Here is a 142,690-nt window from a genome sequence, read left to right on the forward strand (position 1 = left end):
AAAATAAGTTTGCCAGGATCAATTTTCAAGTTCCACACACCATCCCCTCGTGTCCGACATAGGATGGACAGCACTGATGCTTTCTTTTTTATTTCTCACTTATTCCAACGTCTCTCAAAGTTTCTGTGCAGATTTCCCTCAATGAATAGAAAAAGATAAGATAATTCTTTATTGATCGCCAGGGGGGAAATTCGGGTGTTGCAGCAGTACAAAGACAAAATAGCAAGTGAGTAAACAGTATAAAAATAAGGATAGATATTTGTACATAACTTTAGGGCTATGTTTTGTACTTTTGCAGAGTAATTTAAATGTTTTACTACCTCTACTCTGCATGCTTTACAAAATGCATAAAATAAAAAGTAAAAGTGTTCCTCTTGATTCAGCTCACAGCAGAAGTGCAGAAGGGTAACTTGACCTGACCTTCCTTCTGCATTTCTGTATCTCCATATTCAATCTGCAAGCCAGAATGAACAGGCAGATTTAATTTTATCAGCTCTTACACAAATACTTTCCTCCACAAAAATAAACCCTCCAAATCTTTCTAAGGTTCAGTTCTGAGGACTCATCATCAGTGAACAACAAAATAGCAAAAAATAAAGTTCCATTATATTTTCCAACAAAGCAAAGACAACATTAAAGTACAATGAAATCTGTTATCACTATTACCTACACGTGCTGTAATCTATTTATTTTCTTTATGTCGTTTTTTAGCCTTTTTAGCTCCTAGTTTTGAATTTACGCCACACTCACTGTCTGGCTCAGGCTCAGCATCTCTTCAGCCCAGGCAGCAGTTTTCTACTGTACAATGTCTGAGCCCAACAGTAGACTCAGGTTAAAACTTGCAGGTGAAGAAAGTAAAACACTGAGCAGCTAACAGACAGATATTTGTATCAGGAGTTGGTGGAGACCAAAACAGTGCATATTGGACTCCTATTCATCAAGTGGGCAAAAACAACAACTCTAAAAAAAATGCCTTATTCCTGCTGGTTGTGATAAAAGGCAGAAGTTTGAATTGAGTTAGCATATTAGCAAACAACTTTGTAAGCCAATGGGGGTGGGTGTTAGCCTAGCATCAACCAATTCACAAAGTGAATAAGTCTGAAACTTTGGCCTTCAAGGGGCATTCTCAACTGGCGCAGACCAAAATGCTTCTAGACGCTACAACCAATCAGAGCAATGAAGCCTGTTACATAGCGGCTGACTGCTTGGGTCAGTAGCTAATAGTGCTGAATGATTTTGAAACAAGACTAGATCAAAACCTAGTATGTGGCTGAGCGCATCAGGCCACTGTGCGCTTTTGTGGGCAACACTGGAAGCGTGGAATGTGCGTGACGGCTGCAGGACATTTTCATTTTAAAGGCATGAAAACAGATGAGAGTCTTCACACTGCTGGTGTGACACGCACGACTCGCGTACCGAAAATGTAGAGGATAGGAGGCTCGTGCGCGGTTCTCGGCCAAAATTCACGGTGAAAATGAATTGTGATGAGTCCTATTGATCTCTGACAGCAACATCAACGTCTCTTCCTGTCGTCAAAGTCACAGGCATGGAGAGTAAAGTAGGTAGTAGTAGTAAACACTTCTGGTATGCTTTTTCAAAGTAAAAGCTCGATTTGGAAGTCTGACTCCCCTTGTTTGAACACAATGCTTTTATTTTGAAGTGTTTCCCGGGCGGTTGTTGTTGTTTTTGTTTTTTTGTAACTTTTTGGAAGTTATTTGATGGATGAAGTCACTCACAGGCTCCTAATTGCGGTTCCTGCTTAATTTTCTTCGAAATAAAAACGTAGTAATAAGTCTCCCGCAGGCCAGAAGTATATATGTTAGTAAAAAATAAATAAATAAGTTAATATAATGTACGAAATTCTGGTGCGATCTGTCCCTCTCTCCCCCTCGCGCGCTCTCTGTCTCTTCGTCTCGGCTCACACGGTTGTTTCCGCTGTGTGTTAATTAAAGTCTCGTTTCTAATGCAAAAAAGATCATTTTCTGTTCAGACCAACCCACAGAAACCTTTAAAACAAAGACCAGAAACTACCTCTGGATATGCGCACTGCGGACATGGTGAGGACAGCGGACGGGCAGCGGAGGAGCGGCCCCGCCTACTCCCCGATCAAAGTATCCAGAGCCATGTAGACAGAGAGTTACGTCAGTGGAGGTCCAATGTGCTCCAATATGCTCCATGATCCGGCATTGCAACACTCTCCCTGTGTGGCTCTGAATGTACCGTCACTCAGTCAGTCAGTCAGTCAGTCAGTCAGTCAGTCACATTCATACCCACGTGTAGGGCTGACAAAAACATCTAATTGTGATTATTTTGATTAATTTTGCGATTTCGATATGATTTGCGATATTAAATGGAACGATCATTTTTACAACATTATTCTCATTTTCACTGAAAAATATGAATTAGTGACTATGGTGTGATTTTTGCAGGGATCTGCACCAAGCGAAGATATTTATTCTTTCGTCTGTGTATGATGTGTCGGCCAGAACATCTCTGCAACACAATATTTAAATTAAAGTGGTATTTTAACACACATTTCATCCTTAATAAAATTGCGCCTCCTTCGCCTAAATTTCAATGAATTGTTCAGCCCTTGTAGCTAGCTCCAAAATCCAATTCATATGGCTTCTAGTTCAACATGAAGCATAACACAGATCAGTCCGGGTCCCGGGCTAGGTCACTGTGTGACTGTCAGTGACCCTTGACATTTTTCTTCACTACCACTATTACAAACACTGTGCAAAACAAATATACATCATAATTTAATTATTGTTGGGGCAAACTTTATCTCGACTAAAACATTTACTAGACTACATTTGTTCAGTGATTTCTCTTCTCCGATAGTCAGATGGCCTTTGTTGGTATAACACAATAAAGCATCTTGTACAAGATAAGTGCCTTAAGAGAAGTGCCTTCTTGAAGCCATGTATTTTTGTTAATGCAGCTTTTTATGCATTTATACTTTTAGTCATAAATGTTCAGTGTTTGGTGTAAAATGGGGCTAGTTATGATAATCACAGAGGTCCAAAGCATTAAAAACGACATTTCCTTCGATTCTGAGATAAATTTCAAAGACAAAGATGACACCAAATTCAGTTTTTTAACTTCTTTAATCAAACTACAGAAAGTCTCGTATCATATCCTTCTTCATAATTCTTTTGAAATACCATCAAATAAGGGCATGGTCACACTCGTTTGCATAAAGGGATTTGGCAACAACCTCTTTTATAAAAACATCCTTCCTTCTGATTGCATTTACTGCAGCAGTACCTTCGCTCTTAACACTGGAGAGAAAGCAGACGTAAACAGCTTCCATGAGACTTCTTTCTTCGACAAATGAGGTAAAAAATGTTCACTTGGCTGTATTAAGTCTGATTTTAAAGAAGAAGGTAGCAATAAGTTTAAGAATAAATTATTACTCAACTAATATCAAGTCCTATAATCCTTGAGTGGCAATGGTCCATTTAATTTTTAAATTGGTTAGCATGTTGGATGGTTGGGTTCGTATCATATTCAGCATATTTCATCAAATGCATCCTACAGACTAATTATAAAAAGGATTTGAGTATGTAGTGTGTTCACGCTGGAAGCGTTGCAACGCAAGTATACTAAAAACATTTACAGTGCATACTGGAATACATTTTAAATGTGCCTTTGATGGAAACTTTAGTCCCAAAATGTATTAAAAAAAGGAACTTCAGGCTCCACCGACTAGTCCAAATGAACTTTAGAAGCTAGTAAATCAGCTTTGTAAACAACCCATAATAGAAAACAAAATGAACAAAGATGTAGCAAGTTAGCAAATGTAAAAGTGGACATTGACAATGTGTCCCAGTTTAATGTATGTGCATTGAACTCATGCAACATTACACACTGTTTCTTAATAGTATGAAACTGCTTTTCTGTTTTTTATACTTGTAGGAGCCATGTATTCTTTGTTTTTATTGTTCATCCGGGCACCAGGGGACATAATTTGAGGCCGATTTGGCTAAAGGTTATTTAAGTTCATGTCCTGCCAGCACAGCTGTGGCTAATGGGCAGAGGCATATTGTTTTTTACTGTGTCTTGGTTTTGTCGGTTTTTCTACGTTGGCAAGATTATTTGGTTTGGTTTTAGAACATACGTTAACGGGCAGTGTAATGGTCAATATACGTTACGTAATTTAGTTTTTGGTGAAATACGAATTTCCTTCATACTGAGCACACGTAATCTAAGTCGGACTAGCAACCAGTAGCGGCTAAAGTGAGGGGCTTAGTCACTACAATACTTATTGCAAAAAATGAAAAGAATACAGTAAACACTGCATTCAATTAGTGTTATAGAGGAGAGGAAGTGTGGAGCCCAGACACATTCAAACATACTCGAAATCTGCTTAGAATTAGTGTGTAGTTTGGAATTGAGTCACAGCTTTAGGCTGTGAGACAAAGCTAAATTATCAATGGTGAAGAAAGAGATTAGGAAGGTTGAGAGTTTGACATGTTTTGTTTTTTATCCCCGGGACTTTAGTTGCTGTTGAAATCTGTTACGGCTGAACTCTTGATCCCAGGTGCCATCCCCCATGAGGGAGAAAGCTACCAAGGTAAACCTACTTTAACTTGCCAAACATTCTTGCTCAAGGTTGTGTGTTTCAAGGGAAACTGTAGGCATTTTTAACAAGATTTAAATAACCAATAACAAATGTTAAAAGATTCCTAATAATTAATAGTTGTTTGATCGATTTTTCCAAAGCTAAGTGATCATTCAGCTCATTACAAAGCTAAGCCTGCCCAATTAGTTTAATACTTCAGCAACATATAAGCAAAAGTTATTACAATGTTTTTTTCTGATTTTTTGAGGCACACTAAACAAATAGAAATGTACTGTATATAACAGCTGACAGCTACTGCTACTGATTCAGTCAATACATGTCTTACATGTACTGATTGCCTGTAATTCTAATAATACTGGTATGTTAGCATGACAACCTAAGTATTAAGATGAGTGCAGCTGAGCATTAAGTACAGCTGAGTCTGACTGAAAACATCTGATTGGATTAGATCATAGCCTTATCCTCTAGCACCACCCTCAGGCCAAACCTTACGTTCTCTAATGGAGTGGGGATTGTGATAACCTGCAGGAACCACAAAAGTAATAGCTAGAAAATGACACATTTCCTTAGAGAGAAGCCTCCTTTTGAGCCCAGTGAACTTTTAAACAGCATTGTGCATAAATAGATCTTATAAGTGACTGTATATTAATAAGGTGGCTTTATAACTAGTTTATGGGGACATTTTATTTTAGGTTTATGTTTTGTTTTGCATTAACATATATTGCCAAATTTGTCAAGACTTTGATATAAAGAAAAAAAAATAAAGAAAAAAAGTAGTCTTACTGGACATCAAAGAATACATTAAATATATAAAAGTAAAGCAAAAATGTAACTGCTAATGTGAAACTAATTTGAAAACCATGTTTGTGCTGACATGTCCTGCAGGAGAGTATATTTGCTTTTACAATTTGATAATGCCATATACTCGCTTTTGTTATTATTATTTCCTCTGGTTTTAATCCTGGTTGATAATGTTAATTAAAGAAACAAACTCTATCTGTGTGCAGATGGCTGGCCTCTGCTGGATGGCAGTGATGCTGGCCTTCTTCCTGTCTACTGAAAGCAGTTTGGCTGCTGTGGATCCGGACAGGCTTGCAACACTTGTAAATGGAATCTCAACAGAGTGAGTCAAATGTATATATATAGCTGAGGTTCTGGCAATACTGCGACCTACCTTGGTCCATTGATAGCAAACTTTTAGATCCGATGCTCAACTTAAATTAGCACATGAAGCACTAATTCTATGCCTTTTGTGTTTCAATTATATAAAGTGTTACAGAATTGGTATTTCAATAAAAAAAACCTCAGAGCTACTAAGTCCAAACGTGTAGAAATGCTGCATTCTCCAACGAGCAAATGGTACAAGGTTGTTAATAGTCAACAAAGTTTTACTTCCTTACACATCCATCAAACTGTCGACGGTATTATGTACCAAAGGATCTAAATAAAACATTGTGAAATGGTTTGTATGGTTTTTCTTTGGTAGGTATGGAACAAACAGCATGTTCTGTCTGGCTGTGAGAATCCCAATCGTCCAAAACCAGAACACAAAAAACATCCTTCAGCAAGTTTTTGACAGCGATCCTGGTCATAATGTGACAAATACAATCACTAAGGATAAGGTGTACATCGGCAGCAGGGTGGTCGCAGCCAGAGTTCTGAAACGGCCCAATAGAGGAGATTATCATGCAGAGTCACGTGTTGTGGACCACTTGCACCACTTGTTCAACTGTACTACTGAGAATGACCTATTGCTTTTCTATGTTCATGCCTCCCCGTGTGTTGAAGAATGTAACGCACATCTTGAGAATGTCCTCGGGAGGATAAATCACACTCAGCAATGGAATAATGTCGTTGTTGTGTTTTCTAATATGTTTGGGTCCAAGATTCATCCATCAGATACCAAAAAAGGGCGAAGTGGAGCCCTTCAGCTACTAAAGGCATACCAGGGAACACAAGGTCCAATTGCCCTAATAAACATATTCTTTTGTGACAGACTAGGTGGCAGTATGCAGTGCCTCTGCTGCTTCTGTGATAATCAAGTTGCACACAATTGTATTTCAAATAATAAGAAGCCTGGTCGAAGTGGAAATTTTCATTTGGGCAATGGAATTGATGAAAAGGGTAGAGATGAAAAAGGTAGTGGGGGACAACGCAGTGGAGAACAAGGCAATGAAGGAAAAGGAAGCAGAGGAAGAGGCATTGGAGGAACAGGCAGTGGACGACAAGGCAGTGGGGGACAAGGCAGCAGAGAAAGAGGAATTGAAGAAAAAGGCAAAGGCACTGGAGGAAAAGGTACTGGAGGAAATGGCAGGGGAGACCAAGGCAGTGAAGGAAAAGGCACTGGGGGAAACGGCACTGGAGGATATGACAGGGGAGACAAAGGCAATGGAGGAAAAGGTACTGGAGGACATGGCAGTGGGGGAGAAGGCAGTGGGGGAAACGGCACTGGAGGATATGACAGGGGAGACAAAGGTACTGGAGGAAAAGGTACTGGAAGAAAAGGCAGTGGTGGAAAAGGCATTGGAGGAAAAGGCAGAGGAGACCAGAGCACTGGACAAAAAGGCAGGGGAGACCAAGGCACTGGAGGTCATGGCAGGGGAGACGAAGGCACTGAAGGAAAAGGCAGAGGAGGAGAAGGCAGAGAAGAAAACGGCTGGGGAGACAAAAGCACTGGAGGACAAGGCAGTGGAGGAAAAGGCAGTGTAGAAAAAGGAAGGGGAGATCAAAGTACAGGAGGACAAGGCAGTGGGGGACAAGGCAGTGGGGGAAAAGGCACTGGAGGATATGGCAGGGGAGACCAAGGAACTGGAGAATATGGCAGGGGAGACCAAGGCACTGGAGGAAACGGCACTGGAGGATATGGCAGTGTAGGAAAAGGCAGGGGAGACAAAGGCACTGGAGGACAAGGCAGTGTAGAAAAAGGCAGGGGAGACAAAGGCATTGGAGGACAAGGCAGTGTAGAAACAGGAAAGGGAAATCAAAGCAAAGGAGGAAAAGTCAGTGGAGGAAAAGGCAGTGTAGAAAAAGGCAGGGGAGATCAAAGTACAGGAGGAAAATTCAATGGAGGACAAGGCAGTGGGGGACAAGGCACTGGAGGAAAAGGCAGTGTAGAAAAAGGAAGGGGAGATCAAAGCACAGGAGAAAAAGGCAGTGGAGGACAAGGCAGTGAAGGAAAAGGCACTGGGGGAAACGGCACTGGAGGATATGACAGGGGAGACCAAGGCACTGGAGGAAAAGGCACTGGAGGACAAGGCACTGTAGAAAAAGGCAGGGGAGATCAAAGCACAGGAGAAAAAGGCAGTGGAGGACAAGGCACTGGGGGAAACGGCACTGGAGGATATGACAGGGGAGACCAAGGCACTGGAGGAAAAGGTACTGGAGGGCATGGCAGGGGAGACCAAGGAACTGGAGGAAAAGGCAGTGGAGGACAAGGCACTGTGGAAAAAGGCAGGGGAGAAAAAGGAAGGGGAGACCAAGGCACTGGAGGAAGAGGCAGTGGGGGACAAGGCAGTGAAGGAAAAGGCAGTGGAGGACAAGGCAGTGGAGGAAAAGGAAGGGGAGACCAGAGCACTGGAGAACAAGGCAGAGGAGACCAAGGCAGTGGAGGTTATGGCAGGGGAGACCAAGGTACTGGAGGAAAAGGAAGAATAGAAAAAGGCAGGGGAGACAAAGGCATTGGAGGACAAGGCAGTGTAGAAACAGGAAAGGGAAATCAAAGCAAAGGAGGAAAAGTCAGTGGAGGAAAAGGCAGTGTAGAAAAAGGCAGGGGAGATCAAAGTACAGGAGGAAAATTCAATGGAGGACAAGGCAGTGGAGGAAAAGGCAGTGGTGGAAAAGGCACTGGAGGAAAAGGCAGTGTAGAAAAAGGAAGTGGAGATCAAAGCACAGGAGAAAAAGGCAGTGGAGGACAAGGCAGTGAAGGAAAAGGCACTGGGGGAAACGGCACTGGAGGATATGACAGGGGAGACCAAGGCACTGGAGGAAAAGGCACTGGAGGACAAGGCACTGTAGGAAAAGGCAGGGGAGATCAAAGCACAGAAGAAAAAGGCAGTGGAGGACAAGGCACTGGGGGAAACGGCACTGGAGGATATGACAGGGGAGACAAAGGCACTGGAGGAAAAGGTACTGGAGGGCATGGCAGGGGAGACCAAGGAACTGGAGGAAAAGGCAGTGGAGAAAAAGGAAGGGGAGACCAAGGCACTGGAGGAAGAGGCAGTGGGGGACAAGGCAGTGAAGGAAAAGGCAGTGGAGGACAAGGCAGTGGAGGAAAAGGAAGGGGAGACCAGAGCACTGGAGAACAAGGCAGAGGAGACCAAGGCAGTGGAGGTTATGGCAGGGGAGACCAAGGTACTGGAGGAAAAGGAAGAATAGAAAAAGGAAGGGGAGACCAAGGCACTGGAGGTGGTGGAGGACAAGGGAGTGTAGAAAAAGGCAGGGGAGACCAGAGCACTGGAGAACAAGGCAGAGGAGACCAAGGCACTGGAGGATATGGCAGGGGAGACCAAGGCACTGGAGGAAAAGGAAGAATAGAAATAGGAAATGGAGACCAAGGCATTGGAGGAAAAGGTGGTGGAGGACAAGGGAGTGAAGGAAAAGGCAGGGGAGATAAAGGCAGGGGAGACCAGAGCACTGGAGAACAAGGCAGAGGAGACCAAGGCACTAGAGGACAAGGCAGTGTAGAAAAAGGCTGGGGAGACCAAGGCATTGGAGGAAAAGGAAGTGGAGGACAAGGCAGGGTAGAACAAGGAGCTGGAGGACAAGGCAGTGGAGGATATGGCAGGGTGAGAGGAGGGGGGAGTCATAGAACGTGGTGTGGAGTCAGAAGAGGTGGGTGTTGTAGAGGACACCACAGGGTCAGAGGAGGCTGGTGTTGTATAGGACACCACAGGGGCAGAGGAGGCGGGTGTTGTATAGGACACCACAGGTTAAGAGGAGGCTGGTGTTGTATAAGACACCACCGGGTCAGAGGAGGAGTAGGTGGTGGGGGTAAAGGCAGTGGAGGATATAGCAGGGGACACCAAGGCACTGGAGAAAAAGGCAGTGGGGGACAAGGCAGTAGGGGAAAAGGCAGGGGAGACAAAGGCATTGGAGGACAAGGCAGTGTAGAAACAGGAAAGGGAAATCAAAGCAAAGGAGGAAAAGTCAGTGGAGGAAAAGGCAGTGTAGAAAAAGGCAGGGGAGATCAAAGTACAGGAGGAAAATTCAATGGAGGACAAGGCAGTGGGGGACAAGGCAGTGGAGGAAAAGGCAGTGGTGGAAAAGGAAGGGGAGATCAAAGCACAGGAGAAAAAGGCAGTGGAGGACAAGGCAGTGAAGGAAAAGGCACTGGGGGAAAAGGCAGTGTAGAAAAAGGAAGGGGAGATCAAAGCACAGGAGAAAAAGGCAGTGGAGGACAAGGCAGTGAAGGAAAAGGCACTGGGGGAAAAGGCAGTGTAGAAAAAGGAAGGGGAGATCAAAGCACAGGAGAAAAAGGCAGTGGAGGACAAGGCAGTGAAGGAAAAGGCACTGGGGGAAACGGCACTGGAGGATATGACAGGGGAGACCAAGGCACTGGAGGAAAAGGCACTGGAGGACAAGGCACTGTAGAAAAAGGCAGGGGAGATCAAAGCACAGGAGAAAAAGGCAGTGGAGGACAAGGCACTGGGGGAAACGGCACTGGAGGATATGACAGGGGAGACAAAGGCACTGGAGGAAAAGGTACTGGAGGGCATGGCAGGGGAGACCAAGGAACTGGAGGAAAAGGCAGTGGAGGACAAGGCACTGTGGAAAAAGGCAGGGGAGAAAAAGGAAGGGGAGACCAAGGCACTGGAGGAAGAGGCAGTGGGGGACAAGGCAGTGAAGGAAAAGGCAGTGGAGGACAAGGCAGTGGAGGAAAAGGAAGGGGAGACCAGAGCACTGGAGAACAAGGCAGAGGAGACCAAGGCAGTGGAGGTTATGGCAGGGGAGACCAAGGTACTGGAGGAAAAGGAAGAATAGAAAAAGGCAGGGGAGACAAAGGCATTGGAGGACAAGGCAGTGTAGAAACAGGAAAGGGAAATCAAAGCAAAGGAGGAAAAGTCAGTGGAGGAAAAGGCAGTGTAGAAAAAGGCAGGGGAGATCAAAGTACAGGAGGAAAATTCAATGGAGGACAAGGCAGTGGGGGACAAGGCACTGGAGGAAAAGGCAGTGGTGGAAAAGGCACTGGAGGAAAAGGCAGTGTAGAAAAAGGAAGGGGAGATCAAAGCACAGGAGAAAAAGGCAGTGGAGGACAAGGCAGTGAAGGAAAAGGCACTGGGGGAAAAGGCAGTGTAGAAAAAGGAAGGGGAGATCAAAGCACAGGAGAAAAAGGCAGTGGAGGACAAGGCAGTGAAGGAAAAGGCAGGGGAGATCAAAGCACAGGAGAAAAAGGCAGTGGAGGACAAGGCACTGGGGGAAACGGCACTGGAGGATATGACAGGGGAGACAAAGGCACTGGAGGAAAAGGTACTGGAGGGCATGGCAGGGGAGACCAAGGAACTGGAGGAAAAGGCAGTGGAGGACAAGGCACTGTGGAAAAAGGCAGGGGAGAAAAAGGAAGGGGAGACCAAGGCACTGGAGGAAGAGGCAGTGGGGGACAAGGCAGTGAAGGACAAGGCAGTGGAGGAAAAGGAAGGGGAGACCAGAGCACTGGAGAACAAGGCAGAGGAGACCAAGGCAGTGGAGGTTATGGCAGGGGAGACCAAGGTACTGGAGGAAAAGGAAGAATAGAAAAAGGCAGGGGAGACAAAGGCATTGGAGGACAAGGCAGTGTAGAAACAGGAAAGGGAAATCAAAGCAAAGGAGGAAAAGTCAGTGGAGGAAAAGGCAGTGTAGAAAAAGGCAGGGGAGATCAAAGTACAGGAGGAAAATTCAATGGAGGACAAGGCAGTGGGGGACAAGGCAGTGGAGGAAAAGGCAGTGGTGGAAAAGGCACTGGAGGAAAAGGCAGTGTAGAAAAAGGAAGGGGAGATCAAAGCACAGGAGAAAAAGGCAGTGGAGGACAAGGCAGTGAAGGAAAAGGCACTGGAGGATATGACAGGGGAGACCAAGGCACTGGAGGAAAAGGCACTGGAGGACAAGGCACTGTGGAAAAAGGCAGGGGAGAAAAAGGAAGGGGAGACCAAGGCACTGGAGGAAGAGGCAGTGGGGGACAAGGCAGTGAAGGAAAAGGCAGTGGAGGACAAGGCAGTGGAGGAAAAGGAAGGGGAGACCAGAGCACTGGAGAACAAGGCAGAGGAGACCAAGGCAGTGGAGGTTATGGCAGGGGAGACCAAGGTACTGGAGGAAAAGGAAGAATAGAAAAAGGAAGGGGAGACCAAGGCACTGGAGGTGGTGGAGGACAAGGGAGTGTAGAAAAAGGCAGAGGAGGTCAAAGCACGGGAGAAAAAGGCAGTGGAGGACAAGGCAGTAGGGGAAAAGGCAGTGTAGAAAAAGGCAGGGGAGACCAGAGCACTGGAGAACAAGGCAGAGGAGACCAAGGCACTGGAGGATATGGCAGGGGAGACCAAGGCACTGGAGGAAAAGGAAGAATAGAAATAGGAAATGGAGACCAAGGCACTGGAGGAAAAGGTGGTGGAGGACAAGGGAGTGAAGGAAAAGGCAGGGGAGATAAAGGCAGGGGAGACCAGAGCACTGGAGAACAAGGCAGAGGAGACCAAGGCACTAGAGGACAAGGCAGTGTAGAAAAAGGCTGGGGAGACCAAGGCACTGGAGGAAAAGGCAGGGGAGACCGAGGCACTGGAGGGAAAGATAGTGGGGGACAAGGCAGTGTAGAAAAAGGCTTGGGAGACCAAGGCATTGGAGGAAAAGGAAGTGGAGGACAAGGCAGGGTAGAACAAGGAGCTGGAGGACAAGGCAGTGGAGGATATGGCAGGGTGAGAGGAGGGGGGAGTCATAGAACGTGGTGTGGAGTCAGAAGAGGTGGGTGTTGTAGAGGACACCACAGGGTCAGAGGAGGCTGGTGTTGTATAGGACACCACAGGGGCAGAGGAGGCGGGTGTTGTGTAGGACACCACAGGTTAAGAGGAGGCTGGTGTTGTATAAGACACCACCGGGTCAGAGGAGGAGTAGGTGGTGGGGGTAAAGGCAGTGGAGGATATAGCAGGGGAGACCAAGGCACTGGAGAAAAAGGCAGTGGGGGACAAGGCAGTAGGGGAAAAGGCAGGGGAGACAAAGGCACTGGAGGATATGGCAGTGTAGAAAGAGGAAGAGGAGATCAAAGCACAGGAGGAAAAGTCAGTGGAGGACAAGGCAGTGTAGAAAAAGGCAGAGGAGACAAAGGCACTGGAGGACAAGGCAGAGGAGACCAAGGCACTGGAGGAAAAGGCAGTGTAGAAAAAGGCTGGGGAGATCAAAGCACAGGAGGAAAAGTCAGTGGAGGAAAAGGCAGTGGAGGACAAGGCAGTGGGGGAAAAGGCAGTGGGGGAAAAGGCAGTGGAGAACAAGGCACTGTAGAAAGAGGCAGGGGAGATCAAACCATGGGAGGAAAAGGCAGTGGGGGACAAGGCAGTGGAGGAAAAGGCAGTAAAGGAAAAGGCAGTGTAGAAAAAGGAAGAGGAGATCAAAGCACAGGAGGACAAGGCAGTGGGGGAAAAGGTACTGTGGAAAAAGGCAAGGGAGACCAGAGCACTGAAGAACAAGGCAGAGGAGACCAAGGCACTGGAGGAAAAGGCAGTGTAGAAAAAGGCTGGGGAGACAAAAGCACTGGAGGAAAAGGCAGTGTAGAAAAAGGCAAGGGAGACAAAGGCATTGGAGGACAAGGCAGTGTAGAAATAAGAAAAGGAAATCAAAGTACAGGAGGAAAAGTCAGTGGAGGACAAGGCAGTGGGGGACAAGGCAGTGTAGAAAAAGGCGGTGGAGGAAAAGGCACTGGAGGACAAGGCAGTGTAGAAAGAGGAAGGGGAGATCAAAGCACAGGAGGAAAAGTCAGTGGAGGACAAGTCAGTGGAGGACAAGGCAGTGGGCGAAAAGGCAGTGGAGAACAAGGCACTGTAGAAAGAGGCAGGGGAGATCAAACCATGGGAGGAAAAGGCAGTGGGGGACAAGGCAGTGGAGGAAAAGGCAGTAGAGGAAAAGGCAGTGTAGAAAAAGGAAGAGGAGATCAAAGCACAGGAGGACAAGGCAGTGGGGGAAAAGGTACTGTGGAAAAAGGCAGGGGAGACCAGAGCACTGAAGAACAAGGCAGAGGAGACCAAGGCACTGGAGGAAAAGGCAGTGTAGAAAAAGGCTGGGGAGACAAAAGCACTGGAGGAAAAGGCAGTGTAGAAAAAGGCAAGGGAGACAAAGGCATTGGAGGACAAGGCAGTGTAGAAATAGGAAAAGGAAATCAAAGCACAGGAGGAAAAGTCAGTGGAGGACAAGGCAGTGGGGGAAAAGGCAGTGTAGAAAAAGGCAGGGGAGACAAAGGCACCAGAGGAAAAGGCAGTGGAGAACAAGGCAGTCTAGAAAAAGGAAGGGGAGATCAAAGTACAGGAGGAAAATTCAGTGGGGGACAAGGCAGTGGGGGAAAAGGCCCTGTAGAAAAAGGCAGGGGAGACCAAGGCACTGGAGAAAAGGGCAGGGGAGACCAGAGCAGTGGAGGTTATGGCAGGGTAGACCAAGGTACTGGAGGATATGGCAGGGAAGACAAAGGCACTGGAGGAAAAGACAGTGGAGGACAAGGCAGTGTAGAAAAAGGCGGTGGAGGAAAAGGCACTGGAGGTCAAGGCAGTGTAGAAAGAGGAAGGGGAGATCAAAGCACAGGAGGAAAAGTCAATGGGGGACAAGGCAGTGGGGGACAAGGCAGTGGGGGACAAGGCAGTGGAGGAAAAGGCAGTGTAGAAAAAGGAATGGGAGATCAAAGCACAGGAGGAAAAGTCAGTGGAGGAAAAGGCAGTGTAGAAAAAGGCAGGGGAGACCAAGGCACTGGAGAAAAGGGCAGGGGAGACCAGAGCACTGGAGAACAAGGCAGAGGAGACCAAGGCACTAGAGGACAAGGCAGTGTAGAAAAAGGCTGGGGAGACCAAGGCACTGGAGGAAAAGGCAGGGGAGACCGAGGCACTGGAGGGAAAGATAGTGGGGGACAAGGCAGTGTAGAAAAAGGCATGGGAGACCAAGGCATTGGAGGAAAAGGAAGTGGAGGACAAGGCAGGGTAGAACAAGGAGCTGGAGGACAAGGCAGTGGAGGATATGGCAGGGTGAGAGGAGGGGGGAGTCGTAGAATGTGGTGTGGAGTCAGAAGAGGTGGGTGTTGTAGAGGACACCACAGGGTCAGAGGAGGCGGGTGTTGTATAGGACACCACAGGTTAAGAGGAGGTTGGTGTTGTACAAGACACCACCGGGTCAGAGGAGGAGAAGGTGGTGGGGGTAAAGGCAGTGGAGAATATAGCAGGGGAGACCAAGGCACTGGAGGAAAAGGCACTGGAGGAGAAGGCAGTGTAGAAAAAGGCTGGGGAGACAAAGGCACTGGAGGAAAAGGCAGTATAGAAAAAGGCAGGGGAGACAAAGGCATTGGAGGACAAGGCAGTGTAGAAAGAGGAAGGGGAGATCAAAGCACAGGAGGAAAAGTCAGTGGAGGAAAAGGCACTGGAGGACAAGGCAGAGGAGACCAAGGCACTGGAGGAAAAGGCAGTGTAGAAAAAGGCTGGGGAGATCAAAGCACAGGAGGAAAAGTCAGTGGAGGAAAAGGCAGTGGAGGACAAGGCAGTGGGGGAAAAGGCAGTGGGGGAAAAGGCAGTGGAGAACAAGGCACTGTAGAAAGAGGCAGGGGAGATCAAACCATGGGAGGAAAAGGCAGTGGGGGACAAGGCAGTGGAGGAAAAGGCAGTGGAGGACAAGGCAGTGGGCGAAAAGGCAGTGTAGAAAAAGGCGGTGGAGGAAAAGGCACTGGAGGACAAGGCAGTGTAGAAAGAGGAAGGGGAGATCAAAGCACAGGAGGAAAAGTCAGTGGAGGACAAGTCAGTGGAGGACAAGGCAGTGGGCGAAAAGGCAGTGGAGAACAAGGCACTGTAGAAAGAGGCAGGGGAGATCAAACCATGGGAGGAAAAGGCAGTGGGGGACAAGGCAGTGGAGGAAAAGGCAGTGGAGGACAAGGCAGTGGGCGAAAAGGCAGTGGAGAACAAGGCACTGTAGAAAGAGGCAGGGGAGATCAAACCATGGGAGGAAAAGGCAGTGGGGGAAAAGGTACTGTGGAAAAAGGCAGGGGAGACCAGAGCACTGAAGAACAAGGCAGAGGAGACCAAGGCACTGGAGGAAAAGGCAGTGTAGAAAAAGGCTGGGGAGACAAAAGCACTGGAGGAAAAGGCAGTGTAGAAAAAGGCAAGGGAGACAAAGGCATTGGAGGACAAGGCAGTGTAGAAATAGGAAAAGGAAATCAAAGCACAGGAGGAAAAGTCAGTGGAGGACAAGGCAGTGGGGGAAAAGGCAGTGTAGAAAAAGGCAGGGGAGACAAAGGCACCAGAGGAAAAGGCAGTGGAGAACAAGGCAGTCTAGAAAAAGGAAGGGGAGATCAAAGTACAGGAGGAAAATTCAGTGGGGGACAAGGCAGTGGGGGAAAAGGCCCTGTAGAAAAAGGCAGGGGAGACCAAGGCACTGGAGAAAAGGGCAGGGGAGACCAGAGCAGTGGAGGTTATGGCAGGGTAGACCAAGGTACTGGAGGATATGGAAGGGAAGACAAAGGCACTGGAGGAAAAGACAGTGGAGGACAAGGCAGTGTAGAAAAAGGCGGTGGAGGAAAAGGCACTGGAGGTCAAGGCAGTGTAGAAAGAGGAAGGGGAGATCAAAGCACAGGAGGAAAAGTCAATGGGGGACAAGGCAGTGGGGGACAAGGCAGTGGGGGACAAGGCAGTGGAGGAAAAGGCAGTGTAGAAAAAGGAATGGGAGATCAAAGCACAGGAGGAAAAGTCAGTGGAGGAAAAGGCAGTGTAGAAAAAGGCAGGGGAGACCAAGGCACTGGAGAAAAGGGCAGGGGAGACCAGAGCACTGGAGAACAAGGCAGAGGAGACCAAGGCACTAGAGGACAAGGCAGTGTAGAAAAAGGCTGGGGAGACCAAGGCACTGGAGGAAAAGGCAGGGGAGACCGAGGCACTGGAGGGAAAGATAGTGGGGGACAAGGCAGTGTAGAAAAAGGCTTGGGAGACCAAGGCATTGGAGGAAAAGGAAGTGGAGGACAAGGCAGGGTAGAACAAGGAGCTGGAGGACAAGGCAGTGGAGGATATGGCAGGGTGAGAGGAGGGGGGAGTCGTAGAATGTGGTGTGGAGTCAGAAGAGGTGGGTGTTGTAGAGGACACCACAGGGTCAGAGGAGGCGGGTGTTGTATAGGACACCACAGGTTAAGAGGAGGTTGGTGTTGTACAAGACACCACCGGGTCAGAGGAGGAGAAGGTGGTGGGGGTAAAGGCAGTGGAGAATATAGCAGGGGAGACCAAGGCACTGGAGGAAAAGGCACTGGAGGAGAAGGCAGTATAGAAAAAGGCAGGGGAGACAAAGGCATTGGAGGACAAGGCAGTGTAGAAAAAGGCAGGGGAGACAAAGGCATTGGAGGACAAGGCAGTGTAGAAATAGGAAAGGGAAATCAAAGCACAGGAGGAAAAGTCAGTGGAGGACAAGGCGGTGGAGGAAAAGGCAGTGGAGGAAAAGGCAGTGGAGGAAAGGGCAGGGGAGATCAGAGCACTGAAGAACAAGGCAGGGGTGAACAAGGCAGTGGAGGAAAAGGCAGTGTAGAAAAAGGCTGGGGAGACCAAGGCAGTGGAGGAAAAGATAGTGGGGGACAAGGCAGTGTAGAAAAAGGCATGGGAGACCAAGGCATTGGAAGATATGGCAGGGTGAGAGGAGGGGGAAGTCGTAGAACGTGGTGTGGAATCAGAAGAGGTGGGTGTTGTAGAGGACACCACAGGGTCAGAGGAGGCTGGTGTTGTATAGGACACCACAGGGGCAGAGGAGGCTGGTGTTGTATAGGACACCACAGGTTAAGAGGAGGAGAAGGTGGTGGGGGTAAAGGCAGTGGAGAATATAGCAGGGGAGACCAAGGCACTAGAGGAAAAGACAGTGGGGGACAAGGCAGTGGGGGAAAAGGCAGGGGAGACAAAGGCACTGGAGGACAAGGCAGTATAGAAAGAGGAAGGGGAGATCAAAGCACAGGAGGAAAAGTCAATGGAGGACAAGTCAGTGGAGGACAAGGCAGTGGAGGAAAAGGCAGGGGAGATCAGAGCACTGAAGAACAAGGCAGAGGAGACCAAGGCACTGGAGGAAAAGGCAGTATAGAAAAAGGCAAGGGAGCCAAAGGCATTGGAGGACAAGGCAGTGTAGAAAAAGGCAAGGGAGACAAAGGCATTGGAGGACAAGGCAGTGTAGAAAAAGGCAGGGGAGACAAAGGCACTGGAGGAAAAGGCAGTGTAGAAATAGGAAAGGGAAATCAAAGCACAGGAGGAAAAGTCAGTGGAGGACAAGGCGGTGGAGGAAAAGGCACTGGAGGAAAAGGCAGTGGAGGACAAGGCAGGGTAGAACAAGGAGCTGGAGGACAAGGCAGTGGAGGATATGGCAGGGTGAGAGGAGGGGGGAGTCATAGAACGTGGTGTGGAGTCAGAAGAGGTGGGTGTTGTGGAGGACACCACAGGGTCAGAGGAGGCTGGTGTTGTATAGGACACCACAGGGGCAGAGGAGGCGGGTGTTGTATAGGACACCACAGGTTAAGAGGAGGCTGGTGTTGTATAAGACACCACCGGGTCAGAGGAGGAGAAGGTGGTGGGGGTAAAGGCAGTGGAGAATATAGCAGGGGAGACCAAGGCACTGGAGGAAAAGACAATGGGGGACAAGGCAGTGGGGGAAAAGGCAGGGGAGACAAAGGCACTGGCGGACAAGGCAGTGTAGAAAGAGGAAGGGGAGATCAAAGCACAGGAGGAAAAGTCAGTGGAGGACAAGTCAGTGGAGGAAAAGGCAGTGGGGGAAAAGGCAGTGGAGAACAAGGCACTGTAGAAAGAGGCAGGGGAGATCAAACCATGGGAGGAAAAGGCAGTGGGGGACAAGGCAGTGGAGGAAAAGGCAGTGGAGGAAAAGGCAGGGGAGATCAGAGCACTGAAGAACAAGGCAGGGGAGAACAAGGCACTGGAGGAAAAGGCACTGGAGGAGAAGGCAGTGTAGAAAAAGGCTGGGGAGACAAAGGCACTGGAGGAAAAGGCAGTGTGGAAATAGGAAAGGGAAATCAAAGCACAGGAGGAAAAGTCAGTGGAGGACAAGGCGGTGGAGGAAAAGGCAGTGGAGGACAAGGCAGGGTAGAACAAGGAGCTGGAGGACAAGGCAGTGGAGGATATGGCAGGGTGAGAGGAGGGGGGAGTCGTAGAACATGGTGTGGAGTCAGAAGAGGTGGGTGTTGTAGAGGACACCACAGGGTCAGAGGAGGCTGGTGTTGTATAGGACACCACCGGGTCAGAGGAGGAGAAGGTGGTGGGGGTAAAGGCAGTGGAGAATATAGCAGGGGAGACCAAGGCACTGGAGGAAAAGACAGTGGGGGACAAGGCAGTGGGGGAAAAGGCAGGGGAGACAAAGGCACTGGCGGACAAGGCAGTGTAGAAAGAGGAAGGGGAGATCAAAGCACAGGAGGAAAAGGCAGTGGAGGAAAAGTCAGTGGAGGACAAGGCAGTGGAGGAAAAAGCAGTGGGGGAAAAGGCAGTGGAGAACAAGGCACTGTAGAAAGAGGCAGGGGAGATCAAACCATGGGAGGAAAAGGCAGTGGGGGACAAGGCAGTGTAGAAAGAGGAAGGGGAGATCAAAGCACAGGAGGAAAAGGCAGTGGAGGACAAGTCAGTGGGGGAAAAGGCAGTGGAGAACAAGGCAGTGGGGGAAAAGGCAGGGGAGACCAGAGCACTGAAGAACAAGGCAGAGGAGGAAAAGGCACTGGAGGAAAAGGCAGTGGAGGACAAGGCAGTGTAGAAAAAGGCTTGGGAGACAAAGGCATTGGAGGAAAAGGCAGTGTAGAAAAAGGCAAGGGAGACAAAGGCACTGGAGGAAAAGGCAGTATAGAAAAAGGCAAGGGAGACAAAGGCATTGGAGGACAAGGCAGTGTAGAAAAAGGCAAGGGAGACAAAGGCACTGGAGGAAAAGGCAGTGGAGGAAAAGGCAGTGTAGAAAAAGCCAGGGGAGACAAAGGCATTGGAGGACAAGGCAGTGTAGAAATAGGAAAGGGAAATCAAAGCACAGGAGGAAAAGTCAGTGGAGGACAAGGTGGTGGAGGAAAAGGCAGTGGAGGAAAAGGCAGTGGAGGACAAGGCGGTGGAGGACAAGGCAGTGGAGGAAAAGGCAGCGGAGACAAAGGCATTGGAGGACAAGGCAGTGTAGAAATAGGAAAGGGAAATCAAAGCACAGGAGGAAAAGTCAGTGGAGGACAAGGCAGTGTAGAAAGAGGAAGGGGAGATCAAAGCACAGGAGGAAAAGGCAGTGGAGGAAAAGGCAGTGGAGGAAAAGGCAGTGGAGGAAAAGGCAGGGGAGACCAGAGCACTGAAGAACAAGGCAGAGGAGACCAAGGCACTGGAGGAAAAGTCAGTGGAGGACAAGGCAGTGTAGAAAAAGGCTTGGGAGACAAAGGCAGTGGAGGACAAGGCAGTGTAGAAAAAGGCAGGGGAGACAAAGGCACTGGAGGAAAAGGCAGTGTAGAAAAAGGCAAGGGAGACAAAGGCATTGGAGGACAAGGCAGTGTAGAAAAAGGCAGGGGAGACAAAGGCACTGGAGGAAAAGGCAGTGTAGAAAGAGGAAGGGGAGATCAAAGCACAGGAGGACAAGTCAGTGGAGGACAAGTCAGTGGAGGAAAAGGCACTGGGGGAAAAGGCAGTGTAGAAAAAGGCTGGGGAGACAAAGGCACTGGAAGAAAAGGCAGTGTAGAAAAAGGCAAGGGAGACAAAGGCATTGGAGGACAAGGCAGTGTAGAAATAGGAAAGGGAAATCAAAGCACAGGAGGAAAAGTCAGTGGAGGACAAGGCAGTGGAGGAAAAGGCAGTGGAGGACAAGGCGGTGGAGGAAAAGGCAGTGGAGGAAAAGTCAGTGGAGGACAAGGCAGTGTCGAAAAAGGAAGGGGAGATCAAAGTACAGGAGGAAAAGTCAGTGGGGGACAAGGCAGTGAAGGAAAAGGCCCTGTAGAAAAAGGCAGGGGAGACCAAGGCACTGGAGAAAAGGGCAGGGGAGACCAGAGCAGTGGAGGTTATGGCAGGGTAGACCAAGGTACTGGAGGATATGGCAGAGAAGACAAAGGCACTGGAGGAAAAGACAGTGGAGGACAAGGCAGTGTAGAAAAAGGCAGGGGAGACAAAGGCACTGGAGAACAAGGCAGTGTAGAAAGAGGAAGGGGAGATCAAAGCACAGGAGGAAAAGTCAATGGAGGACAAGGTAGTGGGGGACAAGGCAGTGGAGGAAAAGGCAGTGTAGAAAAAGGCATGGGAGACCAAGGCATTGGAGCAAAAGGCAGAGGAGACCAAGTCAGGGTAGAACAAGGAGCTGGAGGACAAGGCAGTGTAGAAAGAGGAAGGGGAGATCAAAGCACAGGAGGAAAAGTCAATGGAGGACAAGGTAGTGGGGGACAAGGCAGTGGAGGAAAAGGCAGTGTAGAAAAAGGCATGGGAGACCAAGGCATTGGAGCAAAAGGCAGAGGAGACCAAGTCAGGGTAGAACAAGGAGCTGGAGGACAAGGCAGTGGAGGATATGGCAGGGTGAGAGGAGGTGGGATTCGTAGAACGTGGTGTGGAGTCAGAAGAGGTGGGTGTTGTAGAGGACACCACAGGGTCCGAGGAGGCGGGTGTTGTATCGGACACCACTGGGACAGAGGAGGACAAGGTGGTTGGGGAAAAGGCAGTGGAGGATATGGCAGGCCAGACCAAGGCACTGGAGGATATGGCAGAGGAGACCAAGGCGCTGGAGGAAAAGGCAGTGGAGGACAAGGCAGGATAGAACAAGGAGCTGGAGGACAGGGCAGGGGAGGATATGGCAGGTTCAGAGGAGGTGGGAGTCATAGAACATTGTGTGAAATCATGGGAGGTGGGTCTTGTATAGGACACCACCTCCTCATAGGAGGACAAAGCAGTGGAGGACAAGGTGGTGGGGGAAAAGGCAGTAGAGGATATGGCAGGGGAGACCAAAGCCCTGGAAGAAAAGGCAGTGGAGCACAAGGCAGTGGAGGAAAAGGAAGCGGAGATCAAGGCAGTGGAGGATATGGCAGGGGAAATCAAGGTACTGGAGGAAAAGGCTGTGGAGGCCAAGGAGGTGGTGGAGCAGGCAATGGAGGACAAGGATACCACAGGGTCAGAGAAGCAGAGGAGGTGGGTGCTGTACAGGATACCACAGGGTCAGAGGAGGTGGGTGCTGTACAGGATACCACAGGGTCAGAGGAGGTGGGTGCTGTACAGCAGGCGTTCTCAAACTGTTTCGGGCCACGGACCCCTTACAGGGGAAAACATTTTCCAAAGACCCCCTCATAATCGTAACAGTGATTAAGCATATGCTTACTACCATTTGCACTCTTAGATGCCATTGGAACTATTTGTATTGTAAAACTTATCAACCGGAATACGTCAGAGCTGTTTCATAGTGATAAACAGAAAAACATTTCAATTTGAATCATGTTGATACTACTTAAAAACAGAGGGGCATTTTATTCGAAATTATTGTGGACTCAACTTGACAGCATTTATACTGTGGTGCTAAATGGCAGTTCTTAATGATGCAGCACAATTTTGTCAATTCTTATAAATGTATTATAATTATTTTGCGGACCCCCAAGCTATGGTTCGCAGACCCCAAGGGGTCCTAGGAACACACTTTGAGAACTAGTGCTGTACAGGATACCACAGGGTCAGAGGAGGTTGCAGTCATACAAAGACAGACTCCTTTATCTTAAAAACAAGACTAAGGAGAGAATTCACTAAGAATGAATGCTGGCCACTAATCGCACCATAAATTGCGCATCATTTGCACCCACTATCTGCAACATCTCAAATTCCCATTCACAAAGCAAATTGCAGTAATGATATTTAAGCGCAAAAACATGGCCATAAAGTTTTTTTGAGATCCATGCAGCTTGCTCTTGTTTTGTGTCCGATTGTGGAGAGTTGTCTGCACCTCCACTCTCTGCACCAGAATTTTCTGTTTTAAACTTTATTCCACTCAATTCAGTTGAGATATTTCATTACAGAAATGGGGAACTGACCAGCAGGGTCAGTGCAGCTAGCATAACTAAAATGCAACTATAACAGGCATGACTTTTGAAGCACTTCTATGCTCTATTCTTAGTTTAACCCTATTACCTTCTAAACTTATAATCCCCTTACAGTAGTCCCTTACACACTGCCAGTTCAAGACGGTATTATTACACCTGTGTTATGTTCCATCCTCTATGTGTAACGCACAGAGGCGGGATGGTGGGGCGAATTTGTTCCGCCTCTGAGCCGGCTTTGGAGGTAGTAAAAGAGGCATAACAGAGGCAAAACGGTGTCTGTGTGAACAGCCAAGCTAGCAGAGACGAACAGCACTGTGTGTGTGTATTTGAAGCATGCACTGTTTGTTTACACCTCACACACGTTTTGCTTCCGCAACGCCGCAGTAAAAACACACACCGAGGTGGCTTTACACCGGCGTTGCTTGGTGCAGTGTAAAATGACAAAGGCTGCATGACGGCAGAGCTTCGTAACGGCGCTGAGGCAGAACCACAGTGTGTAAGGGGCTACTCAATGAGGTGATCTTGTAGTGGACTGCTAACACCCCCCAAGTTCATACCTGTATTATTAAATATTAAAGATGCGTTGGATTATGAAGTTGTGAAGACCTGATGCTTATATAGATGGACCTTCAATCAAAACAAATATCAAGAAGAAGCATTTTGTTGTTCTTATTATTAAAAAATTACAAACTATTGGGACAAAAACATTTGTCTCAACTCTGATTCTCCACTGCTTTTGAGTGAATCTGAAGAACCACAAATAACCTTAAATTAAAGATTGGACCAAACATTTCTTTCTCAATTTGAACTTAGAATTTTTTTTTTTTTAACCTGACATGAAAAGTATTTGCTGTAATTGTCCTCAGTATTTGCAGTACTCATGTTATTGTACTCTTTGCTTTGGTTAAGCAGTACCCAAGTCTACCATTGTTCTGTTCTTTTTCTTATTAAAGCTCGGCTTAGCATTGGTTCCAGTTTGTCTTTGACTTAATCATTTGGTATGAATTGGTGGTCTGAATAACAGTACTGCACTATTATGTACAGTGCCCATCATTGTTTTGATTCTGTCTGCCTTTACAAATTAGCTCAAGCGGTTAATGCTGTGGTGTGTTGCTTAAGTTTACATGCTTATGTACTAATCAAAAAGCACAAAATAGATAAATAAATTAACAGATCAGTCCATTCAGTTACATTTCAATATTAAACTGAGTCTCTCCTTCACCAGATGGAGTCCCACTGAGTTAAACAGATATATGGCCAAGAGAGCAGCCTCATCACTGTCACGTTGTATACATATCATACAACACACACTAGACAAACATACAACTAGACAAAAGAACAGTCAACTATCAATGCTATGACACATTGCACTAACTTTGCAAGATATTAAACTGCACGGGTATGTGAAACTGAAGAAAATCAAATGAGCTTTGGGGGTGAAAGAATGACTCATGCTAAAAAATGTTCTAATTATTCACAGAATCCAAATGACGTTTGACATTTCTTGTTATACATTTTTGATTTGAATAAAAAATTATGGAAGTGGGCTGAACTCTGTCAGCATTGTATTTGCGAGGTTCAGGGCTACTTTGAAACAGTAGATGTCATGTTGTGACATTTTCAATCCATCCAGTTTAGTTATATAATTTACAGCCTAAATAAAAGGTTTTTAGTCAAATATATAAAACCATCAATCTACATTGCATTCAGTTAGTCCAGTTTCAGTTCAGTTTTTTGTTGTGTCAATGTACATAGAGCAATGCAGGAGACACAGCATGGCAGGCTGAAAACCTTTGAAACAGTAATACTGGGTGCTGATTTATCTACACAGTTCTCTTCCTCATCAAAACGATCACACCACAGGGTCAGATTAAAGCCAGTAAAACAATGAATAGAGCAGTTAAACGTTAGCCAGTAATACTATGAAGCCCCTCTTTAGCCTTCTGGCCAACTAAATATTGTATCTATTTAAATTATATTATTAAATATAATTCTTGCATGACTTGAAACACTGAGAACCGTTGGCTGAAACTGTGTCAATCTCCAACCGTAAATGTAAATTGCATGTAAATCTCTGATAAACTTGTCTTGCAGGTAAAACATGAGTATCATGGAGGTTGATAGTTTTTTGTAGTGATGAACCGACCAAGGAATCATTAGTCCAAGTTGTTATCGTTGTCATTAGTCCACATTTGATTCTACTGACACAATTCTAAGGCGAGTACAGTCATAACTATAACTATGTCCACATAAAATACCCTGCCAAAGCAGGTCTCCGAACGTTATGAGTCAAGGCTACATGAAAGCACAATTGATCTGGTCAATGTTTAACTTCCGAAAACAAACTGCACAATGCCTTTCTCCTGTTCTTCCTGTTCTTCCTTCAAAATATTATCTTAAAGACAAGTTCAAATAAGGGCAAGGAGTGACGGGAGTTCGGCCCTGTTAAGGCTCTCCTCTTAAAAATACCACTTCCTTGTGACTGCATTCACAGCACTTTTCACTGAGTAGAAAACAAAGACGACAGCATCTGTAAGACGTCTTTCTCCACCAAAGCAGGTATGATTTTTACTTGTACAGATCACGAGCCAAAAGATCACGCAGGTAAATGGGAATTTTCTTTTCAGGACCTGAAAGAAAAATGTTTCTTTTATTTTTTGAATATTTAGAGAATAATCAACATTATTTTATATGCCTCGATTTAACAATTTAAAGGTACACATGGATTTTGGTATTAAATCTCTGCACATGAAATACATTTTTTTCTGATATCAGTTTCAGTTCTCACTGTCAACTATTAGAATTAACCTCGTCTGTGCCTCAACTGAGTGTTAATGGAGGTTTTATACTTAATCTCTAACACATTTTCTTTTTAGAGTGGACATACAAAAGTATCATAAGTCCTGACATCGTGTAAATATGTCAAAAGCTTTTTAATTCAAGGAAATGTTAATAAGCCACTTTAAATCAGAAGACTGTGTAACAGAGGCCACTGTGGCTGCAAGAAGCAACTGCACTGTAATGACACTGTGAATTTCCCTAAATTTCCATGATGTCATGAGTCAGTTGCTTTAAATTAATCCTGTTTGGGCAACCACAAGTACGGATCCAGGTTAGATACGGTGTGTTGACTTCTTTAGCTCGACTGTTTATATAAGTTTAGATGTAAGTTTACACGCACACAGTTACAATCAAAAAACGTAGGCTATATATCCTCTGGGATTATAAAGTCATAAAGACGCAGCAATTCTTTGAGATTAAAGTCACAAATTTCAGAGAAAATTTGTGTTTTTTCATCTCTTCATTTAACATACGAGGTTGTTGCTTCTTATTTATTCATTTTTTACATACAACTAAAATATGCCATCATAAGTGAGTCTTGTGTTTCTCAAATGAATATGAACCGCTGACTATTGTTCAGGTTTATCTAGTCTGCAGTAAAAATATAAATAAAATATGCTTACACAGCTGGAGACCTGCCAAAGGATGAGGGATAGTTTGCAAAGGTTTGACTTTTAAAACCTTTTGCTAAATTTCTTAAGAATCAGCAAGTGATTTGACAGTTCTTCCGAATCACCGCAGTCTTAACGTCTTTACTTCTCAGAGAACTTTGTTTCAGCAAGATATGCGTGTAATACCCAAATATTAAATGTAAGAAGTATACAGGCAGCTGGTAGTATGTGGTGGTGACCCCCCCTACAACTACAACATGCTGCAGTTGTACCTTTTGATGTTTTACTGTTCTCTTCTATACTGATTGTTAAAAACAGTGAGATGGCTTTCATGTGCTGGACGGCTGTGACGCTGGCCTTGTTGCTGCCTGCTGGAAACAGTTTGGCGGCTGTGGACCAGAACAAACTTGCAGAAATTGTAAACGAGGCCTTAAACAGGTGAGTCAGCTTTCTCTTAAATGGAGAGAGGAGAACAAATACGTATTGGGATATCCATCTTTAATAAGCATTCTCATTATAAAGACCTGACAGGTTGACCATCTTCATTCTGACTCAACAAAACGTGTCCAATTATCTTTGTCCAATGTTTATTAATGTGCATGTATACACAACACACTAGGGCTGGGCGATATGGCCAAAATCCTATATCACGTTATAGGTTTACATTTCTCGATAACGATATACATCACGATATATCATGTTTTCTGGTAATTTAACTAAAAATTGGTCCATATACATACATTAGCTTTAACAAGAGTTAGCATTAAATTAGCTTTACCTGTGGCGTTAGCTTATTGACAGCTTTATTACCATGGTATACTGTCCTCCGCTGATAAAGCAGGATATGATATCAGCGGCCCGGCTATGGGCCCATCAAAAAACGGAGAAGAGAGAAAATATATTATCTCAGTCTGTTACGTTTGTTTTTAAATGAACGTTAGAAACCGGAATCGTGTGTTTGTCCGTGTAAACGGACACTAATGCACCGGAGGTGGACACACCATAAGCATTGCGCAACAAACGGATACTCCTCAGTGAAAAATAACTCATGTTTATCCCAAAGAAGACCGGAGATGTTTTAACTGTCTGTAAATCATCACGTGAGCTAAACAAGCCGTGGCATTGGCTGGCTGCCCCAGTGACGTGTCACAGCACATGCCGTGCATGATAACATAGACCCAACTAATCCATGATGAAATTCGTCGCCAACTATTTTAATCATGCTTTTGAACCGATATAAAAAACATCCATGTTAATAGACAGCGCCTGCCTCTATGGTTCACTCCAGGTTCACTCACACGTGCAAGGATTAGAATGTAAAGCGTTTGCCGTAAAGCAGTTCAGCCGCTGTTTTGTTACATCATGATAGAGACTACATAGAAAAACATACGATAGATTGTTTTAAGGATATATATTGTCATACTGCCCAGCCCTACAACACACACAGACAAATACCTTTATACATCACTATTATCTGCTAAAATGATCAAACACATTCTGTGACTTTTTTAATGCAGGTACAGACCAAGCTACAGGGGCCACAACGGTGTACAGTAAGTCAGCAACTACACTTTTGTTTGGGCTATAAAATGTTCTCCAGACTGCTGCAGGGAAAAATCCCAAACCCAGGAAGCATGTGTGCATTTCCTGTGTCCTTGCCTTAAAGTCAGTTTTTAAATGAGTTTTAAGGTAAATGCTTCAAATAAAGTCTGTGGTTAACACAGCCACGTGAAAGATATTCATTGTTTGCTCAAGATCATTAATTCATCAGTAAATACTCTACTGGAAAAGGCTGTTGCTAACAAGTAGCTAAATAGAAGCACCGAGGTTGTAGGGGACATGAAACACCATCACGAGCGACAGGGACGAGTTGGGAGCTCCGTGGTGGTGATTTTGAGATAATGACGGTGGTGTTGGTCATTTATGACATTTTACCTCTGGTGGTTGCATCATGCTTCAAAAATCATCCATTGTTGGAATAAAATTATGAGAGTACTGCTGGAGTTTGGTGTGCTCCCGTAATCTTAAAAAAATCTCAGCGGTCTAAAGTTAGTCTTTTTCTCATCTTTATGTTCCAATGAAATCAAACATGTTCTTATCATATGATAATATCATTCACGGTTTTTAGTTTCAGCTTATGATAATAGAAGCGCCCTCTCCAGCAACCAAACAGGTTGATAGTAAACATGGGGACATGGGGGTCAAGAACACCACCCAAAGTTTAAGGTTCTGAGGGAGTAAATGCCTCCATAGTGGCCTGATATCTCGCAACGCAAACCCAGCTAATGTTTCTCCTCAATCACCACAGAAAACACGAACCACGGCACGCACAAGGGCAGCGGTCACCAAAAGCTGCTTCTGTGCCTGCCCCGCTGTTTGTTTTTCTTCTTGTAAATTATCACCAGGAGCATGATGGGAAATTATCTCAAAAGGAATCTAGTTGTAGTTTTGTAATGAGCAGCACTGCAGCACACTAAGCTTTATGGACAGACTCTTTAAATTAACTCCTTGGTTACATTTTGTGTATCTCTTTCTTTTGACAGCAGATATCCCATGTTCAGTCTGGCTGTAACCATCCCATACAACAAAACCAGGGAAATGTACGATATCAGTGCAGTCCCTGACCCTGGTGACAACGTGAAGGAAACGATTCTACAATGTAAAGTGTACCACAGCTCGAGGGTGGTCGCAGCCACGGTTCTGAGATGGCCCAACGTTGTGGATCAGTGTCCTGACGAACCTGTGCAGTGGCCTGATGTTCTGAAAAAATGTGGTCACATTGGGACTCTGACTTGGTTAGACGTTCAGACGAAGTGCCGTGATACAGTTAAAGAGGGTAGAGCTGACCATGCAGAGTACCGTGTTCTTCAACACTTTAACTCCTTGTTCGAAAAGCACAACAAAAATGATTTGTTGCTTTTCTTTGTTCTTGCTTCACCGTGTGGTCAAAGATGTACGAGCAACTCAAATTGCTTTAGCATTCTCAAAAGCATTAAGGTGCTTCAGAAATGGACTAACTATGCTGTTGTGTTTTCTGATATATTCCAACCCCGTAATGGGATAGAAATACCTGAGGGAAACCTAAGGGCAGCTCTGGAGCGGCTTGGGAAGTCAATTGGTCTGAGTAACATATTCCGCTGCAAACAACACGGTGGAATGCAGTGCTCAAGCTGCTTTCGTGGTCATCAAGTCGCACACTATTGTTATTCAGACAAACCACAACCTGGAAAAAGATAAAACACTAGTAAAGATGACATTTTCAGCTCCTTAACACAGATGCTGATAATACTGAAGGAGCACCAGGGTGGCAGAGGCCCGACTGAGGACAGTGAAAGCAGAGGGGGCTTGGTTTTTACTCGCACATCTCACATTACTTAAAACATTTATTTCAACGTTTTAACGTTCATTTTGATGTCATTTTAATGCAGCTGTGTAAAGAATAAGAAATGAATAAATAGATTTATCTTCAGTTTGCAACTTTGTATATTTGTGATTCACAAGTTTCATGGATTGATGATTAATTATAGGCTTTTTATTTGAATGATTACACTTTTAGCACATTATCTTGATATTGTCAGATGTTCTCTCTGCATGTTTTCTCCTTTTGTGCTGTGTGTTCATTGATTCAATTTTGTGTGACCTTGTGTTACCTTTTGTTTTTAAATGTGGTACCAAATAAAGTTATTCTCCTCATTGTAGTTTTGACTCTGAACAGAAAGTTAGGCTGGGTAAGGTTAAAACACAGACTAGACTTTAGACAACTACCAAAGACTATCACAGCTTAGAGACACTAGTACTCACAAGTAAACAGGAGGTAAAATAAAAATGACAACTCTGCGTGAAGTCTGAGTTGCACATCTTCTCATTCATTGGACTACACAGCTGGTTTATAAAGGCAGCAATAAAAGAGATTATAAGATTAAAAAGATTTACTTATGCTGAACAATGTGCTCTTTCCTTAAAGGCCCTGGAAACTCGGCTTGAAATAGCAAAAATGCATATATGATATCAGAGCTGAGTGTGTCATAAAGCATCCACAAAAATCTGACTGAAAATAAATGTTCAGAAAATCAGCTCATTTGGCTGTTCAGACCATTTCTCAGGGCTGTGTAGGCGTGGCAGATCCCATGTTGATTGACACCTGCCGGGGTCCGCCTGTCCACGTTCTCATGGTAACTGTCAACACAACAATGGCGCATGGGAAAGCAGTGTTTCCTCTAGGACTTTCAGCAGCAGGGTAGAGGGTTTGTTGTGCCACACAGGTAAGTGCGCATGTGCACATCATATCAAAACTATTGCTGTCAGGTGATTAAAAAAATGAATCTTATTAATTACAAGATTTGTAATCAATTGATTTCAATTAATGAGCTGAAAGTTTGATACTGAGCGCACAGCTGATGTGGGCACGTGGATTGTTTACACTGCGTGTTAGAACTGCACATGTATGCCGATGTCAGCGATGCGGAGCAGACCCTCTTTTGCCGTTAGAAGTAAACTGGTCCCGCGGTTGTTTATGTGGTTGCCAAGACTTCACGAGTTCACTGTTTCACTGCTCTTCCTCAATGAGGAGAGGATGGACGATCGTTGATTTGAAGCTGAAATCTCCAAAGAGTCGTTTAATTACAACTTTTGAAGCAGCGGCTGCAACAATTCATTAAATGTATGTGGCGGAAACACTGCTGCTTCTCCAAGTCCGCCGCATTTACAAAATAAAAGAATGACATGTTGTCATCTCAAATGGTAGATTAGCACCCGGGACAGCACACACAGGCATGATTCAGACTCAGACTCAGAACATTTAAAACAGCACTGCAGCATATCGTAAATAGGAGATGTTGTTGCGGCTCAAACCCAGAAACAGTTTAATGTGGAGATGTGACGTCACGTCTTAACAACAAGCGGATAAGTCAAACTAAACAGCCAATCAAGGGTCATAGTCCAATCAAATGAGCGGAGGCATCTGCCACTGACTACTCAATCCCCGCCCTCAAAGCGTCCAAAGTTTTGTTGTGCGAGCGTAGATTCTGCAAACGAGCACTCGTGTAGATGGCCGAGCGAGCGCTGAGAGGAAATGCTCCCTCATGGTGACTGTGAAGGAAATTGTTATGTTAACCTGTTTGATCATGTGTTTAAATTTCTTTAATATGATGGAGTTAATAATCATGGCATAATCAGCTAAGGTTAATTTTAAGGATATGTATTGTCTGCTCCTCTCCAGGGTCTTGTGCATGATTTACTGTTGCTCCTTCTGTCCTCGAGAGATAGTTGGTGGCCTTGTCTGGGCTGAGAGCTCCAGGGCAAGGGGTAAACTCTAGATAGTCAGGTGCCTCAGCTAAAGTCACAACAATAACACCTTACTTTGTGTGACCCCCCCCTCGAAGATGTGGTCACATTTTCTGTTTTTTATTTTTTGTACAAGTAACACTGTTTATATTAGGGTAATGCTGATTTAACTGTCATCCAAGGCTTTTATATTGAAAACATATGTTAACCACTGTAGACAGCAGGGGGCAGTAGAGTGCATGTTGAACGGGACTGTCATGATGAAGAAGCTGTCGGAAGCTTGTCATTCTGGCAAGACTGACCAGATGAACGGCAGCAAGTTTTCTCTGCTCATTATTTCTCCTGTTTCACAGGTTGGTAATGTGTACAAATGTGTATAAATAAGCAGAACACAATATTGTGTCTTAAATATTTAAGCCGTGTTAATGATGCCCTGTTTAGTTGTTGTGCTAATGATAGCTACTCAAGCTTGTGTTAAGGATTACCTGTGTAGTTTGTCGCGCTAATGCTAGCTACGCTAAGCTCCGCCTTAGAGATGGCCTCGTTGTTGCCGCGGGTAATGGCGGATGCTATTTTTCTTTGGGTTTAGACCCCAGCTTCCTGATGAATGTAGAGCTCCAAGTTTATGTTTACAGCTCCCGTGCTCTTGGTTAAGTATACATTTAAAGTGTTTTATTGGAATTCTGTGTTTAAAATGTGTTGTGTTGGTCTGAGGTCATTCATATAAATGGAAACACACAGAGCATTGACTTTAGAGTGCAAACAGTTAACAGGACTGTAAGTAAAGAACTAATTTATATTAAAAAAAAGAGGGTTTATATTCCTACATAATAAGTCATAATATTGATTGTCTAGCATATGGATTTATTTCCCTATCGAATTATTGACAAATGTGTTTTACTGTCTATTCTTTATGGAATTTGTTTAATTTTGATGAATTTGTTAAGATGGAAACAAGACTTTGGAATAACTGAAAAGTACCGAAAAAAAGGGAAAACAAAGCAAATGTGTGTTTATTAATAAATTCTGGCAAGACTGACCAGATGAACGGCAGCAAGTTTTCTCTGCTCATTATTTCTCCTGTTTCACAAGAATATAATCTGTCTGCACGCACAGCGTACCTGGGCCTGTTACATTTGTCTCTGTGAGAGGAGTTCTTTCTGTAATGTATAACACACTCTGTGAACCTTGAGTCTGTGTCAGTCAGTCAGACAGCTGCGTTCTGTGTAGTACTGGTCTGGCCCAGCTCGAGTTGTTATTTGCTTTTACTCATCTTTTAATATTCAATTAAATGACATCAAAAGACAACTTTGTTTCCCTGAGAACTTTATTGGTCTCGTCATCAGAAAATTGCCACCACAGTGACGTTTTTGCGGACACTGTCCTGTGCGCTCGCATATCAGTTTTACGCTCGCGGTTAATGTTTTGTGCGTTTTGACACTAATTCAACGCAGAACAACAACTACAAGTCTACAATGAAGGGATGACACATCTACCTTCAGCTCCAGTGTCAGGTAGCAAAGTAAGTCTTTTCCTTCTTTTGATATAAGGGACACTATGTGAACAGTAATTTATGACTACATTTTTTATAAGCTTAAACTCAAAGTTAACATTTTCTCATGAGCAGATGCCGAGCAGAAACAGGAAGACTCTGGTTCTGAGCTGAATCTTCGAGTTATCCATCGAGCAGAAGTCTTCATCTCATCTTTATCTCTTCATGACTCAGCTGTGTGAGGGTGTTACATCTAACACCACTCAGGGCGTGATCACGGCGGCACTTTGTCCCCACAGAAGCCGTTTCTGTTTGTTTGCTGTTGCACAAAGACCACATGTGGTTTAACAGCCATTTACAACCTCTTTGGGGAAACAAGAAAAGAAGAACCATCTTTAGACTCTTAAAGCCAGTTGGTCTGAAATAACGTTTAATGCAAAGATGCAACTAGAAATTATTTGCACTTTTGATTAATCAGCTGATTATTTAATTCAGTTGGTTGCTTTATCATTTGGTCTGTCCATTCATCAGAATCTCCCAGAGCCCAAAGAGACGCCTTCATATTTCTTGTTCTGTCTGACACACAGCGAAAACACAGAGATGTTCAGTTTGATAAAACATAAGACAAAGAAATAATACACATCTGCTTATGATTGAACTGCATAGCTATCTTCAGAGCCTCCATAGAGGAAAAACATTTTAACTTGCAGACACAAACACGTCAGTCAAGGCATGTGTGAACAACAACTGGTGGCTTTGAATCGAGCGATGTAACAGTGGTTTCTGGCATTTAAAAAAAACATTAAAACAGATACGGGTTTAATAACTGGATTTGGGCACACTTTAAGAGTCATTAGGACCCTGTGTTCTCAAAAAATACACAGTTAGAATGCAACTCCAGAATCAGTGAGGAAATCCATCACCATACATTCTATGCTTCCATGGTTAAAGAAATTATGTTCCTGTTGACGTGCGATGTTTCTGGCTTTTGCTGTAGAGTCAATCACACTGAACTGAACTTTAAACGTAATGTTCTGTTGTTATTTGGATCTGCTGCAGTGCCACTTTAATTAGCTAACTCATAACTGACTGGAAACACGTTCTCCCCTTCTTCCTAATCTTGCACATTTCTAAGAAAATGCAAGTGCAGAACGATGAATGTACAAACAAGGTCATATTGAGGTTGACACATTTTGAGGGTGTGACCATGGTATCATACTGCTGTATAAAAGAGCAAGTTTGTTGTCACTGTGTTCATCTGAGCATCGATCAAGATTCTACATTGAACATCTTCCTCAAGCAAAAACAGAAGTTATAGCGTAAAGGTAAGATTGTGTTGATTGAGCTGTGCGCACTGTAAGATAAGATAAGATAAGATAATCCTTTATTTATCCCCAGAGGGGAAATTCAGGTGTTACAACAACACAAAGAAAAAATTGCAGTAAGTAAATAAAAATAAACACAGATAAATTAAATGAAACAATAGTGTTTAAGGATGATACATTAGGGGAGAGGGTCTCTCAAAGAGCGCCTCTCAAACTAAAATCTCAAGTCAAAAAGTCTGTCTTGTTTAATAAAAGAAAAGGTAAATGTCAAAAAATAGGCATTGCACTTTATTTTCCTACTTTAAACTCCTTTCCTGAAGTCTGTTTTTCACCTTGTCGTCTTTTTTCGGTTGTTTCTGATTTATATTCGTGATGAGTAAGTTTCACTCGATGATTACACTTTATATGAGCACAGATGGCTGGACTGTGGATGACTGTGATGCTGGTATTCCTCCTGTCTGCGGGAGGTTTAGCTACTGTGGACAAGAAGAACCTCGCAAACCTGATGCAAGGCCTAAAGAATGGGTGAGTCCAAGTCCTCTTCAGCCTCTGAAATGATGCATCTAACTGTCGTTTGACTTTAATTTGCAACCAAGGACAGCAGTTACCTCGGAAAAACTGAGCGATCCAAGGAGAACCTCATTCTGGCCATCAAAATGTTAACAACAGATTATAAATTATAAGCTTCGGGTGTTACCTGAAGACTCGGAAGACTCCAGTCAGACCATCATAATATTGGCGGACATATTTTAGGTTTTTTTAGTAGCATAACGTCTCCAAAGACGGCAGTGCCGTCTCCTGCCACAACTTAAAGGGATACTACAGTGTGAACATGGACCTTTGTTTTTTACATAATTTGGGTCTAATGACAAAGAGGCACAAACCATTTTAGAATTGCTTCAGTAGCCCGCAGTCGGAAAATGGGCTGCAGTCATTGGGAGCGAATTCACCCAACACAAAAAAATAACTGATCGAGGCAGCGGAAGACCAGCAACTCCTGTGTTCTGAGCTTAAATTCTTGTTTTTGTCAACGGAGTCTGGTGGCTTTAAAGAGAAGAGAATAGCAAAGCAGTAGCAATACAATAGCATCTCCCTCTGTAAGAAAAAGGTCTATCTCTGTAGGGATCCTTCCTGTAATGTGGTCACACGCTTAGAATAACAATCTGAGGGGCGCTGTTTGGCTCAGTCGGTAGAGCAGGTGCCCCGTGTACAGAGGCTACAGTCCTCGTCGTACTGATCGCAAGTTCGACTCCCGGTCTGCCGATCATCTGGTGCATGTCATTCCCCACTCTGTACTCCCAACATTTCCTGTCTATCTTCAGCTGTCTTATAAATAAAGCCAAAGGCCAAAAAAAAAAGAATAACAATCTGAGCGTGTCAGTGGAAACAACAAGTAGCTATTTTTAGTGGACGCATTTTGATGGGGTCACATTTTCAATGTAAGATTACATTTCAGCCGGTTTCATGGCTGAAGAAATCTTCTAGCAATTCAAACAGTTTTTGTACCTAAACGTCATTTAGACCCCAAAATATGTGAAAATTGGGCCAATTTAGAAAAAAAAGTTTTATAAAGCTATCATCTAAATACCTATAACACATCTTTAGCATAAACTAAAGAATCAAATAAGAACAAATGATATAAAATGTTGTTGTTTTCTCTATTAACAGGTACAAAATATCTGGTATGTTCAGTTTGGCTCTGAGCATCCCAAGCGAGGACCCAAAAAGCCTACAACAAATCTTCGAGGATAACCCCAGGGACACGGTTGAGGGAGCGGTCTCAAAAGGGTCAGTGTATAAAGGGACACACCTCGCTGTAGCTGGAGTTAAAAAACCTGAACATGCTGAGTATAGACTTCTGAAGGACTTCAAACTTGTCGGCAGTGATTTGTTGGTCATCTACTCTTATGCTTCCTCTTGTCCCTCAACTTGTACAAACACGAGAAACCCTTACAATATCATTGGTTTGATCAGAAATCTCGTCAACAGTGGCAAGTGGAAAAGATATGCATTTGTGTTTGAGACACTATTCAAGCCCCAAGGTAACGTTATTATTGATGAAGCTACATTACGTACGGCCCTTGAACAACTTAATAAATCTGGCCTCACTCTTGCAAACATATTTCGCTGTTACAGACCAGTAAACCGTGCTTTTCATTGCATCAGCTGCTCCAAAGGGGGAAAAGTTGCAGAGGAGTGTGTTGACTATAATGCAAAGTAATAAAGATTTAGACAGGCCGTCTCCTTACACTTTGTGTACTGGGACCAAAGAGGTGGATGCGGATATAGAGATGGCTTTCAGAGCCTTGCGTTTTTTGTAGGATGCACTTTTTGCTTTTAACTGCTTGCAGTCTATTCAGAATGCTGCTGCAAGGGTACTAACAAAGTCACACACCACCCCCACACTTAGATCCCGTCACTGGCTCCCTGTTGCATTCAGAATCCAGTTCAAAATTCTCATCCTCACTTACACATCCCTTCATGGTCCGGCCCCAGAATATGCGGCTGAACTTATTCACCCCTACCTGTCAACTCGCCCCCTCAGGTCAAACATGCTATAATTGCTGTCTGTTCCACGCACCAACCTTAAGACCTGCAGTGATAGAGCTTTTCAGGCCATGGCACGCAAACTTTGGAACGCTTTGTCCACATTATTTTCCTGTGTATTTTATCATTTCTTGTTTTGGGCTTGATGTTTTAAATGCTGTACGCTTTCATTTGTGTGGCTTATATGGCCATCGTATTCTGACTTTTATATTGCTGTACTGTGTTGCCAGTGTAAAGCACTTTGTGACCTATGTTCGTGAAAAGCACTATATAAATAAACTTTACTTACTTTTGCAGTGTTTTGAATCTTATAAGTTAAAGTGATGTAGGGATTTGGGGCTGGATACGTTCATGTTATTTGGCTTTGGTTTGAAATGCCATATGACGCCTCTGTATCTTTGTTCTTTGCATCTTTATCTAAATGTGCTGTACAGGTGGCATAACTATCAAACAAAAATGATTGATTTATCAAGCTGAGTAATTACATGTTTAAACTTGACCTCCGTATTTACAGTACTCGTGACACTGTACTTTATATCTCTTTATCTCTGTAAAGCTGTGTCAAATTCCCTGATGTTCTGTGTTCTTTCCTATTAAAGCTTGGCTCAGCATCCAGTGTTGTCATGTTGGTTTTCTGTGTGAGTTATTGAACACCTGTATACCAACGCTATACTTTATGAACAGTTTGAATTATACAGACCACACATGATTTCTGTGATGCCAAAAACAAGGTCAGAATTTGATAATAACGATGGCATGAAGTGTCAAATGCAGAATACTGTGGATTAGCTGGATGCTATTTATAAATATGGGGTTTCTCCAACATTTGGAATGTTTAGCTAACGTTAGCGACAGCACCTTAGCTGAAGGAACAGAATTACACTACGCTGCTATGTTCTGGTCTCAGAGATAACATTTCTTTAAGTGACATTCTTGTGTCAGCAACTGGTGGATGAGAGGTGTTTACTCACTCCATGGTAGGTCTTTATTACGGCTAACATTAGCATTTTTTATGCTGTAGAACAACAAGTACAAGACTACAATGAAGGGATGACGCATCTACCTTCAGCTCCAGCTTCAAGTAGCAAAGTCCTTTTCTTCTCTTCATATAAGGGACATTACGTGAACCCGAGGCTGCAAATTCTCCACTTGAATCAGAATATTTTGAAGAAGCCATTCTCGGAGTTCCTTTTCTTTACTGCTCTTTCCTCTAGTATTTTGCAGTCAAGCTCAGTCTGCTGTGAGGGGGGCTGTTGTTTCTGCTGTGCTGACATTGTTGTTAAACAGGCCAGAGCTAAACGAGTTAAAGAAATGTGTTGCTCAGATTATCTTCATTAAGATTAAAAAATAAGATAGAAACCGAAATCTGCAAGAAGTCTGTGAGCTAGAAAAATCACAGTCAACACGCTCCAAACAACAGACTGTCGGTGTTTGAGCACAGTGCTGATCACCAGAATGAGGACAAACATCAGTTAAAGCTTTAAGTCATAAGTAATGAACATTATCAAGAGTTAGGTCCCCAAAGCTTTCAGTCATCCACCAGAATAAGTTCAAACCGCAGCATCCATTTCCCTTCATGTAAAGCACTCTGAGCTGCATTCCTTGCATGAACAGTTCATAGAAATTATTGATATTTTTTTTTTTTTACAATATGTTTATTTCCTTTTAACATGAAATTATTGATATTATAATAATAATGAGCTTCAGTGTGTGACAGCAGAAATCCTGTGAGTATTTTCTGATAGTTGTAACGTACAGTTTGTGTGAGCTTAGAATCCACGGTGACATTTTCTCACGAGCAGATGCCGAGCAGAAACAGGAAGACTCTGGTTCTGAGCTGAATCTTCGAGTCATCCATCGAGCAGAAGTCTTCATCTTATCTTTATCTCTTCATGACTCAGCTGTGTGAGGGTGTTACATCTAACACCACTCAGGGCGTGATCACGGCGGCACTTTGTCCCCACAGAAGCCGTTTCTGTTTGTTTGCTGTTGCACAAAGACCACATGTGGTTTAACAGCCATTTACAACCTCTTTGGGGAAACAAGAAAAGAAGAACCATCTTTAGACTCTTAAAGCCAGTTGGTCTGAAATAACGTTTAATGCAAAGATGCAACTAGAAATTATTTGCACTTTTGATTAATCAGCTGATTATTTAATTCAGTTGGTTGCTTTATCATTTGGTCTGTCCATTCATCAGAATCTCCCAGAGCCCAAAGAGACGCCTTCATATTTCTTGTTCTGTCTGACACACAGCGAAAACACAGAGATGTTCAGTTTGATAAAACATAAGACAAAGAAACAAAGCAAGTTCCCACATTTTTGAAAGCTAAAAATTAATTCAGTATTTTTCTTAGCAAAAAGGTGCCGATACATTTTCTCCTCATTTCTTTGCTTCTTCTAAAAGAGCACATCTTCACTGATGTCTACGTTTCAGAAAACTCATCATACATGTAAAAAGAGCAATTCATCACCTGTACCAGAACCCTGTTTTACCATGGTAAGAGTGAAAAGTCAAGTCATCTTTGCTCAAGCAAGTCTTAAGTCATTTTTTGGGGGGGCAAGTCAAGTCAAGTCACAGGTTATGTCAAGTCAGGTCGAGTCCTTAGTTAAGGCAAGTCAAGTCCTAAGTCAAGTCACTTTTTTTCCACTCAAGTTCCAGCACTCTTACCTGTAGTAAAGTACCTTTATAAAGAGAAAACACAAGGTGTTAGCAGCCCGTCTAATAATGATGTTATAAGTCTGACAGTGAATTGTATCTGTGTTATCTTGGCACAGACGCAGCCGTGATGATGGTCTGCTCTGAGACCGTGTTGAGCAGTAACGAGTACGACTGATGAGGCTTCTCTTTGGGGGCTTTGATGTTGCGTGTTGCCACAGCGAGGAGTTTGACTGACAGCCAGTCATCCAATCAGGACAATCACACACTGGGGAGCTTTTTGAGTCGTCCAATCATGACTCTCAGTTTGCGCTGCGTACATACCTGATAGTTAGACAGAAACTTTGAATTTTATCATTTTAGATTTAACAGCTAACATTCAAACACACGCACGTCATCCAAGTCTTCATGCCTCAAGTCCAAGTCGAGTGTCAAGTCATTTATTTTTTGTCAAGTCAAGTCGCAAGTCATTAGAACAGTGACTCGAGTCGACTCGAGTCCAGGTCACCAAGTCTCAGGTCCACATCGCTGCTGCATGGTGTCAATTAACTCCTGAGAATGGGACACATAGTAATCTAAATTAATGCACAGAATGCACACATGTATTAAACTGTCTCCAAGTAAAAGCCCCTACAATGTATGTAACTTGTTAACAAGCTAACATCCAATTAGGGATAAAAGCATCTCTTTGCACTCATCTGAAAAGTACAACTATTTTGGTGACGAAACTAAAAAGAAAAGGTAGGTTGACTTTTTCAGCCCCTCATCAACAACACAGGATGGCCCCTGCAACACACAAGCTGCAGGAAGTACACTGCCCCGTGAACCTACCGATGCTAAACGTTACATTTTGATGACAAAACAAGTAAAAAATTGCGTTATAGTCTGTTTTTTCTTTCGCAAATGACTCAGGTGTGCATTATCAGGTTTTTATGGAAAACCTGATCCTTGCTATACGGGATATTCTATGAAACGTGTGCTTCTCTTTATACACCATAAAGAACATATGCAGGGTTCCCACTCTTTTTAAGAAATTATTTTCCAGGCCCTGTCCAGGAGTTTTTGGGGCAGCACTTGCTCTCAAACGGTCATATCATTTACCGGTAGGCCTGGTACTGACACATTTAACCCGTTTTATTCCTCCTTATTTTGATGATGCAGGGTTCACCATGAAGTGTCTCAAGCCCCTTTTACACTGCCAGTTTAAGGCGGGATTATTACACCTGTCATGTTCTGTCTTCTGTGTAAAACGCACGGAGGCGCAATGATGGAGCGAAGTCCTTCATTAAGCCTACATCTTTCCAAGTTAAACCTGAAAGGTCATAGCAATGGATTGTGCAGAGTGTGGGGCTAAATTAAATTGAAATTTTCCAGGACAACATAAATTATTTCCAGGATATTTGGTCATTTTAATCAATTTCCAGGTGTTTCCAGGACTGGAAAACTAGTCTCTAAATTTCCAGATTTTCCAGGTTTTCCAGGATGCGTGGGAACCCTGATATGGTTGCACAGTAATGTCTTAAATTCTGTTGCATTTCTGAATCACTTCTATCTCGTTCCGTTTGTCATCTAAAGCAGGTATGACAAATAAAAGATGATAATGACCTCTTTTGACTTCTCAAATCACCCTGAGATCTTATCTTACGCCTTTTTCTAATCTTCCTCTTCCTTTTTTTGAAACAAATGTTCAAATAAGGGCTTGATTAAACTGTTAGGGGTTTGGCCATGGTCTCCTGTCCTATAAGAAAACCATGTATCGCAGACTGTGTTCACTGTAGCAGCACCTTCCCTTCAAACACTGAGAGGAAATCAGGAGGATCCTTCAGAGCATCTGTCCGACATCTTTCTCCAACAAGGTATGCATGTTGAAAAAGCGGGTGCACATTCTCTTCAGGACAAAATAGACTGCAACATGTGATCATTTTATTATGGATTCGTCATTAGTTACGTTTATAAAATGCTAGAAATAAGGGGGAAACACCAATCACAAATCTTTTAGGCCCACTGTTACATCTGTAATTGATTTCATTGGCTGGCCAACAGAAAATCTACAGCATCAGATTCTCAGATTTCTCAGAGGTGTTGACGCATCAACATTTCTGCATATTCAGCTCTTAAAATAGTTGCTGCTGAATAAAATAGTCTGGTGTGCATACACTCCAGGTTTTTTTAATTACTTTTAAACGACAAAAATGTAAAATTATTATATTACTGTTTCAACCAACAGCTGCAGCAGACCTATCTGCCTGACTCCTGACAACAAGATTTTACACTGTAGCTTTATTATGTACTTCGGTTCAGTTCTTTTTATTATAAATGTTTATCATCTGTGACAATGCTTTGTGTTTAAATCTGTCCGTTATTAAACCTGATGTGTGTGCAGATGGCGGGCCGGTGCTGGCTACCGGTGCTGACGGCCTTCTTCCTGTGCGCTGGAAACAGTTTGGCTGACGTGGACCAGAACTGGCTCACGAGTATTATAGAAGGCATCAAGAATGAGTGAGTCCTCACGTGTCTATGTCTTTTCTAATGACTATAACTACTACCACTACTACATTAATTACTATCACTACCACTACTACATTAATTACTATCACTACCACTACTACATTAATTACTATCACTACCACTACTACTGCCACTATATCATTTTGAAATGGGCAAATCCAGAAAAGTAGCACTTGATTTTTAAATGTTTAAACTGGACAGAATATGTAATTCAACATACTTGAGTGTACAATAGTATTATGAATACTTGGCATGGGCATTTCAGGCAAAAATACTCTTATACTCTCAATACTCTTCACTGTTAACTATTTAAAAATGTTCAAAGTATCTTTTATTCAGTTCATCATCACACTAAACTCCTAAATCAGCCTGACACAGCTCAAATACTTGAGGGCAGCACTGGTCATTTGGCCTGGCCGTGGGACTGCTGATGCAGGAACCATCACAGCCCTTTAAGCACCAGCAGTGAAGATTTACAACGTTTTCCCATTTGGTTCGCGTAAAAACAAGGGGAATAAACATTTTAAACATTACTTGCCGAAACTACTTGATTTGTTATAATTAAACAAAGCCCTGTGACTGACTGACGGTCAGTCCAGGGTGTACCCCGCCTCTCGCCCAGTAACAGCCGGGATAGGCTCCAGCCCCGCAGTGGCCCTCAGCAGGATAAGCCTTACAGATAATGGATGGATGGATAATTAAACAACTAAAGTTAGAAAATCATGACCTCTCCCACTTGAATGGCTGTTGTTTTCTGCTACGCTTGTTTTGTAAAATCATATAGATTAACCTCCAGGGCCCAGTTCATCGACGGTATCCCTGCATGCAGTCACTGTCCTGATCATATAGACTCTCTCTAGAGCTGGAGTACCACTGACTTCACCGAATGAGTTCTTCTTTATCACCAAACCATTCTAATTCTGAGTTTACATCGACTGTCCTGTGTTCTAGCAATGCCACCACAATAATTAGATGTTTTGTTTTGACAGGTATGAACTCGGTGACTCCTACAGTCTGGCTGCAAACGTTCCCCTGAACCAGAACCCAAACAGTCTTCAGCAAATCTTTCAGGATGATCCGGCAGACAGAGTCAAACAAGCTGTTTCAGGGGGTCGAGTGTACCGTGGTAGGAGGGTGGTGGCTTCAGCACAACCAGGGGCATTGTCACGTGTTCTAGACAACATAGAACCCTTCATTAAAAGCAGTCAGGGTAGCTTCCTCGTCATCTACTCTGAAGAATCCCCATGTGGACCAACGTGCACAACAAATGCAAATCAGGACGGTATCACGGCCAAGATTAACAATGTGGCTCAGAACTGGAGAGGGTATGCGTTTGTGTTTTCTAAAGTAGTCCGTGTTCCTGCTGCAGACACGTCTCAACTCTCTAAATCCTTCAAACAACTTGGCATTACTAAACTTGGGCTTGACAATATATTTCGCTGTTATGGGGATGATCCCTTTCAGTGCACCAGCTGCTCCTCAGACGGAGATGTTACTCCTGCATGTGTTGCCAACAATGCCCCGTCAAATCAAGAACAGGAAGCAGATGAGGACATAAGTTCAGTCCCAGCAGCAGGCGCAGACATGGGTGAAGGTTTTGAAATGGGTACAAGTGTAGGTGAAGGACTAAACACAGGCATAGGAACAGGAAGTCGCAGAGGAGAGGGGAAAAGAGGAAGACTGAGCAGGTGCAAAGGACCTGGCAGTCGTAAAGGAGGCTGCAAAGGTGGGAAAGGTAGCAAGGTTAGAGGACAGTGCAAGCGTAAGGGAAGCTGCAAGCGCAAAGGAGGCATCAAGCAACGAAAGGGTGGCAAGGTTAGAGGACAGTGCAAGCGTAAGGGAAGCTGCAAGCGCAAAGGAGGCATCAAGCAACGAAAGGGTGGCAAGGTTAGAGGACAGTACAAGCGTGGAAGAGGCTGTAAACGTAAAGGAGGTGGCAGGAGAGGAAAAGGTGGCAAGGTTAAAAAGCGAGGCAAGAAAAGAGGAAGACGCAAGGGTAGAAGAAGTGGTAAGGGCCGACGAGGGCGCAGAAACAAAGGTCAGAGAGGGGGCAAGTGCAGAAGACGCACCAAGAGTAGGAAGGGTAAAGGCCGGAGCAGGCGCAGAGGCAGGGGTAGAAAGTCTTAGGGACTACAATGATGGTGGAAGAAAACTTTGTAGGAACCTGAGAATCTGATCAGCGGTTTAAGAAAGCTTAATAATACTAAATGAAGCCTTCTGCTTGTTTCTTGTTTTTGACCATGTAAGGTTAAAGCAGTCTGTTGTTTTTCCACTGCCTATTATCCTTAGAGAAAAATCCCAATGTGCAATTATTACAAATAAATCTGAAACTGGTGTCAGTTATTAACATTTCTGGACTCAATAGCTGACTCACAACTACAGTCACAGTGAATAAAAATGCAATGTGATGTTACATCATTTTTAATCTGCAATTTTGAGCCTTTGTTAGTATGTTTGTTTGTAATCCGGAGTTACAGTCCATTCACATGACCAGCGACAGGGCACGTGTCTCCGTTCCTTCGATTAATGACACAGACATTGATGTTATTTAGCTGATGAGGAAACATGAAGGTGAACAGCTACTTTTCATTTTGTTTCTTATTTACAGTAATGGTCTGTACGTGTATTTTTAAACCGAGGCAAAGAAGAAAAAAGGAGTTGTTGTTCTGAACTGCATCACCTAATCTGCTGATATTCTGTTCTTTCTGATTAAAGCTTTGCTCAGCATCCATTCTGCTCTGTGTGTCAGTCATTTAAGAAAAAAGCCCTGTTGTAGTTAAAGAATATTTAATATTTAATATCTTCCTTTAAATAAATGTTCATTAAGTTAATGTGTAAGGCTGAACGAGTTAACAAAATGCTGAATGAGCTTATGGGCCACTGATGAATGTCCTGGCGGTTGCAGTATTATAAAGTGGATGTTAATTGCAACACTCCTGGGGAAAAGCCCAAAACATACTTGTATTTGAAGCGTTGCACTTCTTTCCGGTCTCTCCCAGAGTTTTGAGTAAATGGTTACCATAACCAAACAACCACAGAAAAGACTACTGATGATGAAACTTCTGAAAGTGGTTCAAATCAAAGAAAAAGATTCAAGTTCAACACTGAGAAGAAGGCAAACAGCAAAGTTGCAAAATGTTAGCAAGGAAAAAAAAGAGTAACTTGCAATCACCGCACATCGCTGTAGGTGTCGCCAAAGAGAGGGAAACCATATAATTGCTACTCTTGCTTGTAATTCAGACCAAAGCATCAGTAGTGTTGCTAAGTTAACCTGCAGTTTCAGAATGATTAACAGTTCAACACAGTGTTGTGCAACCAACACATAGTTATTGATGTATAAAATGACATACAACTCATTTCAAACAAAGAATAATTCTGTGTTTTTGCTTTAACATTTATGAATTGTAGTTTTTGAAAACCAGGACTTGACCTGTAACTTGAGTCTTATGCTTACTGCCAATCGTGCAGTGGATGTACATCTTTAGGTTCAGTTTGTTGTGAGAGTTTTTGTGTTAAGAACACAATTTTAGTAAAACATTTAGACATAAAATCAGGCACTCACATTGTGTCTCGCCTTTGGTCAGTCACTGCCACAGGTGGGGAGGAGATCATTCATCAGGTAACGCCAACTCTTCCCATCGAAAGGCTGAAAACTCGGAAACCTGTCCAGAGACGGATCTTCATCTACGTAATGAGAGATAAAAATTAGTATTTGTTTTTCTTTGTGCAAATCACCACATTTAATATGTTAGAGGCCGTAGCAAGGAAATTGCCTTCACTATCTTGTCCAATATTACTTTGTATCACTATCATGTAGGATACATCTTTACATTCATCATCTAGTGCAATAAACGTTTGAACTACTTCTTATTATAACTGCAAACACTGCTATAGTGTACTGTTGTTATTCTATTAGGCACTCTCTGTTTTGCATTTAACCCATATACACTTTACATGTTATATCTGACTTATATTTTAGTTGTAATGTTTGTTTTATGTACTGTAATCATGGAACAATCAGGCACTAGAATCTCCTTCAGGATTAATTAAGTTCTATCTTATCTTAAAAAACATCAAAGATAATTTATTAGGTAGAACAAGTCAGTGAGCGAGACAGTAATCACACACAAGGAAACAACTAATGACTAAATATGTCATTTAGATGGCATGCATGATAGACAGAAATCATTTTATTGTTTGCTCCTTTTTCCATTCTTGAGGTTACATGTCATTATTACCTATACTACTGGGGGTTTAAAACCCAGCCTTAGTTATAAGCCAGAAGCAGGGAGGAAATTACCCCAAAACAGCCAGATGCCTTGTTCAAGTGAGGCCACTTAGAGAACAATTTGTCATCATGTGTATGCTCTTATTAAAACAAAATTCGCTCTCTTAATCTGTTCATAATCGTGCTGCCCTTTCACTGTCGGATGTTTTGGCCATGTTGGTTTAGATGTGTTTCATACATGTCCATTCAGCTTTTTACTTTGATTTTAAATAGATATTAGTGATGTTTTTTAGTAGTGTTGCCTACAATCCAAGTAACAATTAATATTTTTCTTTTACAAAGATATGAAAGATATAATTTCATCTACATCTAATATTATTTTGTTGTTGTCTTATTCTTTTATTGTATGTATTGTGTTTCGATATGGACCTATGTGTCTGAAATAATGAATAAAGTTTAAATAAAACACTGGGGGGAGTAAAAGTATTAAAGGTATATTTAAACACTAACAATGACTAATGGTCAGGCATTACTCCGAGGCCAGCGTTTCTTAGCTAACGGTAACGTCAATCACTGTTCTTCAGGTAAGCTTGCAGTTAAGCTAGCATTTCACTCACAGATAAATAGCTATAGCCAAACTTAAATCTCCGCAATTACTTACCGCTGCTCGTATATTCCATGCTCCCACTAACGTGTGTTCCGCTCTGACAAAAATAATACCAAAAAACGTCCTCAATATCGGGAATAATCGTGGAAAATGTCTAACATGCTTCTGCAAAGTTGCCAACCGTCGTTTGAAACGAAGATGGCCGACGGAAGTTTCCGGTGATCGTCTCTTTGCTTGTTTTGTACTTATACAATGCAATTTGTACTTATGAAAATGATTGAAATATAAAATGATATTGAAATATTAGATAACTGTAAGTAAATAAAATGTATATGGAAATTGAAGGAGGCATAAAGGTTTAAAAATATATATATATATATACTTACTGTCCATTTACAGAGCTGTAAAGGCACCTTATTCCTCATCAAATTCTCATTTACGTAAATATGCTGTGTTTTACAAACCATACAAAAGACATAAAATTGCTGTTGTTCTAATTCTTCCAGTATAGAGATATACATTTATATGGTTTTGTGCATTTAATAAAGGTTCAATCAAAATACAGTTTTATCTTTTTGAACCCAGGTATTAACTAAACCTCTAATAACTTATTTCCGGTGATACTGCAATTTCGGTATAAAACAACATGAAAAATATCCATTAACGTTTTTGTCACGGTAAAACTACACTTCCCAGGATGCCTTTTTAAACCGGACTTCGCGTGATTTGATCCGTGCGCTTCACGTGACCAGAGTCACAAGTAAACATGGCGGAGGTAGAAGCAACGAAATCTTTGAGCGGACTGTTGAATGGAATAGCTCAAACAGTTTATTACAGCAACACGGAAATCACAGAGGAGCTGCTGAAAAATGAACTGTACCACGAGCTGTCGCAGGAGGAGTTCAAGGCTTTACATGAGAAGATGAAAGGCCTCCTAAAGGTAACAAAACACCTTCATCATGAAAGGAACAGAGCCGAAATATAGCCTCATCTTTATACTGTCTTTATGGATGTATGATAATGAAGCACAAACGTTACAAGATAAACAAGATTTACATTTTTGTAGATATAAATGTGTGCAAATAGAATATTTTAACATGTTAAACGTGTTCTACAGTCTAGACATTTAACAGAAGCTAAAGCCCATACCTTATCAGTCACATGCAGTAACTATAACTGTACAGTCTGTCATGTCAAGGTTAAGCTTTATTGTTAGTATACAATACAGGATTTCACAATGAAACGCAGTTCCGCCAATCAACATTCTGCACGGACAGAAAATGCATTGGCTGCACAAACAGTGATTGTGAATAGAAAATAAACCATTATAAGGCTAAAAAAAATTTTTTTAAGTTGTTAAAGTAACGCTTAATGAATAAAAAATAGAAACTATTGCATGATCAAGCAGCTTATACATACAGGTGTATACACACAGAAAATGAGGTGTAACAAGGAAGTTACAGTGCTGAAAGAAGGGTTAGGCCTAGGTGGTGAAAAAGCCTAAACGTGAATGAGTCGTTAAAGCAGGGGCCGTGCTTTTACATTTTTTCAGGTAAATATCAGTTTGTACTTGTGTGTATGAATCCTGATTACACTGCCATTAATGTAACTGAGGGTGAGACTAATAAAACTGACATTATACCTGTTTACCTCAGTTATAGTCAGCAGGGGGCAGCACTAACATATACACCTGTTACCACTGTTGCTCCAGTGTTCATGTCTTTGCTGCACTGCGGCCGCCAGCTTTATTTCCATAGCAAATTTAACAAATTAACTGCAGAAGCCGGATAGACCTGATACAAAGTTCATATTAAACATATCCAGTTAAAATGAAAATAATATCAATACAACTTCTGTTTTAGATCTCAGATTTCTTTAGTGTTTATGAAAACTGCTAATAGTGAATGGCTAGAAGCTTGGACAATGCATGGTAACATCCAACCTGTAGCGTCGAAAACACCTTTTTTTCAGGGTGTGGTTCCACAGTTCACCCTGAAGTACTTACCAGATAAATGTGAGCACCTGAGCGAAAGGTAATTAAACTCACAGGTGATAAACAGTTTCAAAACATGGCCACCAGATGGCTGGGAAACATGTATAGAGAACAAATGAAGCTCATACAATAGGACAGAAAAATTGCTCCTCTGACTTAAATTTTTTGTACATAATTGTTTGGTCAAAATTACAGCATTTAACATTGATCCACTCTACATTAATATGTATCAAAACTGGTTTGACTGCAGTTCAAAGACTGTACATATAGATGGACGACGCGTCTCCATCTGCTCTCATTGATGCCAAAATAGCCCCCGTGAAGGCCGCTGCAAACTTGTGATGGTGACGTCATTTGGTGCCAGAGTCTGCACATTAGAGATCAGCGGGTGGACCAGCCGTAGCCACTTCAGCTAACCAAAACACACACTTAACTTACCGGGGGAAAAACAGCAAGTGTTTAACAGCAGAACAGCTTCTTGTGTTGGTCTGAGGTTAACGTTCACAGATATGGAAACTTCAGTGACTGTAGTGATTGTTTTAGTTACGTCTCCTCTCGCCGATCGTCCTCCACTCTGCTTATCCGAAACTGATTGGCTGCGGGAGCCCCATTTGTCAACAGAGCTGTCAATCATGAGGCCACACCCCCTTTTTATAGCATCGAATAACTAATTTAAAGTAAACCTGTCAGAAAAATGAACACTGTGACATAAATCAGCATGATAAGAACTAACGATAATGACAGAAACCATGTTTGAGAAAAATGTATTTGGCGTGTAATTTGATTTTACAGTTTGACTCATGTCCCATCTTTTTATACAGTCTATGCTGCAGACCTGCAGAGACCAGCTCATCTAAACACCCTCTTCCTCTTCTTCACCATCTCTCAGTCTATCGCCACAGCCGACATGGACCACGCCCAGCTGGAGGCCTTCCTCACAGCGCAGACTAAGAGGCAGGGCGGCGGCGGGGTGAGTGCTGAACAGGCTGCTGCCCTCTCTCGCTTCTGGAAGAGCCAGCGAGTCCGTGTGAGGGAGAGCCTGCTGGCTCAGAGCCGCTGGGAGCCGGGACTCAGGGGCCTCTCCTGGAGGGTGGACCTCCAGACAGCAGCCAGCCGGGGGGACGCAGCGCACAGCGGCCCTGTCGCTCTGATGGAGCTGGAGCTGGGGAGGGCGGGACAGGTGAGACTCACGGCCAGTGTTTTGTGTTTCACAAATTAATGCTGGGAAATGACCAGTCTCATCCCTTTCCTCCGCTGCAGCATCTTCAGAGATCATCAGCATTAAACACACATTAAACTAAACACAGGTCATCTTTTGGACTGCACGGTGATGCAGTGGTTAGCGCTGTCGCCACAGCTAAAAGGTTCCTGGTTCGAGTCCCAGTTCAGATGTAGCGGGTCTTTCTGTGTGGGGTTTGTATGTTCTCCTCGTGCATGCGTGGGTTCCCTCCAGGTAGTCCGGCTTCCTCCCACAGTCCAAAGACATGCTGGTTAGGTTCACTGGTGACTCTAAAATGCCCGTAGGTGTGAGTGTTAGCGTGAAAGGTTGTCTGTCTCCACGTGTCAGCCCTGTGATTGACAGGTCATAGGTCTAGGGTGTACCCCGCCTCTCGCCCAATGACAGCTGGGATGGGCTCCAGATCAAGTCACTAAGATGCTTTGACCTAACAGTAACTGTAGTTTGCGTCTCTGTGCATGTTCGGGTTAACATAGATCCAGGTGTGAGACACTCTAGAATCTGTTGCGTGAAATGAAGGTTCCTGAACTAACAACATGCGGAGCTCTTTGCAGTTTTAGTGTCAGAGATCTCTCACACACAGAACCGGCTGGATTAGTTTTTGGGTTAGATTTCAGTGTGTCAGGAGGCCCGGCTCTGGCTGTGACCGAATTACTGCTCTGTTTTTGTAAACTGTGGTCCCATGAGAAGGCTAAAGATAGCCAATCTGGGTCCTGGCCTGGAAACAGTTTAAGAGCCAGAGGATACCAGTGCTGAGACATTAATACTGTTAATATGGTGACCTTAATTCAAAACAAAACCTATTTGGGTGAACAAGAAGCTGTGGTCTTAATCCCAACAAGGCTGGAACGATTAAAACAGCTCAACAGAGCCTTCGTGTACATGTAACAGACACTTTGGGTTTCATCATATGCCCACCTACACCCTTCTGAAGTGACATCATGAAGTTGCAAGTCGGCAAACTGAGTGGAAAAACTTGAAAGCCACAAACAAGCCCTGCCACTCAGTTCGGTTCAGCTCCAGCCTTTGAGTTTGTCAGTTCTGAGGAGCTGTGCTAGAATTTCTGCAGGCCAGGAACCTTCTGGCTGCGAGGCGACAGCGCTCACCACATCATGTGCTTGATACGTCACTTAACGTCTAAATCAGGCGTCGGGAACCCGCCGCTCCGGGGCCACAAACCTTTACCTTTTAGTTTAATGTGTCATTGTTGTAGCAAAGTCTTTTTACTTTCCCTAACTGTAAAAAATGTGCAGCCCAAACACCAAATTATTATTGTTATTTGTATTTTGTCAACATAAATGTGCATCTTTCCAGTCTTACCGGTGGCTGCATGAGTCTCACTGACTTTCAGTTTTGTGTTATGCTGATCAAAGCATTCCCCAATAAAAACAAATAAATAAATAAGTAAACAGTTTTCTTTATTGTAGTTCTAATTCCATAAATGCAACGAAGTGTGGTATTTTTGTGAAGGACGTGCAGGTTAAAGTAACGATCATAAAATCACCTACTGGAGAGTCGTCATGCGTAAAGTGGTAAAACATATCAACGTATGCTCATCGAGATCTGTTGGTTATATTAACAAGCTTGGACTTCGTGACCTTTATTTTGAAGGGGAGGGGCGGGTAAAAATGGCTCCTTTCAACAGAAAAGGTTCCTGCCCCCTGGTCTAAATGAACAACCTGAAATGTTGAGACTGAAGTTAACAACAACAACAATTGTGTTTTACTTTAGTCTTCTAAAATCCTCACCCCAGTATGTTATGAAGGCTTTTTATTTCAAGGTTTGAGGTGCCAAGGCTCATCCGAGATCACTGCAGAGGGCTTCCTCTGACACTAATACTTCATACAATACTTTTGTGGCCTGTTTTAAACATGACTTCCTCCTGTTCTTCTTTAATCAGCAGCTCTGTACAGAAAGACTTCACTAAAAGGAGACAATGAGGAACTGAAGTCAGCGTTACTGTCAACATAACACAGAGATGTTTCCCTGTGTTACTGTCTGCTTCATGGACTTTAACTCCGTCAGATTAAACTAAAGATAAGGACGGACTCACTTACAGTGTAACATAGTTTGTATGTTAAGATAAGCCTTTATACATAGATACAAATACACACAACAAAAGTGCAGCAAGAAGAAGCTCTAAAGACTGAGTGTGCGTGATTTTGGACCAACTTCCTGTCAGATCATCGCTCTCAAAGCCTGAAGTCCCACCTGTTGACTAAAACCCCCTGAATGTCTCCACTCTGAGCTGCTGTCTCAGTAATGAAGTTAAATGTCTGCCCTCTCTTTCTCAGGACTCAGAGTTTGTGTGTCTGGAGTTTGACGAGGCCAAAGTGAACCAGGTGCTGAAGAAGATGGCCGACATCCAGAAGAGCATCGACAGCGTTGCTCACCGCACCTGAAACTGTGTGAACTGTGTGTGTTACGTCACAGAGGTGTGATTCGGACTGGGAAATAACTGGGATATCTTCTCCCGTACAGGCAGAGCTTTCCTGTTTCCTTCACAGCAAAAACATACTTTGGTGACGTACATGACTCCCCACACGGGGAAACAAGACGAATGGTCAAATTTGCAGAAAAGTTGCAGCAATCGGCTGAAGTTGCTTGAATCTGTTGTAACACAGCGTCACAATTTCCTGGAGGGACTGAAGTTTATAAATGAATATTTAAAGGTTTAATCTCGAAGACTTTTATTAAATAAATGTCTGTAAGTCTCTCTCTCTCTCTGAACGAGGTCACACAATGGTGACTGAGCCTGTGGCCCACTGATGAAAGCCTTTACATTAGCAGAACATAGTATTATTATGGGCTGGGTGTCTGTGGCGGCGCCCAGTTAGTGACGCGTTTCCATCAGCCAGCAGTGATTGGTCTGCCAGAGAGGGTAGGCGGAGCTAAGCGGCTGCTTCTCCGCTCTCTGCAAGTGTCGCGAGTAAACAGTAATCTACTATGGCTGAACAAACAAAGAAAAGATGGATGACTACAGATACAACTTCAACAAGAAGTGAAAATCCAAAGAAGAAGAAACAAACTCGACGCTCAGATGAAGCAAACAGTCTGAAAAGGAAAGCGACCGTCAGCCAGGAAAATCAAGAGTTACAACCGGAGCCGACCGTGGACGTCTGGTAAGTGGGAAGTGTCCTCCCACAATTGCTGTTTATCGCCATTAGGTGGCGCCAAAGAGAATGAAATGGAAATCTTCGAGATTGAATCTTTGAATTAAACCAAGTGAAATTGGTTTTTAGCTTGTTTTTCTGGGGCCGTGTTCAGAGAGGAGGCGACAGGACGTCAGAGGTGGATGTCACTGATGATGTGTCTGGTTGTGGTCACACTTCTTTCTGTGGGGCTGCAGGACGCATACATGTTTCCTGTTTACTGTAGATCAAATGTTTTACACTCAGAATTGTGCCAATTAAGATTGAGAGAAATATATTGATTGAGTCATCAAGCTGAATCAGAACTTGTTTTCTTATCAATGTACATTTTTCCCCGGAGTGAGTTTTTGAAACAGAGAAGAGAAAGAAAAAGATGTCAAACTGCTCACTGTAAATATCTCCTTGTCTTTGCCATAAAGAAACTCTGTGACACCAGTCGCCTTTGAATCTCATGCTGGAACATCTCATCACTTTCACTCACCGCTCGTCTCGTGTAAAGTCTGCTTGTGATGCCTGTTAACAGTCTTCAGACCCGATGAGGCCCAGAGATGGTTTATGGGTGGAGACAGACTCACACAGCTTTGATAAGACCAATCAGAGTCCAGCACGCTCCAAAGTGCACACAGATCATTTATCTGTGATTGTAAACTGGGCTCAGAGTAGGGCTGCATGATTACGGCCAATTTGTTTTGATCATCACGATTTTAAACTTTAAGGTCCATTTTGTGCTGCATTCAGGCTCATGTTCAAATTTAGCATCAAACTGAGACTTTCATGAGTTTCATGGCTTCTTAGGGGATTGTTTCTTTTTAAGTGGTGACGAGCCGTTTCAGGGGACCAGCTCTTCGTCTTCTGTTCCAGACATTTGACTTTGTGACTAAATGAACATCATGCTGTGTTGAAGAAGACTTGAAACTAGAGACTGAGGCCATAAACTCATTAGGAACATGTTTACTGAGGGAATACATCAGGAGAGGAGGAGGAGCATGTTCTCATAGACATAGGTCTTAATTTTGCAGCCAGTGGAGTCGCCCCCTGCTGGCCATTATAAGACTGCAGACAGCTCTGCATTAGCTTCACTTTATGTTTTGTCCTGTTCTTATGAGCAGATAATTGCTGAGTCATTTTAATGTCTTATAAAATATTTCGAGGGGTTCCTCTGCAGGACTACAGCAAAACATGTTTGGTCAATGCAAAATATTATACATGAGTTTCTTAACACCTACATGTTGATCATCATGGACAGACATGACCCAGTTCAGACTTTTAGAAATCTCTGGGTAACCTGAGGGAGGAGTCACTGCGCGCGCACCACACCGGAGAGACGCACACTTGTACAGCAGCTTTTCCCACAGAGTGAACACAGGATGTGACTTTAGTGTTCATGTAGGATATTTTAGGATTGGCGGTGTCTCGGGTCTCACAGAGTTCATGTTTTAATGAGGATCGGTGCGCGCGCAGGTCTCCAAAAAGCGTCAACCGAAGCACGCGGAAGGCGCTGTCGTTCAGGTGAGGCAGCTGCAGCCTGTTGATCAGCAGCTGGACGTGACACGAGCGCGAGGGGCCGAGCTGAAAGGTGAGTGTGCTGCAGAGTGAACTGACTTTAACGATCATGGTGCGTTTCATGGCGCTACAGAAGGTCGGAACCGCTAAAACATCTCAAAGTAAGAAGGTTGACAGTTTGACTTTGTGCTTGTTGGGATTTTAGAGAATAACCGGGAAAAGTAGCAACACCGCGCTGTAAAAAGACTCAATTACAAGTCCTGCATTTAAAACCTCAAAGTATAAGCATAGTTCAAAGAGTAAAAGTACTTTTATTGCTGCACGAATGTGTCTGTCCCTTTTAAAGATACAGCTGGGAAATGTGGGGCTCATTGTTATTACTATATACGGTGTAGAGCCTGCTGCTGTGTAGATAAGACTATAATAATACATCGTAATTTGAAAATAAGTTCAGTAGTTGACTCTGGAATAAAAATATAAGTATAAAAGCACAACATGGAAAGAAAAGCACTGATACCTCTAAATTTAAGTACAGGAGAGTAAACGTACTAAACGTAAAGGCTCGTGTGTAAAGGAGGTCAATAGTTTGCGTAAGGAAATTCCCCGTGACTTATTTTACCTTTCATTTTAAAAGAAATAGCTGCTTCATCTTCTTTTATTCATTTGTTTTTTTCAAGATTTACTTTAGGTTTCTTGTCAGTCTGGTTAAACAGGTTCAATCGTGTGACATTCTTTTGCTTGGGGGCTCCTTTTAAAACGGTGATAAATGTAAAAGACAGAGAATATAAGGAAACACTAATAAGAGAATTGAAACGTGAAATGAAATATAAAAAATGTACATGTAGAGTAAGATGTTTGTATCTCAAGTAAAATATATACAATAAAGGCAGATATATGTTACAATGTTACAATTTCGTTTAGCAGACGCTTCTGTCCAAAGCGACGAACATCTGAGAGTGAATACGACACAAGCAACGATCGAGCTTCAGTGTGATCGGACACTGGTGCTGACAGGAAGTGTAAAGAGCGTTTTATTTATTTATTCTTATAATAATCAGCAGCAGCTTCAACAAGACCAGTATTGTCATCATCATCACCATGAATATCCTAGCATCAACATCATTAAGGTCAGAGGTGTTCATAAAGAGCTGGGTCTTTAGCTTCTTAAAGGTCAAAGGGACTCTGCGGACCGGATGGAGTTTGGTAGCTCGTTCCACCACCGGGGGACGACTGAGGAGAAGAGTCCAGTCAGAGACTTAGGGCCCTGTGGTGATGGGAGCACCAGGCGCCTCTCAGACCTGGATTAGAAACAGGTTCAGGTTCAAAGGAAAAGATCAAACAGGTTTTCCCTTGTGCTCGAAAACCAAGAAGCGCTCACATTATTAATTATATTTTTATGACAGGTACACACTACGGAAGCCCTGAGCGGACATGCATCCCTACATTTTATGTATTCTGTCCCCGGTTGTTTTCTGGAGATCTTGACTAATTTATTATGTGAGATAACAAAGCTGTTTTTTTGTGATAACGGGATATCTTTCAGTCGATCTAGAAACAGAACAACAGGCTGGTCAGTGTGATGTTACAGAGCAGGACACGCCATGCTGCCATCACCCACACTGCTGAGGTCAGGTCAGCCCGTTTCTGTTTGTTTTGTGCTTCTGCAGCTCTGAGGATACGAGTTATGATCTGACGTTACTGCAGTGCAGCTTTGTTATCTCGAGATAACTAAATAAATGAGTCGAGATCTCCAGAAAACAACTGAAATGACTCGTTCTCACAGAGTAAATAACATGTATGGATGCATGTCCGCTCAGGGCTTCTATAAGATTCAACCAAACCAAACCAAATCCTGCTTTGACATGAATGCAAGAGGAATAATAGTGTAAACATATATTATAGTAAAACAAACCCAGGGGACATTTCTCTACTTTAATATATGATATATATAATAATACTTACAGTAAATAAATAACAGTTAGTAGGAGGACGTTTACTTGTATTTTCTTAACGCCACAGCTGGCCTTAAACTTCTTCAACCCTCAGAGGAAAGATGGAAACGCTCATAAATCATCAGCCTTTAACAGTGCAAACAGAAATCACTTAGTTAGATAAACAACCACACAGTTCATCTGAGGTCAGACAGTATTACAGCTTAAAACAACTGCACACAGTTCCCAGAAAATGGGGGAGAAAGGGGGAGTTAATAGAGACCCAGCGGCCACACCGGAGCAATTAAAAAGGAATCAGCGAGCAGGGATTATTCCTTTTCCTCGAATGTTTTGATCTGACCTGTTTCAGACTCAAACTCTGTCTGAACACCTGAGAGAAGCTCTAACCTCTCCTAACTACTAAGTTGTTCCACAGCATGTAGAGTTTATTTAACTCTGTGTAACACTGTCAGAAAGAACAGACCATCAGGCCGACCTCTTCAGAGGATGGAAAGGATTCGTTTCTGCTTTGCAGAACATCTTAATCTGCGCTTCTTCGCCTGAGATATCCAAACCAATTCCATTTATTTAACGCTATGTTTTCCTTTTCGGTCACCAATTTCCTGCCTGGTTTTCAGAGAACATCCACTTCTTTCTGCTGCAGCTCAAACAGTTCTTTGCTGTAGGAAATGGACTAACTGTGTAAGGTTGTTAGCTACAGTCATACACAGTAATTAAGTCCAAAGTTTATCAGTGTTATCAACATGCATTTGATCACAGGCCCGTATCACTCCCGATATGTACAGATCAATACATGACCTGACAGGACCTGTGATAAACGCTGACCTGACCTGTCTCTATCTCTCTGTGCACAGGGTCAACGACAGGCGGGACATCAGATCCGCGAACACCTCGAACATCCCGAACACCACGAACACCTCGAACACCCCGAACACCTCGAACATCCCGAACACCACGAACACCACGAACACCCTGAACACCCCGAACACCTCGAACACCCCGAACACCCCGAACACCTCGAACACCCCGAACACCCCGAACACCCCGAACACCTCGAACATCCCGAACACCACGAACACCTCGAACACCCCGAACACCCCGAACACCCCGAACATCCCGAACACCCCGAACATCCCGAACACCTCGCACACCCCGAACATCCCGAACACCTCGAACACCCCGAACATCCCGAACACCTCGAACACCCCGAACACCCCGCACACCCCGAACATCCCGAACATCCTGAACAGCCCGCACACCTCGAACACCCCGAACACCTCGAACACCCTGAACATCCCGAACACCTCGCACACCCCGAACATCCCGAACATCCCGAACACCTCACACACCCCGAACATCCCGAACACCTCGAACACCTCGAACACCCCGAACATCCCGAACACCTCGAACACCCCGAACATCCCGAACACCCCGAACATCCCGAACATCCCGGACAACCCGAACACCCCGAACACCCCACGTTTTTGTGGCTCTTTATTTTTGTCCTTCCCTCTTAAAGTGTCTCTGTGTTCAATTCCAGATGGTTCCAGTTACCAAAACCAGGTTCTTCTCGGAGACGAACTTCTCCACCCGTCAGCTCCTCCACAAGAGGCCAGGAGAGGTCTGGATCTCCACCACACACAACTGACCAAACATCACACCTGTCACAGGTAATACATGAGTGACAGCACACTACAAGGGGCCCTGATGAAAAATAAAACCCTCCTCACGCAGTCTACGTCACAAAGAGCAGATGTTTTAGAAACACTGGTCAAAAGTGAAGTGTTGCAGGACTGTTGATTATGGATTAACCTGTAATACTTTAAGCTAATTAGCATCATTATGTTTACCTTGAATTAATCACTTTATGAAGTAAATTATGTAAGTTTATGCAGAATAAACTCTGACGTCACCCATTGGTCTGTGGATGACTGTTTTCAAGCCTTGACTGGTTTTCCTCGCCATCTGTTTTTTTGGAGCCAGAAGTGACCATATTTGGACGAGAGGGTGGAGCTGGAAAGGAAAGTCTATACAGTCAGCAGCCAAAGCTCAATCGTCAGCTTCCTAATTAGCTGGTTAAAAACAGAATTTCCAGCAAAATGAGATTAGAGGTTAGAGGTTGCAGCTCTCCAGAGTTTCTTATGTATTAGATAAACGCTAAAAGAGCTTGTGGATCTATGTGGACTCTCTCGCCCACATCTCCACAGTGCAGCAAACAGGGTGATGAAAAACAAACTCACTTAATATAATGTAAACAGGTAAGTGTAGATTTATGTAGTTGCTTGTTGCACGATGCAGATCTGAGATGCAGATTAACCTGGGGAACATAAAGGGAACAACTTATCAAAACACTCCTGCTGCTGTTAATAAGTATGTGCTCCTCTGTATGTGCAGTCACTGAACAATGACACACTGCTGCCACTAACTGGTGTCATGTGCATGGGTAAATTGGAAATGTGTGATTCCCATCTGTCACTGAGGGAAGAGGAGGAGGAGAGAGAGGAGGGGACGAGGAAGAATGATCATGGGCTGATTCCTGCAGGATTAGAGATTAAACCATGCGGCCTTGTCTGCAGCCAGTGCGAGCTTCTCACTGAACTCCTGCTCCAGATTCTTCAGTCTTATTTTTGCTGAAGTCGTCCGGGTCGACCTGACCTTGCTGTCTCTATGTTTCCAAACGTCCCGTTATATCCCGGCTTTGTTGTAAGTCCAAAGCTATGATTCTACACTTTACAGCGTGTTTCTTGTTTTTGAGTGATTTTCTTTATCTGTCCCTCCTGTAGGTGCAGAGGGGGGGCAACATGCCTGTCCCTCGCAGAAAAGTGAGTGTGCTGTGCGTGATGCTCAACATCTTCTTCTGCTTCCTGGTGGCCGTCTCCTGGAACCTGAGGCGTGACAAAAGCACCCGCCAGAAGATCGTCATCCCATCCAAGAAGTTTTGGCACCAGCAAGTTCGGAGCAAATACTTCTGGAACCGCGAGCAGCAGCGCCTGGACATCATTCACAACTCCATCTTGAACTCTCTCATCGAGCTGCCTGATTGGCTGAATGACACAGGGCCCCTTGACCCCTGTAGGCCAGACTACAGAGTTCCAACACAAATTGAGGACTACAACTCCCTGCCGAAGCGCTTCCAGGACTTCCTTTTGCACATGCGCTGCAGGACGTACCCCCTTCTGATAAACCAGCCTCACTTGTGCAATGAAAAGCCCTTCCTGCTGCTGGTGGTCAAGACTCTGATCCCGCACTTTGACCGGCGGCAGGCCATTCGAGAAACATGGGGGCGAGCGGGCGTCTTTGCCAACAGGACTGTAGCGACAGTGTTCCTGCTGGGCAACACATTATCTTTGGACCACTTCCCAGACCTCCATGGGATGCTGCACCACGAGGCGGCGCTCCACAAAGACCTTCTTCAGTGGGACTACAGGGACACCTTCTTCAACCTCACCGTGAAGGAGGTCCTCTTCCTGGAGTGGTTCAGCCAAAACTGTCCCCACGCTAAGTTCATCCTCAAAGGTGATGACGACGTCTTCGTCAACACGTTACGGATTATTGACCTCCTGACAAACCTGTCAGACAGCAGGGCTAAGGAACTCTTCATAGGGGATGTAATCAGTAATGCCGGTCCAAATCGGAACCAGAAACTCAAGTACTTTATCCCAGAGAGTATGTTCGTGGGGAAGTACCCGCCTTACGCAGGAGGCGGAGGGTATCTGTACTCTGGGGAGTTAGCGCTCCGCCTTCACAGCGTGTCTCAGCAGGTGGTCTTGTATCCCATTGATGACGTCTACACGGGGATGTGTCTGAAGAAGCTCGGTCTGGCTCCTGAGAACCACTCCGGCTTCAGGACGTTCGGCATCGAGGAGAAGTTCAGGAACAACCCGTGCGTCTACAGGAGCCTGATGCTGGTTCACAGCCGGACGCCGCAGGAGATGTTGAGCGTCTGGCCGTGGATCATCCATCCTGAGCTAAACTGCCAGTGAACATATATTCATCTTTGTTCAATGACTGATTGATTACAAAACTATTTATTTATGATAAATCCAGCTGTTCCAGGCTCCAAATGTTCTCATATGAATCTGATTTTTTCTGTCAAATAACAAGATTCGACTCTTCACTCCTTTCTGTTCAGTTCAGCGCCACATCAAGCTCCTTAATCTGCCTACATGAGTTTAAAGTTTTACCGAATTTACCAAGTTTTTAGCGTTTCCATTGTCCAGAAAACATGTTTTTAACAGCATGAAGGGTTTTACTCATCGAGGGTCTTGGTGTTAAGTTAGCAGAGAAAGAACCGGAGCTAAAGTTAGCATTAGCTCGACTCGCAGACCGCCGAGCCCTGCCAAAGTGTGCAGAACAAACAGATTTTTAACTTGAAACGGCTTTATTCTGCTTTTAATCATCAGTGTTTGTTTTTGAGAGGAGGAGACCTCTGTGGATGAAAACACTGAACCCCGAAGGTTGTTTTTAAATGTTTACACCCTACCATGCTTTTGCTTCTGCATCACTCTGTGCGCACTGAAACAGCTAAAAACAAGATTTGGCTGACAAGATGCAAGCTGAATCTTCTTCAGGATTGAAGCCAAAGGTCGAGTTTTAGGAGGCAGCCCTTGTTGATGAATAACTTATTAAAAGTGTTTCTCTACTTGAACTTATTTAACTGTTGTTTTCTCTTCCACTGGCTGTATGACACGAATGTAAGAGAAAGCCTTTGGTGAATGAGAGCTCATTCTTCAGCATATGGACGCCACACACTTCAGTTTTAAAGGGTTGTATTTTTAACTTTCTTTTTTTTTCTCTAAATGACGAGCAGCTACACAAATTGAAATTGAATCATTTTTTTAATCCAGAAACTGAGGTGTCATTTTCTTTAAAACCACCAGACTCCAGTTTCATCTTGTAGAGCATGGTAGTTGCTGCCCTGCTGCAATCGGTTAGCATGTTTGTTTGATTGTGTGTTACACGAACAATGTGTTGGAAACAAACGTCCCAAAGCCACAAAGTCAAACAGTAACACAAAATAACAACTCGTCAGGGCAGAGGTAGACCAGTGACTCCTGTGTTCTGTGAGGTAAAATTACTGTTTTTGTGAATGGAGTCTGGTGTCTTTGATACGAGCGATGTAACGTCTGCTTGTGGTTAAAACAAATCACCTTCCTCTGTAACAAAAAGGTCTATCTCTGTAGGGATGTTGTCAGACACTTTGAATAACAATCTGAGCCTGTCTTTGATTTCGCTGGTGCTTTAACAGGCAAGAGATCTTGTGCAACAGGCGCTGTATTTACACGAGGTACCTTCAATCTTTGTCACGTAAAAATGATGACGGCTGTACTCTTCTCCTCCATCAGCTGAAAACAAACAGATTTGATGATGACCTCTGACCTGTAGTTACAGAAGTAGCCGTGTTAATGATCCGCCCGAGGCCGAATGATGCAGCACAAACTGTTTACAAAGACAGACACGACACACGTTTGACATTAAAGTTTGTACAGTATTTGAGAAGCTGAAGATGGACGGAGAGAAGGAGAGAGGGGGATGACATTCAGCAAAGGGCCGAGGGCGGGAGTGGAGCCTGTGGACGCTGCGTCGAGGACTGTGGTCTCTGTATATGAGGCGCCTGCTCTACCCACTGAGCCAAACCAGCGGCCCTGTGTTCAGTGTGTTTACCATCCCAGCTGTGATGTTTCTGCTGTTTCAGGGCATTTATCCTGTTTCATATCGTGTGAGTAAATAAGCATTCATTTCAGTTTGGCTCACATGGCCTGAATCATGGCCTCTTGTCTCTCGTTTGTTTCTGTTTCAAACATGACACGTCTTTTCACACCTTTATTAAAAACTATATATTCATTTTCTCTTTTTTTCTTGCATTTATTGTTTTGTCTTTTTATTAATACAGTTTTGATAAAAATTAAAGATTTGATTAAATTTTTTACAGATGACAAACAAGCGAGTGCTTTATATTTATTGTTCTTTAAAGAAAAGTACAGAAGCCCTGAGAGGACATGCATCCATACATTTGATTTACTCTGTTTTCCTGTGATGACGAGTCATTTAAGTTTTCTTGAGATCTCGACTTATTTATCTCGTTATCTCGAGATAACAACGCTGGACCTCCGTAACGTCAGATGATCAGAACTCGTATCCCCTCCAAACAAACAGAAACGGGCTGAACTGACCTCATCAGTGTGGGCGACGGCAGCATGGCATGTCCTGCTCTGTAACATCACAGTGAGCAGCCTGTTGTCCTGTTTTCTAGATAGACAGAAAATTATTACGAGAAAACCAGCTTTGTTATCTCAAGATAAATAATTTATATTTAAATAATGAATGAGCCTGTTATCACTGGACAGCTGAGTAAATAAAATGTATGTCTGCATGTCCGCTCCGTAAAATAACCTTGCTGTTGAACACGAGGCCTGAACAAGCAGTGACTGAAGCATGTGGGAATTTTCCAGGGATCATCAAGGGGGTAACTTGTCTAAATTTTAATTTATATGGGGGGGCAATTTATTTTATGAAGTTGACTTGGTTTCCCCCTGGAGAGCAGAGAAGGATCATCTTATCTTGCTGATGAAGGCCAGGTGGCTGAGTGAAGTACCATGTGGGGATGGGGTAGGGGGTTGTTGATGTTGTATATAAGCTTGAACACTGCAACAGCAAGAGAGAGAACTGCTGTACTTCTCTCCATGCTGCATGTAAAATGTAAGTAAAGAGACTTGATTCATAACATTGAGTTTGCTTGTTCTTCACAAATTATCTTCAGGAGGAGAATTGCCCTCACAAGCACCAAACACTGAACAGCTTCATACACATGTTCTATTTTAACAATGAAAACTACTTTATAAGGAGAATTAATACTCAATATAAATACATTAATAAGCTCAACTTGTAAACCATAGAAGAAGAGAAGTCCTAAAAGTCCTCAGAAAAGGGAAACTTTGAACAAAGTCCATCTGCGAGTGAAGACTGTGTGATACGGTCAAAAGCTCTGGAGCAAGAAGTCAGTGTCAAAACAGAATTCAGCTTCATTCATTCACAATAATCTCGTGTAACAGAGGGAGGAAACGAAACCTGACACCAACAGAGCTGCAGTTAGAGGCGGAGCAACACCTGAGAGAGGCGGAGCTTCAACATCACTCTGCAGAAATGAAAGTGAACGTCTGAAACAGAACAGCAGCCACGCAGCAGTCAGGACAACTCTCTGCTTTTCTCTGGAAGAAAATTCAACCCGAGTTCATCAGATCTTTCTCAACCACACAGCAGAGTCTCTGTGAAACACCGGTGAGTACAGCTGAGGAGATTTACACTTTCAACAACCAGGACTGACACAAAAATCCAGCTCCACTCAGACAGGAAGTTACTCTCCTTTCATGTCATACCTGTCAAACTGATTCAAGTTTAACTGCGGCTGTTTGTCCACCTGCCAACTGCACATTAGCCCACTTTAACTCCTTTAAACAAACTCTGTGTGTCAGTTCTCAGGACGGCAGTGACTTGTGACTCTATCATGTTGTTGTATTACTGTTTACTGATAGCTTCCTAACGTCACATTACGTTCCACTTCCTCTGGCTGTTTCACAATAAAAGCTTTCCACCAGAGAACCAGCATGAGGCTTTTACTTTGAAGAAAGCAGAAGGATATAAAAAGTGAACCGGCTTTGTTGGGAAATCTCTGCAATAAAAATTGTTGTGCACAACATGAAAGGACAAATATGCTAGTATACCTAGCTTGAGCAGCCAATGTGGTTAAATTGTGTGTTGATGCTCACAGCTCTGAAAGTTCAAGTCAAAACACTTTATTTCTAATTCTAACTTAGTTCACAGCTTAGTGATTCCTTATGTGAGGACTCTGATGTGGTGATTAGGTCAAATAATACTTCAGAGAACAATAATGACATCTCCCTCTTTGTCAACAAATAATTGTGTGTTTTAAATCAACTCTGTTCTTTGTTCTCTCTACATGTGTAGATAAGGCTGCTGCAAACTATCAGTTATCTGAAGACCAGTTTCTGTGCTCCATCTGTCTGGATGTGTTCACTGATCCTGTCACCACGTCATGTGGACACAACTTCTGCAAAAACTGCATCACTGAACACTGGAACACCAGCGACCAGTACCTGTGTCCAATGTGTAAGAAGGTTTTTAACACCAGACCTGAGCTGCACGTCAACACCTTGCTCTCTGAGATGGTCGCTCAGTTCAGAGACAAAGCTCAACAGGAAGCCGGCAGCAGCAGCTCAGAGCAACAAGTGTCCAAACCAGGAGAAGTTCTCTGTGACGCCTGCACTGGAACCAAACTGAAGGCCCTGAAGTCCTGCTTAGATTGTCCCGCCTCCTACTGTGAGACTCACCTGGAGCCTCACCTGACAGCTTCACGTCTGAAACGACATCAGCTGATCGACCCTGTGGAGAACCTGGAGGACAGGATGTGTACGAAGCACGATAAACTTCTGGAGCTGTTCTGTAAGACCGACCAGACGTGTGTCTGCGTGCTCTGCCCTGTTTTAGACCACAAGACACATGAGTTTGTTCCTCTGAAGGAAGAATATGAAGAGAAGAAGGCCGAGCTGGGGAAGACAGAGGCTGACATTCAGCAGATGATCCACAAGAGACACCTGAAGATTGACGAGATCAAACGCTCAGTCGACCTCAGTAAGGAAGATGCAGACAGAGAGATAGCAGAAGGTGTTCGAGTCTTCACCGCTCTGAAGGAGTCTGTTGAGAGAGGCCAGGCCGAGCTCATGGACACGATCAAAGAGAAGCAGGAAACAAGAGAAAAACAGGCCCAAGCTTTCATCAAGGAGCTGGAGCAGGAAATCTCTGAGCTGAAGAAGAGAAGCTCGGAGGTGGAGCGACTCTCACGCTCTGAAGACCACCTCCATCTTCTCCAGAGAGTCCAGTCCCTAAACATCAACGAGCCACCACCCAAAGACTGGACAGAGGTCACCTTCAGCCCAAAGCCATATGAGGGGACTGTGGTGAGAGCTGTGGCTCAGCTGGAGGAGACACTCAGGGAAGAGATGAAGAAGCTGCTGGATGCTGAGCTGAAGAGAGTCCAGCAGTATGCAGCGGATGTGACTCTTGATCCTGATTCAGCACATCCTAAACTCATCCTGTCTGATGATGGAAAACAAGTTCATCATGGTGATGTGAAGAAGAAGCTTCCAGACAATCCAGAGAGATTTTCTAAATGTGTTTGTGTGTTAGCAAAGCAGAGTTTCTCTTCAGGCAGATTTTACTTTGAGGTTCAGGTTAAAGGAAAGACTGAATGGACTTTAGGAGTGGCCAGAGAGTCGATCGACAGGAAGGGAGACATCACAATGAGCCCTGAGGATGGTTTCTGGTCTACATGTTTGAGAAACAGAAATGAGTACATAGCTCGTGCTGACCCTCCAGTCAGTCTCTCTCTGAAGTCTCCGCCTGAGAAGGTGGGGGTGTTTGTGGATTATGAGGAGGGTCTGGTCTCCTTCTGTGACGTAGACTCTGCAGCTCTGATCTACTCCTTCACTGACTGCTCCTTCACAGAGAAACTCCTCCCATACTTCACTCCCTGTAATAATTATGGAGGTAAAAACTCTGCCCCTCTGATCATCTCTCCTGTCACTAAGTAGAACAATCATCTGATTGTGTGTTTGAGCTCGCACCATTCATTCAAAGAACATAATCATTGATCTGTTTGTTGTGATTCAGAGTGATTGAGCTATTCCATTTCATTATGATGTCAGATTGATCATTTTTACTCACTGCTGCAACACATTGGTCTTCATGCTGATTATTGAACTTGTAAAATCAAACTTGTGGACATTTATTCCAACGTCAGGTCTTTATAAACATTATAACAAGAACAGGTTTTACTGGAGTGAGGCATTAAGGTGTTCAGGATGCAAATCTGTGCAGACTTTGATTGTTTGGTCAGATTACATGATGGGTTTGGGCACATGGTGTGACTTTACTAAGTTTAGGAAACTTTGTTTTTCACATAATTGTATTGGAAGAAATTATTTCTGTGTTCTTGAGCAAAAATAAAAACAAATGGTGAAAAAAAAAATTTTTTTGTCGTTTGTTCATCAGTCGAGCTTTAAAATGCCACGTACACCATCTGCTCAGCACAGACAGTGTTAGGGCATACTGAGAGACCAGCTGCAGAAGGAAGACAAACATTTAAACAGATCCAGATCTCAGGAGATGGTAAAGACCAGAACAGAGCTAAAAGAGGAAAACTCTGGAGGACATTATGAGGACAGAAAAACTTCATTATGATGAGCCTGTTGCTCTTTGGATCCTAAAGGTTTGTAAGATAAGTCCACTGTGTTTATTCCACACCATGAGACCTTCAGGAAACAAGAAGGAAAGCTGGTTGTAGCTGTTGTTGCAGGAGCTGAGGCCCTTATTGGCTGCAGGTCACTTGGCAGATCATTGATTATTAGATATGACATGAACGTGTTTCATCAATGATTACACACATATGTTCAGTGGCGTACTCAAGCTGTTTGAGGGGCAGGGGGGAAAAGAAAGGGGCCCCCAGTGTGTGCCGTGGGGCACCAGGGCACAGAGAGTTGTAATGTGAAACAACAACGTGGGCATTGTTAACTATACAGTCATCCCATGAGAACACAGCGTCTCACACGCATGACTGTGCAGAGGTCAAACGATTTCCCCACATGTCCAATTTATTTACTGGAACGACACTTTATGTCATTTTATCATTTTTCTCCACAACAAGGTCGTCCATGACGGCACTTTTGCAGCGTTTCTTCGGCCATGGGGGCACCTCCCTAACGTCAGATGATCAGAACTCCTTTCCCCAGAGCTGCAAAAGCAAAACCTTGAGATAAATACATTGAGATCTCGCGACAGCAACCACAAATGACTCGTTATCACAGGAAAACCGAGTAAATAAAATGTATGGAGGCGTGTCCGCTCAGGGCTTCCGTAGAAAAGCCCCTTCGCTTGCATTTAATGTATGAAAAGTCTTATATTATGAGTCCGCTCCATTCCTGGCTCAGCACTGCAGAAACACGTCTGTTTCTTTGATACTTTGTGTATATTTGTTTTTGCTTGTGTTGAACAATGAACAACGTCGTCTTTCTGAAAGTAAAAACATTTCTGACACAACAACAGATAAAACATCTGCATCATTTTTAAGATGAAAAAGGTGCATTAAAATGTATCTCAAGCTTTTACCTGAATTGAAAGGACTAAATGTAAAGTACCACAGCGACCTCTGGTGGACAAACCTGATATCTACATCCAGGAAAAGGAAACTCAATCAGCTCATTGATGGAGTTCAGCTGCTCACACAGAGAAGCAGTGTGACTGAAGCTGCGAGGATGAACTCGACCTCTCGTTCTGACACATTTAAAAAGTTCAACTGACAAAGTTTTGGTGTAAAAATGCCCAAAAGGAAAAACTTCACCTTTAAAAGCGCGCGGCTCTTATTCCTGCTGATATTTTGGAAACGCTGTGACTCTCAGGTGAGCTGTGAATCTCTCTGAAATCAGCTGGTTCATCAATACCATAAAAGTCTTGTAATAAAATTCAGTGTGTTGCTTTATTTGTGTTTGTAGGAGAGCAGAGGAGAAGCCCACAAGCCTCCAGGTGAGAGTAAAGTCTGTTTCTTACTTTAATGTGCCTGTTTAAAATCTGAGTCAGGATGAGGAGCAGACCTTTAAAGGGAATTGAAACGCCTCTGTAAACGGGGAGCAACAGGGACATAAATAAAATGTATTTAAAAAAGCATAAATCAAAGTCAAAGCCTGCAGTCCTTAATCTGAACATCAGTATTTACCTTGATGATAAACATGTATCTTGATATCTGTATTTGTGATCTCTTCCTGTTTATATTTTTACTTGGTTGGTAAAAATATGAAGTACAGAAAAAAAAGGATGACGTCATCTTTGCCTCTTTATATAAAAATGTTTAAAAATGTTTCTTTGAGGCCAAAGTCAATAAAACAATTAAACTAGAGATAAAACTGACATAAAAATCTCAAGAAAACAACTTTATTGTGACAATAATTCAAGCCTTATCTCTGCTTTTCCTTTTGTTTCCCCTAACCTTCACATCATGTCAACCTGTGCTCTAAATTCTGCAGGTAACAGGTGTAGGTGCTCACCTGTAGGCCGGTTTACATAACAAGTCGTGCATACATTTGTCTCTTGATGCATACATATGTTGATTATTAACATTATACTAATTTAAGTTTAAAGATATCTCGTTGATTTCAGTTTCGTTCTCTTTGGCGCCACCTAATGGTGATAAACGGTAACTGCGGGAGCACACTTCCAAGATATCCAGACAGTGCTGCATGTGTGACGTCCACGGTCGGCTCCGGTTGTAACTCTTGATTTTCCTGGCTGACGGTCGCTTTCCTTTTCAGACTGTTTGCTTCATCTGAGCGTCGAGTTTGTTTCTTCTTCTTTGGATTTTCACTTCTTGTTGAAGTTGTATCTGTAGTCATCCATCTTTTCTTTGTTTGTTCGGCCCAATGACTGTATATAGATGGACGACGTGTCTCCATTTGCTCTCCTTGGTGCCAAAATAGCCCCTGTGATAGGCGCTGCCATCTTGCGATGGTGACATCATTTGGAGCCAGAGTCTGTGCAGTAGAGATTGGCAGGTGAAGCGGCTGTAGCCACTTCCGCTAACCAAAACGCACACTTAACTTACTGAAAAAACAGCAAAGATCCGTCACGTCAGCGTGTTTAACAGCAGAACAGCTTCTTGTGTTGGTCTGAAGCAGATATTCACGCTGATGGAAAGTTCAATGACTGTAGTGTTAGTGTTAGTCACGTCTCCTCTCGCCGTTCCTCCTCTACTCTGCTACTCGGGAACAGAACGCTGCAGGAGCCCCATTTGTCAACAGAGCTGTCAATCATGAGGCCACACCCCCTTTTTACAGAATCAAATAACTAATTAAAAGTAAACTTGTCAGAAAAATGAACACTTAGACATAAATCAGCATGATAAGAACTAACTATAATGACAGAAACCATGTTTGAGAAAAATGTATTTGACGTGAATTTTGATTTTATAGTTTGACTCATGTCCCATCTGTTAACATGGAGGAGGCGGGCTTTATGAGCTATACTGCAGCCAGTCAGCAGGGGGCGATAGAGAGGGTCTGGACTCACTTTGAGAGAGCTGTCATGCCATCCATCTTTTCTTTGTTTGTTCAGCCATAGTAGATTACTGTTTACTTGCAACACTTGCAGAGAGCGGAAAAGCAACCGCTTAGCTCCGCCTACCCTCTCTGGCAGACCAACCACTGCTGGCTGATGGAAAACGCGTCACTAACTGGGCGCCGCCACAGACACCCAGCCCATAATAATACTATATACTGCAGATGCAAAGGCTTTCATCAGTGGGCCACAGGCTCAGTCACCATTGTGTGACCTCATTCAGAGACTTAACAGACATTTATTGACATTTATTTAAATCTCTGAGATCATACCTTTTTAATAAGAGACGATCTTCTGCAATAAAAGCATCAAGGCTCAGTTTAGTTTTTGTGGTTTTACTTTGATGTTCAAAAGTACGGAAGCCCTGAGCGGACATGCTCCATACATGTTATTTACTCCAGTAGTTTCCGGTTGTTTTCTCGAGATCTCGACTCATTTATCTCGTCACTGTGACCATATTTTTAAGTGACCAGATTGTAAGTCTGCAAAGCCAATACAGGAGCTCATAGAACCTGCAGTTTTTCTAATGTCCAGCAGGGGGCGGCTCCACTGTCTGATAGTATAGGAGCCTTTCCTAATGAGTTTATGGTCTCAGTCTCTAGTTTCAAGTCTTCTTCAACACAGCGTGATGTTCATTTAGTCACTGATGCTCCCAGTTAGAGTCACACAGACCAGGAAGAGGGGAGGGGTTAGGGCGGGGCTACCTGTGATTGACAGGTCGGTACAAAGGTAACCTGGAAAGAGGTGCAGAAATGCATATGGGTGACATGTCAGCGGCTACGTCCACTTCTTATAAACAGTCTATGATCTTTTGTGTAACATGAGGAGGAACACATGAATTTGGTCGTTTCCTTCAAGTAAATGTTGCTGGTTGCTTCAGAGTTCAGCTCAGTATGCCAGGAGTTTATTTAAAGTCTCTAAATGCTGACTTTTAATGTCTGCGGGGTCATTTTGACTCATTATTAATAACAATAACTTCATTGATCCACAAAGGGAAATTCACTTGTCTGGCATCTCATCTACCATTTACTGAAGAATGAAGAAGTCTGACGGCTGTGGGAACAAAAGATCTTCTATATCTGTCCGTCCTGCAGCGAAGAGAGACGAGCCGTCCATCGAGGTGTTATGAAGTGGATGATCCGTGTTGTTTAGAACGGCCTCGACCTTCTTCAGTGTGCATCTCTCCACCACATCCTCCAGCGAGTCCAACCTGGCTCCAATCACAGAGCCAGCTTTGTTTGTCCAGTCGCTTTGCGTCCTTGTGTCTTATCCTGCCTCCGCAGCAGACTGCAGCATAAAACAGAACACCTGCCACCACAGACTGATAAAACATCTGCAGCATCTTACTGCAGATGTCCAGAGACCTGAGCCTCCTTCAGAAAAAGAGGCGGCTCTGCCCCTTTGTGTAGAGTGCGTCTGTGTTAAGGGACCAGTCCAACTTGTTATCCAGGTGTACACCTAGATATTTATAGGTTGGCACCACCTCGATGTCCACCCCACAAGTGTTCACCGGCTGAAGAGGGGGCTTAAATCTATTCTCATCTCCTTTGTCTTTGAGGTGTTCAGTAGGAGGCAGTTTTTGTGACTCCAGTCACTGAAGGCTTTTATCAGATCCCTATATTCTGAGTCCTGTCCATTCCTGATACACGCCACAACAGCAGTGTCATCCGAGTATTTCTGGATGTGGCAGGACTCAGAGTTGTATTTGAAGTCCGCTGTATACAATGTGAACAGGAATGGAGCCAGGAAAGACCCCTGTGGAGCCCCCGTGCTGCTCATTGATGTCACACAGTTCCCCGACCTGACAAACTGTGGCCTTTCTGTCAGCTAATCTGTGATCCAGGAAACAAAGGACGGATCCTCTCCCGTCTCTATGAGCCTGTCTCTGAGTATGAGGGGTTGGATTGTGTTGAATGCGCTTGAAAAATCAAAGAACATGATTCTCACATAAGCGCCAGATTCCTCGAGATTATGAGCACAGTGAGGCATGTAGAGGACAGCATCACTTACTCCAATGTGTTCTTTGTATGCAAACTGCAGGGAATCGAGTTTGTCTTTGACCTCAAGCCTCAGTAGGCGTAGAAACCTCCGCTCTAGGGTTTTCATGATGTGCAAAGTAAGGGCCGCCGGTCTGTAGTCATTTAGTTCAGCCGGACATTTTATTTTTGGTACCGGTACAATACAGGATGTTTTCCACAGAGCCGGCACCCGCCCCAGCTGTAGACTCAGGTTGAAGATCCTGTGGAGAGGCTGACACTGTTGACACAGACAAGGGTGGAGGCACAGGTGTGAGAAGGGGAGTAGCTGCAGCAGTGGAGATGTACACGTGTGTAGGAGGAGGAGGAGGAGAAGGAGGAGCTGTGGTGGAGATGTACACATGTTGAGGAGGAGGAGGAGTAGCAGTGGAAGTGGGTGGTTGAGTTCATCAGCTCTTTCCACATCACCCACTATCGGCTGTCTTTTCTTTTTGTTGTAGCCAGAGATGGTATCGATTCCTCTCCACACCTCACAGATGTTGCTGTGTTATAAATTCCTCTCTGTTTTCTTTTTTTATTCCACCTTTGCCATCTTCAGTGTCTTCTTCACTCATGTTGCACTTGTTTCAGCCGTTCTTTGTCACCGTCTCTAAAAGCTTTCTGCTTCTGGTTGAGGATTGCCTTTATGTCACTTGTGATCCAGGGTTTGTTATTGGGGAAACAGCGTGCAGTCTTTGTAGGTTTGACTGTGTCTCTACAGAAGTTGATGTACTCAGTAAAACAATCAACCTGTCCGTCAATGTTCATCCTGTTCTCATCTGTTTCCAGAAGCACATTCCAGTCTGTGCTTTAAAAGCTGTCCCTTAGAGCCTCACTAGCCTCAGTTGTCCATTTCCTGACTGTGAGTGTGGTTGCAGGCTGCCTCAGCACACAAGGTTTGTAGCAGGTCTGCAGATAAACCAAGTTGTGATCTGACCTGCCCAGTGGTGGTAAGGCAGTAGCTCTGTAAGCTTCTTTGACATTGGCATACAGCAGATGGAGGGTTGTATTTTCTCTGGTAGGACAATTACCAAACTGTGTAAATCCAGTCAGGTGGGAGGAGAGGGTCACATGACTGAAGTCTCCTGATGTTATTAAAGGTGCCTCAGGATGTTTAGTCTGTATCCTGGCAACTATTTCATGGAGAACTTCACATGGAACTTCAGCAGCTGCCTTGGGTGGGATGTACACCAGTGTTGTTATGATATGACTGAATTCACTTGGTACATAGTATTACTGAAATTAAATGAAAATGATGACTCTCTGGAGGGTTGGAAATGCAACCAGACAATAGAGATAATTTATGGAACTGTTGTAAGTAAATCACTTGTGTCTGTAACAACCTGAAAGCTGTCAAACCTTCAGTACGTTTCTCTAAACTTGCCGTGTTTCCTCCTCAGACGGAGCCGGAGGAGATGACGGAGCCTTCCTCGCCCTGCGGAGCTGCCACCAGCTGCTGCACGGCGACAGCGGCGAGTTCTTCTCCCCGGACTACCTCTGCTCCAACCCACAGGAAGTGCTCACACAGAGAAACAGGAAGTCACACGCTGTTTACGGGTGTAGAGGAAGTTTGAGAACCAATCAACTGCTTGTTTAGAAAGGCCTATGTCCGACAGTCTGGCATCTCATGGTCCACAGTGTCAAAGGCCTTGGACAATCATTGAAAAGGGCTGTGCAATATTTCTTGTCATCCAAGGCCTCAACAATATCGTTTACCACTTTGATGGCAGCAGTAACTGTACTGTGCTGCTTCCTAAAATCAGACTGGCGGGGAGATAAAATGTTGTTCAGGCTAAGGGGGGAGCAGGGGGGAGGAAGTGAATTTACCGCAGATAGATGTGCAAAACAAATCTTGTCTAACACAGGAAGGAAACAAAACCTCACACAACAGAGCTGCAGTTAGAGGCAGAGAAACACCTGAGAGAGACAGAGCTTCAACATCACTCTGCAGAAATTAAAGTGAACGTCTGAAACAGAACAGCAGCCACGCAGCAGTCAGGACAACGCTCTGCTTTTCTCTGGAAGAAAATTCAAGCTGAGTTCATCAGATCTTTCTCAACCACACAGCAGAGTCTCTGTGAAACACCGGTGAGTACAGCTGAGGAGATTTACACTTTCAACAACCAGGACTGACACAAAAATCCAGCTCCACTCAGACAGGAAGTTACTCTCCTTTCATGTCATACCTGTCAAACTGATTCAAGTTTAACTAAGACAATTAATATTTCAGAATAGATCAAGTTAAACCTGATACCAATTTATTAATACATTTCCATGAGGACTGTTTTGTACAATGTGCAGAAATAGTTTTTATGGACTAAACACATATTGGATACTATCCAGTGTAATTGTAATGTATGTAACTGGTGTATTTGTATAGGAACAAGTATTAAGCATTTAATCAATGGCTCACACCACAGCATTAATAGCTTAAATTATCAACGCCCATTTCTACAGGCCTTTAAAATACATAAAACTCAACATCAAATACACAAGAACAGAACAAAACACAAACTGAACAATAAACATGAACATTAAGAACAAGGACTCATAATTCAACAAGAAAATACAGACGGTGTAAGGCACAAACTAAAACAGGAAGCAGCAGGTCAACATGAATGATTTACAGTCGTATGGTTGTCATGGGTTGTCATTCTTTAGTTTTGTATTTAGTTTATTGTGTTCCTTTATTGATATAGTCCTGTTTAGTTACATATTTCATTGTTTCGATCATTTCCGTTTTATTTTGTAGTTCTCGCCCTATGTATGTCATGTCTCGTTTAACTGTTGTTTAATGTTTGTGTGCCCTGCCCTCATTGTTTTCACCTGTATTAGTTTCACCTGTCCCTGTTAACCCCCTGTGCAGACAGTCTTTGGCCCAATCCCAATCTCCACCCTCACGGACTCACGGACTTTGAGGCGCGTTCCTGGTAAGTGCGTCAGTGCTTAGTGCTGTCCCACTGTCAGATCACAGGGTGATTAACATGATCATTTTTTTAAATAAAGCTTATCTTATCTTAAAATATGTAAACACTGTAAGACTCACAAACACATGCTGCAGGTCGGCTTTTTTACTTACTTACTAGATTTAATGGCCCATCTGGTTTCCAGGCAACGTGTGATGCCATGATAATGTGTCCCATTCCTCATTTTTATGCGGTTCTCAAACCCTCACGGACTCACCCACTAACGCACTGCACGCCTGACGCCATCAAAGTCTGTGAGTGTTCAGTGCTTAGGCTTTAGGGTGGAGATTAGAATAGGGCCAATGTCTTCCCCTGTTGTTTTGCTAGTTCGTCGTCTTTTCTCTGGATCACCCTGTTTCCTTGTGGCTCCCTGTGCTTTTCACCTGTCCTGTTTTCTTGTGGATTTTCCTCGTGGCTTTTTGATTTTTCTCCCTTGTTGGATTTTCAGTTGGACCTTTTTGTTGGATTTTTCCTGGACTGTTCACAGTAAGCCTTTGTTTTGTACCTTTTGCCTTTTTTGGTAATTCAACTTATTTAAGTCTGCACCTGGCTCTAACTTTAACCAACCAAATTACTGACCCAGCGGTTGGATTTTTTTCATTTGAACTTCAAGAGGTGACATATTACCTAATTAGTCTTAGAAATGACTTGAAACATGCATGTGGTGGAAAAGATAAGGAGAAAGTCCTCTCTGTGGCACGCCAGGAGGTTTTATCTTGGCCTTGGCTAACAACATTGTTACCTGAGTGGGTGACTGACTTTATAAACTCAGTTTATAGTTTCCAGGCCAACTAGCCTACAGCATTTTTCTACACCTGTTCCCCATTTGCCTATGCTGATATGTGGTATATCGGTGAGCCTTGTATCAACAGTATGATTAGGCAGATTGACCAGCTGTCTCCTTGGACTGGGACTCGCCTGGCCTTTTCAATGGTAACTGTGGTGGCACCAGGAAAAAATGCAGCCATCATGACTCCCGTATTCCTTGACCATCTCCCCTGCCCAGAACTCCAGATCCTCCGCTGCCCCTTGTTCCAGTCGTGCCCCCATGTTCCAGTTGGAGATCCTGCCAACTCCTCCCCCCCATGTCCCAGTCGGAGGTCCTGCCGACTCCTGCCCCCATGCTCCAGTCGGAGGTCCTGCCGACTCCGGCCCTGTGCTCCAGTCTGAATTCCTGCCGACACCTGCCCCCGTGTCCCAGTCAGAGCTCCTGCCGACTCCTGCCCCCGTGCTCCAGTCGGAGGTCCTGCCCACTCCTGCCCCCATGTCTCAGTCGAAGGTCCTGCCGACTCCTGCCCCTGTATTCCAGACAGCTCCCTGGTTCCAGTCGGTTCCCCGGTCGACTCCTGTTCCCCGGTTCCAGTTGGCTAACTGGCAGACTCCAACTCCTGCCCCTGTGTTCCAGTCAAATGTTCAGGCCTACTCTCAGCATGAATCCCCTGACCTCAAGGCCCCAGTTCTAGACAAGCGGCGTCTGCCTCCATTTTCTACTTGAAAGGTCTCGTCAGGCCCAGATCCTGTTCCCGCCCAGTCAGAGGTCTTGTCGGGTCCATATCCTGTTTCGGCTCAATCAGAGGTCTCGTCGGGTCCAGATCCTGTTCCGGCCTTGTTGGCCCCCTGGCCACCCTCCGCAGAGGCTTTGTCCACCTGGCAGCCCCTTAGGCCGCCCTCCAGATCTGCTCTGGCCATCTGTCCCGCCTCCAAGCCACCTGCCTGAAGGCTTTTGGTCAGCCTCTGCCCTGCCTCCAGGCCGTCCACCTGAAAGTTCCGACTCTGCCCCTCAGCAGGCCCCAGACCGTATTTTTGAACTTTGAAACCCGGAACTCTTGACCCTGAGTAGTTTGTAGTTCTTGTCCTAAGAATGTCATGTCTTGTTTAAATTCTTTCCTTTGTTTCATTTACCACCCTCATGATTGTGTTCCCTTCCCTCAATAGTTTCACCTATTTTGATTAGTTTCACCTGTCCCTGTTTACCCCCTGTGTATATAGTCTTTGTCTTCCCCTGTTTCTTTGCTAGTTCATTGTCTTTTCTCTGGATCACCTCGTTTCCTTGTGGCTCCCTGTGATTTTCACCTGTCCTCTTTTCTCCCTTGTTGGATTTTCAGTTGGACCTTTTTGTTGGATTTTTCCTGGACAGTAAACCTTTGATTTGTGCCTTTTGCCTTTTTAGGTAATCAAACTTATTTAAGTCTGCACCTCTAACTTTTTAACATGACAATGGTGACGGCGTGTAATTTGGAAATATGGCACTTCCTCTTTTTCAATTAATAACTATGTTTTAAATCAGAAATGTCTTCTTTTTTTCTCTCTACATGTGTAGATATGGCTGCTGCAAACTCTCGATTATCTGAAGATCAGTTACTGTGCTCTATCTGTCTGGATTTGTTCACTGATCCTGTCACCATTTCATGTGGACACAACTTCTGCCCAAGAAGCAGAAGCTCAGAGCAACAAGTGTCCAAACCAGGAGAAGTTCTCTGTGACGTCTGCACTGGAACCAAACTGAAGGCCCTGAAGTCCTGCTTAGATTGTCTGGCTTCCTACTGTGAGACTCACCTGGAGCCTCACCTGACAGCTTCACGTCTGAAACGACATCAGCTGATCGACCCTGTGGAGGACCTGGAGGACAGGATGTGTACGAAGCACGATAAACCTCTGGAGCTGTTCTGTAAGACCGACCAGACGTGTGTCTGCGTGCTCTGCTCTGTTTTAGACCACAGGACACATGAGTTTGTTCCTCTGAAGGAAGAATATGAAGAGAAGAAGGCCGAGCTGGGGAAGACAGAGGCTGACATTCAGCAGATGATCCACAAGAGACACCTGAAGATTGACGAGATCAAACGCTCAGTCGACCTCAGTAAGGAAGATGCAGACAGAGAGATAGCAGAAGGTGTTCAAGTCTTCACCGCTCTGAAGGAGTCTGTTGAGAGAGGCCAGGCCGAGCTCATGGACACGATCAAAGAGAAGCAGGAAACAAGAGAAAAACAGGCCCAAGCTTTCATCAAGGAGCTGGAGCAGGAAATCTCTGAGCTGAAGAAGAGAAGCTCGGAGGTGGAGCGACTCTCACGCTCTGAAGACCACCTCCATCTTCTCCAGAGAGTCCAGTCCCTAAACATCAACGAGCCACCACCCAAAGACTGGACAGAGGTCACCTTCAGCCCAAAGTCATATGAGGGGACTGTGGTGAGAGCTGTGGCTCAGCTGGAGGAGACACTCAGTGAAGAGATGAAGCAGCTGCTCTCTGAAGCTGAGCTGAAGAGAGTCCAGCAGTATGCAGCGGATGTGACTCTTGATCCTGATACAGCACATCCTGAACTCATCCTGTCTGATGATGGAAAACAAGTTCATCATGGTGATGTGAAGAAGAAGCTTCCAGACAATCCAGAAAGATTTTCTAAATATATCTCTGTGTTAGCAAAGCAGAGTTTCTCTTCAGGCAGATTTTACTTCGAGGTTCAGGTTAAAGGAACGACAGACTGGTTTTTAGGAGTGGCCAGAAAGTCGATCAGCAGGAAGGAATACATCACACTGAGACCTGGGGAGGGTTATTGGTCTATATGTTTGAGGAATAGAAATGAGTACAAAGCTCTTGCTGGCCCTCCAGTCCGTCTCTCTCTGAAGTCTCCGCCTGAGAAGGTGGGGGTGTTTGTGGATTATGAGGAGGGTCTGGTCTCCTTCTGTGACGTAGACTCTGCAGCTCTGATCTACTCCTTCACTGACTGCTCCTTCACAGAGAAACTCTTCCCATACTTCACTCCCTGTAATAATTATGGAGGTAAAAACTCTGCCCCTCTGATCATCTCTCCTGTCACTAAGTAGAACAATCATCTGATTGTGTGTTTGAGCTCGCACCATTCATTCAAAGAACATAATCATTGATCTGTTTGTTGTGATTCAGAGTGATTGAGCTATTCCATTTCATTATGATGTCAGATGGATCATTTTTACTCACTGCTGCAACACATTGGTCTTCATGCTGATTATTGAACTTGTAAAATCAAACTTGTGGACATTTATTCCAACGTCAGGTCTTTATAAACATTATAACAAGAACAGGTTTTACTGGAGTGAGGCATTAAGGTGTTCAGGATGCAAATCTGTGCAGACTTTGATTGTGTGATCAGATTACATATATTGTGCTTCTATAAATATATAAATATTTTTGCGTGTATTACAATGATCATACCTTTGCATCTATACGATAGTTTGGTACATAGAATTCAGCTTCCTGTGTGTACCTCCCTGATATCCCAAATACTGCAGCCGATGTACTGAACATATTTTTGATTATTGACACATTCTAAGATATAGTTAATTATATAAATGATAATGTAAATGTAATCACTTTGGCTCTTTCATTATATTAATTTTCATTTCTTTATTTTTGTACCTTTTTTCTTGCGTCTTGTTGATGGTTAAATGGCTACAGTTGTACAGTGACATAACTACTTGATTATATAACAGTTATATATATTCAGGTTTATTTAGGATGGGTTGGAAAGTATAAGTGTTAAATTTCCAAATTTAAATCCATTACCATACGACTGTAAATCATTCATGTTGACCTGCTGCTTCCTGTTTTATAGTTTGTGCCTTACACTGTGTGTATTTTCTTGTTGAATTATGAGTCCTTGTTGTTCATGTTCATATTTCTTGTTCAGTTTGTGTTTTGTTCTGTTCTTGTGTATTTGATGTTGAGTTTTATGTATTTTAAAGGCCTGTAGAAATGGGCTCTGCTAATTAGTTTAAGCTATGAATGCTGTGGTGTGAGCCATTGATTTACATGCTTAATACTAGTTCCTATACAAATACACAAGTTACATACATTACAATTACACTCGAGCTCATGAAATCAGAATGGCAGCTCTCAATTCCAAGACACATGTCTCAGTAGAAGGCAGCATCCAACAGATTAATTAATTCATCATTTTGTGTTTATTAGTCTATCTATTTCCATGTTCGATGACTTAACATTTTACAAGAATATACTGTTGTGTACAATGTGCAGAAATAATTATTATGAATATTTCTGAGGCAGTATATTATACTTTACTGCCCTGAAAGACATTCATTTGGAACTGTAACAGGGACGGAGGCAGAGAGGCAGAGGGAGGCGGAGGAGACGGAGCCCAAAGCAGCTTAGATAATGGAGGGAAAACTAGCTAACTAGCGTGCTATCCAGCTCGCCAACTAGCGTGCTAATTAGCCCGCTATGTTAACGTCAGCTGATTTTAACGTTCAGTGAGGCAGTGAAGTCAGTTGAACAATAAATACTACCACACATTAAATTGACGGGTATATATCGTCGTTATCAGCTAAAATGAAATGAACTGTAAACTAGCATCTAGTAAAGAACGGCAAGCTTGTTAGCTAGTTCATAAATGTCACAGAAAAAAAAACAATCAATGATCCTTAATCATATTTTCACAGTGAAATGAGTTAAAGTTCATGCTGTTTACCACAACTTATTAAATAAAGATAAAATATTAATATTAACCTACCATTTCATCCTGCCTGTATCCGAGCCTCTGTGAGAGAAGGAGCCAGATCGATCTGGCTGAAGCAGGAAAATGAACAACCCAGCAGTTGGGTCTAAGTGACCCAGCCAGCTGTTTTGGGGGGAATGAACCCCAAACCTCCCCCATGACCCAGCCTGAACAACCCAACGGTGTGTTTAAAGTCACTAACCAACCCGGAATTAACCCAATATAGTTAACCCAACAATGTGTTTACAGAAACAAGCCAGCACTGCTTTGAGTGTAATTGTCTGATAACTATTGTAGTGACTAAGCCAAACACTTTAGCCGCCACTGGTGTTAATATGGCCGAATAGTTGATGTGTGCTCAGGATGAAGGAAATTCAACTTCCACGAAAAACGTTTAAATTACGTAAGGTTTATTAACCATACAACTCTGTGACCGTATGTCCCAAAAACACAGACAAATACTGTTCTGAAGATTATCCAGCGTGACAGTTTAGAGCCAAGCCACTAGGGGGCGCAGTCGCGGATTCAGCCGTGTATGCTACCGTTAATCAGCGAGAGAGAGAGTGACGGTAGCGACTAGCCAGACACAGTTATCAGACAGGGACACAGTTATAAGTGTATAAATTCATAAGTGCATTGATCTTCGCCATTTCTGTTCAGGTTCGAGAGTGTGCGTCCAGAGATCAGTAAGTTGAATGTTTATTGCTGGACATATTGTTCATAATGTCACGTTATGATGCTGCAATGCTTGTTTTAATTAATCGCGGTAAAATACGTGCATGATGCCTAGATTAAGCTGTGACAGATCAGTACACTTGTTTCATTTAGTTTTAAATGTATGTTTTAGTCATTAATCTGATTAATCTGTGACTATTTTTGTTGTTGTAATTATTCAGTGAGCTGTTACTAATGTCTTTTCTGTCCGGTTTATTACAGAACCATACTCTCACACATGACCGCATCCAATAAAGTGCAGTAAACTGATCAACGGCCTCAGGATCTTCATTCTTATTAAGTCTTGTGGGAACATTTGAGACTGCATTCTAATAGATGTACACTCCGCGAATACCACTGAGAGCAGCCAGCTTATAATTATTGAACATCTAAAACAAATGCAAACTTGCAAACGTCGAAAAACCGACAAACCAAGACAAAATACATAATGCCTCTGCCACAGCTGTGCTGGCAGGGCATGAACTTAAATAACTTCTAGCCAACTTGGCCTCAAGCGCCCCCTGGTACCCGGAGGGAAAATCTGAACAAATAAATACATGGCTCCTACAACTATATTATCTCCTCTCAAGATAGAAATCATGTTTGTGTTCTGACGAGCTGTGTAAACGCCCATTGCTTAAAGACTACACTACCCGTGATTCCTAGCCTCTGGTATTTCCGGGTAGATATTGAATAGGGCCAGAGAGACTCTTCTCACACTTTTGTCCTGATCTTAATGATGGAGGTGTATTACACATCTTAATGTTGACAGAATCAGGTCACCATGGTGACTGATTTTCACCGAACTGACAGGATTGTTTTGATTCTAATACAAACGGTAGCTATCACATTGATTTGATGCATTCTGCTCGTCAACACTGAATCAACAGCCTCTTCTTATGTTGAGAACATCTCTTTGAACCTGTTAAAACGGGAGACGTTCATGTTTCAGAGGAACGATAACAATGTTGGTGTTTAAGCTGAAAATAATCTAGATCCTCATTTTGTTGTTTTTATTTCATGTGCAGCCACAAAAGACAAACTGCTGAATTTAAAAGAACGAGAAAACCAGGTTTACTATCTCGAGATAACGAGATAAATAAGTTGACTCGTTATCACTGGAAAACAGAGGAAATAAAATGTATGTTTGCATGTCCGCTCAGGGCTTCCGTATTATGTTAATCACTTTGTCCAATTCTTCTTTGTTTGTAAAAACTGGTTCGATTGATTATGAGTCAAATAAATGTGTAAATATGTGATTGTAACATAAAAAGTGTAAAATAAACTTGTTGTTGAACACGAGGCCTGAGCAAGCAGTGACTGAAGCACCAAACACTCAACAGCTTCACACACATGTTCTATTTTAACAATGAAAACTACTTTATAAGGAGAATTAATACTCAATATAAATACATTCATAAGCTCATCTTGTAAACCATAGAAGAAGAGAAGTCCTAAAAGTCCTCAGAAAAGGGAAACTTTGAACAAAGTCCATCTGCGAGTGAAGACTGTGTGATACGGTCAAAAGCTCTGGAGCAAGAAGTCAGTGTCAAAACAGAATTCAGCTTCATTCATTCACAATAATCTCGTGTAACAGAGGGAGGAAACAAAACCTGACACCAACAGAGCTGCAGTTAGAGGCGGAGCAACACCTGAGAGAGGCGGAGCTTCAACGTCACTCTGCAGAAATGAAAGTGAACGTCTGAAACAGAACAGCAGCCACGCAGCAGTCAGGACAACTCTCTGCTTTTCTCTGGAAGAAAATTCAACCTGAGTTCATCAGATCTTTCTCAACCACACAGCAGAGTCTCTGTGAAACACCGGTGAGTACAGCTGAGGAGATTTACACTTTCAACAACCAGGACTGACACAAAAATCCAGCTCCACTCAGACAGGAAGTTACTCTCCTTTCATGTCATACCTGTCAAACTGATTCAAGTTTAACTACGGCTGTTTGTCCACCTGCCAACTGCACATTAGCCCACTTTAACTCCTTTAAACAAACTCTGTGTGTCAGTTCTCAGGACGGCAGTGACTTGTGACTCTATCATGTTGTTGTATTACTGTTTACTGATAGCTTCCTAACGTCACATTACGTTCCACTTCCTCTGGCTGTTTCACAATAAAAGCTTTCCACCAGAGAACCAGCATGAGGCTTTTACTTTGAAGAAAGCAGAAGGATATAAAAAGTAAACCGGCTTTGTTGGGAAATCTCTGCAATAAAAATTGTTGTGCACAACATGAAAGGACAAATATGCTAGTATACCTAGCTTGAGCAGCCAATGTGGTTAAATTGTGTGTTGATGCTCACAGCTCTGAAAGTTCAAGTCAAAACACTTTATTTCTAATTCTAACTTAGTTCACAGCTTAGTGATTCCTTATGTGAGGACTCTGATGTGGTGATGAGGTCAAATAATACTTCAGAGAACAATAATGACATCTCCCTCTTTGTCAACAAATAATTGTGTGTTTTAAATCAACTCTGTTCTTTGTTCTCTCTACATGTGTAGATATGGCTGCTGCAAACTATCAGTTATCTGAAGACCAGTTTCTGTGCTCCATCTGTCTGGATGTGTTCACTGATCCTGTCTCCACGTCATGTGGACACAACTTCTGCAAAAACTGCATCACTGAACACTGGAACACCAGCGACCAGTACCTGTGTCCAATGTGTAAGAAGGTTTTTAACACCAGACCTGAGCTGCACGTCAACACTTTGTTCTCTGAGATGGTCGCTCAGTTCAGAGACAAAGCTCAACAGGAAGCCGGCAGCAGCAGCTCAGAGCAACAAGTGTCCAAACCAGGAGAAGTTCTCTGTGACGTCTGCACTGGAACCAAACTGAAGGCCCTGAAGTCCTGCTTAGATTGTCTGGCTTCCTACTGTGAGACTCACCTGGAGCCTCACCTGACAGCTTCACGTCTGAAACGACATCAGCTGATCGACCCTGTGGAGGACCTGGAGGACAGGATGTGTACGAAGCACGATAAACCTCTGGAGCTGTTCTGTAAGACTGACCAGACGTGTGTCTGCGTGCTCTGCTCTGTTTTAGACCACAGGACACATGAGTTTGTTCCTCTGAAGGAAGAATATGAAGAGAAGAAGGCCGAGCTGGGGAAGACAGAGGCTGACATTCAGCAGATGATCCAGAAGAGACACCTGAAGATTGACGAGATCAAACGCTCAGCCGACCTCAGTAAGGAAGATGCAGACAGAGAGATAGCAGAAGGTGTTCGAGTCTTCACCGCTCTGAAGGAGTCTGTTGAGAGAGGCCAGGCCGAGCTCATGGACACGATCAAAGAGAAGCAGGAAACAAGAGAAAAACAGGCCCAAGCTTTCATCAAGGAGCTGGAGCAGGAAATCTCTGAGCTGAAGAAGAGAAGCTCGGAGGTGGAGCGACTCTCACGCTCTGAAGACCACCTCCATCTTCTCCAGAGAGTCCAGTCCCTAAACATCAACGAGCCACCACCCAAAGACTGGACAGAGGTCACCTTCAGCCCAAAGTCATATGAGGGGACTGTGGTGAGAGCTGTGGCTCAGCTGGAGGAGACACTCAGTGAAGAGATGAAGAAGCTGCTGGATGCTGAACTGAAGAGGGTCCAGCAGTATGCAGCGGATGTGACTCTTGATCCTGATACAGCACATCCATGGCTCATCCTGTCTGATGATGGAAAACAAGTTCATCATGGTGATGTGAAGAAGAAGCTTCCAGACAATCCAGAGAGATTTTCTAAATATGGCTTTGTGTTAGCAAAACAGAGTTTCTCTTCAGGCAGATTTTACTTCGAGGTTCAGGTTAAAGGAAAGACAGTTTGGTTTTTAGGAGTGGCCAGAGAGTCGATCAACAGGAAGGGAGACATCACACCTGAGGATGGTATCTGGTGTATATTGTTGCTAAACAGAAATGAGTACACAGCTTTTGCTGACCCTCCAGTCAGTCTCTCTCTGAAGTCTCCGCCTGAGAAGGTGGGGGTGTTTGTGGATTATGAGGAGGGTCTGGTCTCCTTCTGTGACGTAGACTCTGCAGCTCTGATCTACTCCTTCACTGACTGCTCCTTCACAGAGAAACTCTTCCCATACTTCGGTCCCTGTCTTAATGATGGAGGTAAAAACTCTGCCCCTCTGATCATCTCTCCTGTCACTAAGTAGAACAATCATCTGATTGTGTGTTTGAGCTCGCACCATTCATTCAAAGAACATAATCATTGATCTGTTTGTTGTGATTCAGAGTGATTGAGCTATTCCATTTCATTATGATGTCAGATTGATCATTTTTACTCACTGCTGCAACACATTGGTCTTCATGCTGATTATTGAACTTGTCAAATCAAACTTGTGGACATTTATTCCAACGTCAGGTCTTTATAAACATTATAACAAGAACAGGTTTTACTGGAGTGAGGCATTAAGGTGTTCAGGATGCAAATCTGTGCAGACTTTGATTGTTTGGTCAGATTACATGATGGGTTTGGGCACATGGTGTGACTTTACTAAGTTTAGGAAACTTTGTTTTTCACATAATTGTATTGGAAGAAATTTTTTCTGTGTTCTTGAGCAAAAATAAAAACAAATGGGAAAAACAAATTAAAATGTATCTTGTATCAAAGCCCTGAATGTTTGAACTCGACGTTACAGCTCCACACGTTTGACTGTTTTTGTCGTTTGTTCATCAGTCGAGCTTTAAAATGCCACGTACACCATCTGCTCAGCACAGACAGTGTTAGGGCACACTGAGAGACCAGCTGCAGAAGGAAGACGAACATTTAAACAGATCCAGATCTCAGGAGATGGTAAAGACCAGAACAGAGCTAAAAGAGGAAAACTCTGGAGGACATTATGAGGACAGAAAAACTTCATTATGATGAGCCTGTTGCTCTTTGGATCGTAAAGGTTTGTAAGATAAGTCCACTGTGTTTATTCCACACCATGAGACCTTCAGGAAACAAGAAGGAAAGCTGGTTGTAGTTGTTGTTGCAGGAGCTGAGGCCCTTATTGGCTGCAGATCACTTGGCAGATCATTGATTATTAGATATGACATGAACGTGTTTCATCAATGATTACACACATATGTTCAGTGGCGTACTCAAGCTGTTTGAGGAGCAGGGGGCAAAAGAAAGGGGCCCCCAGTGTGTGCCGTGGGGCACCAGGGCACAAGGAGCTGGAGCAGGAAATCTCTGAGCTGAAGAAGAGAAGCTCTGAGGTGGAGCAACTCTCACGCTCTGAAGACCACCTCCATCTTCTCCAGAGAGTCCAGTCCCTAAACATCAACGAGCCACCACCCAAAGACTGGACAGAGGTCACCTTCAGCCCAAAGTCATATGAGGGGACTGTGGTGAGAGCTGTGGCTCAGCTGGAGGAGACACTCAGTGAAGAGATGAAGAAGCTGCTGGATGCTGAGCTGAAGAGGGTCCAGCAGTATGCAGCGGATGTTCTTTGATACTTTGTGTATATTTGTTTTTGCTTGTGTTGAACAATGAACAACGTCGTCTTTCTGAAAGTAAAAACATTTCTGACACAACAACAGATAAAACATCTGCATCATTTTTAAGATGAAAAAGGTGCATTAAAATGTATCTCAAGCTTTTACCTGAATTGAAAGGACTAAATGTAAAGTACCACAGCGACCTCTGGTGGACAAACCTGATATCTACATCCAGGAAAAGGAAACTCAATCAGCCCATTGATGGAGTTCAGCTGCTCACACAGAGAAGCAGTGTGACTGAAGCTGCGAGGATCAACTCGACCTCTCGTTCTGACACATTTAAAAAGTTCAACTGACAAAGTTTTGGTGTAAAAATGCCCAAAAGGAAAAACTTCACCTTTAAAAGCGCGCGGCTCTTATTCCTGCTGATATTTTGGAAACGCTGTGACTCTCAGGTGAGCTGTGAATGTCTCTGAAATCAGCTGGTTCATCAATACCATAAAAGTCTTGTAATAAAATTCAGTGTGTTGCTTTATTTGTGTTTGTAGGAGAGCAGAGGAGAAGCCCACAAGCCTCCAGGTGAGAGTAAAGTCTGTTTCTTACTTTAATGTGCCTGTTTAAAATCTGAGTCAGGATGAGGAGCAGACCTTTAAAGGGAAATGAAACGCCTCTGTAAACGGGGAGCAACAGGGACATAAATAAAATGTATTTAAAAAAGCATAAATCAAAGTCAAAGCCTGCAGTCCTTAATCTGAACATCAGTATTTACCTTGATGATAAACATGTATCTTGATATCTGTATTTGTGATCTCTTCCTGTTTATATTTTTACTTGGTTGGTAAAAATATGAAGTACAGAAAAAAAAGGATGACGTCATCTTTGCCTCTTTATATAAAAATGTTTAAAAATGTTTCTTTGAGGCCAAACTCAATAAAACAATTAAACTAGAGATAAAACTGACATAAAAATCTCAAGAAAACAACTTTATTGAGACAATAATTCAAGCCTTATCTCTGCTTTTCCTTTTGTTTCCCCTAACCTTCACATCATGTCAACCTGTGCTCTAAATTCTGCAGGTAACAGGTGTAGGTGCTCACCTGTAGGCCGGTTTACATAACAAGTTGTGCATACATTTGTCTCTTGATGCATACATATGTTGATTATTATCATTATACTAATTTAAGTTTAAAGATATCTCGTTGATTTCAGTTTCGTTCTCTTTGGCGCCACCTAATGGTGATAAACGGTAATTGCAGGAGCACACTTCCCAGATATCCAGACAGTGCTGCATGTGTGACGTCCACGGTCGGCTCCGGTTGTAACTCTTGATTTTCCTGGCTGACGGTCGCTTTCCTTTTCAGACTGTTTGCTTCATCTGAGCGTCGAGTTTGTTTCTGTTTCTTTGGATTTTCACTTCTTGTTGAAGTTGTATCTGTAGTCATCCATCTTTTCTTTGTTTGTTCAGCCATAGTAGATTACTGTTTACTCGCAACACTTGCAGAGAGCGGAAAAGCAGCCGCTTAGCTCCGCCTACCCTCTCTGGCAGACCAACCACTGCTGGCTGATGGAAAACGCGTCACTAACTGGGCGCCGCCACAGACACCCAGCCCATAATAATACTATATACTGCAGATGCAAAGGCTTTCATCAGTGGGCCACAGGCTCAGTCACCATTGTGTGACCTCATTCAGAGACTTCACAGACATTTATGGACATTTATTTAAATCTCTGAGATCATACCTTTTTAATAAGAGACGATCTTCTGCAATAAAAGCATCGAGGCTCAGTTTAGTTTTTGTGGTTTTACTTTGATGTTCAAAAGTACGGAAGCCCTGAGCGGACATGCTCCATACATGTTATTTACTCCAGTAGTTTCCGGTTGTTTTCTCGAGATCTCGCCTCATTTATCTCGTCACTGTGACCATATTTTTAAGTGGCCAGATTGTAAGTCTGCAAACTTTGTTGGCTTTTATATTTAAGTCTCTCCTGGTTTCTCATTATCTACGTTCAGATGAGTAAAAACAAGAGTCAGTATATCCTACGTTCTACAGCTTTCCTCATAGATCGAAGCTACTTCGGGAAAAAAGCGTACAAATCTACTGTACCTTCTTCCATGGGCCAAGTGCTCAGTCACCTTCATAAGAATAGTTAATTTTATTGTTTATTATGGAATCCCGAGTAGGTACCTGCAGGTCTGAAGAGTGAAGCCAATACAGGAGCTCATAGAACCTGCAGTTTTTCTAATGTCCAGCAGGGGGCGGCTCCACTGTCTGATAGTATAGGAGCCTTTCCTAATGAGTTCATGGTCTCAGTCTCTGGTTTCAAGTCTTCTTCAACACAGCATGATGTTCATTTAGTCACTGATGCTCCCATTTAGAGTCACACAGACCAGGAAGAGGGGAGGGGTTAGGGCGGGGCTACCTGTGATTGACAGGTCGGTACAAAGGTAACCTGGAAAGAGGTGCAGAAATGCATATGGGTGACGTATCAGCGGCTACGTCCACTTCTTATAAACAGTCTATGATCTTTTGTGTAACATGAGGAGGAACACATGAATTTTGTCGTTTCCTTCAAGTAAATGTTGCTGGTTGCTTCAGAGTTCAGCTCAGTATGCCAGGAGTTTATTTAAAGTCTCTAAATGCTGACTTTTAATGTCTGCGGGGTCATTTTGACTTACTACTGAAATTAAGTGAAAATAATGACTCTCTAGTGGGTTGGAAATACACCCAGACAAGAGATAATTTATGGAACTGTTGTAAGTAAATCAAAATCAAAATCACTTGTGTCTGTAACAACCTGAAAGCTGTCAAACCTTCATCACGTTTCTCTAAACTTGTCGTGTTTCCTCCTCAGACGGAGCCGCAGGAGATGACGGAGCCTTCTTCGCCCTGCGGAGCTGCCACCAGCTGCTGCACGGCGACAGCGGCGAGTTCTTCTCCCCAGACTACCTCTGCTCCAACCCGCCTCTGTGGTGCAACTGGACCCTCCAGGTGGACCCCGGGAAGAGGATCCACCTCCAGCTGGAGGACCTGACCCCCGCCGATGCCTGCCACCTCAAACAAGACCAGGTCCACGTGGACGAGCCGGCCGGACACTTCACGGGTCACAATGTGCTGCAGAAGTGCTGGAGGGAGGCCAGGTTCACCTCCTCCTCCAGCACGCTGTACGTGGTGCTGCTGATCGGGGGCCGGCCCAGCCCCCCCTACAGGGGCTTCTACGGACGCTACCAGGCGTTCGGACCACCGGTGGTTTACAACCCACAGGAAGTGCTCACACAGAGAAACAGGAAGTCAGAAGCATCCCCTGGGCTCATGGACCTCAATGAGTTGAATGGTGAACACATGGAGGCAGATTTACCGCAGCATCACTCAGCAAACTCAGAGCTCATGTATGATTATTATGATCAACATCGAGCCATGACAGCGGAGCTGCCCTGGGAGGAGGAGGAGGAGGAGGAGGAGGAGGAGGAGGAGGTGGGAATCAAACCATCAACTTTAGTGCCAGGAGTGTTAAAGCTGCATTAATCAGTGATTCTTCCGTCCTCCATCTTTCCCTCAGGTGGGTGAAAACCAGCATCCCGCCTCTGAGAGCTTCATCACGGTGCAGCCGTTCACAGCCGAGCCCACAGTGCCCACATCCACGCAGGAGACCTCCAGATCAGGACGGGATGCTCATCAAACGTCTTCAGTCCACTCTGACCCGGCCGTTCATCCCGAGTCTCCACAGCCGAACCAGGACCGTCCGGACCAGCAGCTCCAGGCCACCACCCGAACACCATCTGCTATACGGAGGACTGTGGGGGAGGCTTCAGACGCTCCAGAGGAGGCTGCTGATCCAGAGGCTGAGAGCCGCACACAGGGCCGCTCAGAGGAGGAGAACAGCGCGGAGGTCAGCGAGGCCTCAGAGCAGCCTCCTCCACCCTCTGAAGGAGCAGAGGAGGAGCAGGAGCCCACTCATCCTCACCCCAACATGGTGGAGCCGCTGTCCAGCCACAGAGGGAGCCGTGAGTACATCTGTGTTTGTGCACATGTACTTAATCATGCACGGATTTAAAACCACGACCCAAACACGTCCTTTCTTTTCCTAGATCGTAAATTAAACGTAGTTTGCGTCTCAGACAGATATGAAACACGAGTTCAGCATGGTCAATTAAGTACGGAAGCCCTGAGGTGAATCACGTTCAGACTCGGCAGTGTTTGGGGTCAGTGCCCCGGATGCTCATTTAAACTTGACAAACCACCTTTAATGACAACAATACTTTTTTGTTATTATTTACTTATTTATTTAACGAGGGAAAACTTCAGAATAAAAACGAGTGTCCTGGCCGAGACAGCAGCAGCACATTTTAACAAACTTTCAGACAAACAAAACACAACAACACAAACACGAGTCAGCGTATTCTGGGTCACATAGCGGAGAGTCATTAGTCAAAGCATCTAAAACCTGATGCATCTTCCTCCAGCGCCTTCAGTCTACTTTTAAAAGGTGTCAAAGAGATCAGCTCCCCCAGACCCAAATCCACCTGCAGCAGGAGCAGTGTACCTGAAACACCTTTTGGGACAGACAGCAAGACTAAGTCTTGTGAGTGAGTCACAGAACGAAGACTGAAGCTTCCAGCATTTTTCAGATGAATACAATTACATAATAAAGAGGGAAGCAAGTTAAGAATCGTGGTTTAGTTTACAGGCGGACAATGCAGGCCAGCCAACTCGAGCATACAGGGAGCATTAAGGAGTCATGGCCGAACCTCAATGCTCCGTGTTATACAGCATCCAGAGAGTGAAGAGACGTTCATGCATGTATAAAACATCATCGTAGTCAGTCAGGAGCATGACAGTAGCAGCAAAAGAAAACTTCTGTCTACAATAAAAGCCAGCTGCAACTACAACTTCTTCACGAGTTGTTAAATATGAAGCTTAAAAGATGGCGAATCATCCATTAAGAATCCCGAGTATTTATGAGAAGATTCCGACTCGTAACGATAGATAGCAGGTTCAAAGGTTAAACATCGCACTGATTTTCACCCTTCATACTTTTTCTCTCTTTTAGACAACATCAGAAATCACTCTGAGACTCCACATCTTCCTGGAGGTGAGTGTGTCACTGTCTGCACGTCACAGGAGCGACACATGTCTCGTCTCTTCAATGTGTCACGTCCACACTGATATGAACATATTCTACCATACTGAAAAATGAGTCACTTTGCTGTAAAGGTAATGAATGGAATCACATCTAATTTGCACAGATCACCTGTTTGAGGTGGCTGTTGAAGTGAACTTCCAGCAGGACTTGGAGGAGTCCTGGGACGACCTCAAAATATCACTGCTGCTGTCAGTAAAGACTCTGGTATGTTGGTAAAGACATTAGAGCTGCTGCATGCAGAGGTTATGTTTGGATTATTAAAGGCTGAATAAGAGCAGAGCTGAGGATGTTTGTTTCTGTAGATCAGCAAGAAGCTGGACGCTCTGCACGCGCCGCTGACTGTGTCGACTAAAAGAATAAAAAGGTTTGTGCAAAACATTGTTCACTGCATCCTTGTTTCCTTCACTTACATCTCAGTTCCTCTCACTACCGACGGGATGAGAGGTGTAAGAGAAAAAGAATCGGAGGCTCACTTTTTTGTCCAGATGTCAAAAAAGTGGAAGTGAATGAAAGTCTTCCTGACTGTGTGCGTGCAGGTTAAACGTGGGGGCGCTGTACATCCTCTGGCTGCAGAGCAGACAGGGATCAGAGCGTCCGCAGGTCCACAGTGACGTCCACTCCACCCTGATGGATCTCACCACCACGCCCATCAGCATCAGAGGAAACCCAGAGAAAGGAGTCATCATGTCTGTGTCGATTGCAGGTAAAACAACACTCACACCAATGATGTTAATACCTATCAGGGGAATGAGGGGAGATGTACATACAGTACAGTTTTGCACGGTCTCTGCAGGATCTTCCAAACAGACAGTTTCTAAAGTTTGAAAATGCTTGTGTGTATTTTTCTTCTTTACTTTAACTTGTATTTATTACAAGAATCACATAAACGAGAACTAATGAACGCTCATCATCATCGTACAAACTGTTGTGTGTTTCAGATGTAAACGAGTGTGGGACCCAGCTGGTGCTGTGCGACATTAACGCAGACTGTATGAACGAACTTGGCTCGTACTCGTGTCGCTGCAGGCCGGGCTTCAGAGACGCATCCCGCCTGGGATCAGGAGGAACCGTGTGTGCGGATGTGAAGGAAGAAGGTATTTTCTAACCTGAGCTCTGCGTTGATTTACTTTTGGGTCTAAATTAATGAAAGGTACAAAAAGTTTTGTTATTGCTTGCAGTGAAACAGGCTGTAATGGCTGCAACATAATCCTCGATGGGTCAAAGGTCGTCCACTAAAAGTTCTTGTTGTTTCCACTGACAGGCTCAGATTGTTATTCTAAGTGTGTGACAACATGACAGAAAGGATCCCTACAGAGATAGACCTTTTTGTTACAGAGGAAGATGATTGTTTTAACCACACACAGACGTTACATCGCTCTCTGCAGACACACCAGACTCCATTCAGAAAAACACTGATTTTAACTCAAATTTAAAATGAATAAAATGTTGAGACATGAACAGATGCTGACTGCCTGTTGTCTCCCTGCAGGGTGCAGCTCGGGCCTGTCCGCTGAGACTAAAGCCGTCTACGTGCTCTTCTTCCTGCTCAGCTGCCTCATCCTGATGCTGCTGGCGGCGGCCGGCACGCTCTACCACCGTCACCACCGGGGGGCGTTCCTGGTTCGCTGCCACAGTGACATCTCTCATCCTGACCCCAACAACCACCCTCACCACCATCATGACGTTGACCCTGACCTGCCCCCGCCCCCTCCTGCCCGGAGCTTCAGGGAGGGCTGGCCGCAGGTGAAGGACCTGCCGCTGCTGCGCTTCAGCCCGCTGCTCCCACCGGACGACTACACGGAAAAGCAGGAGGGCGGGAAGATGTGAGCAGACGGTGGAGCGACACATTAAAACCTCTTCTTCTTTAGTTTCCTTCTGTTCGTTTGATTCTGTCTGTGAGAATTAAAATCACAACAAAACAGCAGTTCCTCGCTGTGTCTGCATTTTATTAGCACTTTTGCTGCACCTGCACCACTTCCTGGGGGCTCTGCAACTGCTTATAACAACCCATTATTATGTTTTTATAGGTACTAGGCATGAACTCGACTGGTTGCAGTGCTTATGTGAGAAAAGAGGGAAGTCGTGATGTAGTATAAAGTGAGTTTAAGACCGCTTTGGGGGGCAGTTAGGGGTTTTGGATGGGTCAAACAAACAGGACTTCTACCGAGGAGACCGGATTTTGAGTGTGTGGATCCAAAGGTCATCGTTGACTTCTTTTGAGTGGGTACGTGAATGAGCTGCTCTGAAAGACCCCGTCCAGTGAACATCCAGTGTTTAACCTTGTAAACATCTCCATGTGGTGTTCTTCATGTGCTACAAGATATCAGGGACAACATCAGCATCATCTCCATGGCTGGGCCTGTCTGCTTTTAACCTGCAGTGTACCAAGGACAGGCTGAACAACACGTGTTCTGGTTGGCAGGTTTGAGACGTCACAAACCTAAGGAGCCAATCCCGTTAATGGACGGAGTGACGCTATGCATATCATGTGTAACCTATGGCAACCACTTCCACGTCGCACGAGCCACCTGTAACCGCCGTCGTAATGTTTGCAAACTGACTACTAATGCTAACGTTACTAATGCTAATTAGCTAGCTAAGTTTCATCAAGTTGCCTCTAAACAACGGCAGAGACGTGTTTTGTTTTCACAACGGAGGGGGCGGTTGGAAATGTGCATAGTGGGTGGGGCCTATGCAGAGTCCGGAATTTTTAATGAGGGAGAAGGAGAAGATGCTTTTACAAGGCGATCAAACGTGTTTTGCAGAAACAAAACACGTCAGACACAAGCAGAGCATTTTATGACTGGAGCTGCTCTTTACATATAGCTTAACGCAGTATGTAGCAGGGGCTGCACGGTGGTGCAGTGGTTAGCGCTGTTGCCTCACAGCTAAGTTAAAGCTCTAAAGTTGGCCTTTCTGTGTGGAGTTTGCATGTTCTCCCCGTGCATACGTAGGTTCTCTCCGGGGTCTCCTGGTTCCTCCCACAGTTCCACTCCCACAAGACGTGACTTTGAATTGCCCGTAGGTGTGAATGTGTGCGTGAAAAGTTGTCTGTCTCAGTGTGTCAGCCCTGTGTTTGACTGGCGACCAGTCCAGGTGTAACCCCGCCTCTCGCCCGATGACAGCTGAGATAAGCTCCAGGCCCCCCCCACGACCCTGAACAGGATAAGCGAGGGGGGGGGGGGGGTTTGGTGCCTTAACTTTACTAAACAGAGACGTTTCAGACGTTAAAGCTGTTGAGGTAACATTATTAAAACTAACTTTTTGTCATATTTGTTCAAGCTGTCACGTTAAACATGCAGCAGTACATGAGAGAGATAATCTGTTCCTCTGGCTCCTCCTCCTGCTCCTAATAGCAGTTGTAAGATTAGCTGTAGATCACCACTCACAGCAAAAACCCTGGTTTGATGTGTATCTGTGTTTTTACCCGTGTGTCCGCCATGTTGTATTTCTGGCTTCTTTAGTTGCCGTGGTTACTAGCCTGCACGCGCATGACGGCCTCCTCTGTGGGGAGGGCTTTGGAGGCAGGACTGAGCGCTGCGGAGAGAGAGGGGGAGGGGCCTGGAGGTTGTGATCTTTCACATTTTTAAAGTCCGCTTTCTTCTCCGTCTTACCTGCTGCAGCTTTAACATGTATCACATGTTTGTAGGAAACACAAATGTGGGTATGTTGACGTGTTTTCTGCAGATGTCTAGGGCTGTATTTTAGGAAACCCGCCTGTGGGTCAAATTACAACAACATATGTTGTCGTATTCGCTTTAAGAGCTGTTGGTTAAATGTCCCAACTCCAGGCCTTGTGAAAATGTTATTTTTATTTATTTATTTATTTTTTTTGTCATTAAAGTTTTTATTTATTCATACACATACATACAAACATACAATCAAACTTGAAAACAAGCACTGATACCAGCATCAACAGACAGTATATCCATCATACAACCATATGTACAAAGGCCTGCAAATCGATATTTTCTTTTTGAAACAACCAAAATATACATTCAGCACCATGTCTGCAAATTTTTCCATATGTCCTACCTACAAAAAATACGTTCCCAGGCTCTCCTAAAATCTTCCTCTTCATTGTTTATTCTAGCCAACATGCGTTCATATGATGCAACTTCTGACATCATTTCCATCCATTTTTTAACATCTGGGGCAACTGTACTCTTCCATACTCTGAGAATTGTTCGAGCAGCTGTGACCATCCCAACTTTTAAAACTCCCCGTTCATATTTAGATATATTTGGAATTTCTGTTTGATCCCCTAACAAACACAGTCTTGGTGATACAGGTACCGGCACACCTAGCCATTTACTCAGATGTTCCAGTACTTTCTCCCAGAATGGGTACACTCGTTTACATCCCCATATTACATGTAAAAATGTCCCTATATCACTCTGACATTTCCAACATAAATTATTTCCTATTAAGCCCATTCTATGTAGTTTTGAAGGGGTGAAATAAAATCTATGGATTATCTTATACTGAATAAACTTCCCCTTCGCCTCTCTCATGTGTTTCCCTGTATTTGACAAAATATTTAACCAGTCTTCCTCACTCAAATCACACCCTAGGTCTTTCTGCCAAATGATCCTCAGATTTTTACACTTGTCTTCTCGTATACCATTAAATGTCTTGTAAAACAAGGCTGCTCTGTGTGTTATACTGGGTAGGTCCAGAACTTCCATCAATGTATTCTTGTTGGGACTAAATTCACCCTTTGTGATACAGTCTCTTATTTGTAAATATTTCCAAAAATTGCCTTTATATTCCAGATCATATTTTTGCATAATGTCAGCAAACGACATGAACACTCTGTCCACATACAGGTCACTTATTTTGTGTATCCCTCCTACAAGCCATTGATTCCAATAAACAGATTTCTTCCCAATTCGTATGGCTGGGTTGTGCCATAGAGAGGCATAATGTTGTCTTAAGTGCGATATACCATACATCTTATGAATCTCCCTCCAGACTGCTTTAGAATAAGACAGCACTGGGTTTGAAAAATAATCATGTTCAGAAGTTGTTACACCATGTGAGAGAACATCAAGAGGTTCAAATGGGCTAGTTAAGTCCCGCTCAATTTTGATCCAGCCCAGCTCATGATCTATCCCCTTCCAATGTTTTATCAGTCTAGACATTTCAAATGATAGATTATATAATCTTACATTAGGTAGACCCATACCTCCTGTTTCCCTCGATGACCACATCTTCTTTATATTAATCCTTGGTCTCTTTTTATCCCATAAAAAGTCTTTAATAATTCTATCATAATGTTTAAACAGCTGTGGTGCTATATTAACTGGCAACATCATGGAAACATAATTGAATTGTGGTGCAACCACCATTTTAATTACATTAATTTTTCCCCATAGTGTGAGCTTCAATTTTCCCCATTTATCCAGGTTCATTTTTATTTTCTGGAGGAGTGGTTCCATATTTGAGAGCATTATTTCATCCAGATTTGAATTCAGTTGAATACCTAGATATTTCATACCAGAAGGTAGGAACCTAAAGCCATATGAAGTGATAGCCCCAGAGTGACATGTATGCGATATTGGCATACATTCAGATTTATGCCAGTTTATTTTATAACCTGATAGTCTCGAATATGACTCAATACAATCAAGTAACACTGGCAGGGAGTCCCCAGGATCCGCTAACACTGCTAGGATATCATCGGCATACATAAATAGCTTGTGCTCTCTACCCCCTGCCTGCACACCTTTAATCCTCACATCAGCTCTAATTGCTACAGCTAACGGTTCAAGAACCATAGTAAACAGCAATGGGGAGAGAGCACATCCCTGTCTTGTCCCCCTGGAAAGACAGAAAAGATCAGATATCAGCCCATTTGTTAACACAGCTGCTCTTGGGTTAGAGTAGAGTATCTTCACCCAGTTACAAAAACCAGGACCCAACCCAAATTTCGAGAGAGTCGACATGAGGAACTCCCACTCCACCCGGTCAAAAGCCTTCTCGGCATCAAGTGAAAAAGCTGCCACTGGTACCGGATTAGAGCGATTCATATGCATCAGGTGTATGAGTCTTCGCATGTTATCAACTGAGGACCTTTTTTTAATAAAACCTACTTGATCTCCATGTATAATGTCTGGCAGTATCTTCTCTAAACGTGACGCCAAAGTCTTTGTCAAAATCTTACAGTCCACCCCAAGAAGGCTCACAGGTCTGAAATTAGACGGGTCTGAGGTATCTCTGTCCTTTTTAGGTATAAGAGAGATTAAAGCATCATTAAACGTGCCAGGCAGGGAGCCCTTCTCAAATGCCTCCATGTACACCTTATGCAATATGGGGGCCAAGATATCAATATATTTCTTGTAATATTCAATCGGGAAGCCATCCAAACCAGGTGACTTCCCGGTTTTCATGGATGAGATAGTAGCCCTAATCTCTTCCTCTGTTATTGGGGCATCCAGCATGTCTTTTTGGTCATTAGATACAGTAGGTAGATGAAGACCTGAGAAAAATGACTCTGTGTCTTCTTGATTAGATGTGCAGGAGGATGTATAAAGATTTTTATAAAAATTTTTAAAAACCTGATTAATTTCTTTTGAAGAGGTTACTACCCCATTATCCTTCTTAATCATTGGAATGTTGTTGGAATTATCCTGTTGCCTCAATTGTCTCGCTAACAGTCTGCCATTCTTTTCACCCCCTTCATAGAAATTAGTTTTAAGCCTAAATAAGGCATACTCAGCCTTTTTATTATATATATCATGTAGTTGATATTTCATCTTACAAATTGTTTTATATAAATTATCTGAATAGTGATTTGCCAATTCTTTCTCTAATTTACGGATCTCTTTGTCTAATATATTTTCTTTCTTCACATTCGCCTTCTTCATTTTTGAGTTGTGGGCAATTATTTTCCCCCTTATATAAGCCTTAGATGCTTCCCAAACCGAGGTGATTGTTTCTGTAGAGCCAATATTAATTTCAAAAAAAGATTTAAGATCCTCTGATAACATATTACTAAATGACACATCCTGTAGCCACACAGTGTTAAGCCTCCAACGTCCTCTTTTCGCATTATCTGTGTTCAGGTCAACCTGTAACTCCACCGTGGCGTGATCACTAAGGGCAATAGCTCCTATCTCACAGTCCACTACTGAGTCTATTAATGAGTTTGATATCAGAAAAAAATCAATCCTTGAATGAGATTTGTGACAGTGGGAGTAAAAGGTGTATTCCCTCTCACGTGGGCTCACCAATCTCCATATGTCTACCAAGCTCAAGTCCTCTGTCAGCATATGAATTGCAGCTCTGTCCCTGGGTGAAGATTTAGCACTGGGCTTACTCCTATCAATTATCCCGTCCATTACCTGGTTGAAATCCCCCGCCAGTATCACCTGGCCCTGCATGTTTCCTATCACTCTGTTAACCTCATGAAAGAAGTCAGGTTCCTCCTTGTTTGGGGCGTATATATTACATAGTACTGTCTGGATTCCATTGATCAAGGCTTCAATACAGATAATTCTGCCATCCTTATCATGGTGTTGTTTGATCATAACAAAACTCAGATTTTTATTAATAAGTATCATCACCCCATTCTGTTTACTAGAGTATGAGCTGTGGAAAACCTTCCCTACCCAGCCTCTTTTAAATTTCCCTGCCTCTTCATCCCACATCATATGAGACTCCTGAATAAATGCTATGTCTGCATTCTTGGATTTCAAATATGTCAGAACCTTCCTCCTTTTAATGGGGTTCCCACATCCATTAATGTTCCATGATATTATATTAATATACCTGTTAGCCATCATTTCTAGACCTGTAAATACTCTTTGACCTCAGTTCTCTCACCATGGTTTCAATAATAACTAAACACATATTCAATAGGTTGTTCAAAACGTTAGGGCTTCTCAGATCTACTGTCTTAGTGCAAAGATAAAACATGAAAAACACAGACATAACCCCGGTTAAAGCAACCCAGAACTCGGTGCTTCTAACTAACCCCCTTCCCGCCCCCCGATTAACCTGAACTAAATTAACCGTGTCCGTGAGGCGCATCCTGTCAGCTCACGACAGCACAGCTCTTCCTGCCTCCCACAAACCATCATCAAAGTTACCTCATTCACATACACTTCGTCTGGTTTCCATAAAGTCCCGCGGTCCTCTATTCAGCATCTCGCACAAACTTCTCCGCTTCTTTGCTGTCTCGAAAAGTTTTCTTCTGTCCTTTCCGTGTGAAGATGAGCGTTGCAGGGTAGACCAGCCTGTGTCTCACATTCAGCTCATGCAGACGTCTCTTCACTGGAGTAAATGCCTTCCTTTTCTCCGCCAACTCTCTGGTCACATCCTCATAGAAAGACAGCTTACCGTCCTCCCAGTCGATCCCACGTCTCTCCTTCGCCACCTGCAGCACCTTGTCTCGGGCCGATGAGCGTAGGAAGCGCATCAGTATGGTCCTGGGCGGTTGATTCGGGCCCGGTACGGGCGCCAAAGAGCGGTGGGCACGTTCAACTTCAAACTCGCTGCCGGAGAGCCCGAGCCCCTGAGAGAGGATCTTTTCCACATACTGAATAACTTTCCCCGTCTCCTCCTTGCCCTCTTTCAGTCCCACCACTCTTACATTATTTCTCCTGCTGCGGTTTTCCAGATCTTCCACGCGCATCCACAGTGTTTCCAGCCGCTTGTCACACTTCTCCATGTTTTCCTCCATCCGTGTGTTTACGTCTTCCACGTCCGATATCCGTTGTTCTGCCTCTCCCAGCCTCACCTGTATGCTCTCCACCGCATCTTTAAGCTCTTCCGTTGTCTCCTTAATTGAGACAACATCCGTCGCCACCACCTGAAGAGTGGCACTCATTTTCCGTATTTCCTCAAACATAGCTTTATCGTCACACACTCCTCCAGGTTTAGGCTCGCTGTCCCCTGACGGTGTCGGCGAGGTGCGTTCAGGTGTTGGGCTGGTCTTTGAGGTTAGCTTACTTCTCGTTGCCGCACCTTTGAAAAAGTTAGCTTTGCTGCTGCTTGACATTTCGCCGGGAAACTAACAATTTTTGGTCGGAAACTGGTATTACGTCTTATCTTTAACACAGCCCCTCAGTTTCCAGACTTAAAACGAAGTGTATGTCTCCAAATTTACATAATTAACTGATGGTCATGAGGAGCTCTCCTACTGTGCTGCCATCTTCCCTGCGGTCCCACGTGACCCCCGTGAAAATGTTATTGATATAAAAATGTAGCAATGAAGTGCCGAAGCGCTCTCTGCAGCCAAACTGGGAACAGTTTGTCTCGCCTAATATAGTTTATATGTAGGAAAATAATTTCTAGTGTTTCTAGATTATCAGTGGATCAAATGACCCGCACACAATCTTCAAACATAAGAGACAAAGTTAGCTGTGTATTTAACAGAAATCAGAACATGTCAGATTTATTTACACGGGGAGATTGATACCCAGACTAAAATTTAAATATCATCTCCCAAATCTGATCCAGGACAGCTCTCCTGACCCGGAACAACGATGTGCATGTAAATCTATTTGATGTTTAAATTCAGGAAAAGTGCCTGTGTGGCTGAAGGACACTCGAGCAGGGCTCTTGGCCCGTTGGCGACCCGTGACCTCTGGGTTTCAGACCGGCCACCCTGCGCGGCTGTGTGCAGGGAGGGAAGTGTAGTCTGTGCTGGCCCACCTAGTCCAACCCGCTTTAATAGGCTTACAGGCGCTAATCCAGGGCGGTGTGCTGTCACATGGGGAGTCTGCTGACCCGACTCTGCTTTATTACACGCTGCTGCTCCCTCAGAGGAAGACACAAGGCCCTTCTTTATCAGCTGTAGTTTCTTCAGGCCTCCATCAATGTCACAGGAGGTTTTTATAGCTCAGAGAATCAACCACACAGATACTGAAGCACGAAACATTCCACTTTTTTTAGCCCATTTTATCTCTTATTTTTGTCTTTATGCTGGACGGTTATAGAGACCGCTCGGGACCCACATATAAGAAGCTGACGTAGCCTCTTAGCTTTAAAGTGAAGCCAATGCAGAAGCATCTCAATTCTGCATTCTTTCTAATGTCCAGCAGGGGGCGACTTCACCGGTTGCACAATTAAGACCTCTCTCTTTATTCCCTCAGTAAACATGTTCCTAATGACTTTATGGTCTCAGTCTCTAGTTTCAAGTCTTCTTCAACACAGCATGATGTTCATTTAGTCACTGATGCTCCCATTGAGAGTCACACAGACCAGGAAGACGGGAGGGTTTAGGGCGGGGCTACCTGTGATTAAACAGGCGCTACTACTGCTACCTGAAAAATGTTTCTTTGCACTAAGAGACACTCTGTGGTGCTCAAGATGGTGAAAGTCTACAGTCCACTTCTAATCCACAGTCTGGGATCTAAAGACTACTACTGTGCGTTCACACCGCCGGATCAAAATTTGCGTTTAAATAAGAGGCGAATATTCGCCCTTCACTTCCAGAATGGAGGAGAGGAAGCAGGGCTTAACTCCATGTTTACCAACGGCGTCAGGAGAATCTCGATGTTCATAGGCTTTTGCTACATCACTTGACGTGTCGTGTCATTCGCGTCTACTCGCGTCATTGCATTGACTTTGTGTGGAATCTCACCACACATTTGTGTCTATTTGCGTTCGGTGTGAACGCTCAGTGTGAAGTCAGCGTGTCATGAGTCATTCTAGTTTAGTTATGTTGTATTTTGGTGTTTAGATATTATTTCCAGTTTTCCTTTGTCACTCTGTCTCTTGTTGTCTTGAGTTCTTGTTGTTTAGTTTTGTATTTAGTATATAGTGTTCCTGTGTTGGTTTAGTTGCATTTCTTGTAGAGAATTTCCTGTTTTACTTTGTAGTCCTGCGTTTGGTTTCTAGTGTTTCCTGTTTTACTTTGTAGTTCTCGCCCCTTGTATGTCATGTCTTGTTTTACTTCCTTCCTTTGTTCTGTTTCCCGCCTTTCAGACTGTGTGCCCTGCCCTCATTGTGTTCACCTGTGTTAATAAGTCTCACCTGTCCCTGATTACCCTGTGTGTATTTAGTCCCTGTGTTCCTACCTTTCTGTGCCAGTTCATTGTCGTCCATCCTGTTGGAGCTGAATCTGTGTCTTTGACCTTCCTGCTGTGATTTTGTTCCTCGTGTCTACTTTGAATATCTAAGTCTGCCGGGTGCTCACCTTTTTGTTTCTACTGAAACCGTAACACAGCGGTTCAATTTGTGCGAGTGTACTTTGTTTAAAGTCTGTTTTTCGCGAGCCAAAATCAGTGGCCCAGTTAGTGACACAGTTATTTGCAGCGCTAGTGTTAGCCAATAACTTAGCTAACAACTTGCTCATCTTCAGCTCCGCCCTCTCGTTCAAACATGGTCAATCTTTTGAGAGGAGTCTGCGATTCAATTTCCTGTGTGTACGTTTTGTTCCAAGCCTGTTTTTAGCTAGCCAAAATTAGTATCCCATTTACTAACAGTTATGTTAAATCTGGATGCACGTTGCTAACCGCTAGTGTCTGGGATCTGCTAACCACTTGCGCTTCTCCAGCTCCACCTTCTTGTCCAGATATGGTCACTTATGGCTCCAAAATCAATCAACATAGCAACGTAGAGCTAAACTTAAGGCTTCACAACAAAAGTCCTCTAACCAACCGGTGACCTCAAGATCGCTTCGTCCACTTCTTATACAATGTTACTTAAAGACAATCGTTTGAGAGGTTTTTGGTTTGTACATTCTGTTTGAAGCCCGTTTGTAGCTAGCCAAAATTAGCATCCCATTTACTAACAGTTAAGTTAAACTATGGATGCATGATGCAACCAAGCTAGCTCTAATGTTAGCTAACGATCTGCTAACCCCTTGCTCTTATCCAGCTCCACCCTCTCACACACTTCTGTAGTTATGAGTCGTATCAGGCTCATTCTGTCTGTTACCTTTTAATATAAAAGAAATATTGAGACGAAAAACAAAAAGCACTTCCAACTGACTGAATGATGTTAAACCGATAATTGAAACATCATGTCACAGGGCAGCTGTCCACAGCGTGAGGAGGGGGTGATGATGGTGGTGTTGGCGGAGGTGGGGGTCCTCGCTCAGCTTCCTCCCTCTGCTGGCAGCCTGAGGTCAAGAGGGCGCTCCTCCTCCTCCTCCTTCGATGCTCTCCATCCAACGAGTCCCGCTGAGCTTCACCTGCCGGGCAGCATCCTCTACCCATAATCCCTTGCTCCCCCCGGCTCCTGTTACTGTAGTCACACATATATGCAGGTGTGTGTGTGTGGGGATTCTTGTGCAATACAGCCGTTACGACACCAATGAAGTCATGAAGAATGAATTCTGAATTAGATTTAAACCCTTGAATTAAATTGTATTTAACATCAATGAACTGATTTAAAGAAATCCTACATATTTCCTACAAATACAGATATGTTCAACAGTTTAAGAGTTTAATGTTTTTGTTAAAGTTTTAGTTTGCTAAAGTTTTTTCCTGCCAGTAAAATGTGCTGACACTGCTGCAAAGACTCAGGGCCTGTGTCCAGTAACGACACACTCTCAATTTCAGAGCGCACCTCACCGGCGCTTACTGTTGCTAGGTTACAAGAGTTGTCTGCCGGCACTCCCGCTTCCCTTGGTAGTGACCGTTAAGGGCCTGTGTCCACTAACAGGTTTTTTTTATTCCCTCGGTGTCAGCTGGTTTTTTTGTCACTGTGCTCTCAGTTGGAAATAGTTAAACTTGGAACACCGGCGTGCTCATCAATGTCACTTCTCCCTCACCGACCAATCAAAATCAAGAAGGGGCGGGACTTCGGATATCAACAACAATGAGGGAGGAGGAGCTAATCCTTTTTTTTTGAGGGTGTGGAGCTGCTGCTTATTTTTTCTTTGTAAAAATGTCCTTGAATAAAAGCAAATATTAAGCACACAGAGCGACTTTAAACCGACTTTACGTCACTACCGAGGGAAGCTGAAGAGCCACCAGACAACTTTCGTAACCAAGCAACAGTAAACACCTGTGAGAGGCGCTCTGAAATTTGGGTTGTGGGTGCTGCCAAAAACGCTGTTAGTGGACACAGGCCCTTAAACTTCACTCTCGGCACATTTCTGCCTGTTTTGCGCCACATATTTTAGGATACTCACTCTTACACAGGTTTTTTATTGATTAACTCAAGGTTCCTCTTTAGCTGAGAGATTACTGCGTCCTAAGGAAATTCCTCCTGTGATGTTCGATCGCTCCCAGATCTTGTACTCGTATAAATGGGAACCTCGCACTGTTCTTAGAGCTCTGAGGACGTCTGATCCCATGACCCTTCTCCTCCTTTATCCCACACAGAAACTTTTGATTGTTCCACACCTTCTTGTTGTAGCGTGTCATGAATGTTGCAGTCTCTAAGCGTTGCTTGTGAGGCCTTCCCGGAGAGCGGATGGTTGTTGAGGTCACCTTCAGTCCGTCCTTCACATCCCTCTTTGTGCTGTCGTCTCCATGTGAGGCAGCAGCAGCAGCGTGTCTCTCTCAGCGTGCAGTCTGAGGCCACCGGGCTGCGTGTTTCAGACCACAGAGGAAGAAAAGCAGCGATCTGCTCTGTTAGAGCCTCATGGACGCCACACAGACCGACGACCTGTCCTCACAGAGTCAGAGGATAATGAGCCTCCGGCAGCAGCAGGGTGGGTGGCCGACTGTGATCAGGCTTACTTCATCAGGAACAAACGACGGATGTTCAATTAGCTGATAATCTAGATGCTGCAGGGCAAAGAAACATGGCTGAATAAGTAAAAACAAAGCAAAACACCTCATGCAACTTGAACAGTGACCTCAGCTTAAAAGCCTTAAAACAAATGTCAATGAGCTCCGTCTGCTCGTTCACAGGTATACCTATTCACCTGTTTGTTCAGGTAAGCACACTACATTCAGGATGCACACACATACAGGGATGCAAATAAGAGACTTATAGATGAACCATTATTTTGTTCAAAGTGGGCACGACTCATTAAGAGAAAGATTCTAACCAATAAGAAGCTTAAATCGTGTCTGGATGTTGAGGTCTCCCAGCATGCTTTTTGCAGGAATCCCCCCCGTGTGATTTTTCCTCACGAGTGTGTTTGCATGTTTTGGATCGGCACCGTCAGCCAGCCTGTCTTTATCGTAACTGGAGTCAGTCCTGCTCGCTGTGAATCTCATTCTTTCTGCATTGTGTTGTCGAACTAGCCGCCATTGGTGCAGGTGTCTCCACCTCCTCTACAAAAGTGAAGCCTAAAGCCCCCCGGAGCGGGCGCTGCCATCTTGCTCATTTGTATCCAGTGTCCATTTGGAGCCGCAGTATCGACATCCCGCCCCTTCCTCTACCCACACCTTTACCTTGTGTCCTTGCCGTGTTGGAGCCCTCAGGTGGGCTCAGTCTGCAGCAGAACAGCTTCTTGTGTCGGTCTGAAGCAGATATTCACGCTGATGGAAAGTTCAATGACTGTAGTGTTAGTGTTAGTTACGTCTCCTCTCACCGTTCCTCCTCTACTCTGCTACTCGGGAACAGAACGCTGCAGGAGCCCCATTTGTCAACAGAGCTGTCAATCATGAGGCCACGCCCCCTTTTTATAGCATCAAATAACAAATTGAAAGTAAACTTGTGAGAAAAATGAACACGTGGACATAAATCAGCATGATAAGAACTAACTATAATGACAGAAACCATGTTTGAGAAAAATGTATTTGACGTGTATTTTGATTTTATAGTTTGACTCATGTCCCATCTGTTAACATGGAGGAGGCGGGCTTTATGAGCTATACTGCAGCCAGTCAGCAGGGGGCGATAGAGAGGGTTTGGACTCACTTTAAGGGAGCTGTCATGTCGGCCATCTTTTTATACAGTCTATGAATAATAAACCTTGTTTCCACTTTTACAACTTTGTAGGATGACCGACGACCTGCAGCTCACATCATCAGGTTACTTTTGCAAAGAGTTCAGCTGGTCAGGAAATGTATGACATACCACAAAAACACTGAGACGGTCTTTGAGTAGTTGTGATGCCCTGGTTCTGTTATAGTTATATGTAATGGAGTGTTTAATGTGTTTATCTCAGAGGAAATGACACGGCCATTTACCGGGGGTCACAGCATGTCCGTGTGTGTGTGCACAGTTCTGACACACCGCTGAGGAAGCGCTGACCCTGCATCTCCGGTCGGGATGGCGCTCAGTAATCCCATCAGTGTTTAATAACTGATCTCAGTGTTACTTCATTATATCAGAGGAATCAGCCTCCCGCTGCCGCTCCTCTGGAATCACCTCCTCGCCAATTTATTTTTCTATTAGCCCGGCGTGTGAAGTGTGATTGGCCGTCCAGCTGCAGGTCTGAGGAGGAGCTGCTGGGCCTGATAAGAGGAGATCCGGCTCAGCACACACACACACACACACACACACACACACACACACACACACACACACACTCGCTGCAGCGATTCACAGGAGATATGAAGCAGGCGACTCACCTGCTCCTTACAGTAATTTCCAGAACATTTCCAAAAGCAGCAGTCTGAGGGTTTGACCTGGTTAAATGCCAAATAAGTGACACAATCAAACCTTCAGCTGATCATGTCAGTGATAGATTTCTAACATTCAGACTGTAAAGACGTGAGAATGTTTTTATTTTAGACTGAACGTGGCAGAGATCAGCTTCAGGGCGTCTCGAGGCGTCAGACCGACCTGCAGGGACAGAAGAAGATGATTCAGGAGGATGTGAGGAACACCGTCGCCCTCTGACCTCCACCTTAACATCCCACCACCTCCTCCTCTTACCCTCCTGTTCTCTGAACAGATGCTGATCAATACAGTGACATCTGCTCACCCACCACTGCCTGTAGGCAGCCGAGGAGGAAGACTGCCCCCTTCCCAAAACCAGCAGTACGTAAACCTCTTTCCCAATGAATTTAGCGCATTGATGCAGGTTTTTCAGAGCCGGTAAGACCCGCTTATAGATGCCGATTGTCTCTTTTCCCACTGCCAGCGAAGTATACTCTGTGACAGCCCTCTTGTCTTCCTGTGTGGGGCTGTCTTTTCTTTTGTTAGGAGAGAACCAGGAAGTGCAATCTGCTAATCATTGCACCTGTGTCTGCCGCTCCTCAGCCAGTCTCGCTCTCTCTTCCTGGGCATATGGTTTGTTGTTTCCTGATTTAGTTTCCTTGGTTTCTCACACGACACTCATTCAACACGCTGGACATTACTGATATTACTGATAAACACGTTTAACATTGGTAGTGTTCGAGTTATCTTTGGTTAAATAAATCTTTGGTTAAAAGTAACGTGTGGTCCTCTCCTTCTGGTCCCTCCCCTGAGCCGGGCTGGGACAACTCCTGTCGGTCTCTTTTCTGCTGCGTCACAAACGTGCCGCAGACAGGGTGTCTCTCTGTGTGTCAGCCCTGTGATTGACAGGCGACCTGTCCAGGTGTAGCCCCGATCTCACCTAATGACAACAGGGATTGGCTCGCGACACTGAACACGATAGATGAAGGATGGATGGACAAAATCCCGAGGTGAATCCTGGTTGTGAAAAGGTTGTGTGGTCAATCCGTCGTTTAAGAACAAAGTTTTATCTGCAGGAAAGTAAAAATGTCTCTTTTTTAAACTGACGCACATAAAGAACACGAGGAGGCTGTAAACTCTGTGTGGTTGCATCAGTTACAGCGACAATAGGCTGAGCTTAAATCCAGCTGTGCTGCAGGAACAATGAGCCCATTCAGGCCCACACGTTGTACCCGGGAGCAGCTCTGTGAAACTCCGAGCTGCAGTGATCCTGGTGCTCCTACAGGGGGCAGTGTGCAGCCTCTCTCCTCAGGCTTTCAGCATTCGTCAGGCACAATAAGAAGCATTTATAGTCATATCCCTGTAATAAAGGAGCTGTCTCTTTGTCCCCTTTCATTCAACACATTGTCACAACCCAGAGCTTTAATCCTGCACACTGACGGACAGTTGCATCCTGGGAAAAGAGCCGCATGCCATTGTTTGAGTGTTTAAATCTGTTAAGCCCTAATTCTTTTGTGGGCATTTGCATACTCGGAAGTATTCTTTTACTGCAGGGCCAAATCCTCCTTGTGTGTGACGCCAGGCATTTTTAGTATCATTTGTGAAGTATCTACATGCACTATTAGCGCTGCATAATACCCACATATAATACGGCCGCATAATCTCTCAGATAAGGAGGCTCTTTCTAAAGTGTAGCATTACGTCGGGATGAAACGCTGCAATTTCAAGCAGATTCAAACGGGCTCAAATGTCAGCAGAAATGTCAAGAGCCTCTGCAGAGACAGGAAGCGCTTCTGTTTATCGTTTTCATCTTAAATTGAGCCGGCAGTGTGAGGGCCCGGCTCGGCCCGGCCCGGCTCAGGATGCTTGGATGTAATGGGTCTGGTGCTGTAATAAAGACACCTCTGACTCACCTGGCCTCTTTCATTTCCCGCCTCTTTCTATTTCTCCTCCTCTCCCTCTGATTACAGACGCTCTCTTCTTCTCCTCTCAGAGTTTCTCGTCTGCCTGATAAACCGTTATCTGTGCGAGGCGTCGGCTCACTGTGGTTCCCTCGCTCTCGTCCTCTGCAGGCCGTTCCTCCGCTGCTCTCTGGAGTCCTTTCTGCACACGCTCAGATAAGATTGTGGAGAGATGGCGGATGGAGAATCGAGGTGTGACGGAGTTTTCTGTTAAAGAAAAACATTTTAAATATCCACCTCATGGCGTCCTCACATATCATGTTGTATTACATGAACCGCAGACGTGAGGTGAGGTTAAAGTTTGATCATCTATTCAGAGAATGTCCAAAGCACCACAAATGCACATGTAGGTCATTAATGCAGAATGTCTACTACGACAAACATTTACATTTACAGTCGTGTTGATGCAAACATAAGAGAGGTTTAAACGTCTCCCTCGTGCTTTTTCATTTCGTTCCATTCAGCACATCAACACGACAAACTCACGAAAACCTGCAGAGCTCGAGGAGGCAGCAGACAGCTTGTCGTGTTCCTCTTCCGTTGTGTCCTACCAGCTGTTCCCAGGTGATTGCTCAGCGAGGTGCACCTGCTTTTAGATGCTTAAAGGGCCAGTCCGCCAATTTTCACCCTCAGTCCGATCATGCTGTTATGGGGAGCTGATGCTTATGGTAGAAAACAATGCAGTTTGGCTCTGTGCCTCTGGAGGACGCTATCCGCTTCTCCAGGGAGCTCGCTAAACTACACTTTCTTAATCTAGAACTCCGCCTCCGATGTCATGTCTCGTTCAGAATCGTCAGGTTTGAAATGTCGACTGCAGACCTGAAGATGTTTCAGACGATCCACCGGTATATTCTCGTCGTGTTTCAGATTCTGTCCCGCTCTGAGCCGTCGCCTGCAGCCAAACGGTCGTATTTCACTCCAGCGTCTCCTGCTGGGCCGTTCCTTTCAGAGGGAGGGGCGCAATGCATGCTGGGTGTTGTAGGAATGTAGAATGGGCGAAACCACAACTTTCCGCTATAGCGCCAATTTCAAATATAATTGCTTCTATCGATTAGATACCAGCTTTGAGTGACAGCGGCTTTTTCCAGGGGTGAACTGCTCCTTAAAAACCAGACATGACATCTGACGACACAGAGGCGTCTGGATGTGCCTGCTGTGGTCCTGCCTCTCAGCAGGGATTCTGATGTGTTTGTTAATTTGATTAAGTTGATCTTCATGTGTTTATTAATAATACATTTTTTGTGATTTTGTTGTGGATGGTTGTTTACCCCATAGCACCGCCTCAGCCCGGAGATATTCCTACTTTTTAACTTCTCTGCACGACGCGTGTTACCAGAGGAGACCTCTAGAGGGCGCAGCAGAGAGCTCAGGCCGTATGCAGCTGCTGTATGTGCAGGATGTAAACAACAGACATGGAGACACTCGAGGAGGTTACTGTGATGTTCACTCTGAGGTCTCAGCAGAAACAGCGACAGAACACAGCGTCTGCACCGACTCCGTCTCTCCAACATGTTCCTCCGTGCTCGGACGTAACGCTCCCGGACTTGTTCCATTTAGTTTTGCAGGTTTCCACGTCGACTTCTCAAACAGAACTTATCTGTCTGCAGCTGTTTGACAGCATGTTTGTCTCTGTGCAGCGGCAACGACACATCGTACAGATGTGGATCATTGTGGACTCGGTCTATCAGCTCATCTTCAGAACTTTCTGCCCTTGTTGTCCCTGCTGCTGTGTTGACCCTGTCACACCCCCTCTGCCTCCACACTGCCCCTACTGCTCATGTGCAGACTGCAGCTCGTGGCCGTGTAGCGTTAATTTTTGAGGACGAGGCCGACGCTCCAAACAGACGCAGCCATCATGCGCACGAACACGTAGTTAAAGCAAGTTTCTCTCCAGCTTCAGGGCGTAACACATATAAAGGCCTCTTTGTGTCACTGAGCACGACCACCTGCTGGTTGCATGAATCAAAGCCTTTTCTCTTTCACAGGAGGCCGCTGTTCACCTCCGGTGTGAAATCTAGATTGAGGTATTATTTTGGGACACTCTGAACAGTTTGTTTGTGTTTCGATCTACTCGGTTGTGTTTGACAAAAGGTCGGGGGCTTGGTCCTGATTTGCTTGACCCGTCCATCACCCCAGACCATCCATGAACGGATCTTGATCTTTTGTGTTGCAGGCACAGAACTAAACTTCAAACAAACATTACTTTGAAATATTTACTGATTGACCTAAAAAAAGAGGCAACCTGTGTCTGTTATAAACTCAGGGCAACACCAGCGGTAAGACGGGGTGCAGGAGGAGGCTGTGATAGGCGCTTTACAGCGAACCTTCATGTGTAGAAGTTTGGAGCAGCTATAAAACCTCGACTCCTCAAACAACCTGGTTTGTTTCAACACTGAGCTTTAAGCAGTCGCAGGAGAAGACCAAAGATCCCGAACACGACAACAATGTGACCTAAGCTGTGATAAACCACGATGATCCTTTCAGAGTCTTTATCTGTGTCTCATGTAAATTGCATGTTCGGTCTGTGAGCGTCCTCGGCTCCTCGTCTTTGTTGTGAGGACGTGTCGGCGTGTTGCACCATCGCTCCTCTCCCGCTTCCTTCCAATGACACACGAGCCGCTCTGCATCTGTTCTCCGCTGCTGTTTGCCTGTTTGTTTTCCCTCTCTCCTCCTGTGTGCTTAAGCGTCCATTTCTGCCGCAGAGGGACTCGCGAAAAGAGCCACGGCACGAACGGAAAACAAGCCCTCAGAGACGAGCGGAGGAGGAGGAGGAGGAGGAGGAGGAGGAGGATAAATGACAAGACGAGGGAGGAGAGGAGGCCCGGGAATAAGCTGCGATTAAACCCAAAAACAATCAAACTGCAGAGACGAAGAAGAGAGAGAAAAATCACACAGATGACAATGATAGTAAATAAAACAGGCAAACAGGGGAGGCAGTGTGTGTGTGTGTGTGTGTGTGTGTGTGTGTGTGTGTGTGTGTGTGTGTGTGTGTGTTGGCATCAAGGAGAAGAGGAGTTTGGTTGGACATGGAAGCGTTCCTACGTGTGAATGACGGCAGTAGATCTGCACAAGGCGACGGCAGACGCGTTCTTAGAGCTGAATATCAAACCACACTTTGATCACACCTTCACGTTACAGGTGAGATTAACGGCTGTGTGCTGATGCAGCGTAGTTGAAATAAAACAGTGTTCAAACAGCTGGTTGAGCTTCAGATCGACTTCCCCTGAACCCTCCTGAACCTACAGAATAAGAATTATTTCCTGCAACGTGCACAAAGTGATTTTTGAAGCATTGAACACACGTTGCGCTCAGCACTGACAGCATGTTTAACATGCTCACGCAGGCCTCAGACGCAGACGTCTGATCTGCACCAGCATTTTAAATAAGCTGCATCAGGTCACATTTTCAAAATAAAGCGGGTGAGTTAGAGACAATAACTTAGCGATGGTTAGTTAGACTTTCAAAATAGGAGACAATGTGAGTTTTTAGAGGCGGGGCTGGATGAGGCACTTATCAACAGTAAGTGTGCGACTGTACTGTTAACGGCAAAGACAAAGCGAGGCTAAAGAGGAGCGAGCCACTGACCGAGCTGATGGATGAGCTGCGAGTGAGGACAGGCTGTATTAGCAGGTGTTTTCTTCATGCTGACCTTCTGTTGTTTCAGGTTTGGGGTTCCTGTTGGAATAAAACGAGCTGATATGACTGAGGTCAAAGTGGAGCCGAGACAAGGCCGTGATTTATCTACATGTGTAGCTCATCAATACATTTCTCCTCAGCAGCGTGTCGTCTCTCTCGTCCCCCACCTGTCCTGCAGAGGTGAACCCCTCAGGTCCTCGTCTCTCTCTCTCTCTCACTGTCTGTCTCTCTCTCTCTCTGTCTCTCTCTCTCTTTCCCTCTCTCTCTCTCTCTGTCTCTCTCTCCCTCCCTCTCTCTCACTGTCTCTGTCTCTCTCACTGTCTGTCTCTCTCTCTCTCTCACTGTCTCTCTCTCTCTCTCTCACTGTCTGTCTCTCTCTGTCTCTCTCTCTCTCTCTCACTGTCTGTCTCTCTCTGTCTCTCTCTCTCTCCCTCCCTGTCTCTCACTGTCTGTGTCTCTCTCTCTCACTGTCTGTCTCTCTCTGTCTCTCTCTCTCTCTCCCTCCCTCTCTCTCACTGTCTCTGTCTCTCTCTCTCTCTCTCTCACTGTCTGTCTCTCTCTGTCTCTCTCTCTCTTTCCCTCTCTGTCTCTCTCTCTCTCTCCCTCCCTCTCTCTCACTGTCTCTGTCTCTCTCTCTCTCACTGTCTGTCTCTCTCTCTCTTTCCCTCTCTCTCTCTCTGTCTCTCTCTCTCTCTCCCTCCCTCTCTCTCTCTCTCTCTGTCTCTCTCTCTCTCTCCCTCCCTCTCTCTCACTGTCTCTGTCTCTCTCTCTCACTGTCTGTCTCTCTCTCTCTTTCCCTCTCTCTCTCTCTGTCTCTCTCTCTCTCTCCCTCCCTCTCTCTCTCTCTCTCTGTCTCTCTCTCTCTCTCCCTCTCTCTCTCTCTCTCTCTCTCTCTCTCCCTCCCTCTCTCTCACTGTCTCTGTCTCTCTCTCTCACTGTCTGTCTCTCTCTCTCTCCCTCCCTCTCTCTCACTGTCTCTCTCCCTCCCTCTCTCTCACTGTCTCTGTCTCTCTCTCTCTCTCTCACTGTCTGTCTCTCTCTCTCTCTCTCTCTCTCTCTCTCTCTCTCCCTCTCTCTCCCTCTCTCTATCTCTCTCTCTCTCCGTCTTGTTTTGGCGTTCCGGTTCGGCGGCTCTCTGACGTCCCACATTTCGGCCTTTATGACAGCTGAGGACTTTTCCCGGCTGTGTGTGGAGGCACTGGACCTGCTCCTCTTAATTAGCACTTTGTCTCTGAACAGAAGTGACCTTTTCTCTCCTGCACTCTGGATAAATTGACTCCCACTTCTCCTCTGTGTGTTTCCGTGTTGAACACGGCTGCTGGAGCGTGTCTGCAGGACTTCATGGAGTCATGGTCGACGTGTCGGTGCACCAGTACAGCAAACCGTCTTCTACCTTCCCTTCAGAGGATTGTTCATCATATCAGCCAATAAAAGCACTGATTCCCGCGTCACAGCTACGTGCGGACCGGATCGACTTCTCTTTAGATTAAGAGTTTATAATGTCACAGAGGAGAACAGGTCGTGCCCTCTGACATGGACTGTTTATCCGTTTATCCGCTCATCGCTTTAACGTGCAAAGTCTCACAAAAGTTGAGCTAAAAACAAAAACAAGGCGCTCTCTTTTCAAACAGTTAAAGGGACAGTTCGGATGTTTTGACCCTCAATTAAAAGTGATGCGTACAGCTGAGACACGCTTGTTGTTTGATGTGAGACTCATCTTTAGAGGTATCTTTAGGCCTGTTCTCCCCCCTTTGCCCTCTGTCTCCTTCACTCTCTGCACACCTGCCCCGGATCTGCAATCAGCACACCTGCCTGCCATCAAATGATCACCACCGCCTACAAGAACCCTGCACCTCCAGCTCGAGTTCAGCCTTTTTGCCTTCCTGTACCTGTCTGTTTGTTTGCCACCTTCCTCCAGGATCACTCCATCACTCCCCGGCCCAGGACCCCCACCAGCTGCCCCCTCACTAACCCCTGTTTTAAGCTGCGTTTCCACTGCAGGAACTTTCTCCAACGACGGGGACTTTTGGAGGTTCTCTGCGTGTTCCCTCCGCGCAGGGAACAGGGTCAAAATAAAGTCCCATGTACTTTATTTAATCCTGACAAAAGGTCTCCTTAAAGTGTTGGAACATTTCTGTTTGCCGAACACTTGAGGCCAATTTCGATCTGATTTCTGCACGACTTAAATCCTCAGTGGAAACGCAGACAACAATCTGCTGAAGGAACTTTTTGGTTCGTTGAAAAGAAGCTCCTGGAACTGAAAGTCTTTTGTTCTTTTGTTGGAAACGCTTACATGACAAATGGGTGCAAAAAGCTTTAACAGCTCCCGTAGATTCCTTCAGCCTGCAGCCATGAAACAGGCTGTAATGTCTGCAACGTCATGGGGCGCGTCCACACCTAGAGTCCGTTTGTTTGGTCCGAATCAAAGACCAGATTGTTACAAAGTTGTGTTTAGCCTCCAGTTTGGTTTGTGTTCACACGGCAGCTTTTACCAGCCGACCAAAAGTTTTGATGCGCGAGGAAACTGCTCTCTGATTGGTCAGAATTTCCACGTGGGAAAACTCCCTGAAGTAAACAAAGAGAGAGAGCACACTGATCGATCTCGCAACATGATCGCAGACTTTAATGTTTTGTTGTCAGTTTTTTTTTCCTTTTAACAGACATTGTTCCACAGATCGATCGGTTCGATCCAGGGTTCGGTTCAGTCGTACTAATCAAGGCTGGTGTGAACCCGCCCTATGTGTGTGACAACATGACAGAAAGGATCCCTACAGAGATAGACCTTTTTGTTACAGAGGAAGATGATTGTTTTAACCACACACAGACGTTACATCGCTCTCTGCACACACACCAGACTCCATTCAGAAAAACACTGATTTTACCTCATAGAACAGAGGAGGTGCTGTTCTCCTTCCGCTGCCTTGATCACTCCTTGGCCCCTAGTGGCCATTTTAGGAAGTGCATTTTTGTGTAAGGGTTGGCTTCAGTTGTTAGTCCTTAAAGTTTCTGTTTGGAGAAAACACAATGACAGTTCAGTCGTAGTGATCCTTCCCGTGTGGAGTCTGCATGTTCTCCCCGTGCATGCGTGGGTTCCCTCCGGGTACTCTGTGTGTCAGCCCTGTGATTGACAGGTGACCTGTCCAGGTGTAACCCCGCCTCTTGCCCAGTGACAGCTGGGATAGGCTCCACCCCCCCCGCGACCCTGAACAGGATAAGCGGTATAGATGATGGATGGATGGACAGTGACATCAGTGAGTTTCCAGGAAGAGGCAGCAACAGACTCTCAGCTTCATCTGTGAGTAATGATCCTGCACCGGTGACTAATGCACCTAAAACACACACACACACACACACACACACACACACACACACACACACACACACACACACACACGCGGTCCTCCAGGCTCCACCGTGGCTCCCCCAGCTCAGAGACCCTCCAGTTCCATCGCCTCCTCCTCCATTTGGAGAATCAGAGATGACCTTTGCATGAATAAAGTCAAAGAGGATTAAGGCAGCAGAGACCTTCGCAATGTCGGCCGAGGGGAGAAGCGGAGCATCCTCCTTTGAACGTGGGTGGAGTGTCGATTGCTGCAGCCGCCCGAAGGCCTCGCTGTGTGTGTTGGAGCAGGTGAAGCGTCTGCACGGAGGCTGCAGGAGAACACACCTTCAGGAAACAGGAGGAAATCTGTCATGAACACTGTTTCTGTTTAAAGTTCCTGTCAGAGGCGCTCATCTGTTCCTCTGGAGGAGATAATATCACAGTTAATATTCTAATCTGATTTATATCACACACAGGTCTAATCCATACCTTACATCATGTAAACACAGAGTCGATTTGTGTAAGTATAAAACCTGTCCATCATACCGGGATTAAAAAAGATTAGTTGACAGCTCCTCTCGGCTCAGGAGAGAAGGAACACCTCCTCCAACAAAAGCAACGTACGTCTTTAGGAGGTGAAAGTGTGGCTCATAAAGACTTTAAAATGGGAAAGTAACAGTATCTTGTACTGTAACTGTACTTCACCTGATTTTTATTTTTCTGTCAACGTCTTATTTTTACGCCACGACGTTTCCCCGAAGAATCTTTGCTACTCAGGTGAAATCAGGAGAAATTTGGTGGTTTGGGATCTTGTGACAGAAGCAGACGAAATCTGATCTAAACAAAAATGTTTAATTAACATCTTCAAAAAAAAGTCGAAACTTTCACTTTAGAACCAGTTTGAAACGACTTTTCAACAGAAAGATGCTCGCTGGGATTAATCACCTCCGTCAGCAGACTGGGGGGGCCTCCTCTCTCTGCAGACCGGAGCCTCCTCTCTCTGCAGACCGGAGCCTCCTCTCTCTGCAGACTGGAGCCTCCTCTCTCTGCAGACTGGGGGGGCCTCCTCTCTCTGCAGACCGGAGCCTCCTCTCTCTGCAGACTGGGGGAGCCTCCTCTCTGTGCAGACTGGGGGGGCCTCCTCTCTCTGCAGACTGGGGGGGCCTCCTCTCTCTGCAGACTGGAGCCTCCTCTCTCTGCAGACTGGGGGGGGCCTCCTCTCTCTGCAGACTGGGGCCTCCTCTCTCTGCAGACTGGGGGGGCCTCCTCTCTCTGCAGACTGGGGGCCTCCTCTCTCTGCAGACTGGGGGGGCCTCCTCTCTCTGCAGACTGGGGGGGCCTCCTCTCTCTGCAGACTGGGGGAGCCTCCTCTCTCTGCAGACTGGAGCCTCCTCTCTCTGCAGACTGGGGGGGCCTCCTCTCTCTGCAGACTGGGGGAGCCTCCTCTCTCTGCAGACTGGGGCCTCCTCTCTCTGCAGACTGGGGGGGCCTCCTCTCTCTGCAGACTGGAGCCTCCTCTCTCTGCAGACTGGGGGAGCCTCCTCTCTCTGCAGACTGGAGCCTCCTCTCTCTGCAGACTGGGGGGGCCTCCTCTCTCTGCAGACTGGGGGAGCCTCCTCTCTCTGCAGACTGGGGGGGCCTCCTCTCTCTGCAGACTGGGGGGGCCTCCTCTCTCTGCAGACTGGAGCCTCCTCTCTCTGCAGACTGGGGGGGCCTCCTCTCTCTGCAGACTGGGGCCTCCTCTCTCTGCAGACTGGGGGAGCCTCCTCTCTCTGCAGACTGGGGCCTCCTCTCTCTGCAGACTGGGGGGGCCTCCTCTCTCTGCAGACTGGGGGGGCCTCCTCTCTCTGCAGACTGGGGCCTCCTCTCTCCGCAGACTGGGGCCTCCTCTCTCTGCAGACTGGGGGAGCCTCCTCTCTCTGCAGACTGGGGCCTCCTCTCTCTGCAGACTGGGGGGGCCTCCTCTCTCTGCAGACTGGGGCCTCCTCTCTCTGCAGACTGGGGGAGCCTCCTCTCTCTGCAGACTGGGGCCTCCTCTCTCTGCAGACTGGGGGGGCCTCCTCTCTCTGCAGACTGGGGGGGCCTCCTCTCTCTGCAGACTGGGGGCCTCTGCTGGAACCTTTTCCAAGATCACTTACCAGAAAAACAAAAGAGGGACAGAACCCTGCAGAGCCACAGCCCTGCGGATTATTCCTCTAGTGTTACCTGGATTAGCAGCAGGCTGACCTTTGACCCCTGTTAGGGACGACTTGACTTCTGTTTCAGGTGGGAGGGGCCTCGCTCTTTATATGTACACATGATTCTGCCTCAGTCAGAGCAGGAATAGGTGTGGATATGGGTCCTATAGCAGCCACGCGTGACTCTAATGTTCGGGCGGTTCTTTAAAACACATTTCAACTGGGATTACTTTGTTGTTGTAACGAGTAACGTAACGCGTTAGTTCTGCAAGTCAACAAATCTGATTTAGTTACTTTTTCATCAACAGTAATCTGTTACTGTAAAATAAATCAGCGTATGTCTCTTTTCCTTTTGTCTCCACAGAAACAGAAACTCCCTGAAGCTCTGTTTCTGTTTCTCTCCTCCTTCCTGGCAGGTCGCTGCGTACCTGCAGAATGTAAACACAGCTGTGTCAGTGCGCATGTGTAGCTAGCTAACTCAGCTAGCGAGCTGTCAGAGAGGACAGCGTTTACTTTGTGTAAATATTCACATGATTCTGAATGTTTGTGTGAAAGAGACGAGAACAACATGACGGTGAAATGTAAGCTGTGTCTGGAGGAGAAGTGCTCGTCAGCTGTGAAGAGCTCGACTTCAAACGTGAAGAAGCATCTGCAGCTAAACACAGCTCCACAACACTGGTGGGACTGAGAGCCTGTGTTGTGTTGTTGTCATGGAAACAGCTGTGCCTAATACCGTATGCCTCTACCCAGTTCACTGTCAGACTGTTAGCATCATAAATAGCTGTAAAGGTTATACTGCGTCTGTCAGTCCTGCTATCAGGCTGCAGAGTTACAGATTATGGGCCGTAACCGAGGCGACGCAGAGACGGTAGAGTCGATACATTCAGAGGTAGACATACAGCAGGCGACACGCCGTCCTGATGATATAACACACGTGTGGAACGAGTCGCAAAGAGGGGTTCATTTGAGGTGACGTAAAAGTAATCTAACATGTTACTTTACGTACAAACGTATGTGTGCTACATGTGTGTCCTGAATGTTCGGAGCTGCTTCGTATTAAAAATATGTTTTAATGAACGCTTCAATGTTTCTCTGCATCTCGACATCACTGCATACGAGGGAAACCTCGAGGATATGTTTATGTCTCGACTTCTGACCTGATCAGCTAACCCAGTGTTTACTGACCATCAACAGTTTGCTCCAGTTCAGATGCAGAAGAGCTTCAAAGATCACCAAACTTCTCTTTCTCCTCTTTATTTCTCTTTTTTCCTCCTTCACTTCAGCTCCTGTGAGTCTAAACTGCTTCATGTGTTCAGTCAACAGAAGTGAGAAAGAATAACAGAATGATTCTCAACGTGTGTGTGTGTGTGTGTGTGTGTGTGTGTGTGTTAAGTCCCCACAGATCTCCCAAACACCCATGCACATGTGTATAGAAACAATTTACAAAGCCGTGTGTAATCTTCCTTTTTACTGCGCTCTTAGTTTCCTCAGCAGGGGATTACTGTACCGTGTCTCTGTGTGGATCTGCAGCGGGAGGAGGGACGGACAAAATGGCGGAAAAAGGAAAACAAATTGTAGCGTAATCTCTGCAGAGAAAGGACGGCTGAGCGAGGGAGTCCCCCGGACCCTCCATCTTTTTGCGGGCCAGAAAATCCCATAATCCTCCATGTTTGATGTCTCAAAGCTAATGGCGTTTATTAGGACGGCCCAAAAGGCGCTTTGTCCGCCGCGCGGTTGCCGTTGAGGTTTTGAATGACATTGCAGAGAGAGAGCTGGTAACTTTAGCTTAATCTGGGCTTATCTGGCCCCGATGCATGCACAGGTGTGTGGCCCTTAAGCCCAGAGGAGGCCGGGCGCTCCTGAGCGAGCCAAAGATCAAACCTGCTGCAGGGGCCGAGGACGTCCAGAGGAACACACACCTTTCACCCAGCAGGCTTTGACCCGGTCATGAACCGCTCTGCCTTTTATCACATTTTAATTAAAGCGGCGCTCTCCCCCTCTCTACCTGCTCAGGAGGATATAAACCCACCTTCTCCTGCTGAATCAGTTTACATGCAGAGAGGCGGCTGGCTCAGTTCACGTATTCGTCTGGAGGAGTTTTGTTTCGGCCTCCGTGTTCACCCTAAATCCCTCGGCCCTCTTCCTGTGGCTCTGCATCCTGTCTGTTCACATGTTCTAGTTATCAATGTTCACTGCAGAGTCAGGATGAACAATAATAACAACCTTAAAGCTGCAACATATCTGAAGTTGTTCTGCATGTCAGCATTTTTTACCATAGACTGTAGACAGGAAGTGACTGTATCCACTGTGATGTCACAAACTGTTTTAAGGCCTCGAGTGTGTTGTGTCGGCGTTCTTGTTTTTTGTGACCACATTTAGACGTCACGGTGGATACACGTTGCCACACCTCAATCCTGAAAGGTCAACATGGTTGCAACTTGTCAATCACAGGTAGTCCCGCCCTAAACCCTCCCCTGCTTTATGGTCTCTGTGACTCTGTGACAGACGTTATGGCGTTATAACAGATTGTTAGCTGTTAGCATGCAGATAATAAGAAGCTAAATCATTGTCAGATCACGCTGATGGAGCCGGGATGGCATCACTGCAGATTACGTTCCTCCTGCTTTTGTTCTCCTGTTTTTCATGCATTCGCCACAGCCTGCTGATACGTGATTGGTCAATATTACTTGGACTACAAACGGAAACCAGAACATTTGCCTTCCCGGAAATTCACATCCCTGCCTACGGACTCTACTGTGTAGAATCTGTAAACAGAGATTACTGTGACTCTAAATGGGAGCATGATTGACTAAATGAACATCGTGCTGTGTTGTATTGTTTACTGAGAGAATAACTCGAGAGAAGGAGGACGATTTTCTCACTGACTTCTTTACAATCACACACGTTAGCTTACGTTAGCTGTTGTTTATGATGCTAGGTTATCAAATATGTTGTCTTTTCTGTTGCTGATCAATCAGGAAGCTGTGAAATGATAACCACGATTATTAACCACTTTGAACTCATCACACCTTCTTCTGACTCCGTGTAAATATTCTTTGATCTTACCTTTCAAGTTACCGCCCACGTCTGGAAGCAATTCACTTCCTAGCCAATAGGCTCTCGGAACTGACGCGGCCGACGAATGGCAAAAATGGTGACGTACCGAAACAAGATGGCGGTTCACAGTAGGTCGCTCGGTATCGGTGCGCGCGTCCGTGGCTGCCCCAGCCTGAAACCCAGTTAGCCCGCGGTTTTTAAAATCCCTCGGATATGGCTCTTCTGTTTTTGGATCACCCCATCTCCTGATTCTCCCGGAAGTAAGTCCGTGTTTCCAGGACGACCGTCACAGCCTGGTACCGGAGGTAAGTTTGTTTTGCTTTTCTTCCAAAGAGTGTATCTGACAGGTGGGAGGTCTCACTCGGTAGCTTGTGGGAGCTTACTAAGCACCTGAGTGAGTGGACAGGAGGGCTCACTCTTGGTGGAAATTTGGAGCGTAAAACTGTGAAGCGACTTACTCTGGTGAGCTGAACTGCAAAGGGTTATTTTATGTTGAGTTTTGGAACTTCTTACACTTTTGTTTCATGTGTTTGTTTAATTTACTGCATAACTGGGAACTTCCTGGTCTGAGAAAGGAACTGAGGTATCCTTCTGGTGGTTTGATTATGATATTCAAAATAATAATAATACATTGTTGGCACCCCGAAAACTCATCAAAACCACTCACAATGTAAATATACACCTGCAACAATGCAATGTGGTGTGTTCATTTCACGTATTTCTGTTGGAAAAGGTTGTTGAAATCAGGTCCATCACCTCAACTTCAGAATCCAGAATTACCAGAAGTTTTATGCTGTTCAATCTCAGAACCCGTCGGCTATCGTCTGACAACGATATACACATATAAACGACCTCCAGCCCAGACGTCCTCCTCCGTGCGCTGCATTGTTTACAGTCCAGTTAGCAGCTCGAGAAGCGAACGTGTGTTCAGATCAAAGGTAAATTCTCCCTCCAGATGTGTCTGCAGAATAAACGCTGTCATCTCTTGGTTCGTCCCATCCCCCGGAGGAGCGCCCGTTCATCTGTCTGTGCTGAGTCTCAGTCTCACTGTAAACAGGAAGTTACACAGAGGCTGCACTCTGGCTGACTTCAGCGGGATGAAGCCCAAACAGAAACAGATTCTCTTGTGATCGACTTTAATTAACGGCTCTTCAGTTTGCTGAAAGAACAACATCATGATGCAGATTAGGAACAACATGAAGCTTTGTCAGGTCTGTCCTCACGAGGAGAAGAAGACTACTTTAACATGAGACGGAGGGCGGAGCCATCATTTATGACGTGTTCAGGGAAGTCGGGAAATCTAAACGCTGATTGACTTTCATGACGCAGCATCAAGCAGATTTGTCTGAAGCTGATTTTTTGATCTAGGACAGATTGTTGCTGTTAGCATGCAGACGTCTGTTTATAGAGATCCATAAGATAAATCGTCAGATGACGCTGATGGAGCCGGGATGTTGTTCCTGCGTACACAGTGATTGGTCAACACTACTCGGACTACAACCAGAAACAGTTCAGCCTCTGTAGGTGTTTCAGTATGAGCATTGAATCAGTCTGATGAAACAGAAAAGCATGAAGGCATCATTACACTTCAATGTAAACCTCATTTTTTAATTCGGTTTGTTTGACACTTTCCGTCTCACACATCAGATCTACAGCTCAGAGCTGCTGAATTTGACTTCCTTATGTCTGATCTCGAAACCTTTTTGAGTTTTTGATATTAAGAAACACAAATCGCTTCCTTTACACCCGCTTCATGTTTGTGACCCGCACAGCGAGCAGCGTGACATTGCTGCAGCTTCTTGTGGTGGAGCCTCTCTGATCAAGGACTGCTGACTGTCTTATTGGATTTGGAAGCCGCTCCTTCAATAAAAAGAATGAATTTCCCATAATTCAATCAGAGAAATCAAGGCCAGCGGCCCAGTGATCCATAAACACTACGATGATGAGGTCATCTCTTCCTGCACGCGGCTGTCATGTGAGTAAAGACACAGATTTGAATACAGCGTGTGATGTGTTCAGGGGGAGGAGGATGAATCACACTCAGTGGACTTTATCTCTGTTTCGTCCGAGGCCACTCGCATGTTTTCCCATTTTCACACCTCCGGGCGTCTCCGGTATTTTCACCACAAACCCGTCATGATGCATCCAAACCCTGCATTTCTCCAATTGCTACCATCATCCCTTAAATAACACGCTTCATGCTTTCATCATCCTGCAGGGGGGATTGTGCCCCCGCCGCCCCGCAGGTCACCCTCCCTGCAGATCCACACAGCCCTCGCTTTCTTTTCCTTTTCCCCACACAAGGAGCCGTTTGCACCCGCTCGCATCACTTCCTGTCAGGTAGAGGAAGCACCATTAAAGTTTCACTGTTGATGTTTAAAGAGATTCATGACTCAGAGTGGCTTTGCACCTTTTTTGGGCAAAACAGGATCATCATCACATCCTCGGGTCAAATCATGTGTCAGGACGGCCAACAGGGGGCGACGGCACGCAGCTGAATGTGTGTGTGCCGTGTGTGAGCTGCTGTTTCACCTTAATGTGGCTGAAGAGGCAGATCAGAGTCCCCATGATGATCCTGACCCCTCCTCAGAACACAACTTTAACCTTTACCAACAAGAGCGAACTCAGCACAACGCCTGAAACGCTGATTCACAGCAGCATTTTTAAAAAGTTGCTTTTGATGCTTTTTGATGCTTTTTTTCTGTTTCACACGACACGTCTGCTGTGAGCGACTCGGTAAAAACCCTTGTCACTGAGCCAGCTGTTTGTCTTCTGACGTCACTTCCTGTCGATTTCTGGGACAAAATGCCAAAAAAATGTGTAAAAACTGAACAGCACTAAAGTCAGTAGCCATGAAATGCTCATCTGTCACTGCACATGCAGATTCAATGTGTGCAAAGGAGAATCGACACAGTATTTATCACACTGACTCTTTATTTCAGCTGCTGCTGCAGAATAACACCACTGATAAGAGAACAGGGGGTTACTGTCTCACCGTACAGCGCAGTTTGAAAGTGGCTGACAGCTTTTAGCACAGAAACTAACAAATGATCTCAAGACATCGAGTGTTGGATTTATTTCCATGGATTCACTGTAAAGACTCGTTAAAGAGTCTGTCGTTGGAGGCCGGATTATGAAGCTCGTGAAAGAGAGACGATCACACCGATCAGCCGTCTGTTGCTCGTAAAAACAGACTGTGAACATCAAAGAAGTGAGTTTGCTGACGTAAAGAACGATTGGTCAGATCTGAAGAAAAGTTGCTGCAAGTGGACAAATTGCAAAAGTGGCACTGGGTTGAATTTGCAAGAAGACAACATCGCAACACCGACACACACACACACACACACACACACACACACACACACACAGCATGAAGCAGCAGAACTCCTCCTGTCAGGGAGCTTAGATAGAAAACAGAACACTAAAGAATAAAATATAAAAACAATAAAATACAAAATGTGTACAATATAAAAACTGCTGTAGTGAAACATCGTAAAGTATCAAAGATGAACTTTCAAAAACTTGAAACCATAAATTAGTTTTAGTTCTTCTGAAGAGTCTTTGAATAATAAATCTTCAGCAAACACGGTGAACACAAAGAGAGGTCATATTTTCATTTCTTTTATGGTCATTTCCTGTTTTATTTTGAAAAACGCACCCTTGTCATGTGCAGTACGTCCTGATGTGGCCTAAAGGTAGTCTGTGGTAAACAAAAGGTAAATGTGCAGTAAATCCTCGTGTTAACCTGACCTTCATTAGACTCACCTGCGTCCTGTTCCCCTTCACTACCTGTGTATGTGCCGTGTGCGTCTCCCTCTCTGTGCAAGTGGGCTGTGTTCGGTCTGTGAGGGACTTTTCACTCTGCCTCTTTGCTTCTGCTCCTTTTGGATTATTGCCTGTGATTACCTGTGTGTTGAACGTTGACTGGCCCTGTGATTGACTGGCGATCAGTCCAGGTGTAACCCAGCTGGGGTCGGCTCCAGCCCCCCCGTGACCCTGCACAAACAGGATCAGCGGTATAGATGATGGATGAACGTGGATGGACATGAACAGTCTTTGCCTTCCCTGTGTGATACGTGGAGTCCATCATCTGATACTCTGCAGGTTGTGTTCTGAAGTTTCTCTTCTGTCTAAGAACAAACGTGTGTCAAACGTTCAGACGTCTATGACCTACAGGAATCCGTGTTTATTATAAGTCAAACGGTGTCAGAATGACACACTCTCTCGTTTCTAATTGAGCCAGTCAAGAGGCCGGACAGTCGCTTTTGAGACGTGTCCAGACACCGAGCTGGTATGAAGCAGAGAAGGTCCCCAGAGGGAGGAGCTTTGGGTGGTTTGAAGGTCAAACAAACACGAGACTTTCCCCCAGGAGAGAGAGGAATCAGAGACCAACGTTAGAGAAACCTGCAAACGTGAACCTTTCTCTGGCGTTCCTGTACGACTAGCTAGCTTTAGGGTTAGCTTGTGGAAGCCCTGCTCATGCTCTGTCGTGCAGTTTCATGTGTTGTGTTTAATAAAGTGTCTCTCAGGTGGGTTCTGCTCTTGTGTCCCAAACAGGCTCAGTGAGGAGCTGCCCTCTCTGTTTGTGCTAATTGCAGCTTTTGTTCTGGGCGGACTCCTGCGCCGCTGCTTTTTGATGTGACTGCACTCATTCCTGTCTCCGTCGAGCCTTCACTCCAGCCATGCGTGCCTCTCTGTTTTCTCTGCCCGCCTTTGATGGCGGCGCTGCAGCGTTAATTGTTTTGAACTGTTTGGCGGCCGATCCCCGTAGGTGGGCTCTGTAATCTATACGGACACCAGAGAGACTCCGGTGATGTCAGGACCCCCGCTACGGCCAAATTGATAATTAGGGGACTGAGCCAAAGATGATTCTGATTGTGTTTCTGTTTGATCCAAAGAAGGAACTTTGCACATGTTTGATTAAAACTGGCGTCCTCACAGTTCCTGCAAAGGCTCCCTGCTTCCTGTGACACAGCTGACGGCGAGCATTGTGTGTTTAAGACAATAAAAAATTATCCTCCTTTCTCATTTCACAGCTCGTAGAAGTATCGAGTTTGTGTCTGGCCCAATGACCAGCTTTAAAAGACTTTTCAACTGTTACTTGACTCATTGAGAAACTCTCGTTGTACAAAAGTGAAGCTAAAACCCCCCCGGAGCGGGCGCTGCCATTTTGCTCAAGTGTATCCAGAGTGGCTCAGTATCGACGTCCCGCCCCTTCCTCCACCCGACACGCACCTTTACCTTGTGTCCTTGGCGTGTTGGAGCCCTCAGGTGTCCTTGGCGTGTCGGAGCCCTCAGGTGTCCTTGGCGTGTTGGAGCCCTCAGGTGTCCTTGGCGTGTCGGAGCCCTCAGGTGTCCTTGGCGAGTAGGAGCCCTCAGGTGTCCTTGGCGTGTTGGAGCCCTCAGGTGTCCTTGGCGTGTTGGAGCCCTCAGGTGTCCTTGGCGTGTTGGAGCCCTCAGGTGGGCTCAGTCTGCAGCAGAACAGCTTCTTGTGTCGGTCTGAAGCAGATATTCACGCTTATGGAAAGTTCAATGACTGTAGTGTTAGTGTTAGTCACGTCTCCTCTCGCCGTTCCTCCTCTACTCTGCTACTCTGGAACAGAACGCTGCAGGAGCCCCATTTGTCCACAGAGCTGTCAATCATGAGGCCACGCCCCCTTTTTATAGCATCAAGTAACTAATTAAAAGTAAACTTGTTAGAAAAATGAACACTTGGACATAAATCAGCATGATAAGAACTAACTATAATGACAGAAACCATGTTTGAGAAAAATGTATTTGACGTGTATTTTGATTTTATAGTTTGACTCATGTCCCATCTGTTAACATGGAGGAGGCGGGCTTTATGAGCTATACTGCAGCCAGTCAGCAGGGGGCGATAGAGAGGGTTTGGGAGCTGTCATGTCGGCCATCTTTTTATTCAGTGTATTATTGTGTTACTGTTCAGACTAAATGATAACTTTGTTGTGAGTCACAGCATTCCTCTGCAGGCCGTCAGCTCATGGAAGTGTCAGATTCTGGTCGGGTCGATCAGCGCCTGAGGAGTCACAGAGGAGAGGAGGAACCAGGTGAGCCTCCTCCTCGTGATCACTGACATGTTAGAATCACTTTAATTGGGCTCTGTTTGATTTTCACCGACGACAGCCGCCTCTGAACACTCCCTCACTCCTCCTCCTCCTCCACGCACACACACAGTTAAGCGGTGACTCGTCGGAGCTGACGGTGACCTCGCTGTGGGAGGGAGGAGAACGCCTCAGAAACTCCTTTGAAGGGTCGTGACTCCCCTTCAGTCGGATTCTTTAAAGAACTCGTTTTTGTCTTTCTGGACCAGCAGCTTCAGACACACAGACACCTGCAGGCCTGGAGACAACACGCTGCTTCTCTGAGGCCTTCGGTGCGGTCATTACTGTCTCTTTACATTACAAACATTTGCATTTATAAATTCAGACTTCTTTCTCAGTTATTGTCTCCTTTCCTTTGTTATTCTTCCCGTTTCTTACCTTTACATTTACACCCAAACACCCTCCAGTGTTTCAGCACTGAAACCCCCGAGAGCTCTGGAGATCTACGTTTACTTTAACTCCATCTCATACTTCTATACCGCTTTTGAAATCCATATGACCATCCACTGTCTGCTCATGATTACCTCCCCGGCTGCTCCGCTCTTAATTGGAGAGTTTTGTCTCCATAAAGTGACGATGAAAAGAGGCGGAGGGCCGTCGGGCTGCCTCCAGCTCATCGATGCGTCCGCTCGCTCGACAGTTTTCCATTTAAAGAGGCCAATTAGTCCTGCAGAGCTCCTCGCTCATCACAGGCCGATCAGGTCCAGGGCACAAACAAACACACCCAGGACCCCATTATCCTGCTGCTGTGTGTGAAGGCAGCCAGGCAGTGTCTCCGCTTAAAGGGACACTACACCCAAAACAGAGCTCAGAGCTCATGGGTGTAGAAAGCAGAGTGGACGTATGTGAGTATTCCACGTCTACAGTTTGTTCCTGTGATGTGCAGCCGCCTCCTTCTTTTCCTTTCTTTTACCTGCTCTGTCCTCATCACACTCCTCACGCTGCAGGGTCGTGGTTTGGTTGTGCTCCTCCTGACGTCTGTGCAGGTGTTCTGCTGAAATTCTCCTCTCATGTTCACGCTCACCAAATTGTTCAACAGCTGAAACAGTGTCACGATGCTCAGGACAACTTTGCTCTCTCAGGTGGATGCTGCTGTAAGTGTAGAGGACACAAGGAGGGAGAGGAGAGGACAGTGAAGGAAACGGGGGGTCTGGTCCCGTCTGTCTCCTCAGCTGACGATCGAAGCCACGGGCGGAGCAGAGCGTCCCGTCTGTCCGCTGCACCGCAGGAGAGGACGGCTGGACACGGACATGAGAACAGTTTGGTTCCTCACTCTGACCTTTTCCTCGTGGCGGGAGCGAGCTGCTGGACATGTGTGCACAGATTACATATGTGTGCAGGAGGAAGCCTTCATGCATCACATACTGACAGACTCTTCAGTGGACAAAATGAGCAAACAAGTGGAGAAGATGAAGTAAAATACACAGAAGAAGAGGTTTTCTTATTTCTGTTACAGCTGAGCCAGGTCAAACTTAAGGCTCACGCACGCTTCATCCAGCTCCTCGACTGTCCCAGGAAACTGTGTCCTGTCTCCTCTTAAACCAAACACAAAACACTGTGGACGTTATTAAAGGCCAAACGATAGCTGTGTCCCACTTCAGGGGCTGCAGCCTTCGAAGGACGTATTTGAAGGCCGACTGTTTCACAACAGCGCATCAAAAGCTGTCCCAATTCGAAGGCTCCTTCAGATGTGGCCGACAAATGCGTCCTCTGTTTGCTGGTAAGCAAAGGATCCATCTGGTGCATCCTTCGCGGCCCAACGTATCCCAAGATGCGGCAATTCAAACGAGCTCTTAAACGGCCGAGGAATACACTTTAAATGTAAACGTTTTCGGTTTGAGCTCAATCGAATAGCAAGTGTTACACATGTTTAAGAAAATGACAGGGCCCTTAAAACCAATTACATCGAGAACACTTTGAAAAGGAGACGTAAGGCTCCATCCCCAGATTATAAGGAGTCCCTCGACATGTCGGAGGCAATGACTGAATATATGGATGGACGACGCGTCTCCATCTGCTCCCATTGTACTAAATTGATGCCAAAATAGCCCCCCCGATAGGCGCTGCCATCTTGCGATGGCGACGTCATATGGAGCCAGAGTCTGAGCAGTAGAGATCGGCGAGTGAAGCGGCCGTAGCCACTTCCGCTAACCAGAACACACACTTAACTTACTGAAAAAACAGCAAGAATCCCGCACGCCGGCGTGTTTCACAGCAGAACAGCTTCTTGTGTTGGTCTGAGGTTAAAGTTCACAGGTGTGGAAACTTCAATGACTGTAGTGATTGTTTTAGTAACGTCTCCACTCGCGGATTGTCCTCCGCTCTGCTCACCAGGAACAGATCGGCTGCAGGAGCCCCATTTGTCCACAGAGCTGTCAATCATCATTTTGACAGCATCAAATAACTAATTAAAACTTGTCATAAAAATGAACACTTGGACATAAATCAGCATGATAAGAACTAACTATAATGACAGAAACCATGTTTGAGAAAAATGTATTTGACGTGTATTTTGATTTTATAGTTTGACTCATGTCCCATCTGTTAACATGGAGGAGGCGGGCTTTATGAGCTATACTGCAGCCAGTCAGCAGGGGGCGATAGAGAGGCTTTGGACTCACTTTCGGGAGCTGTCATGTCGGCCATCTTTTTATACAGTCTGTGTTTGGAGGCAATAAAACCTTTTTTGTCAGATCAGGTAAATGAGCAGAAACGTTTCTTTGTTGGATCAGCTCTCGTCTTTGTTCTCGTCCAAGTCGTCTTTTGCTAAAAACAGCAGTCGACTCTAGAAACATGAGCATGGTTTGAGCAGTTTCCTGATGTTTCCAGCAAGGAATTCTGGGTATTGTAGTTTCCCTCTTGCTGCTATTCAGGGCCACCAGGATGCAACCTCTCCCTGCACAGCTTTAACAGCCCCTCCTCCTCCTCCCTCCCTCTGTGGCCCTCCTGCAGCCTCACTCCTCTCCTCTCCCGCCGTATCATCCTCCCGCACACACGCCGCATCATAATTAGGCCGTGTACCGAGTTCCCCGATAACGCGTACAGTTTATTTTCTGTCTTAATTCCTTATCAGATGCATCGATCGCAGCGCGTTGACTGATCTGGGGCGGCTGTCTGGAGAGCAGCGATAAGCCTCAAATGTGTGTGTCTCTCTCTGTGTGTTCAGCCTCTGCGGGGGGGAGAGGGTGTGTGTGTGTGTGTGTGTGTGTGTGCGGCAGCGCGGGATTAGCACCTTATTAGCTCCGCAGCCTCTGCCTTTTTTAAAAGGCTGACACCTCGCTGCCTGACAGACTGAAAACCAATAAACACTCCAGAAGAGGAGCTGCTTGGACCCGAGAGGTGAAACACTGCCTTTGACGTTCAGACACGATGGACGGCTTCTTCTTCTTTAGTCCTTCTAGTGAGACTCGAGTGTAGTACCAACACCAAAATGTGTTTTCCTGCAAAAGCGGGAGTGTAGCTGTCAAGTTGTCAAGTTTTAAGCTTTATGCTAAGCGTAGCTGGTTGTATAACGAGTGGAAACAGAGTGGTATCAAACTGTTTCATGTTTAAAGAATCCAAATCAATCCCACGTGTGTCCAGCTGGTGGCGGTAACACGCCGTATTCAGCTCCAAAACGCCACTAAAATACAACAGAAGAAAATGACCAGCCAAATCAATGGCTAATGTTGCTAGCTTCGGCGTGCTAGTCCCTGGCCTCGGAAGCTAATGACCAGCCTAGCCAATATCCGATCCAATGGGTTGCTAGATTCGGCGTGCTACTCGCTGGCCTTGGAAGCTAATGACCAGCCGATCCATTGGGTTGCTAGCTTCAGCGTGCTAATCGCCGGCCTTGGAAGCTAATGACCAGCCGATCCATTGGGTTGCTAGCTTTGGCGTGCTAGTCGCCGGCCTCGGAAGCTAATGACCAGCCTAGCCAGTAGCCGATCCAATGGGTTGCTATGTTAGACGCATGTCTTGCCGCCCTGGTCGAATGAATAGGTGGCCTCTCAGTTACCTGCGCTGGCTTATCATTGGCAAGATCTGTACCTAGCTTCAGCGAGGATACAGCCTCCCTTTGCCTCTCAATCGTCTTAATTTTGTCCTTTTCCCTGCACCATAGGGGGAGGACATCGATACTGCGGCTCCACCAGCCGATCTGTACTGCACACACTCTGGATACAGATATTCAACATGACTCAAGTACAGACGGCAGATTGTCAACATGACAAACTCATCTTTGGAGCTCACATTGAAACTGTGTTGATTTTTAACAGTGAAGCAACGACAGTTTAAACCACATTCATCACGCGTCATCACGGCTGCAGCTTTGTGTTCATTGGCTGTCAGCTTCATGGACGAGCATGTGAACATCTGACTTGCACAGCTTCACTGGCTGGACCATAATTCACCTTTGAAGAACAAAGTGGTCGGGCCTCTTTTCAGGGTCAGCAGATTAATCTGAGAGGTCGTGAGACGATTAATCTGAGAGGAGAGAAGAAGAACGTTCTGAAACACAACGGTTCGGGAGTTTTTGCTTCAAATAATTTTGCCTCTTTGTGTTTTTGTTAGAAGATTAAAGAGAAAATGTTTTTATGGTGCAAAAGCCACAACAGGAAAACCGGTTTAATCGTGATCCATTAGTTGTATTTTTCTTGCACAAAAAGACACATCCTCATTTGGGTTAAAGTGCAGCTCTGACCTTTAACCTCTGTAACGTTTACCTCCAGATTGACTGATTTACCTGCTTGTGCCGGGTCCTGAGACAGACTGAAGCTGGATGTTTCCGCCTCACGGCTCTTCTTTGTTGATTCCTTACACATTGTTTCTTAACCATTGCTTGTATTTATTTCTTTCAGGTGTATTTTTCTTGAGAAAAAAATGTTATGTTAATAGAAAAATCCTTTTACGGGTTAAAAAAATCAGGGTCTCTGCAGCTCTGACCTTTAACCCCTGATACAGCTTCATTAAACCTTTACGGCTCTCGTTGTTGATTCCTGAATTGAGACATCAACTTCCGAAACAATAAATATGTTTATTTATTGCTGAATTCCCAGAATGCACTGCAGAGCTGCTGTGGGGCGTCAGAGCTCACGCAGGCGGATCTCAAAGCGACTTATCTCCATCTTCATTCTCTCAACAATCCCAGCAGAGAAACTAATTAGGTACATTTCAGCCATTTCCATGTTAATGTTCTGTTTGCTGCCTTTGTTGCAGCAGACAATGGGTCAGATGCTAATGGAGGAGGCCCAATAACAGAGTCCTAATGGGAGTCCATTCACAGCCGTGAGCCCAGAGGCCGCAAGGATTCACCCCCTACCACCCCCACGTCCCTCCCCCGTCTCCCCCAGGGACGGAGGTGATCTCTGAAGGTTTGGAGGAGCGACAGGTTACAACACATGAAGAGAGAGAGAGAAGAATGACAGATGAAGTTCTGGAGATCACACACCTTGAATGACTGCATTTCTGTTTCTGTGTTTACCTGTAAATCTGAATGTGCACTTGAGAGTTCTTTCCTCCAAAACTGAACGTCTGCATGCAGCTGCATTTCCACTCTCCACTGACGGAAACTCACCTGAGCCCCTTTCACACATGCACGGCACTCCTGAAAGATTCCCCACATTGTCCGGCTGGGCTGCATGTGTGAACGCAAATGTTTCACCCCGACTTTATGCAGACGTTTTCCTGCAGTCTTCCTGTAAAATGTCCGCAAGAAGTCCGGGTGAGCCGATGTGTGACTGCAGCAGGTAATATTCGGGAACATTCACCGTGAGCGAGTGGGCGGGGCGATGTCGTTTATATCATGTGACCGGTGAGAAACCAGAAGAGCGACGCATAACAGGATGATTAAAAACATCCGAAGTTGAAGAAGAAGGATCGTTTACAAGACGACAGCAAAGATGTCTGCAGGAGAGAGGAAGAGATTCAGGAGCTTCTGGCTGTGAGGGACGACGAGGAAACTGTGCACGAGACAGTCCTTCCTCCTCCTGATCGGCTCTGATCACGTCTGTGCTGAAGGATGGAGGGGTTGAACCTGAGCCTGGTTCTGAACCATAAATCTCATTTTTAATATTCACCGTGCTTCAGGATCTGCAGCTTCTCGTGGGACCCTGCTGATGACCTGCAGCTCCAGCCTGCGCTGTATTCTAATGACTAAAGCAAACACAACGTGTAAACATGAACTTAGACTTTGTGGCGACAGTTATTTGTACACAGTATGTACGTATGGTAATGCCTTCACTTTAAATGACAGGGTAATGACTGAGAGGTGCACACACAGCAGGTGGAGATATAACAGGACGTCAGTTCCTTTCTTTATGTTTTACATGAGTGTGTATGTTAACGATCGTAGAACACAAACACTCAGACCTCAGTTTGTGTCACACACTTCGGATACGATGGATGTTTTATTTTGAAATTATAGCTGAGGATTAAACCTGACCTGATCCAGACATGTGAGCAAAAGGATGGTACATATCATGATGTACAAATATTCTGCTACTGGCACTAACCATACGTCTCCATCTCCTCTTGTTGTACAAAAGTGAAGCCTAAACCCCCCCGAGCGGGCGCTGCCATCTTGCTCATCTGCATCCAGAGCGTGTGCAGTAGAGATCGGCTGGTGGAGCCGCTGTATCGACGTCCCGCCCCTTCCTCTACCCGACACACACCTTTACCTTGTGTCCTTGGCGTGTTGGAGCCCTCAGGTGTCCTTGGCGTGTTGGAGCCCTCAGGTGTCCTTGCCGTGTTGGAGCCCTCAGGTGTCCTTGCCGTGTTGGAGCCCTCAGGTGTCCTTGGCGTGTTGGAGCCCTCAGGTGGGCTCAGTCTGCAGCAGAACAGCTTCTTGTGTCGGTCTGAAGCAGATATTCACGCTGATGGAAAGTTCAATGACTGTAGTGTTAGTGTTAGTTACGTCTCCTCTCGCCGTTCCTCCTCTACTCTGCTACTCGGGAACAGAACGCTGCAGGAGCCCCATTTGTCCACAAAGCTGTCAATCATGAGGCCACACCCTTTTTATAGCATCAAATAACTAATTAAAAGTAAACTTGTCAGAAAAATGAACACGTGGACATAAATCAGCATGATAAGAACTAACTATAATGACAGAAACCATGTTGGAGAAAAATGTATTTTGACGTGTATTTTGATTTTATAGTTTGACTCATGTCCCATCTGTTAACATGGAGGAGGCGGGCTTTATGAGCTATACTGCAGCCAGGCAGCAGGGGGCGACAGAGGGTTTGGCTTCCAACTTTGAACTTTGACCTTCAATATTTATGACGTTCATCCTTGAGACTAAGTGAAATTCACTCAAGGCGTTTCTAAGGGAGGGAAAGATGGACGCTCTGACAACCCAGAAACATTTAACATGTAGCCTCCTGCTGCAGCTTTTAATCCCATGCAGGGATCAAAATTGATTTATGTATCTGCTGATTAATTACCTGTCAAAATGTTGGGCTGAAAGTGATGTGACAAAATGACCTGAGGAGAATCTAAAGTGTTCCCGCTCTGCATCAGGTGGTTCCTTCCCCCTGATGATGCACATTATGAGGTGAACTGATGGTGGATCAGCGCCTGCGGGCGTCTGAGCTGCACTGAACAGCAGGATTAGGCCTGTTCGTGGGCTTCAATCTTTAATCCAAAGGCAGAATATAGACGGCACCCTGACCGCATCATAACATGAAACACTTCAGTGTCAGAGGCCACTCAAACAAAGCTGTTTGTTTTACGTCCCCGGAGAGTTTAATGTGTGAGCGCACAGATATGAAGCCTGCAGGGATCACGAGTGTTTAATACGAAGAGCTCCGTACTTCAGCTCCACGATCAGCTCATTAAACACTCAGCTTGCAAACGAGCCGCCATGTCTCTGAGATATAAAGTAAGTCTCCTCTCTGCGCTCGTTTGTCTTGTACTCTGACGTTCACTGAAGAGGCCGCTTGAAAAAACAACAGAGGAGACTGATGGGACGTTAACGACGAGCGTCCGCCACGTTAAAGTCACTGTCTGAACAAAGGAGGGAGGTGACAGAGGTGACAGGCCGCTGTGTCCCTGTCACAGTTCATTGTGAAGGGACGCTAATTAGCAGCCTGTTAGCTCAGGGCGTCAGCGGCTGGTCTGATAAACAACAAAGCGTGATGGTAGACACAGTCATGATTATTATTAAGATGGTTGAGATATAAAAACTTTAACGTAACTCTTCGTAACTCGCTGAAATACACGTTTGATCAATGAATGCATTAATATCTGTGCACCGGAATATGCTGCTTTGCTTGATCAAAATAAGTTTCAGTTAGTTTCTAATGTCAGCAATAATCAAGCAGGACGCAGAGATGAAGAAGTCAATGTGCCAAAAGCTGCAGTTCCTCCAGTGTCCACTTGAGGCTGTGTCCTAAAGTGAGTCAGTCCTCATAGAGCCCCATGTTAACACCAACAAGTTTAACCCAAATAAAGAAAAGTCGACTTCAGTTACGACTTTGTGCAAGAAAAATCCAACATCCTGATGAAGAAGAAACCAGAGGTTAGGTTTGTGACCTCACAAAAAGCCGCATGGAGCTGGGGCTCCTTGTGTTTTATAATGTACAAGCTGATGGCGTTTCCACCATTGAAGCATTTTCCATTTTAACTTTTTAGACACTTTAATCTGAGAACAAAAGTTAGAAGGATGTGATGTTTTCCAAAATGAAGCAAAGACTCTTATAAAGAGTATAAAAAGTGTATCAGAGGTTTGTTTGTTTTCCGTCTGTCTTCCACGACTCATTCCAAACATCAAAGTGCAAAAACACAGTGCAGCTCCTCGAATGGCCACTAGAGGCTGGCTCCAAGAGTGAGCCAATCCCCACAGAGCCCCATGTTAAAATATACTTTATAAACTTTACAGCAGAAATAATTCTGTATTATTATAACCTATTGTTCATAACTCTATAAAGTGCTTTCCATAAAACATCGACAAAATCAACAGGAAAAAATAAAGGGGCTTGACGGGTAATATTTGAGGCAAGTACAGCGACAAACAGTCGGAGATAAAAGATGTAAATGTTCTAACAGAATATTTTATTTATAAAAGAATGTCATCTATCGGACAAAAGACGGTTACACTAGCTACGCCAAGTCAAAGAATTAACCGTGAGCGTCAGAGATTGTATAACTTTGTAGAACTTTGTTAACCCCTCGCTCCTCCGGTCACTTCTGGCTCCACACAAACCAACATGGCGGCGGCCAACATGCAGAACTTGCAGCTTCAATAAGGCAGTACACAACACGACCAATTATTCTTTGATTGGTTGGTTGATTGTTGCTGCTGGATGTCCAACATTTGTTCGTCCAAATGTTCCTGACAGAGATTTTGCTTTAGAGCGATTGAAAAATCCTCCTGCATTCATGAAGCGTCAGAAGAAAATCGAGCCAGCACCTAGTAATGCACTTTGAAGAGATTGTGGTCATTTCAGAGAGAAGAGGCTGAAAATACTGATACGTGATTGGCTGAAAGATGTCCAATAATCCTCCACCCCTGTCAGTCACGTGAGCATCATCGTGCTAATTACAGTTTTCCCCTGAGAGTCTCCAAACAACACTTTACTCCGTTTACTGCAGTCAGTAAACATGACAGAGGGGCTGCTTGATTGACAGGGCTCTCAGCCAATCACAGCTTGCCTCCTCCTCTTTGAATTAGCATTGTTTTGGCTCCAAGATGGCAGCAAAGCGTCATAAAACACACAGCGTTGATCAGAATGACATCATTTCACTTCCTGCCTGGTCATCAAAGCCCCCCCCCCCCCCTCAGAGTGGGAGCTCCTCGGGGGAGAAGGTTTGGGGAATTTCCCAGCCTGCCTCTGTGCTGCCGGCCCGGGGTTAATGGGTGTTCAACCCTCCTATTATCCACCGGCGTTTGTGAATTACCGGCCGAGTGATGTTTACCACTGATATCATATATATGCTAATGTGGACGCTTAATTGGAGGGGCGGGGCCGGGGGGCAGGAGGGCGCGGGGTGGCGATCATGTGTAAAATTGATTTGTGAGGGCTGCGCCGCGGCTGCAGGCGGGGGGCCGGAGCCACAAACTTCTTGTTCAAGTGTTTCTCATATCCTGCAGAAACAGAGCGCAGAGGACCATTCTGAATATGAAGGATTTAATGCCCCCTCTCTGCATGTTAAGCAGGTCCTCCAGTGTGTAACGGCTGTTGTTTCTCACTTGTTTTAATTGCTAATGGGAGGAAACTAACGTTGTCACCTGATGGTGAAGGAAGTCCCCAATAAATCGTGTTATTACTGAACCCCCCCCCAGTGAGCTGAGGGAGGCAGCAGGGGAATATCTGCAGGATAATGAAGCTGATGTTTGTTTCTAAAAGGTGAAAACGCACAAGAAGGTTAAGGTTCAAAGATCATGCTTACAGATTTTACCTCTGAAGTTATTTATAGAGTATGATACATATGGAGGCAGTAATAGCACTTTTTCTAATGTCCAGCAGGGGGCGACTCCACGGGTTGTATAAAGAACTCAGATTGTGTTGAAGTCTAAAATGGTCCTCCTCCTCTCCTGATGTGTCCCCTCAGTAAAAATGTTCCTAATGAGTTTATGGTCTCAGTCTCTAGTTTCAAGTCTTCTTCAACACAGCATGATGTTCATTTAGTTACTGATGCTCCCACTGAGAGTCACACAGACCAGAGAGAGGGGAGGGGTTAGGGCGGGGCTACCTGTGATTGACAAGTCGCTTCTACTGCTACCTGAAAAATGTCTTGTTCGGCATTTGGTTGTACTAAAAGACACTCTGAGGAGTCAGCTGTTGAGGTCGTTTTTTGCTAGCTAAATTAGCATCCCAAAAAACAGAGGCAAGCTAGCACTAGCATTAGCTAAAAACTTAGTGTTTGCTAACCCTTTGTTCAAATATGGTCACTTCTGGCTTAAAAAAAAAGAACAAATTAGGAGGAGCAGCAGTACACAAAGCGTCCTCTTTATGATTTAGACCCTTTACTTTTAAACCCTCTCTTGTTGTCACTGTGTGGAGCAGTGAGACAGCACATTAGGTCTTAAGCAGTGGGTTTAATGTCAAGAACTGTTGTTACGTATAACCAGCAACATGTTTGTCAGGTGTAATAAGTCCTTATATCAAGTGCAGGTTAGTGATGTTGAGAGAGAAAGTAAAAGAAAATATCTGGATGAAAAGAGAAAAGAGTTTTCACTGAAACAAAGGACAGCTGTTTCTGTCTGTTAGCGGCCGTGTTGAGTCTTTTTTTGGTCATTTAAAAAACAGCATCAGAAGTTTTCAGGGTCAGAGGTCACACTGATTTCACAAGAACACTGATTAACGATAACTTCCTCAAATGCAGTGCTGTCATATTTCCTCCGTGAGCACAGCTTCCATGTGAGAGCAGGAGAGCGCTGATTCATCTAAGGAAGGAGAAACGGTGATGATGCTAAGTTACCAGTCACAATTCTTTCTCAGTGAATCACGAAGATCTTTAGTCTTTTTGTGAAGCGGCAAAAAACTGACTTTTAGTCATTTGTATTTTAAAACGTCTCATTTTTATACGCCAAGAAAGAAAACACAGCTTCAGCTTTGTGAAGATTTCTCACATAATAATAAATAATAAAAACTTTCTCAACCCTTAAAAAACACTTGATCTTCATGTTCAGCTGCTAAATTAAAATCCGCCATATTTAAAGTTGGACTTGGTTTGTATCTGTTCTTAATGAAGATCTTCCTCTTCCACTTCTGCACATCCGAACTGAAATCCAGCCTCAGTTTTCCACATTTCCAAACGGCGCTTCCTAAACGGCGCACATGAGCCGAATATGTTTCCCTTTGATAAGTTGGTTTCTCTCTGGCTGCCAGCCGCTGCTCGCTCTTTGTGGCTGCAGCCGAAGGTTTAAGCCGGCGTACGTGAGCCGCATGGCTGAACGTCTGCTGGCTTTGAAACAAACAGCCGCCAACGCTTTAAGTATATTATCAGCCAAGTTCTTTTAGGGACGTATCGCGAAAGCAGCTTACCATTTAATTAATGTAACTTCAGCGAGATTACACCCGGCCCAGCCGTGTAAGCACAGGAGCAGTCTGATTGACCTCCATGCGAGAGCTTAAAGACACAAGAATGGCGTTTTGACTCAACTTTGATGGGATAACTCGTATAAGCTTTCACAGGGAAGCAGGAAGAAAGTGTTTTAAACATAATACCCTCCAGAGTGTGAGCGGGACGAGTGTCGTTCAAGAGCAGCTCTGACGCAGCAACATTTCATCACCCTGACTTTAAAACCTGCTTTTGTTTTATCTCCATCAGGAGCGAGTCGCAGAGCGAGGAGGCTTCAGTGAGACGGGAGGCAGGAAAATACGTTTCTGCAAACACGGAAACATTTTTATTTTCTGCTTCATCCGGAGCAAATCGACGAAAACATCATGTTCACTAAAGACACCTGTGTAAATGGTTTATAGCACATTGTTCTGCAGGTATATGTGCAGACTAAAGCATCTATTAATCATTACTTTTCAACCATTTTGAGCAGCTTTATTCTTATATTGAAACAGAGAAGATTTAAAGTGCTAAAGGCAAACATAGGCGTTAAAATTACATTTAAAACCAATAAAAATGAGTTGTGATCAAAAGTGATCAAATTCCTTCATAAACCTGATTAAAACCAATTATTAAATAATGAATGATAATAAAATTAAACACAGTTAAAGAAGATTAAATATCTATTAATAGAAGTAATAATAGACAAAACTGTAATAACAAACATTTAAAATAGCCTTCATATCTGCGTAAAACTAAATAATAATATAGTAAAAACTAAAGCAGGTTTAATGTAAAGTGTTATAAATATATAAAAATGTTTGTGTCCAATATTAAATTTAAATTGTATAAAAGGCCAAAATATAAATATAATAATATATAACATACATTTATCATCACATCTCTAAAATCAACAAAATAAAAGCCAACAATAAAAAATAAAGTTTATTAAGCTTTTAAATAAAATAAAAAAAGTTAAAAGTCTCTAAAAAATCCTTAAAATGTTTAAATATTATTAATTTTAAAAAAAATCCGTCATTGATGAAATGTGTTGTTCCCCTTCTTTCCTCCCCCCTCCTCCCCCCTCCTCCCCCCCTCTTACCCTCCCAGATGTTACTGACCCCCCTCCCTCCTGGGTTTTGGTGTCGCCCTTTCAAACATTCTTTAACAGTGGGATAAAGGGGGGCGGGGGGGAGGACGGGGGGGACGGGTGGGGGGATTGGGGAGATTAGGCTACGGGATCCTCCAGGCATTGTCTGAGAATCTGCAGATAAAAAAAGCATTGCTGTGGTTTTGATTTGGCGGGGTGGGGGCAGGGAGGAGGGGGGAGTCAGCAGATTCGGGGGGCAGGTGGTGTTCTTGGTGCTGTTTGGGGTTTCTGAATAAAAGAATCTGGATTTATTCGGACGTGAAGGAGACACAACAGCTCTCTACTTCCTGTTTGATGTGAAGATCCACTTCCTGTTTCTGTCCGGTGTCTCTGTGGAGGATTTACAGATTTTCAGACACAACTTAAATTCAGACTGAAACATTCGTCACTGTTACAGCTGTTACCCGTACTGTTTGTCCCTTTGCCCCTCCTGTAGTCTCCTCCAAGCTGATGTCGCTGCTCATCGAGGTGCACCTGAAACCGTGCTTACAGGCCCGGTTCTCCGGAGGCCACCTGGTGTCAGCTGAGAAAAGAAAAGAGTCGAGTGTAAACGTGGAGGTTTACGAACTCGTGCGCACAGTTTATAATCCATGCGTGCTGATTTGCACTCTGTGGGTTTTCTAGACAGATAGATACTTTATTGATCCCGAGGGAAACTTAGGCATCCAGTAGATTATGAGACGTATGAAATCACACCTGTCACCTCCCCCGTTAAACCCTTAAGAAAATAATAAAATTAGAGACAAAATAAAATAAAAATAAAGACTATAAAACTTAAACATATCCACTGCAACTCTGAGTCGTGGTAAACTGTCTAAGCTGTGTGGGAATGGGTCAGAGGGCGTGCCGAACCGAAGCAGTCGCATACTGAACCGAACGTCGACGGTTCAGGACAAAACACCAAAAAGTTAAAGGCTAACAACAAAGCTAACGTTAGCTGACTCCCCGCTAGCCTCAAACTGAAAGGTTGTTTTTGGAGTGAAAGCACGTTAAAAACAACGTTACACAGTGAAAGCTGCGAAAATATGAAACACATTTAATCTACCCTTAAATCCAGATAAATTGGACTCACTTGGTGGATGCGGTTGCCGTGGAAACATGTGTTCTCTGAAGAAAGAAATCGTGCTTATGAAACCGTTTCCACAGATTACAAACGAGCGTGCACGGATTATAAACTGTGCACGGATTGGTTAACCTGAGAGTACAGATTCACACATGGCTCTGTCTGTTCTCAGCTGACACCAGGAGGACTCCGTACAGCTCTGACCTCAGAGGAGGGAGGCTTCTGCAGCAGCCTCTCTCATGTATTATCATTATAGATGTCACACTTTGCAGTTGTTGTAGGAGGGGTTGGATGGGAAACTACAGAAGCACTGACAGAGTTTGTGATGGAGGCGATCAACAGTGGAAAGTGCAGTGTTTCCATCTGATCAACCGGTTCACTTCAGCCTTTCAAAAAGAAAAGGAGAGCATTCCCGACGTCACATCAGGTCGCCCTGTGAGTTCATCTGTGTGTAAATCAGACCGTCGAGTGTTTGCTGGCGTAACGTGTGATGTCCGCCTCGCAGCAGATATAACTACAAGTATTTTTCCCGTTACACCTCATTTCACCGCCGCTTCACTCACTTCAAACGGTGACCTCACAGGACTCAAAGATCCCGTATTTAAACACATCACGAGAATATGAACTTTATTTTCATCCTGTGACGGAGCGGCCTTTAAAAACCACAACGTCTTTGTTACGGAAAGTCTTTGTTCTGTGTGTGTGTGTGTGTGTGTGTGTGTGTGTGTGTGTGTGTGTGTGTGTGTGTGTGTGTGTGTGTGTGTGTGTGTATCGATCAGCTCATGAAGCAGTCTACTTGTATTGATGAACCTATTAGCCGTGATCAGAGGAGGACAGTAACGTGCTGACTGATCGGTCATGGAGACAGCGGAGGAAAACGATTCTTTACTTCCTTCTTTCAGCCTTCCTTCCTTCTTTTCTTCTTCCTTTCTCGTAGCATCACTTCTCCCTTCTTTACGTTTGTTCCTTTTTTTTTTTACCATTGTTCCTTTGTTATTTTTTTCTTCCATACCTCCTTTTTCCTGGTTTCCTTTCAGTCCTTCCTTCCTTTTTTGTTCCTTTTCCTGTTCCTTCCTTTCCTTCTTCCTACCTTCTGTTACTTTTTCTTCCTTCCTTCCCCTCTTCCGCCCTTTATTCCTT

General features: G+C 44.8%; 7 protein-coding genes and 1 long non-coding RNA gene across 15 annotated transcripts; all 8 read left to right on the forward strand.

Moving 5' to 3' along the window:
* The first annotated feature begins 3,265 nt into the window (after positions 1 to 3,265).
* On the forward strand, positions 3,266 to 23,730 carry LOC138594973 (fibroin heavy chain-like). 6 transcript variants are annotated; one of them, XM_069666269.1, is made up of 5 exons: positions 3,266 to 3,341; positions 4,507 to 4,579; positions 5,596 to 5,711; positions 6,075 to 20,413; positions 20,459 to 23,730. In XM_069666269.1, the coding sequence occupies exons 2-5, from the start codon at positions 4,559 to 4,561 to the stop codon at positions 22,021 to 22,023; spliced, it is 16,041 nt and encodes a 5,346-aa protein (XP_069522370.1). In that variant the 5' UTR covers positions 3,266 to 3,341; positions 4,507 to 4,558; the 3' UTR covers positions 22,024 to 23,730. The 6 variants fall into 6 exon arrangements, with proteins under 6 accessions (XP_069522370.1, XP_069522372.1, XP_069522369.1 ...); XM_069666271.1 differs by having other exon boundaries at positions 6,075 to 18,799; positions 19,124 to 23,730; XM_069666268.1 differs by having other exon boundaries at positions 6,075 to 17,308; positions 17,339 to 23,730.
* Positions 23,731 to 34,230: 10,500 nt separating this feature from the next.
* Positions 34,231 to 37,474, forward strand: LOC138595111 (uncharacterized). Its single transcript, XR_011308452.1, has 3 exons — positions 34,231 to 34,312; positions 34,728 to 34,837; positions 35,981 to 37,474. It is a non-coding gene; the product is annotated as an uncharacterized lncRNA (long non-coding RNA).
* A 3,790-nt stretch (positions 37,475 to 41,264) lies between these two features.
* LOC138595305 (uncharacterized) lies at positions 41,265 to 44,755 on the forward strand. Its single transcript, XM_069666674.1, has 3 exons — positions 41,265 to 41,372; positions 41,900 to 42,015; positions 43,014 to 44,755. Exons 2-3 carry the CDS (start codon positions 41,900 to 41,902, stop codon positions 44,149 to 44,151), a joined length of 1,254 nt encoding a protein of 417 aa, XP_069522775.1. The 5' UTR covers positions 41,265 to 41,372; the 3' UTR covers positions 44,152 to 44,755.
* A 2,870-nt stretch (positions 44,756 to 47,625) lies between these two features.
* Positions 47,626 to 53,666, forward strand: commd1 (copper metabolism (Murr1) domain containing 1). The gene is made up of 3 exons (XM_069666332.1): positions 47,626 to 47,799; positions 49,742 to 50,032; positions 52,384 to 53,666. Exons 1-3 carry the CDS (start codon positions 47,626 to 47,628, stop codon positions 52,489 to 52,491), a joined length of 573 nt encoding a protein of 190 aa, XP_069522433.1. The 3' UTR covers positions 52,492 to 53,666.
* Positions 53,667 to 59,497: 5,831 nt separating this feature from the next.
* Positions 59,498 to 62,509, forward strand: b3gnt2a (UDP-GlcNAc:betaGal beta-1,3-N-acetylglucosaminyltransferase 2a). The gene has a single exon (XM_069665924.1). The coding sequence runs from the start codon at positions 59,498 to 59,500 to the stop codon at positions 60,677 to 60,679; it is 1,182 nt and encodes a 393-aa protein (XP_069522025.1). The 3' UTR covers positions 60,680 to 62,509.
* Positions 62,510 to 64,751: 2,242 nt separating this feature from the next.
* LOC138594720 (nuclear factor 7, brain-like) lies at positions 64,752 to 66,720 on the forward strand. The gene has a single exon (XM_069665923.1). The coding sequence runs from the start codon at positions 64,820 to 64,822 to the stop codon at positions 66,302 to 66,304; it is 1,485 nt and encodes a 494-aa protein (XP_069522024.1). The 5' UTR covers positions 64,752 to 64,819; the 3' UTR covers positions 66,305 to 66,720.
* Positions 66,721 to 73,794: 7,074 nt separating this feature from the next.
* LOC138594186 (E3 ubiquitin-protein ligase TRIM21-like) lies at positions 73,795 to 81,330 on the forward strand. Of its 3 annotated transcripts, none has more exons than XM_069665189.1 (2): positions 73,795 to 73,978; positions 77,177 to 81,330. In XM_069665189.1, the coding sequence occupies exon 2, from the start codon at positions 77,179 to 77,181 to the stop codon at positions 78,673 to 78,675; it is 1,497 nt and encodes a 498-aa protein (XP_069521290.1). In that variant the 5' UTR covers positions 73,795 to 73,978; positions 77,177 to 77,178; the 3' UTR covers positions 78,676 to 81,330. The 3 variants fall into 3 exon arrangements, with proteins under 3 accessions (XP_069521290.1, XP_069521291.1, XP_069521292.1); XM_069665190.1 differs by lacking the exon at positions 73,795 to 73,978 and adding an exon at positions 74,762 to 74,820; XM_069665191.1 differs by lacking the exon at positions 73,795 to 73,978 and adding an exon at positions 76,995 to 77,026.
* Positions 81,331 to 82,752: 1,422 nt separating this feature from the next.
* LOC138594438 (E3 ubiquitin-protein ligase TRIM21-like) lies at positions 82,753 to 85,624 on the forward strand. Its single transcript, XM_069665518.1, has 2 exons — positions 82,753 to 82,879; positions 83,567 to 85,624. The coding sequence occupies exon 2, from the start codon at positions 83,569 to 83,571 to the stop codon at positions 85,201 to 85,203; it is 1,635 nt and encodes a 544-aa protein (XP_069521619.1). The 5' UTR covers positions 82,753 to 82,879; positions 83,567 to 83,568; the 3' UTR covers positions 85,204 to 85,624.
* Positions 85,625 to 142,690: the final 57,066 nt, after the last annotated feature.

The sequence above is a fragment of the Semicossyphus pulcher genome, unplaced genomic scaffold (genome assembly GCF_022749685.1).
Source record: "Semicossyphus pulcher isolate SPU_LCO1_2020_fin unplaced genomic scaffold, fSemPul1.0.p SCAF_17, whole genome shotgun sequence".
NCBI classification, from domain to species: domain Eukaryota; kingdom Metazoa; phylum Chordata; class Actinopteri; order Labriformes; family Labridae; genus Semicossyphus; species Semicossyphus pulcher.

Bases quoted from the DNA above. Each gene is read 5' to 3' on its own strand.
- LOC138594186 (XM_069665189.1), top strand. From the start codon at position 77,179: ATGGCTGCTGCAAACTCTCGATTATCTGAAGATCAGTTACTGTGCTCT.
- LOC138595305 (XM_069666674.1), top strand. From the start codon at position 41,900: ATGGCGGGCCGGTGCTGGCTACCGGTGCTGACGGCCTTCTTCCTGTGC. The intron at 42,016-43,013 runs GTGAGTCCTCAC...TTGTTTTGACAG, and splicing joins ATAGAAGGCATCAAGAATGA to GTATGAACTCGGTGACTCCT.
- commd1 (XM_069666332.1), top strand. From the start codon at position 47,626: ATGGCGGAGGTAGAAGCAACGAAATCTTTGAGCGGACTGTTGAATGGA. The intron at 47,800-49,741 runs GTAACAAAACAC...ACCATCTCTCAG, and splicing joins AGATGAAAGGCCTCCTAAAG to TCTATCGCCACAGCCGACAT. The intron at 50,033-52,383 runs GTGAGACTCACG...TCTCTTTCTCAG, and splicing joins AGCTGGGGAGGGCGGGACAG to GACTCAGAGTTTGTGTGTCT.
- LOC138594438 (XM_069665518.1), top strand. From the start codon at position 83,569: ATGGCTGCTGCAAACTATCAGTTATCTGAAGACCAGTTTCTGTGCTCC.
- LOC138594973 (XM_069666267.1), top strand. From the start codon at position 4,559: ATGAGGGAGAAAGCTACCAAG. The intron at 4,580-5,595 runs GTAAACCTACTT...ATCTGTGTGCAG, and splicing joins TGAGGGAGAAAGCTACCAAG to ATGGCTGGCCTCTGCTGGAT. The intron at 5,712-6,074 runs GTGAGTCAAATG...TTTCTTTGGTAG, and splicing joins GTAAATGGAATCTCAACAGA to GTATGGAACAAACAGCATGT.
- LOC138594720 (XM_069665923.1), top strand. From the start codon at position 64,820: ATGTGTAAGAAGGTTTTTAACACCAGACCTGAGCTGCACGTCAACACC.
- b3gnt2a (XM_069665924.1), top strand. From the start codon at position 59,498: ATGCCTGTCCCTCGCAGAAAAGTGAGTGTGCTGTGCGTGATGCTCAAC.